The 144,179-nt window shown below is 42.4% G+C and overlaps 3 protein-coding genes and 1 long non-coding RNA gene across 5 annotated transcripts; 2 read left to right on the top strand and 2 right to left on the bottom strand.

Moving 5' to 3' along the window:
- Nucleotides 1–51,719: 51,719 nt before the first annotated feature.
- Nucleotides 51,720–51,899, top strand: CTXND1 (cortexin domain containing 1). The gene has a single exon (XM_075159511.1). It carries the CDS (start codon nucleotides 51,720–51,722, stop codon nucleotides 51,897–51,899), a length of 180 nt encoding a protein of 59 aa, XP_075015612.1.
- A 10,689-nt stretch (nucleotides 51,900–62,588) lies between these two features.
- Nucleotides 62,589–79,806, bottom strand: FAH (fumarylacetoacetate hydrolase). The gene is made up of 14 exons (XM_075159924.1): nucleotides 79,631–79,806; nucleotides 77,034–77,144; nucleotides 76,267–76,388; nucleotides 75,052–75,101; nucleotides 73,454–73,544; nucleotides 72,834–72,931; nucleotides 72,521–72,573; nucleotides 71,029–71,128; nucleotides 70,202–70,332; nucleotides 69,349–69,424; nucleotides 68,707–68,753; nucleotides 67,628–67,729; nucleotides 66,518–66,635; nucleotides 62,589–62,811 (listed from the first exon to the last, which is right to left on the bottom strand). The coding sequence occupies exons 1-14, from the start codon at nucleotides 79,709–79,711 to the stop codon at nucleotides 62,732–62,734; spliced, it is 1,260 nt and encodes a 419-aa protein (XP_075016025.1). The 5' UTR covers nucleotides 79,712–79,806; the 3' UTR covers nucleotides 62,589–62,731.
- Nucleotides 79,807–82,970: 3,164 nt separating this feature from the next.
- Nucleotides 82,971–121,245, bottom strand: ZFAND6 (zinc finger AN1-type containing 6). 2 transcript variants are annotated; one of them, XM_075159925.1, is made up of 7 exons: nucleotides 121,135–121,245; nucleotides 118,127–118,219; nucleotides 95,300–95,469; nucleotides 93,959–94,070; nucleotides 91,669–91,769; nucleotides 84,530–84,643; nucleotides 82,971–83,911 (listed from the first exon to the last, which is right to left on the bottom strand). In XM_075159925.1, exons 3-7 carry the CDS (start codon nucleotides 95,448–95,450, stop codon nucleotides 83,763–83,765), a joined length of 627 nt encoding a protein of 208 aa, XP_075016026.1. In that variant the 5' UTR covers nucleotides 95,451–95,469; nucleotides 118,127–118,219; nucleotides 121,135–121,245; the 3' UTR covers nucleotides 82,971–83,762. The 2 variants fall into 2 exon arrangements, with proteins under 2 accessions (XP_075016026.1, XP_075016027.1); XM_075159926.1 differs by lacking the exons at nucleotides 118,127–118,219; nucleotides 121,135–121,245 and adding an exon at nucleotides 113,889–113,962.
- Nucleotides 121,246–121,809: 564 nt separating this feature from the next.
- On the top strand, nucleotides 121,810–125,217 carry LOC142086445 (uncharacterized). Its single transcript, XR_012675125.1, has 3 exons — nucleotides 121,810–122,072; nucleotides 122,382–122,470; nucleotides 124,788–125,217. It is a non-coding gene; the product is annotated as an uncharacterized LOC142086445 (long non-coding RNA).
- Nucleotides 125,218–144,179: the final 18,962 nt, after the last annotated feature.

Here is a 144,179-nt window from a genome sequence, read left to right as displayed (position 1 = left end):
AGAAGGTCCTTGAGATGCTAGAATTCCCTAAGAAATTGCAGTTTTATTTTATGATCAGTTTTTTTTAAAGAATATTTTGGCTATATTTCCAAATACCTGTGCTTAGCATTGATAACGTTATTGGATTGTTTACAATATTAACATTTTTAATTAGTGCCATTAGGTTTCAGAGTAAACAATTAAATTGCTGTTATTTTCAACAAGTCTACTTGGCTGCTGTGCTTATCCTATGGTCCCAAGTGCCTCCAAACTCTGTCTAGTTGCAAAAAAAACCAGACATACCTAAGACAACAGCCAAATGGTCTGCAGAAATTCTCAATATAAAAACCTGCAAGATAATAAAATACTGAAATTGTGGCTATAGCACTAATAAAAAAAAGTAAAATTAAAGTAAATGCAAGTGCAGTATACATACTACCTCATTCATCTACATTCAGTAAGGGGCTCAGTTTTAAACATATATTAAGCTGCTACACAATTTCCTTTTTCCCAGACCAGATTGCGAAAGAACATCTAAATTCTGCAAAATTTATGTTTCATTCTGCTGCAGAGCACAAAGAGCTTTAATGCACAACACACAAATTGTCATGTTCTTGTCTGGGGAATAGTCTTGAAATCATTAGTCAGTTTGCCAGCATAAGGAACATAACACAGAATCTGTGAGATGCATATGGTAACAACTTTAAGTCTTATGACCAATCTGGTTTTTATAACAGTTTGTGAATACCTTTAAAGTAAATTAGATTTATTAATCTATCTCTGATTTTGGATGGGGTTTTTATCTCATGTCAATTGTTTCTTTGCAGATTTTGATGTTTTCTGTTTTAAATGTATGTGCTGTGATTAGAATACCAGAGTAGATAGGGATCATTAAAATAACATTTATCATCTTAAACTGTTATTGTTGGTTTTGGAACATGTCTGGTCCTTTTAATGTGTTCTCCTTAAAGAGAAATAAATGACTTCATTTTCCTGGGAAAGTCCAATCTGTTCTTGAGAAAGCCTTGCTTTAAAGCTGCCTATACTGTCTACTTGGTTTTCATAACGCTTTTTATTGTTGTATTTTGTTTTGCCAGTGTCCATCTCCAGGAAGCCAATTTTGCCCGTGTAGCAAGACGGACACGTGGCATACTGCAGGGAAATACGCGCCTTGTCAGAAGGGCCGAGTCCCACAAGAAAAATTGTTTGTCTAAAAGTGTGCAGCACAGCTTTCATTTGCTCTAATTAAAGCATAAATGTCATTGTTCTAAGGTTCTTTAAATTAAGTTTATTAAGCTATATGCCACATTTCGGAATGCAATTAATGTGTGGCTAAGCTTTCCATTTCCTTTAATGTCACAGGGGAGGTATTTGATATAATGTTATTTAATATTTTAACAGAAGCTACAGAAACTGAGATTAGGCAAGTTTGTTGTAAATTAAAAACCAAATAGAGCTCAGTGAATCAACTTTTTTTTCTGGCAAGAGTAATTTCTTCTGCATGTTATATTCCTTCTCTATGTAACTTACATTTCAAAATCCTACTCCCTAACGTCAAGGATTTATACACGGTTCACCCGGTTTATGGGCAAGATCATTTTTGTGTGTCTGTAATTACACAAACAATAACATTCACACAAGGGTCATGGGAGGTTATTTAAATTATACAGATGTAAAGGAATGCCCAGATTCTGTTTTCATTGTGCAGGTTGGACTGTGTGTTAATCTCTCAGCTGAGCCACTGGAATCAAGGACATTACTCTGAGCGCAAGGTTTAACTGCGTAAGTAGAATAATCAGGTCCCAGAAAATCTCTTGGGTTTGTCATTTTAAGGGAATAACTGAGAAGACTCATAGACCAGTTTTACAGCAGGTTAATGCAAGTGCTTGCAGGATCACGTGCCATGAAACATTTTCATTAAAAACAAAATGTAAGGACGAAATGCCAAGTGCTGCATTATAGGTTGGGGTATGTCTCTCCCAAAGTTCACACCCACCTACGGACAGCAGCAGGATGGAAACAGAGTTAACAGCCAGAAGTGCTAGGCTCCAAGTCCCTCACTCATAGGAACATGTAGGTCTGCAAGATCCGTTCCTCTGGACCTCCAGGAGTTCTGAGGAAACCAAATTGTCCCACAAATAATATGACATCAATTTCTTTCTGTCAACACAGTGCTCGATTACTTGCAAAGCTTTAAATCAAAAGAGGAAGCGATGAACAGGCAAGGTACGGGACCAATGCACCATGCAAAAAACCCTGCCATCGAAGCTTGCTTTTATTTAAAAAAGATAGGTTTACAATGATGAGAATTTCACATTACATTTCTTAAAGTATCTTCTCTGCTTCTGTTAGTATTAAGTTCTGCAGTTCTTGCCTAATAAGCAAGAGCTCATTAGCGTGAGTGGTTTAAAGAAGTATGCAGATGCAAGACCTTCTCATTCTAAGGAATGAACAGTAAAATGAGACTGAGATACTGAACATAATTTAAATCACCAAGAGAGCAACTCTAGATAGTGTACAAGACTTGTGCTGTATGAGCCACAGAAAAAAGAACCGAAACTGAACAAAACATTTTAAAAAGCATAATGTTACTTAGCTATTAAGATCTCTTGCTTATTTGCTTCGCAACAGAAGCAAATCTGTCTGTTAACATAGACGGTATGTTTGGCTGGTGACTGTACGGCATTGAGGTATTCAAGCTATCAAGACTTACGTCTTGCATTCTTCATTTCCATTACAGACATTGCTTGCAGCTAGGAAGACATTTGGGCTTGAAAGTCTGACTCACACAAGTAACCCTTAGTTTCAGAAGAGTCCAGATCACAGAGGCAGAAGTAGCAGAGAGGGATGGAGTGAGTTGCCCATCTTACCTGTAAGTTAATGAAGGAATAGCATGTCTGTTAATGTAGGTGCAGTGCTTAGGACAATATAATTAATTTTTTTTCTGAGTCTGCTCCACTGATGAGTAAAAGATTGATATAAGGTCAGAAATAAGGCATAGATTAGTTTATTAGCAATAATAATTTTTCAATAGATTCAGTTGATGAATCCAGTTTCCCTGAGGAGAAGGCATTATTTACTACCATCTAGATAAATAAGAAGTTTAACTTTGGCTCTACAGAAGAGCTCAAAAATAATTAATACAAGGAAAACCATCATTTGGGTTATATAATAATATACATAACTATATATATAAATATACATATAATATATATACATAAATAATAGATATAATATAAAAAATAAAAAATCTGAGATGTTGAGGCAAATACACCCCCAGTGCAAAGGATTAATACAAGGTAAATAAAAGATCTAAGATGCAAAGGTAAATACAGTCCCAGTACAAAGATTCCTGACTAATCACTAATTCATATTTGTAATGAAAAAGAGTTTAGGATCCACAAAACTAAATTCCGGCATTGGTTATGTCATCTCTGATATACTTCTGAGAGACAAATAACAGCTTGTTAGTAAGAGCTTGCTAAACCAATGATCCCTAAATATGAGGAATGCAGAGACAGTGGTATTGTTGTATTACTGTCTTATCTGGCAAAAATAAGAAATAATATCTACCCAGACATGAATTTGGCTTTGACACAGAACAGCACAAAGTCAAAAAATATTTCTTTCAGTCCAGTGGAATTACATCTGACCAGCATTTCCAGAAATGCCTTTTAAAATTCCCCTAAGAAACTCAGTGGGTTATGAAGTAATGTTGGATACCAGACACAGAACAGCAAGAGGTAACAATATATGTTGTTGGTTTTATTTACTTCCTTATGACACGAGGTTACTGTTGGAATACACGCTGGAAGAAGAAAATGTATGGACAGATACAGAGACACTGCGTTTCTATCCTATGGATCACATTAGAACAATTCGGGAAAAAAACAGGGAGCGAGATTATCAAAATGGTGTAAGTGGATGAAAGTGATTTCTTTCTGTGCAGTACCTTCACTGAGAATGGGCATCAGAAGACAGAGCAAATACATTTTTACCTTGATATTCAGTGAGTGTTAGTAGTGGTAAATAACTGCGTAAAAAGATATTGCAATTTTATTGGAGGTAGGACAGCCTTCCCTCTATCCAGCAGTAAAAAGTATAGGTTAAAATTAAGATTTTTTTTCATACGTAACAAGATGGTATGTTCAGTGAAAGAAACATAAACACAGACCCTCCTGATCCTACTCACATACTGTCTCCTGGTAATAGACAATATATTGTTCCTGTTGTCAAATAGAAAATGAAATTTATAGTGGATTGAGAGTCTTCAGTACTTCCAGCAAGCTGTTACAAAGTTCTTGATAACCCATCCTACCTATTTAAGCATATCAACATTAATTTATCTATTCAGATACTTATTTAGCCCTTATCTCTGTCTCCCATGTTCTATGTCACTTTTCAACAAGGCACAGATTTTTAAAAAATGTATATTTAACCCCCAGGCATATCCTCCTGTCCTTTATCCAGCTATAAATTACATCAGTGTCAATGGGAAGACTCCAAATAACATCAGAGACGCTGAGTGCTTTTGATCATTAAAAATGTTTCATTATTTATTTGTAATCATTTTTTCCCAAGGAGAAAGGTTTTGTTGATGGTGAGTTCAAACAATTCATTACATTTGAAAACCAAACACAATGCTTGGTCCTGTTATGCTGAATAAGAGTAGGAAAAAAGCAAGAGAATCCATGGGAAAGGGTCAAGAGCTGTAGATGGAGCCAAAGCAAAAATGCATCAGAAATCCTGAAAATCACTATTGATGGAACACAATGAACTTCCCTGAAACCAGACGTGCTGCTCCCAGTTCTCACACCCCTGAACTGACATCCACTGGTGCTGCCGAAGACATTGTTCCCATGTTCGTAGCCCCTACTCAAACATCTCTGAATGCAGCACTTCTTTTTTTTTTTTCTTGTCAGGCCCAGAAGTCTTCATGGGGAAAGGTCAAGGAGGGTTACGGCTGGTTCAGGGCATTTGAGCATTAAAACAAACACAACCGACTCTGCAGTCCTACCTACCCGCTGAACGTACCTGGCAGGGTGTCAGAGTAGGCTCTCTGTGAGTGCTGTGCAGAGCCAGAACCATTAATGTCATCTTTTTTTTCAATCACCCTTCAAGACTCACTTTTTCCAAGTCCACATGTTTCTTCCAGCGAGGATGCTGTTGAGTAACGAATCGGAGCTGTAAATCTGTGACGGTTTAAGACCTGGCCTTCCCACGGGTTTCACGAGGCTGTCAATGCCTCCCTTTGCGGTGGCAGTTTCTTGGGAGTGGTCCTGAGCCTTCCCTTTCCCTGCCTTGGGCTGAGAACATGGGTGGCCCTCAGCCAAGAGGCAGAGAGTTGCTTAGGTGGATGTTAATTTTGAAGAGGCAGATGAACAAGGATAATGCGTCATTCTGAAAACTCCATGGCACAGTATTTCTGATAGACTTTATAATCCTCTGCTGTATGAGCTAGCATAGTTTTATCTTCAATGGAAACATTAAGCCAGTTCTCTACAGAGATGGAAAAAAAAAAGAGCTGTTGCATTGCTCAATACTCTGTGCTAACATTAATGCGTGGGTGGACCTGGACATCTGAGCCCACATTGACACGAACTGGGGCAGATGTGTGCCTACAACACAACTGGCACACGTTCATTTGATCGAGGAGAGAGGGAATGGACTCAGCTACGCCACAAGGGTCTGTTAGCAACTGCTCAGCAAACTGAATTATTGTTAAGGTCCGCTGGGAGGATTTTAAGCACCCATAAAAATGCAATATTTATTCCAATATCCACCAAAGATTCAATCCAAAATGGTGATCATTTGCCACAGCTTAGAAGAATATTTAGGGCTTTGTGTTCCAGCTGCACATACTTCAACATGGAAGTCACTATCGAATGATCTCTGTTCTGCTGTGGGCTATGGCTTTTATACTGCAGAGGGATTTCCTCAGAAAACTTAGTATTTTCCTGAAGATTTGAACAAGAAATTCCAAATCCAAAAGCAATAATTCAATACTTAAGTGAATCCCACTTGGATGAGCTATTGTTATTATTTTGTGGCATGTAGCGGCCAACTCCTTGAGACATGAAGATAATGACAATCCTCGCTCCATGGAGCCTGCAGCTCAACTGACGAGCCATAGCAGATAGACGAGACAAATCTGTGGGATGGGGTGGGAGGCAGGCATGATGGGATTCCAAAAAATCCCAAACAAACCCCGGTCAGGGAATCAGCTTCCAAAATATTTATTAAGGTTTTCAAGGCTTCAAAGATAAAAGAGTCATTCCAAACATAAACTCTCATCCCACACAGACAATGCTTGTACTTACACGCTGTTGTCTCAGCGAGCTTTTGTTTTCAGTAGAAAACCTTATTGCATTTGAATATAGTTGCCGGGAGTTGAGTTAGCAGATGTGATGTTGACTGCAGAGAAGTGCTGCATGTGGAAGATCACAATTAATTTACCAAAGGGCTGACTATGGCTTGTCTTAGCCTGTACGGCGTAGGACCAGTGTTAAAGGAAAGAAAGAAGGAAAAGAGGAAAAAAGGAAGGGAAAAGAGGAAAAAGGGAAGGGAAAAGGAAATATGTCACAATCATATTCAAACACAATGTATTTTCCAAAGGAGTTCAACCTAAAGGGACTTACTTTCCAGAAAATTTCAATGCAATATATTCTTTTACTTAGAATTTAAGCAAACCTTGAAGACTTTTCTTTTTCCACTAGCCAATACTGGACAGAAACACCAGTAATGACTGCAGCTCAGCCAACATACAGTAGCTTGATGAACATTACTTGATGAACAAAGGCACTTTACAGATCCTTATAAATAAAGCTGACAAGAAATTTCTCCACTGCGTCGAAAGAACAGTCTGGCTAATTCAGGGAAATATTAGCACAAAAAAAAAGCTGAATTCCAAACTATGAGGGAATTTCAGCTCCAAAATCCAGTTTTAGAGTTTGCCCTCTTCCTTGAAAATCAAAAGCCTGGTATCCCTGCAAATCCTTATGGTAATCAGACATTCCTAGTCTCCGTATGCCCAGGTGCACTAGGATTTACTTCCACCTGCTGCTGCAATAAGCACTGTGCAGCACTGAGTTTCAGCCCACATTTTCCCAGTCTATTCAGTTATCTCCATCTTTGGGCTCGGCTGCATTCCTTTGCTTTTTCAGACTCTTCCCCTCATCCCCAGGCAACTGCTCACAACCCACTCCTTCCTTTCTTGTTCCAACGAAGCCCTTTTAAGATTCATATTCTTTTTGATCTCTGGGCTCTCAGGCTTGGCAAGCCAGCTGTGTAACTGCCCAGGGCCTGGAAAATAGCATTTTCCCAACTGATTATTGAGTTATTGTTATTTTAACTCCCTTGAAGTTGTTTACCCCAGGTATCATGTCTCGATCGGCTGTTTTGTTGCCCATTGGTTTCCATCTTCTCCCAGACTAAACGGCTTTCTTGGACTTAACTCTATAAATAATCTTCACGTGCACAGACTGAAGCATATAAACTCTTCATGAAAGCAGTACACTTAATTCCCCTGGTTCTCCAAACCACAGTAGTTAAGATCAGCTATCTGGAACGTTATACTAACAATTCCCAGATTTATAGGTTAGATCATTGGTGGAAAAGGCTTCTGTGCTGCAGGGGTCTCTGACTCTCGAATTCGCTTTCCTTTTTAGATGTCCTCAGCTCTCTGCTATTCGCGTGAGTAGAGAGGTGAGGGGGTAGGCAAGTCATCACCTCAGGTATTGTATAAGTAGGTATCTTTTTTCAAAAAAATCCTAGCAACAAGAGCTTTCATGCTTTGTAAATTCACTTGATGAAATCTTCCCTTTGTTTAGCATTTTCTAGTTTTCCAACGCTTCTGTTTCCTTACCTTTCTTCCCCCTCCCCCGCAATCTTAGAATATTTACATACCACTTCTTTTTATAAACCATTTTATATCGAGAATATTTTTCCAATATAGCCTGGGGTTTCTTACTTTTTTGGATTTCTTTTTAAAAGTGGGGAGAAGTGAACACTTCTAGGATAAGATGGAAAATATTTTTCCAGACTTCTTAAAAGACACTATTTGTGAGTAGGGCAATGCACTGAAAACAGTAAACTGCATCCTACTTCTTTGCCTAATTCCCCACTTCTGCTACTTACTATTAAGATGAGATACACTTAAAACCTAAGGAGACAAGCATAAATACCCGGAAGCAGAAAAAGAACTTACAAATCCATTTACAGTTTTCTGGAAAAACATAGCTTAAATCAGCATGTATGTCAGATTTAGCAGCAGTGAGAGAAAACCTTCCTAAAGTAGCCTGGATCCCTCTGGAGTTAACTTCTCTTATCAACACCGAGTGCTTTCTTCACACTTAGTGCAAGTTTTCTCCTAATTCAGCACCAAGGTGGAATTGCAACAGCAGGAGTTTTGTGGTTCTTTGTAAGAAACTGCTGGAGCCACTGCAAAATCCACCCAGACAAAACATCCAATGTTATATAAAATGTAGTATCTCATTGCAGAATTAGGAAATGTTCCTTTGCAATATGCAGGAAAACTATTCAACACGCTGGTATTTATAAGTAGCCACACATCGCAGTCACGAGCTTCTGAAGAACACATTCTTTCCAAGAAGAATGTCGACGTTAATCCACTAAAGAGCGAGTGGGAGAGTGCGAGAGACGGTGCGAAGGCGTGAGCGCAGCGGTGCAGCCTGGCTGGCAGGAGCTGTGGGAGGAGGCGTGCAGCCCGGCTCTCCACCCGGCCAGCTGCCAGGGCTCGCTCACCTCCTGCCCCCGAAGTCCAGCAGCTGCATCCTGCAACCCCTCACACCGGTACAGTTGAAAGCCTTTGATGCACTGCGCATCGAAATGCTTTGGATGAAACACGCTATCTTGATACAAAAGAGATGGATGAGAGCTGTAGCACGTAAGGAACAGCTTCAGGACCATATTTGTGCACTGACGCTATGGCAGGGAAAAGTCCTTTTCCAGCCTTTGAAGGCTTTCTGTTGAGCCACTTTTGGGGGTAGGATGTGGAAGCAGATTTTGGGATGCCCTTGAGGAAAAGTCTGTCCTGTGTCTTCAGATTCTCTTAGACAATGGAACTTATTGAGAGGAATTCATTCTCTTTTCCCTGGCACATGATGAAAAAAATCCATCAATGTGGTCTGAGTAGAGAAAGAAGTAAAAGTTGTTGTTATTGATGTGTAAGGCTTCTCAGAAATGGATAGAACAAGCTCCGATTCCCTTCTTAGCTGAATAGTGAATGAGAAAGTCTGCAAAAGGATTCCCATGAAGGTTTCCATCAGTCAAACTGGGATGGTTTCTCTGGTGCGAACAGGCTCACACTCAACTGAGATAGGATTCAATTTCTACATTTTCATTATACTAAAATATCTAGCTAAAATAAATAGCAAACCTCACTTATTTTTTCAAATGTGAAAAGAAGTTGCAGGTCACAAAAAAAATTAAAAGCTCAAAACCCTAAAAACCTTTCTATTACAATAACAAGGCTGAGGTCTGAAGAGATTTTTTTCTGGTCTTTCAATTTGTGGCAGAGCTTTAAAAACTATTTTAGTAAAGGACAGATAATCCTAATATGAGCAAAAATTGAAAGAAATTAGTTCAGCACTGGACCATTCACAGACACTTGGTCATAAAACAACAAACAACTCGTCATTCTTAATGTTATTCTTCTCTAGGGAACTGAGCTTTTTGTTTGCTGTAATGAAGTGTTATAATTGAGCAGAGTAGAGCTTTTTTTCTCAAACAGCTGAGAAATGGAGATTTATTCTGATTTAAAATTTAAAAATGATGCTTGCAGCAGAATAAATGTGCATGTGATATAACCAGGTTCTTCTATGTGTGTAAAAAATTACATTCTGTTACTTTTATTTTATATTTTCTCTTTCAAGGAAAGGCATTTAATTTTCATTGCTAATATATGCTGGGCATAGAAGATCCGATGGCAGATATTATAATGAAGTGTTCTTTGTTTACAGAAAAAATTGTGTTCATGATTTTTTAATAATGTTTGACAGTTTCATCATAAAGAAATGGAGGTCTCAATTGGAATTGTTGTTCGTCATGCCTGAGGCCTGAGGTTGATTTATTTTGTGACTAAACTGAGCCGATTTTATTGGAACTAGTAACTGAAACTTTTCTTGCATCTTTTGCTATGACAGTGCAATGAATGAAATCCTAATGCACCAGCTGTATCCCTCAGAAAACTCCTCATTATCTGAATGCAGGCTTTCCTTCCCTTGCCTGTTAATTTTTAAGGCCTTAATATTTTATAAGGAGCTATATGTAGTAGGTAAATCAAGATATAGGGGTATCTCTGCTCTTCCCTCTACATCTACAGCTCTGATCAGAGCTGATCACTTGTGCCAAATCAAGCACCGACCGATAGAACAGACTAATACATAATAGGTACAAGAGCAAAATAAAACTCCTATTCATGCAGCTTGATCTCAGGACCCTAGTGAGGTTTGTGGTGTGGCTAGATAATAAGCCCACAGGTGCAATTTAAATACCATCTTACAAAGCGCATCAGCTAGAAAACCTGAGAGATAATAGTTCTTCTCTAAATTGGGCCCGGCATACTGTTTTACAGCACCCCTTGGAAATCACAGAGGATAAGCCTGGAGAATGATTTTGTCTAATGAAAAAAAATTGGGAGCATGTAAGTGCTGCCTTTCATATGGCCAAAAAATGCCCTACAGAAGGAAAAGGACTGTGACAGCAAAACAGAGACATGTCCCACCCAAAGCCCATCACCTGTCGGCTCACTAACTAAAGGCCAGTTCCTAGCTTAATTGCACTTCCAGAGGAGCATCAGCTCCACTGCAGTGGACTGCAAAACAGCCAGTGAGTTCGGGGTTGATGATTTCTCCATTTGGATCCTAGGTATGCTTTTTACATCAGCAAAGGAAATCTAGGGACTTGAGGGCTGGTTATCATTTATGCAGTGGTTTGCTTCTAAGCACAAATCAAAACCTGAGGAGGGAACTGAGTGCAGGTAGGACTTTCTTCCCCCTTGGGCTAAAGACCAGGTGTATAAAAGCCATTTTCCCACTGAACACAATTCTTTTTTGAAGGTAAGTTTGAATGAAGATAGAAGAACATTTTCCAATAGACATACATTTATATGACTAATTTCATATTTTCACCACTGCTTAAGCAATATGAGGTTATCTTTGTTCAAAAGAGAATCATAACTTCTCTCAGACATTTCCAACCTTTTCTTAACCCACATCCTAGCAAATAATTTTTTCTCCCTTGCTTCGTGCTAAGCTAAAGAGAACAACAGTCTGACTTTTAGGGTTTTTTTTTGTAAATGCCTTCAGACCATTTTTCAACCCAACATGCCTATATATATATTCCCTTTGGCAATGGGACATACTGGAAGGTCTGTGTTCTTTTAAGATATTTTTCCTGCAGTCCTGTGAACTACAGCAAGATGCCTGCTTCTTGCACAGAAACCCCAAAGCACCCATGGCAGAAGGCATGATTTGCTCTCTAGAAAAAAAAAAAACACTTCCATTTGGCATGATGAACCATTTTTTGTTCCAAGTCCGTATTTTCATTTTGGTTCTCCCAGTCATAAATGTCTTGTGATACTGAGTAACAACAGCATAATCTGAAAATTATGCACAGATGAATGAGATCGTTCATAGCTGTTACTCCTCATCTATGACTTACACATTCCACATATGATGCATTTTTTACCTGCATACTGTTCCAAGGCATACATGCCATGCACAGTGATAAATATTTGAAGGGACCCTATTACCCACAGGTCTTATGATCCATCCTGTAGCTACATATTTTTGGTTTGAGATTGTTTCCATCTCTTAAGAAGGTCTAACTTACTGTAATTATTTCTTGATTTTGTGTCCTAGACATCTTATTTCACAAGTTTTTAGTTGCTGTTTAATACAAAGCATTAAAAGCAGATTCACACCCAACTATTAACCACTTGATGTATCCAGACATTAGCTAATAAGCTAGAATTCATGTGTTGAAACAAATTCTAATAGTCTGGGTCTGCCCTCAGAGGCCATGTGAAATGAGAAGAAGAGTCTTTTCCATCACGGTTACTTCAAGTAAGTCCCAGGTCACCAACCTCCCAGAGTAGGAACCACAGTCATTTTGACTCGGTTCCACCGAGAGACTGAGCACATCAGTTTCTGCAAAGCAACAAGATCTATCTGCTTTCATGGGGGCTCGTTAGGTCTCTGCTCAGCGCTCTCTGCCCCGTCGTACAACAACTGTAAGGACAGGAAGCAATCCAGTTCTCTCCTGGAGAAACACTGGGCTACTAAGATAACTCACAGTCGTACTTTTTAACATTTGATAGTAGATTCTTTAAAGCATTGCTTGCACAAGACAGCCTCAGAGAGAGTTATGGACTCTCAGACCTGAATTTCTCTCTCATCCCAGCTCCTCTAGATTAAGTCAGAAGAACATTAATGGGACAGCATGGGCAGTGCACTTGCCTTCTCTTTGTAGAAGCTGGCTGCATAAAAGACCCATTTTACTAAATCCTTCATTTGCAGCCAGATTGCTTTCTCTGCTATTGCACTTCTTTTGACCCAGCCTTTTAAGTGTTTGACTTCAGCTCTGAAGAGAATAAGAATAAAGATGCACAGATAAGGAGCTCATCAGATCATACATTTTCCCAAAGACACAGAAGAAAGAGAAGAAAATATTTCTCAGAAAAGCTCATCCAATTTTTATTCTCTGGGAGACTTTTGGGAACTGGCTACATGAAAATAATTTGGTTTATACCTCTGAATTTTCAATACCAAAGGAAGTTTGATAGGTAGAATTAACTCTGTTCAAATGGGAAAAGGACTTCATTATCTCTCAGTGCTGTGCAATAAATAACTGTCACAGATGAGCAGTAAGAGCCTGGTCGCTTGTCCTAGCTTCATCCCATGACCTGTACCAGAGTGGTGGATTTCCAGCCTCTGTCCTGGCACAATACGCGAGAGCTGGGGCTCTGGTTTGTTCACAGCCTCCAGGTCTCGCTTTCCTTTTTTCTTCAGCATATGCAAGAGGCAGCTAAAATGCTCTCTTCTGAAACGGCACGGCACTCCCCGCCGTTGCTCTTCAGGACTCTCAGTAGCGCCTGGCCCTTGCCACAAGCACCTCAAGTTCTCATCCCCACGTTGGCAAAATCAAAACTGCACCACTTAAACTATCCTTCAGCCTATGATTATCTCTGGTCAAGTCAAAACCACCTCCAAAATGCACACATAAGCCTTCAGATTTTAATATCAATCAGTTCCCCAAAAAATCCAGCGGTAAGATCCAAATGCAAAATGTGTTTGGAGAAAAGGCATTCTCTGATCTCATGGACAATCAGGGCTGCCTGCATACCTTTCAGTTCACATCATCTGCTTTCCTCAGTAACACGCTCCTCTCCTTTCCCTCCTGCTGAAATATAAAACCATAGCTTCCCACAGCTCCCCAGTGCATCCTCTCAGAGCAGATGTCTTCGCCAAACTGAAGGATTTTTAGGGCTGGGCCTGCCTTTTCATCACCTGTGAAGGGCCGAATGCATTTTTGGGCACAGGGACTATAATTTTTGTAAAATGATCTTGAATATTCTGTTAGACCAAGTTCAAGTTCCATGATCCCACTTTCAATTTTACTGGGGACATACCTGGATTTTCCCATGTGACAGGAGCATTTCCCCTCATTCTTGACCTGAAAGAGAACAATCATATAGGAAGGGTAAGAAAATTAAAGTTGAACTCATGGCTTTACATGGAAAAGATTATGGATGAAAAGTTGTGGATTAAATAATGCATTTTATTTGTAGCAAGTCAGTAAGAGTAACAGCACTGAGAGTAACAAAAGAAGAAAAGCTGAAAGAGAGTATAGAAGAGTGTGCAATCTGCTAATTTAAGAGAAAAATATAAGCTAATTAAGATATTGATCCCCACAGTTAATTGCCCCATGAGGTTAGAAAAGGTGTCTCTGATTCAAATGAGATGCTTTGCTGACTAAATACTCGGTTCCTTTTGCTCCTCATCTCCACAAGCTGTAATATCTCAAATGGAATAGGATGAAATCAGTTTAAGAAAGATTTGGGAATATCCTCCTAGAGGGGACAAGCATCACTCCTCTGCATTCATTTTCACAGCGTCTGCCTGTGTGGGCATATTCAGGAAAATTCACCTGAAATAAGTAAAGATGTGTATTTAAAGCAGATTCCTGAAAATTGCATTCCTGTTTAGTTTGTAGCTATATGCTTATGTTGAAAATTAAGGTGTTTGTAATTCAACTCAGGTTAAATTATTCTGGAATAACAGCATAGAGATTATCAGCATTATACTTACAAACGGATGCCCGTCCCACACATTAAACACAGTTTAACGTTTCATTCAGTGTGTACGCAAATCTGATCTCACACATCAAACAAAATATTAGTGTCCTAACTCTTAATGTGCAAATATCTTGTTTTTATAATCACTTTTCTTCTAGGACACAATACCAGGCAGATTTTCCACTAATTATTATCATAAGATGATGATTAGGAAGTCCTTTTTCCTGTGCTTTATTTCTATGGGTCGCAGTGAGCAGCTGACCACAAAGCCAGCTGAAAGATGACGAAGCAAGAGAATATTTAAAATTTGAATTACATAATTTGTTCAGATATCTAAGGAAAAACAATGATCGTTTGCCTAACTCTTTGGAAGGAGGCACAGAACTTCCTCATTGGCTTTTCGTCACCTGGAGTTGTGCTTTGCTGTACAAAACCTACCACAAGTTATCCCAGGCTCTTGCTAGGGCTGTTAACGCAGCCACAATAAACCTGTCCTGTATTGTAGCACTGAGTCATTCCATAAAGGTATATCCAGGCTGCTCCCAAATTCTTTTAAGCTTATGGACTCTGTTCTTGACACAACTATAATGCTACTGTATTAATGTTTATATCTTTATGACAAACAAATAAATAAATTTACAATAAACATAAATTTATACGTGAACTAGTTTACTTTTCTCACGGACGAGCACTCGGCACTATATGGCTCTCTTCAATATTACACGTCCAGAGTCAATTACAAGCCCTTTATGTTTCCCTAGCAGGAAGGTTAAAATTCAATTCTCTTTTATTGCAGTTTGCAAATATAATATACTCTCCAGCTGGCTTGGAAAAGCTCTTCAATTAAATCATCTTGGGCAACACTGCTGCTTAGTCGCTGGTACCTCCCTGCTCAACAACAAACTGACAACCCCACACTTCCAGGGTATTTATTGGTCTATTCCTTAAATGTGATAGTTATTTTACAACATATTTATTTTTCATTGAAATGACTGCAGAGACAGCTTTTGGGTTTGGGTTTTTTTTTTTGAGTGGGGGCGCAAGTGTGCTTTTAAATTTAAAATGTCTCCTAGAGGGTTTGAGTCAATGCTGTCGCCCTGTGTGCCTCTCCCCAGTAAATCAGTTGCTTGGTTCTTTTTGTTTTCAGGGTTTAAAATACTGTTACTAGCACAAAGTAAAGTGATGTGTTAGCATAGCAGAGTTTGCTGTCTTACTGAGCTGAGGCAAGGAGCCCAGAAAACTAGAGGAAAATGATCTATTGAAATCTATAATCCTTCCCTCTGCCCTCTCCACAGCTCCAGAACATGAGATTATTATGCTTGTTGGAATAACTACTTATCTACCCATGGCCAGGGCTGGTGTCTACTGGAATGTTAAAAAGGTCCACACCTAATTACCGTGCTGACTCAATTATTTTTGTCCAACTCAAACTTCAAAGAAATCCATTATAGCTTATCTCCCAACCAAGGAAAGTAATGGAGTTATTGGAAGGATCAATATGCTCCAACAGGGTGACAGAGGAATAAAGAGGAGAATTTAAGTGCCTTTCTATAGGGTCCTATAAAAGCTGGGTTCCTTCAGTGTGAGTTAATTGTTTCTGCTACCGACGCTGCAGCTCCCAAATCCAGCCAGGTTTTCCTGCTCTTCTTGCAACAAGGCTATCACCTGGCAATCCTGGTTGTTACAGGGCTGCATCATTTGGTCTGATTTTCACTGGGTACTCCTTGGGACAGGGACTGTGTCTTTTCTGCATTTTAAGAGTTAAGACGCACGCCTGATACGTAATTACTATATACAACAAGCTTAAAATTCAAGGCACCTTTGTTGGTTCTTACTTTCTATGACTCAACAAATTTGTTACCTTGAGGTGCTAAACACAGCTGTGAGAGAGAAAAAAAAGGTCAGTTTTTCTCCTACAGGAGTGTCTTCTCATTTCATAGAAACCCACTGACGCTGACACCGATATATTGTGTGCTTGTTTCCCCTCTCCTCTGAGACGTTATTTTTCTAAAAGTGCAAACCAGCACCTTTCCAGCAACATCTGTCAGCCGGGAAGGCTGAGCATCTTTGGCATTTTCACAGGCAGAAATTACAGCACTGAAAACAATCGGTACAGTCCCAATGATGCTGAGGGGTATTGTAGAAAGCTGCCTCGATACAGAAATTCCAGAAAAAGCTGAAGTCCAGCTAATAAAACACTATCCAAAGGAAAAATGTGACATGCTCTTTCTAGATGCCTGTCCTTGACTGCCCTTTTTCTAAAGGATCCAATTAATATTCCCGCACAATTTATTAGCCACACTGTTTTGGCGGCTGGGCTTTCCCCATGCTATCGGAAGGGATAATCAGCCCCTGGGAACCTCAAAGCCGTGACTGAGGGGGGTAAAGCCTCCTCTCACCAACGCGAAGCTGCTGCTGTTCTCGTGAGGTCTTAATGCTCCTGCCAGTGGCTGAGAAAATCTCCCTGCCCAAGAGACTTAGGGGGATGAGGGATTCCTTACGCACCTTACACAACACCTAGTTTTAAGAAATCTTAATTAACAATTGCTGTGTTATATATTGGGGGCACCTGTGTGGAGAAAGCATCACATTTTTACCTCCAGGACTGCAATGTATTTGTTTTCACAAATTTACCACACATGGTTAGGCACAATGAGCACCAGCAGGTCACCGGAGGCCTGGGTAACGGGCAAGCGCAGCACCAAGATGGACCTTTTCTCCTGAGAGTCCCTTTGAAGGTCAGGGATGGAGTGGGCGGCAGTCCGGCTTCACAAAACTGCGTGCCCGCACACCTCCCTCGAGCTGGTTACAGGGAAAGCGAGGGCAATTCCCCCACGGCTTCCCAAAGGGCCAGAGTCAAACAGTCACCATAGTGAAAATATTAGGATACCTAATGAGAAATTATTTACTGTGGCTCTTGCTCTTTCTGCCTCCTTATTATTACTGCTCGTTATTTCTACCCCGTCAGCACGACCAGTCCCCCCACCATCCAGTGACAGACACTCTACAGACAACGGACAAGGGTGACAGCCCCTCCCTCAAGACTAGAACAGTGCTCGGAGCGTGTTAAATCTGGGATGTTAATCCGTGGAGTTTTAGGCTCCTACTTTTTGACTGTGCCCTTTATGTAAGCGGAGCTGGTCCAGTCTGTTTCAGAGCGAGGAAACCCCTCCCCTCCACTTGTACTTCTGAAAAATAGAAGATTAAGTTCAATTGAAAGAGTTTGTTCCTCAACATTTAAAAATGCATTGGCTTGAATTTGTAATGTAAACTCAAGATCTCTCTGAAACATAAAAAATAGCTGCTAATTTGACTGCAAGTCACAGGACAACAACTTGCACTATGAAGAACTGTAAGGCAGGATGAAGGCATCCCCAGCCCCTTTGCCTTTAAAATGCCATGGAAGCACGGAGGCTTTCGGCAGAACACCTTATCTGCTCTCGAAAGCTGTGACTCTTCAACCTTTCGTTACGAAGACCCAGGGGATTGCTTACTTAGCATCCACCAGAGGCAATGGATAGGGTGAGCAGTCACTGCAGCCAGAAAACCCCAGTACAGAGCAAAGGCAATTACCCTCCACATGCAGAGACTTTGGAGCTGAATTGTGCTGAATAGAGAACCCCTCAGCTGGGAGAGCCATGTGTGCCCGGGAAGAGCAGCCACTTTCGCTCCGCTGAAAAGCAATGCAGTAAGTGACTCGGGTATTGCAGCAGGCACCGGTTCCCCGGGTTAATCAGGAGCTGAAGCCTTGCAGCTTTTGCTGGGAGAGAGACAACCTCCAGTCCGGGAGCAGCGTCAGAGCTGCATGATTTTTTTTTGGTTGTTGTTTCTAAATCCAGTGAAGGAATCGAGCCGATATGCAGTGACACTAACTGAATAATTTTGCATTGTGTGGATGTGTGTGTATTGCAGGGGAGTGCTTGCTGTACGGTCCTGTGCTGAACTAGTACTGTTAGGTTTGTAGCTTTTTTCTGTAGTCATGTTTGACAGTGTTTAAACAGAGATGTTGCTTAATAACTTAATGTCAGCATACATTTGTGTGCTCTTTCTTAATGATACAGCATGCTTCCTATGCTTGGGTGCAAACTATTTTCTGTACTATTACTCTAATGCTGGATTTACAGGGACTGTGCCACGGGATAATGATAAATTGTAGGTTGCAATATGTGAATGAGTGCCTTGGTGATGAAGAATACTTTTACTTGACTTCAGCAGATATGGCCGATTTCTAGTTTGAGGTAAATACTTCAATGTGGTCTGAAATTGCAGATGCTTTTTTGTAGATAAATGTTTATAAGCAGTACTTTATCACAGCATAGCTATGGTTTTCTTCAGATACAAATGTTCTCTTTCTGTACTCTGCAGTAACAGCTTTCTATTTGTACTGGTAGGAGAGGGAAAGCATGATTTAAAGTTTGGTTTAGAAGAAGAGGGATTTTTACACAGTTTGAAAGTATTTGCAAAATTAGAGTTTGGACAATAATTGCAGGCCTTTGGAAGAAACTCTGTGCAGCATTTAAAGCAGATTTGACTATACAGGTTTTGTTCTGTTAATTTAGGGACTAATATTAAGCTGCATTCCTCTGGTTTCTTGATACAGCTTTCTCAGTGACTTATGAGGCTCTGGCTTTAGAATAACTGCCTGCCTTGAGAATAACTGCCATTTTGGGCTTCAGGCATGTTTAACTCTTTAAGGCAACGCCTTTTTAGAGAGCAGTACATGCAAGTGCTAAAAGTTAGGGGTTCTTTTCTTGCTGTTAAGTCAAATGTCAATATTAAATAACCATCGATCTCTTGTAAAGGAGCACTAATGAAAGCCAGTTTTAATTTTCCAACTCAATTTTTGTTTAAAAGTTGGGGTTTATTTAGTTATTGTAAACTGTTGGGAAACATATAGGAAGACTTGACATTATGAAGAAAAAATTTCCCCTTTAATATATCTTTGCCATTTTAGTTTTGGGCAAAATTTGTAGCGTCACTTTATTAGAAGAGATAATTCTCAGAAATTAGACAAATGAAGTTCAGTTTCTGCTGAAAGAGTTTTTACAGGGATGCTGCTAAATATGCCTGTAATCTTTAGTCCCAGGCACAGCTAACGACACTGAGAAATACCCTGGAAGTTATTGCACCTTTCCACTCATATGCAACATGCGTGTCTTAGAGACTTTTCTCCTTGAGATTGATACTCAGAATTTTCTCCTTTTTGCCTAAGAGAACCCTTGTGACATATGGTGCTATTGAGTTGCAATCATTAAGATAATGAGCAATTAATAAGCAATAATTAGTCTTCATTAGCTGTACAACTTTGAAGATGGACAAATCTACGAGGAGGGTGAATCGCATCTGAATCTGATCTGCTCCCCTCTTCCCTTTCTCTCCTATCCCAACTTCCCCCTTTCTGCTTACAAGCCCTTGGTAGGTGTTCCAGTTGCTCTCATTTAAGGACCTGAACCTAAAATCAGTGCAATTTTTGCAGTAACGGGTTCACGACCAGTGTGTATGTCATCTGTCCGATTTTCTTCATCTAGATATCCAGCAAAGCCAATAATGAATTTGGAATATACAAGAATTTATTATAAGGTAGCTCTGAATAAGAGTTATAAACCTAGTATTGATTTATCTATCGTGCGGAAATAGCAGGGATTTCACATGTAACTAGAATGCGCTCAGAACACGCAGTTTTGATAACATTATCATCAGACATTTTCAGGTAAACTAATTCTGGTAATTTAACAAGCTGCTGTTTTCAAATTATTTTCTCTGAGGAACAAAATGGGGGGAGGAAAAGAAAGGCAAATAAGAGTTGATGTTGGGAAGATGCTGGATTCATAATGAGAATCACAAGATGAAAAGAAAGATTATAGCTGGTTTTATGCCTTCATGCAATTCTGAGTCTCTAATCAAAATGTGTTTCCTGAACTGGAACCTTAGAATTACTTGCCAGACATTATTGTTCATGTCAAATTTAAAATGGAGAACATTAGGTATAAAATCTAATTTCTCAACAGTCTAGAATAAGTATATTAATAAAGAAATGTTTTCACTACTTCATCCTGTCTTTTAAGTAATCCTGGCAAGAGTCTTGCCTCATAAGTCAAGTTCACTTTATCCATTGCAATCTCAGAGAGATACACACAAAGGGAAGTTTACTAATTTTAACTTACATTGCAGGTAATGAGTTGCAAGTCAATTTGATTAACAGTAGTTGTTCAACATTTGTAGTCGCTTAAACTACTTTAATTCACGTCACTATATCTCTACCCCTTTTTCACTTGTAGAAGCACCGACAACGTTACCTTACAACCTGAAATGACTGCAGCATCTTGTCATTTAAGTACCAGAGACAGAACTTCCAGTACAAAACCGTATAAAAGAATATACAGTGGGTGGATAAACATGCTCCATAATTTCAAAGCACAGTGAAAAAGCGTGTTATAGTTGCGCCAGGAACCAATGGTGCAGACAATGTTACATTAAAAGATATGACATTCAGCACATTCTCAAAGAGATAAACTTAACTGTATTTGTAGAAGAGTAGAGATTTTTTCCTACCGTGCTCAGTAGAGCTATCATGTTTATAAAGAAAAATATCTTACAGCTAGTGACGTCCAAAATGTGCCACATACATAGTCAATACTTTCTTTGGCTACAAAAGAAAGGACATTTTCTTCCCTTCCTGTTATTCAAGGGTAGACTTTCTGATGGTGTCAACTACTTAGATATGCTGCATAATAATTATTTTATTCATACGTATGAAAGCTGATCTCTTAGAATCTTCATTATACTTATCTGCTGTGAGCATCAAGATTGAATTTAATTGGAGTTTTAAAAAATTTTCAAATATATGCTTAGACAATCCATTTTCAACAACAGAATGAATAAGCTACTATTTGCTACTATCACTTCTTACCAAGGGCAATTGCTTAGTACTCTGTAACAACTACAATTCAGAATACTTTCTTTGCCGCAGTGACTCTCTTCGCTTTCCACACCCACAGAAGCCCCCAGAACCTACTGTGTGTAAGGCAGCAGTGCAGCAGTATTCAAGGAGGATTAAAGGACTAAGATTGAGTACTTCCTAAATACTGCTGCCGGAGCTGTTGTTTTAAACAGGAGCAAAATTAATGTACTTGCCTCTTCCACGTGCTGTTCAAAAGGTATAGATATGCACCCAAAAAACATCCTGAATTAGAAAGATCATGCTCTACATTTTGCAAAGTACCTTCAAAGTGCACCTGTAAGGCAGTTTGACCTTCAGAAGATACAGAACAACTGGTCAACAATTCCTCCACCTTATGTACCTGTTCTCTAAAGCTTTAGGCAAGAATTCTGGCATCTGGCTTTTCGAAAGATAATTCAATACACTGAACTTCAAAATAAGTCTGTGAAAGTATGTGTCCCAATAAACTTGATGATCAGTGGCATACTGCAAATCAGATATCTGATTTTCACTGAAACATCTGGAGGAAAGTCCAAATGCTGTGTGCTCAGTTCTGAATCTTCATGAGTTAGTTCATGGAATCGTTAATGACCTTTTCATCCCTTTTGAACATAAATACAAAGGAAACGGCATGTGAACTGAACAAGAGTTTGCTTGAACAATGGCTGCAGAGACACGTACCTTTTCTCAGCATTATTTTACCATTTAAATTTCAAATCTATTTCATCTAACCCTGGCGAGACTAAGCCTCTGGGGGTCCTATCCAGAGATATTCTGAATTCATAGTAGTCAGGCAGAGAAAGATTCCTAGACAGGAAGAACATCATATCCCCCGTGTCAGTCAGTACTTTGTTCGGAAGGAAGGAGGAGGAGACGAGACAGAAGGTTGCTGAAAACACAGATGCTCACATTTCTTCTGGCAGAAACAGAGAAAGGATTTATTTCTTTTTATCGTAAATCACAGGTTTTCTCTTATTGCTTTGCTTTAGACTTTCAGTCAGTGCTGATGGCTGTAAAGAACTACGTGCTCAAGCAAATCTAAATTATCTGGTGGAAAAGCCTTCTCTTTCTTTCCCTGCCCAGTCTGATTGATTTCATGATTACTGGAGAATTTGCCACATGACATATTTAGTTTGTATTATAAACTGGTCCAAAGTAGCTGATGTCACCCATCCAATTTTTGTTTCCATATTCAAATTCAAGCTCCCACTCCCTCTGTCAGCATCACTAATACATCTATGACTTCTTACCAAATAACCGTATCACACCATATGTTGCAGAATTGTTCTGGACTTTCACCAGCTTAGTTTAAAATTCAGCCCTCAGTCTGAACATAATTCAGCTAGGAGGAGATATAGTAATAGATCATTTTTTCTACCTCACTTGGAGGCATTAACTGTTTGTCACATTGAGTCTTGGCATATTGATTCCTTTACCTCCACTATGAAAATGGAGCATCTGCTCAATGGGGTTACCCAAGTCATTTTGCGATCCTTGTGCTTTCTTTACGGGGGAAATCAGGGAAAAGGAACATGTTCATGTCGATACATCAGAGTGGCTGAGCAGCGCTTGCTCGCTTTCAACAGTGATTTTTAAAAAGCCTGGTGGGAGCCATGAGCCAGAAGCCCCATCAGAGACTATGAAAAACAGCGGGACTGAAGAGAAGAGAAAGCCTTAGCCTTCAACACAGAAGGAGCCAATTTTTGTCAGCAAGATCTTGTCAGGAAAGAGTCTCCCATTATTAGAAGTCCAAATAATGAGAAATCATAACTACTTAAAGTCATGAAACTTGGATAATCCAAAACAAAAAGACTGAGCTCTGAAAAAATAAACACTGCATTCTTTTTGTCTTCCATTTTTGGGGATTCTTTAGGATTCATTCTTCAAAACTTACATTTACAAGCATATGAGAGCATTTTAGAAAAAAGAATTTGAGATCCTTACACAGTAACCTCACCAGAGCTTCAAAAGCATCACTGCATATAAAAATCATACAAGTTTAAAAGTTAGATAACCCCTATATTTAGAAGCACAATTTTACTAAACATTGCTTTCTTTTTTTGTTACAATTTTACATGCCTGTCTTTGTGTCTTACAGCCAGTGGAAATGTTTCCTAGGAAGAGAAACTGAGAGATTTTCTACTGTCTGCATCTGCAAACCACGAGAAAATACTGTTTTCTGGATTGTATTCTGCTACTGAGTTCACTAGATCATCTTTGCAGTTTTGCAAGTTGTAAGCAAAAGGCAGCCAGAAAGGAAATACTCACGTAAAGCTGATCCAATCCTTGTTCATGTGCAAAAGTATTCAAAAAGCTCTCTCCTTTCTCTTTTCCTGTGCTGTATTTGGTCAGCACACTGAAGATGATTAGCATGATTTTCTCTCACCATTCAGACTCTGTCACACTCTTACAGCATTTACAGTTCTCATCTTCATGTTCACCATGGGTATTTTCTGGAAAGAAGCAGATTCTCCTGTTCAGAAAACACCTCCTGTCACTTCGTATCATTTTCCTTCTGCCAGATCTCAGTGATGAGCTCTTTTAAGAGTTGCTTGGAGAATGGGAACAGGTTGGTAATCACATTCTAGCAAGTAAAAAAAAAAAAATCTAACCCATAATGGCACCTCTAAAGGAGTTTTTCCCCAGCCACCTTCTGCTTTGGGTCTTGATCCCAAATCCATGGAAGGCAATGAGGAGACTCCCACTGACTTTGGATCAGAACCTAGAAGACTTCTGTGAAGGTATATTGAGGATATTTTGGTAATCTACAGCTACTTGCATTTGCAAAAGTTACTCTGCTTGTGGCGCAGAAAAAGAAGTGCAAGAGATCCTGACCTTGCAAACACTCGCCTCTGTGAGCAGCCCTCTCCTGTGTACATAGCCAGCCTTGCAGCAGTGCCTTTATTTGCCCAAGTCCTTGCACATACATTAAAGATTTATAACGGGACTGTTATAGACAATGACGTTGTGTTCCATACTGTTGTTTTCTAATAGTGGTTTGATTTAAATTATGTGTGGAACAAAGGAAATAATATTTTAAAAGAGGAATGAAAGCATAATACAAGCACAAATAAAATTTGCTTACAGATAGAATTTAAATAGACAGAATAACTTTTCTTATGAAGAAATACTGTGCCTAGGGAGAATGTTTTGTATAGTACTCCATATCCTGGGATTTGATTTAAGCTGCCCTTTAAACATTCTTAGATCTCAAAATGTAGCCCAGTGGAGCAAACCAGCATAAGGATATGATTTTTTCTCAGCATTTACTTCATATCATCCTCATAAAACTGAGATTTTGGTAAGAAATAATATGTGCATATAAATGAAGCAGTATCTCTGAAAGAAAACAAAACAAAACAAAACAAAAGACCCCAATAAATCAAGATTTGGAAAAGTGAAAGCAGTATATATTCCACAGGAAGGTTTCCTTAAACAGTATTTAGTACTAAAGCATTTATTGTCTTTACTCTAAGAGAAAAAGCAGGGTGCCACCTGAATGGGTCCCAGCTGGGTACCGCTGGCTCTCTCGAGGAAAGCAGCTGGCCGCTTCAGCAAGCAGCTGAGGGAAGGGGTATGTTCATACGCCGCTTCATTTCAAACTTACTGAGCAAGACCTGCACAGCAAGCAGTCACAGGAATGGCTGATATCAGTGTTTGTTTCCAAAACTATCCCGTGACAATGTGACTGAGATAAGAGGATACTGTCTAGCTGTTAGGAAGCACAATCCACGCAGAAACCATCACTGTCCGTAAGAGCAAGTGGTTGAATAACAATGAAATACAGAGAGGGCATTTTCTGTCTAATTGTGTACGTGTACACACACACAAATGCAAACCTTAGGGTTCATCTTTGGGGTTTCCACCAGCTGCCCATTAAAAGGGCTGCTAAGAAGGACTTGAGAGACACTGGAGCCCCCAAACACCACAAAATTTTTGTAGCTTTTATCCACAGTATGAAAGGAATATACTAAGTTTCTTATGAAACAAAGAACACTCAAAGCTTTTCTGTTCCTCTTTTTTGTTGTTGTTGGTTTTTTGTTTTTTTTTTTTAAATACTCATCTACAGAGGTGGCACCTCTGGGCTTCCTTCCCTGAGCTTGTAGAACTGGAGAAATAGCACCTGACGAGCACTGCTGCCTACCCCTGCCCGCAGGTGAGGGAAGCACAGATTAAATACAGCAGAGATTGAGCTAAAATGTGCCATCTGAGTCAACAGAACAGCTTTCTTTTGGTTCCCCTGCAGCTAGGATCTTGCTCTAAAAGTGATGTTATGTTTTCAGGTGGTATTTAATCAAACAGTCACTTGTTCATAAGAAAACACCTGAACTGACTGCTAGGCTTTTTCTTCTTTTGGCTAGTGCTAAAGCATAAATGTACCAAGCATGGAACAAACTCTTCGGTGATAATTCCCTGGGTTCCAAATACCTGGACCTACTATTTGTGTAGTAGCTGAAACCTATCAGCCTATGCATCACTGCCGAATATGAAGGATCAGTCTCGCCGTTTATATACAACAGAGGTACCATTGTTATCATAGCAATCCGGTCCCATAGATTCAAAATTAAAGTGTGTATGTAAACATGCTGCCCTCAAAACCATTTATATATGCTCCAGTGATTTCACTGGGCAGTTTGGTAACAGAAGACCTCATTGAATTCTTCTTAGTTAAAATTCACAGAAGTTACAGTTTAAAACTAAGTTTGAAAGACTGGCTGTATAAGGGAACCACAGGTGCAATCAACCTAGGCTGAGCTTTTTTATGAAGTCTGTGATTTAGTGGTTTAAACTTATTTGGTTTTCTGAGATGCACTAAGAGCTCATAGGCAGTCTATTACTCTCTCTCAGCTGACAAGAGGTAACTTCTAAAGATGCATTATCTCGGTTGCTTGCTGTCTTGAAAACATGACCCTACCATATTGCAGGTAACTCCCTGAAAGCAGGTTGTAGTGAGGTGGGTGTCGGTCTCTTCTGCCAAGTAACAAGTGAGAGGACAAGAGGAAATGGCCTCAAGTTGCTCCAGGGGAGGTTTAGATTGGATATTAGGAAAAATTTCTTCACCGAAAGGATCGTCAAGCATTGGAATGGACTGCCCAGGGAAGTGGTGGAGTCACCACCCCTGGAGGTATTTAAAGACATGTAGATGTGGTGCTTAGGGACATGGTTTACTGGTGGACTTGGCAGTGCTAGGTTAACGGTTGGACTTGATGATCTTAAAGGTCTTTTCCAACCTAAATGATTCTATGATTCTATTATTCTGATAAAAAGTTTGCTACGCTATCTGCAGTTATTGCCATGTTATGTGATAGTAATAACTGAAAGACATCAACATGAACTTTGCTAGAAATAGCTTTAGCACAGCTTTGAAAGCCACTTTTTCAGGTGAATGAAGTGAAAAGAAACTTTACATCTCCAGGAAACATGAGTCTTTCTAGTGCACTTCAAAGCCTTGGCCAGCTGGAAGCAGACTCTCCTGCTGTAGGAAACTGCTGTAGAGTCCATTTGGAAGCTGACTCTAGCACAGGAATTGAAAGAAATGAATTTGGCAACTAAAAGGAGGTTTTGTGGAGTCCACGCTTTCTAAGCAGAGGACAGAGAGAGATTTGGCCAGGTTGGTGCATATATTATTGACATTTTGTGTCACAAAGGGGTAATCCCAGATCTAACTCTGAGCCAGCTGAACTTGCAGTGGTCTTGAAGCCCACCTTTCTCAGGTGTATGACCTAAGCGATGATTGTGGCTTAGACCACAGTCTCTGTGCAGGCAGGTGAGTCTTAGAGACTGTCAGAAAACACACACGTTAAAAAAAAAACCACAAACCATTGTTTTTGCACTAACGTGTGATTTTCTGCATTCCCTACTACCCACCCAGATAAAGATAAAGCTTTTATGTGGACAGTTGTCAGAGAATTAGCATGGGAGTGTTGAGAAAGGGAATAATTATGCCTGCTTTAGGTTGTTCAAACTGAAACACTTTTTTAAAGGAATCATTCAGAAATGGAAATCAACGATGGTTGGCATCCTACTCAGAACACTGCCTTGGGACACCGAAGTGCAGAAACGCTTTGCTGATATTTTGGACACAGTATAGGAGAATTTTCCAAGTGATTTTCCCACAGCAAGAAAAATATTGCATTTTCTTATTTACATGTGGACATCTATTTGTAGCTTAACCAAGCATGTGCAAAACATTAATGCCAACAGCAGTTTTTTAAAATTAATAGCAGAGAAGGAAATAACACTGGCGCTTTTAGCAGAATTTTATCTATTGGATTTGGTAAGAATGGGATACTCTCTATAAACATAGTCTTGTTTCCTTATTTGCGCAGGGATCAGAACGGTTGTCTATAGCTTTCTTTTCTCCTGACAGTTCGTTCCTGTAATCTCCTTATGCTCCTACATTAAAACCTTTGGCTAAATTGAGAGGTCACTCAACTGACAATTTAAGCTAGACATTAGTAAACATAGCAGAAGGCAATGGAGCAAGTCACCCCACAAAGAAAGGAAAAGGAAATCTGTACTACCTCACCTACTAGTTTTTATTCCTTTTTTAAAAAAACCTGTTTCTTGCGATGCCTTCTTTCTTCCTCCACTTGCACGTTACATCTGCTTATACTGAGTTTGTGATATGTAAAATCGTTTACACCACAGTTAGGTCTGTTCTGCGAGATCCTTGATATTTAGCAGTGCTGAGCACGTGAGCTGCCTGCAGAGCTGCACGACTGGAGGGCGTCGGGAGTCTGCGCACACCCAGGGTAGCGAAGTACCAAGGCAGAGGCTTGAGATGGGCCAAGAGACCTTGTTTTGGGGTGCGTAGGATTCCTCAAAATCAGCTGAAAACATCTTTTCCAGTGCAAGGCAGATGACGTTACAAAACCTTAACTGAGCAATCGCACAACAGGTAATTCTAGGTAACTCCTCCTCAGAAATGGGGACCCACAACAGCAGATCGCCCCTTAGGGTCGGACAGAAATAACGGCAGCTGGCAGCGGTGGCTCGTCCGAAGCACTGACCAGATGTCCTGGGCACTCTCGGACGCTCAGGAAGGAGCAGCTCCTGCCACGAGCCCACCTCTGGGCGTGGGCGGCTGGGCAGCTACGAGAGGAAGGCGTAACTGGAGGAAACTGGTTTCAGCTATAGGGAAAACAGGATTTCAAGGAATGATTTTTCACGACAACAGGGGCAATGCAATCCATAGAGTCCAGTGTATTGGACGGGGCATTTTCACTCCAGGAGAGCCAACTATGGAATCAGTTCCCAAAGACTATCAGGCAACACGAGAGCCTGAGCCTTTCAAAGAAGTGTTGCAGAATTGTTTTCTCTTTCCTTACAAGTGATGTTCAGTACAAATCATTCTCCTATTGCATTACCACCACACCAAAATAGAACCCCAGGGAAATAATCACCACCCCAAACTCCTGTCTCAGTCAGGGTTGTGATCCTAGAGGCAGAGAAGCCCTGGGAACCTCTCAAAGGGCTTTGCCATCTCTGTTTCTCTGGGCAAAGATCATGAACAATAACCAATACAATTAGTACGGCATTTCAAATCTGTTTTCTGCAAGAACCTGACTTTGCCTCTAAACAGATAATCTTGGGGGGGGGGGGGGGGAGTCTATGTTTTTCAAAAAAGGTTAAAAACATTTAGTATTTTGCCTTTTTCTGTGAACCAAACAATCTTTTTTTAGTAGATGCCAATCACTAGAGGTTTCTTTGTTTAAGTCTGTCTTTCTGTGTAGGGCTTGTGTAAACTGAAAAATGAGCAATTTAAATTGAAAGTTTCAACACAGTTAAAAAGTTTTTGTTCCATCAATACCGTGAGTCTCATTCTAGCAGAGCAAAACCAGGATTGCCTCACCCTGGAGCTAGAGCAGGACCACGAGGTGCCCTGTTCTTCAGGGAGGAAGGGGCTGTGTTGGACGGAATTCTTCTAAAGCACCAAACTAGAGCTGCAGCTCCTCTGCTATTGCATTTTCCTTGCTATCTTTTTCCCGTCTTGATCATAGGATCTAACAAAGTGTCTCACTCATTGAATGGCTGGAAAATTTAATAAGTTTGATCAGGAAAAGAAAAGTTTCTCCACCAGCTCTATTAAATTCACTGGGTTTCCTGAGAGAAGAGGATCTTTGAACAGCAGACGGGTATACGATTGCAAGCAGACATTAATTTTATTACGCAACTGTCCAATAGCACTTTTCTGAAATATCTGGAAATTCTAGTGCACGGAGAAAGTCAGCATTTTTTTAAACAGTTTAAGCCATAAAACAGAGTAGTAACCATCAGGGGAAAATAAGAAGAGCTGTTTCTTCAAAATTTTTTGAGTGATTAGACTAATTTTCAACCTTTCGTGTACATGATCTATTATTTAATGTCCCACCTCACTTCATATCAGCAAACAACATCTTTCTATTCTAAACTTTTGTTTTTCCTCTGTTATTGATGCATTTCTCTCTAAAATAATGGATTTTTGCAAAATGCTTCTATAAGAGAGATCAGAAAGCAGAAGCAGCTGCAAACAAGGCTTCAGATGGCTATGCCAGTTCTCCCGAGTGCAGTGCCGTGTCACTGCTGCTATTAAGCATATTCCTCACCTTGAAAGCCAAATCAAAGAGAATTTTAAAACAAGGAATAAAATTAGATGACCCAGCATGTAGGGGTGAGGAAAGCCAGATCTGATCCAGTACCTACTAGGATAAGTGAAATCAGAATTAGGCTCTCTTAATCATGATCTCGATGTTCTTTCCCATATTTGTGTTATCATGAAATGAAAATCAGTAAATGCTCTAACTACAACCTTATGTCAGAGGAAAAAGGAGGGGGACAGTCAAGTTTCTACAGTTTTTTGGCTTTTCTCATATGACATATGGGCCAACTATTGCTTCTTTTTTCCACTTGATCTCATTGTAAGATTATCTTAATGAGTTTTCCCACCATGATTTGAAGAACTGAATACAAAGAACAAATTCTATTTCTAAACAGGTTTTCTGGGTAAAATTTTCTGATTTCTATTCTTATAGTTCTTCTGTTTCTTTTTTTCCGCAGAGCTCTGGCTAATATAAACTTGTATTTGATTAACATGTCATTCAATGAGCCCATAAACAAATTGGCATACAGGTTATTAAATAACTAGTAAAGTTCTTGTAAAAACAAATCTAGCAAGTGAGATGTGTTTGAATGAATAATAGCCACGTCTTCAAAATACCAAATATAATTCTACAAATCTTTTTTAGATGTTTAGATCTCAGTAACTTTCCAAGAAGCTACTGTTTAAAAACATGACACTAGCATGAGTGCAGAACATAAAATCTGGGGTCATTTACCTGCAATCCTTCTCAAATATGCGGCATTTCTTGTACAGCAAAACAACTACAGGGACTCTGAAAGGGTACTGGAAAATTACTGCTCCATAAAGTCCTTGCTGGTTGCTGTTTAGAAAAGGAATTTGTGAAGGAATAAAAGCACTTTTTTGCCAGATTACAAAAAAGGAGGTTGAAGAAATAGTTTCCAGTTGCTGGAACTAAAAAGGGCAAGGAAGTGCAAGTGCATGCAGAGGGGAAAAACACAGTTCTCCTTTGCAAAGAGGAAGGAATGATGAGCAGAAGGCGCTCAAGAAAATATTTCTACGTGAGGAGAGATTTGTATATAATCAACTTCTGTTTGCCGAATAGCGGTTGCCGACATAGTTCCATGCAAACCAATGTTGTTTTCCCTGCTTGAGTGGCATAGCAATAATAAATACATTTATTATTCATTAAATGACATCAAAGTACTTTAATATGCTTCAGCATTTCCGAACAGCATTCAAATCGCAGCAATACAACACCCTTCTCACCTGATTTGCCGTATTAACAGCCAAATATTATAGTTTGCAGTTTAAACTTTCTGAGTGCTGGAAGGGGGAGGGTAATTTTCTTCACCGTGTGTTGTAGATAAGGCACGACAGGAGAGCTGGCGTTGGTAGAAGAGCATAGGACCAAACATTTCTATTCCGAATGGAGAATCACTTAGGTACCCGGAGTCAAACCCTTAAAAAGAAGCTTTTCAAAAAAAAAAAAAAAAGAAAGAAAGAAAGAAAGAGGGTGTTTTCTCCCATATTTTAAAATGGGACTAGCAAAATTCACCAAGTTCAGAGGGTGTGAAATGAGGAAAAGGACATTTCTAAAGTAAAGGGAGATCCATAGGTAGATGAGATAGATGCTTTAGTATGTGCGTGCATTGTTTTGTGTGAGGGGTTGTGTGGTGGTTTTCTTTACATACACACAGAAACAATAAGAAAGGAAGGAGGAATCAAGAAGATTTACTCTTGTGGTTTTCTCTGCCTGCTGTTTGGAAGCAAGTCTTCACATTGCTGTCTTGACTGGCCACAGGGTCCCAGCCGACATTTGCATGAAGGAGAGCTCTGCACAGCATTTTCCTGCGTGCCACTGCATGCCAAAGTAGATGGAAGATGATTTATGGCCTTAGTTGTTTATGGGGATAAATGAGGACAGAATTATGCCTGGTTCACCGTGTCCCAAATAATTCCTTGAGGTTATAAAGTTTGCACAGCACTGTCTTACCATAGGTTTATGCCAGCATAAAATCAAAATAACGGGAAGTGAACTACTGCAGTGGAATGCACAGAGAATCTACCAAAGCACATAGTGCTACGGGAGATGAATTTATCTCCAGCTGAACCATATCAGCCATGGAGAAGAACCAAGTTTTATTCCCAGTTAATGCTCAGTGCTTCCAGTTAAACACTCCCAGATTGTATTATTGTCACCAAGTGCAGCTTTTGGCAAACTATGTCCCCAAATAGAGTCCTGCAAAGTTTGGGGCATAAGCAAATGAATCTGAAAGCTAAATAGTTCTTCTTTTTATAAGATTAGCACTTGAAACCTCTAACAGCAGTTACCAATATTGTGTCCTGTTAAATACAAAGAGAGAAATCATTCATTGATCTAAAAGCAGGCTGCAATACAATGAACAGTAGAAGTGGGATACTCTGCTCTTTAAGCAGAGTGGAGATGACCATTCTTGAAAAGAGTTCAGAGGCACTATAGACATGCTCCTACGTGATTGAAGCTGGCAGTAACATCTCACCGAGATGCAAAATAAGTCTGAAAATGAATATGCAAGTCCACTGGAATTGATGTTATTTATTGCATGTCTCCCAAATAAGAATATGGAACTCCATGTTTTTAAAGGATGATTCCCAGCCTGTGCTGTCTTCTGAGTCCTGACAGTGACAGAACCGCCATTCATGAATTTCAGCACATCATAGGAGCTAAGGCTGGTTTTATAATTTATTAACATTACTGCAGTTTGAAACTGAAAAGGGAACACTAATCTACTTGTTTTAACTCTGGCCAAAGGCTTGTTGCAAGGAGTTCTCCTTTTGGTACATTAACTCTTGCTTTCATAGTTGTGTAATAAGATCAGGCATTGAAAAACTAGCTCTTGTTTGGGGCAAATTTTACTGAAGTGGTTATATGAGGCTGTGGTCTCAGTAAGTGTGGGATAAGATTTACTATTCAGTTACAAAATAAAAAAGTCCAACATGTGTAAATAAAATGCTCTGAAAAGGTTCTGTGCTAGGAAGAAAAGCCTTCCAAAATAAATTTCTATCTATTTGGTCCAAGTCCACACTAATGTTTCTGTAAGCAGTAATGTTTTTGTCCTGCAAGACAAATACCCATTGATTTGAGTGTCTAATGACTGCTAGGTCAGGCTTTCTATACATTTGCTTAATTAATTTCTCTGACCTTCCTTCCATTTAATATTCAGGATGACAAACTTCCATTTTACCGGCTGTGTGGATGTTAGCCTGAAGCACTTATGATGTCAAAGGCTTAGTATTAATTTACTAAGCAAGTTATTTCTAGCCTTTTTTTTTTTTTTTGCAAATATGCCTGGTCAGCATAGATTTATGATTTGTTTTTTCAGCTCAATCCGATATCATTTGTTACATGGATTTAAATTATGCATACACATTGACCTATAGGAAGGAGATGGCTACTGTTTCTTGAGATATAAGGAAATAATCTGAATTCCAGGGAGGAATTCAGATAAATACATTAATTTTTAAAGTTGGAAGGTTCCTTCCTACTTATAATTAGCAATGCTTCAGTTTTCTGCCTTAACATTCAGTAGCAGAGACGGAGATTGGAAAGAGAAGTACCACATCCAGTACAAAGACTGCAATGTACAGGGTATTCTAGGTGCCATCCAGCAGAACACGCAAATAGTTAGAGCATGCATTTATGTCTGACAGTATTAGTTGAACTTCGGTTAAAAGTCAAAGACATAGAAATAGATTGGCTCCTAAATCCTGCCTAGGAACGCCAGTTCTCATTAAAGTCTATGAGAATTTAGGAACCTAAATGCAATTAGGTATCTTGGCCTTACTGCTTTACTTCTCAGAGCTGCCCTAAGTACATATTTAAAGTTAGGCACATGCTTAAACCCTTATGTGAAAATTGCATTCAGAGAAGTGACCTAAAATTAATATATCAGCCTGACTCTTGTACACTTGCAAATCAAATTTATTTTGACAACAGGTTAACATAAGGCACGGCTGAGGCAAAGAGCCTAGAGCTAGACAGATCGTATGATTTAAGGCTCTGCAATTAAAAGACAAAGCCCAGAGATGCTGCCTTTCAAATGTGTGTGTTAAAGTTCTGCCAGGATTCTGTTGTCTGCCTGCATGCCAGTAAACTGGAGCAGTTGCCGTGCTACTTCATGGAAAAATATTTATTAAGTCAATGATTTACTTAGTCTGTTTAAAGGAGGTGGGATAAAACACTGGGCTGGTATTGCCATGATAATTATGCTATTATTTTTTTTAATTAATATCGAGAAACCTGTACTGCAGCCAGCTTCAAGACACTTCAGAAGTGCACTTTTCTCCCTGGCTGGAGAATAAAAGCCTTCATTCTAGACAAGGGTAGGATAAATAATAGTTCCATTCTAGGACCCTAGAGAAAACTACTTTTCTAGAATCTTCCAAGCACAGGCAGAGAAAACAGAGTCTTGATTTTACTGTCTCATCTTACAGGGGAGATATTAACTTCTTTATTTTTCCCATCTCTCAGAAATGAAATATAAGCCGACCTTGCATCAGAACAGATGGAGTCCCAGGTCTGAAGATCCCCCAGAGGAGAAACAATTCCTATCTCCATGCATAACTCAATGCACTATTTACTGGGGTAGAGCTGGACATGGCCTCACCCTGCTGACCTGGGATAAACGATTATTTCCACATGTCCATCCAAACCTATCCATCACTCTCCCCTTCCTGCTAGACCCCCGCCGTGTGCCAGCCTGTCTGCCCTTGTGGTCACTCCAGACCTGCTCGGGGTTACTAAGGGGGAAGTTTTTTAACACTTTTGGCAGAGGTGAAACAGCACAGATTTTTATACCACACTATGTTGTGTTAAATCCTTAATAGAAACAGTCTTCAGAAGCTATTTTAATCAATTAAGAACAGTTGGACCCGTTAGCACGTGGTTACCATCATCTACTTATTATGTACTTAAAATGCAATTATGGACAGGAAAAAAATGTTCATTTTCTATTGACCTCTCTTTACTCAAGTGAATTAAGTCTACTTCTCATCTGCATTCAAAGTCCCAGCTGCTTCCTGGCTGAAACAGATTCTGTAGGCTTTTTATATCCAGTAGCAATGCAGCAATGCCATATGTAAGGCCAGGGTGTGTGGGGGAGCTAGGATGTCTCCTGGCTCCCGAATTATCAGCCTGTTCCAAGTTCCAGTGCAGAATCATTCCCAGGATGGTGATTCATGAGGTAGCAAAGAATCTAGATCCAGTTCCCAGGCAAAGTTTTCAGGGTTAGAAAAGGAATCTTGCTTCTCAAGCTTAAAAAAAAAAAAGGGGGGGGGGAAAGGAAGATGGTTTTTAGAGTCACTTTCTATAACAGAGCAGATCTCTGAGACTACTAGTTATCCAACGGACTGGGGGGAGAGTAAAAAGGGTGAATGTATAGTGAAGGAATTTTCCTAAACATATATAAATAGCAAATCATTACACTTTCACTGAAGAAGCAAAATCTGCAGGAGGAACAAGTTACTACACTTTGAAATGCATCTGACTTCAGTGACTGAAATGTCTTATACATAGTTTCAACAACTGACAAACCACATCTGAAATTCAGGGCAATGCACGAGAACTCCTGAAAACACAAATGCTCTATTCCCTAAATGACATTGATGCAAGTTGCTTGCTACCATAATTAGCTTTGTCAGAAGACCTTAAATAAGAAGGAATGGAGGGGAGTCCTTGCCGCATAAACCAGCGGATACATGTACCAGAGTGGTGTGTCGTAAGGATATCCCCAATTTCTTAAAAGTGCATTCGTTCCTATCCACTGCACTTACATTGCCATTTGATGGACATATATGCATAGACTAGCTACATTTCACCGTTAGATTGCTAATACAGTTTCAAGGTTATATTTATAAGAAACCTGGCAAATGCTGTAATTGGTATCCACTGCAGTAGGTCACCAAGAATAAAACCAAACCCCAGTGTAGCATTCAGGAAACTACTTCATAAGCTTAGAGACGTTTTAAGTTGGGACAAACGAGCCTATCAGGACTTAAGACTTCAGTGAAAACTTGTTACTTTGGCATTTACTTCAGTAGATGCCAAAGGAATAATTTGAACACCATTCTTTGTGGTCAGGCTTAGGTTTTTAAGCTGCTACTATAATATGTAAACGCTTCCTACTAAAAATTGCATATCAATAGAACTGGCCATATCGAATATCAGATAATTGTTGGCACTTATTTTTCAGAGTCAAAACTCTGCTTGGACTTCGCTTTGAGAAAATGAGGGGTTTATTAGTTGGCACGGAAGGGGAGGTGATATCAAGGGGAATTTGGCTTGGGAATGTAGTGTTCCAGTTAGAGCATCCCTTCTGGTAGTAAGGCTCTCCTCACGGAGAAAGTTCAACAGGATTTCCTGAGACTGCTTAGCTCTCAGACCTGGCTTTATGGAGGCTTCAGGAGATGTCGAGATGGTGCCTTCAGACATACAGACCCACTCAGCAGTGCACAAAACCCACTACCTTTCCCACTGCATAGTCAGTATGAGTCAGTGGATGGAGCTTGCAAAAAAAAAAGCTGAGGGGGAGAAGGGCTAAAGTTTGTGCTCGTCATATTGCTGCATAATATGGGAAATGCCAAGTGTAGGCTGACAGCCTATATGGCCCACTGATTTCATATAGGTGTCTCAGAAGCACAAACCTTACTCAGTCTGAATATCGCATTGGGTCTTCCTTTCCTCAGACCGGACCAACCAGATGTCCGTGTGAATAATATTGCCCTTTATTTTCCTGCTCATGGGGGACATTTGCCAGAAAGATGACAACATTTATCAGGCGTCTGTATTGTGGTTAGCCCAAAAATACTGGGTTAAAGTGAAGCAGTCAGAAGTTTCTAGCTGCCTGCAGTCTGCCTGGTTGAATTCAATGCAGTTTTTATGAGGCATTTTATTATTAAAAGAATTTCTCTAGAAATCAACCCGCCCACTGCCAGCCCAACATTTACAAAACTAATTTAGTTCCAGAGTGCTTGCAGTCAAGTAAATGCAAGCCAAACATTATTCTCTGTTAGGAAAAAGTCATTCAAAGAAAGGTACCTAAGCAATATGCAGATCATATGTTAACATGCCCATACAGTGCTATTTCCTAGCTTAGCGCTGTATATCTCCCTGCTTTTGAATGGTTTGCAATCGCAATGTTCATTCAACCCGGGAAAGATGCCCTAGGCAGCTCTACCATATGAGCCCCATTATTTACTCAGGATATCACTCCAGGCTTGCTGCCCTTGCTAACATTACATGCATCAGGCTGTTTGTGAGCAGCCTCTCCAACCTCCTTCCCGCACTCTGTCTTCTTTAGCAACCAGCTAATACATGTCTTTCCTACTTTGAGGCTTGGTGTATTATAAGAACTAAATTTTACGGCAGTCTCGGGCTGCTTTCCACTGCTGCCCCCTCAAAGCTGCGGGTGCAGTTTGGTAGTCATGCTGCCCAAAGGTAGAGATGCTTGAGTAAATCTCAATTTGCAAAGTTCGATTTGCAGAGCAGGCTTAAATAGAAAGCCCAGCACTGTCAGGCACTGATCTGACTTACAGACTGTGGGGCAGCATTGGAGGTTGCTGTTATGAGAGGAGCTTCCTTGTATCTTTGCTTAATGTATTACTCAGTTAATAATGACTTGCAACTTATTCAGCAAAATACAAGGGGTCATATGATTTTATTTGCCTTCCTTTAGAAGTGTTAACTCAAACCCTGCTAAAATTGAGACCTCTGCATCCCCGTTCCAGGTGACTCCAACAATCCTGCTCTAAATAGCCAGCTTGAAGCAAAACAAGGCTCCTTGCCTCGTCCTGCCATAGAGAATCCCTGTGGCCTGCGTTAGCTCCCGCTGCACAAAACCTGAGCATCTCACAGACCTTTGCATCCCAGGCTGTACACAGGCAGAGGTCTCATTTTTGTGTCAATATGGAACAAAAAAACCCAAAAGAAAATGTTAGTTTTTAGTAAAGAGGAAACCATTTTCCCTCAGGCACTGCAACCAGATAATTCTTTGTGTTAATCTGCAATGACAGGGGAGAAGATCACAGGCTTTGTTATTTCTGTGAATCAGCTAATGTCAGAAACACCGCAAAACCGATGAAAACCAGTTGCCCTTGTTCACCTCCTAAGAGGAGACCTATGCTGAACCACGATGGAGTTATAAAGGTTCTTTCTGCTGCTTCGCTCTCCCCCTCCTCAATCAAACCCCTGTTTTAAGAAACCTGACTGTTGCTGGCCCAAGGGCAGGAGTAGCTTCTGAACCCAGCTCTGATGGGATAGCAGCAGCAGAACTGCAGCTGAGCAACAGAAAGGCAAGCGCTGTTTCGGAGCTGAATGTCCTGTCCCTCCAGACGCTCCCGGACTCGCCTGTGGCCCATTGAACCTGTGGGAGATCTGGAGTCATTCCTTACCAAAACACGCAGCACTGGGACCGTCTAGAAGAGCTTGCAGGGAAAACAATCCAAGGGGAAGGAAAGAACACTTAGTCGGAAAAAAAACCAGTTTCAGATCTGCATTTGCGCATATATAAAGATTTGCCTTAGAAAAGGCTGGTTCTGTAATGAGGTATGACTGCAGTCCAGTTAGTTCCTATCCTAACATAAATCTTAACAGAATTACACCAAACAAGGCAGGAAAATTTAGTTAATCCTAATGGTATCATCATATCTTACCCCCTACAGAGTTTTAAAGATCATTGGCCGGATGCTCTGTACTGAGTTATGTGTCTGGAGAGACGGCGTTCGAAGGTAATTCCATCTTTTTCAGGACACACGGATTTGGGGATGTGATTTCTGTCTGTTAGATGTGTACTTGTTTCTCATCCAAAGTGTTCTGCAAGACAAGTGGCCTCCATTGCCTGCATTTGCAATTAACTCAACCTCCAAGAGCACAGACGTAAAAATGAGCCTGTGACAATAAATAAACAAATACTGGTCAGAGGGCAGGCAGAGACCCACTGGGACACATCTCACCTCATTATTCATAGGACTGGGCTGTTTGAGCTTAGTTTCCTTTCATGCATGAAAAGCTTTTGAGGAATCTCATTGCTGTACTGAATATGCAAATGTAAAGAGACAGAGTTAAACTAGAAGCAAAGATCAGTGCCTGTTTTAAAAGTATTAGAGCTATATTACTTAAAGATATAAACAGAGATTGAAGCTGAAATTGGATCAGATCTTTCATATTTTCTCTTTTTTAATGGGGAGTTTCCAGGAGTCAGCCTGAAAGCATCAGCAATCAAAGAAATAAGAACAGGAGAAACCTGTTGCTGGGCCAGAGCAGTGGTCCATCCAGCCCAGCTCTCTGTCTCTGGCAGGGTCAAGGGGAGATGCTCGTTAGGGATATCATGCAGGCCTGGCCACATTTGGCATCCATCCTCCAGCATCCACAACTGTTGTGTTAGGGAAGTTATAGGGAAGACCTCTGCTTAGTGCTTTCAGTGTCTATTTATGGACCTGTTGTCCATAACTCATCCCACCCCTTTTGAGCCTGCTGGTACTGTCTCCAGTCTCCTGTGGCAGCCTGCTGAATAAAGAAGTACTTTTTTCTGTTTCAAGCTGATTTCCTACTAGTTCTATTGAATGCCCCCAAGTTTCCCTATTTTGGAAACTGGTGACTTTTTTTTTTAATTAGGAGGAAACCAGTTTCCCACCCACCTGATCTGTGATTTTGTATAGCTCAAATATTTTATTCCTCAGCCACCTTTTTCCCAAACTGAAGAGTCCCATCTTCTTCAGGCACTTGTAAAGCAACTAATCATCCCTTTGACCATTTTAGTTGTTCTAAAGAGAACTCCCTAATAGAAGGTATCTATTCCTCAAGCACGCTGACCTGCTTTCAAATGACAGTGATCCTAGTCCCCCAGAAACCAAAATAAGAAAGGCGGCTAGAAGGGGAAAACCAGCCTTTAGGCTTGGGACATTCGAGCACATTCAGAAGTTAATGTGATCCCTGCAAGGGAGAAAAGACCTTCCAAACTGCTGAGTCAGTTCAGGCAAGCTCCCTGGACATTAGGTTCACTTAAAAGTGTTCCTTGTGGCTAATGGCGCATTAATAAGGATTTGGCTCTATAGGACTGTCAGGTGCTGTGCCAGAAACACAGCCTTTTATAAATTGAACATGTACAAAGGTTCTGGCAGTCTGATTCCCAGTGACCCACTGACAAGCTACTGATCTAGCTGAAGATGTGGAGATGGAAGGTAATTGCACACAGTCTTTTTAATCAAGGACTACACTTCCAATAATCTGCTGCAGCGACAAAGAAAACAACATCAGGCTGTAATACATGGCTGGAATCAAAGCTCCTTTCAGTACAGTCTTAATTAAGAGTGGCTCTGACTACAAGTTTTATAGAATAGTCAATGAGCTTCCAGCTGAGGAAAGGACCTTTCTTGATGTGATGAAATGGCTGCAGTGTACTTAGAGCATGATCGGGGAAAAAAACCCCAAAACCATGTTACCAGAAACACAGGTAAAACTCAGACCATGGGTTGTACTTGGTAATACCATCAATACAGATTGGGATGAGAGGGAAGGAGGGAATGAAAAGGCATTAATCACCCCCAAAACCCCAAGCACAAACAAAGCTATGGCCAAAGCCGTCACTAGCACGGATCAGAGCTGCCTCAGGGATGCTGCATTACAGCCGGGCTTGCAGCACCCCCAGGGCTGGGGTGCCTGAGGACTGCAGACTTGGAGGTGACCCAGGGAGTATGCCCCAGAAATGGGAATGACGACCAGGGTAAGAGCCATTGGGTGGCTTTTCACCACTTGGACAGTCTTCCATGTCAGGCTGTGCTAAATCAGTATTCTGCCCACCCCATGCCACCAAAGCCCATTCAGAAAGTGGCCAATTGCTTTACCATTCTCAGAGATCATTTTTGACTGTTCTCTGTCTTTGATTAAACACAAACTGTATTTTACACCCATCCATCTGGCACTTCTCCTAAATATATTCTGCAAGTAAAAGATACTCGAAGTTTACACGTTTATTTTGTCATCCCACTACATAACCACATTATAGCATAATAACCTGTCACAGAGGTCAAACAAGTTTAACAGTATTTGCACGGGCTGCTCTTTGCCAGCCAGCCTCAATGCCAGAAAATAGTCCTGGACACATTTGATTTACTAGTACAGATATAGCCCGCATGTCCTGTGAAGGACAAGAGACAGAGATCATGAACAGCTGGGACTTAGACTCAGGATCCTGACGGATCCTCGCTCTTCCGAGCAATGGGCCATTTATCCTTTCACCCAGCCTCGCTGGGTGACACGCAGAATTTGGAGGCTGCTATATTTGTTATCTACCTACAGAGCTGGAGACTAGAGTTCAATTATCCTTAAATTCTTATCAGGATCCTTCACTCCTGCCAGTGCTGTCATGGAAATGTAATGCATGTCCTGCCTCAAGGTTTTGGTTCATTTGTAATAAAAATCATCTGGCCTCTCTCTGAAGGAAAATGCAATCCATCCCCACTGGGAGACAGTTGGAAATATAGTTTATCTGGATGCCAACTGGATCCTCATGAGAAAGAAGCCTTTGTGCAGTATTCACGTGCAGAACTGTACCGAAAGGGGGGTGTCTGAAAACGGGAAGATTTTCTGTGATGTTGAACGGTTTGGCTGGTCGCACTCGTTCCAGATGGTGCTCCAGGCACTCAGCGTCTCTGAAAATGGGCCAATTTTCATTCTCCCAGTTCTTATAGTAGTAAGAGAAAAACTGTTCTCTTGAGAAAAGAAAACAGGGGAAAACTAGTAATGATATTTCTACTTCTCCTGTTGGCAAATTACAACCAAAATTAGCTAACGTGCTGCAACAATTCTGGCTTTCCAGCTGGAGAGGGTGAGGAGCAGCGAGCTTCTCTGGGTGTCTCACATAGCACAAAGCACTGCTCCCTGAAACAACCCTAACTCAAACTCCTTTCAGATCACCTGGGGCCCCTAACTTCTCATTTCGGATCTTCAATTATTTATTTCTCCAATTCCTCATACCAGTGAAGAGAGATAAATCTGTTTAAGTAGGGTTGTTTTCGCCAGTGTTTTCTAAGGGTTTTTCACCCTTACCCAACAACGTTTCTGGGCTTTGGGGCTGTTCCTTCTGTAGGTCCATTTTTGCCCAGTGACCTGGCAAGAGATGCTGAGCAGTACATCACGTCACGTCCTGTTTGCAGACAAATCCATATTCCTACACAGGAGCACCTCTACAGCCCATGGCTTATTCATTCCGTCTTTAAGACTCCTTTGCAGAATGTTTTCAGTTTAAGATACGATGTAGTTCAGCTGGCATCCTGCCTCTGATTAGATCACCACAAAGAAACAGAGAAATAGCACAGTAAATTACATGCATGAGCACAAGCTACAAACTTCCATCCTCACTGTCCCCCGCAGACTAAACTGGTTCTGAAAAGGAACAGACACGAGCGGTGCCTTTGATGGGAGCCCAGTGTAAAACTTGCGTCAATTTGTTTTGAACCAAAACACACTCTGGACTTTGAGCTTTATTTTTGCTTACGCTTATTTGATCAAATCCCTCTCCCCACAAGTTTCTGAAGTATCTGAGAAAAATCTGTGTTAAAAAAGCTTATGAATTAGTTATCAATGTGGATTGATGAGCACTTGCATATACAAAACCTACAGCTTTTACTATAGCAAGGCTACCTGTAACTACTTTTTTTTTCTGTTTTGCCTCTGACTTACTAAATTAATACCTTCTTGACTAGGTGTTTCCTTCATTAGTGAGAATTTAACTTTTCATTTTAAATAAACAATTCAGAAATGAAGCAGAGCTACATGGTTTCTTGATGCCAGCATTTGTGGTAGTTCTACAGGTGTAACCCAGCTATTTTGGTAAGCGTTCACCCACAATACTTTTCCTCAAATGTCAAAACGTTGATACAGCCTCGATCTGATCCAGGCATATGTAGCTTTTCAAGATGAAAGGGCAAAAGATGTGTCTCTGAGACATATCCTGCATGTTAGAGAATACTGGCCGTCACCACCACAAGGTAGGTATTCATGTAAAAAGGAGTTGCTGTTCTACCTCGAAGTGCACCTTTTGTTTTTGTAAAAGAAAAAGAAAAAAAAAAAAATCTTCAGAGCAGGAGTGGAAAAAATTATGTTTTTCTTTTCTCCTGCCTGTCAGCTTTGCTGCAGTGAAAAATTTCCACATAGCTTTGCTTATAGTTCTCCTGGCTAACAGCCACAGTTTAATTTATAAAATAACTGACAGGACCAACAGGCATGTTTGTCTCCTTCCATAGGATTTAAACAGCAGTTTAAACAGCAGCTACTGCATTAAAATGAGTTCATATCATATCTATTCAGACCTTACAAGCCTTGGCTTAAAAGCCAAATCCATTTGTTTCCCTACGTCCCCTTTACGTTTGCCACTCACCGTGATGAAAGGGGGTGCGCACGCTGTGCATTATAGCACGGAGCGATAGGAACAGCAGCTTCAGACTCCTTATCCAAACACTTACTGAAGGAAGGATGGTCCTGCTGCAGACAGACATTCCTCTTCAAGCCCATCTAAACTTTGCATATCATAGGCATTGCTTTGCATTTTCCTGGCATCATCTATCAAAGGATTTCAGTACTCCATGAATTAATGTTCCCAACAGCCCCCCGGGTGGAAGCGAGTACCGCATGGAGGACGGGTTGAACCATGTTACAAAGCCACTGCAGCTCTCACATCGACAGCAGAAACGCAAATAGGCAACCAAAGAAACTTCCCCGCAGCACGCACAGGAGACCCGGACCTCCTTTTCCCAGGGCGGAGCTGGGCTATTGGCTCGCACGTGGCTCAGAGCCCGGCCAGCTGGGGACAATACCAGGGAGATGTACAAAACCACCCACCCTGGGGCTGACGGAGCACTGGATGTCCTTTCTTCTCTTGCTCCCCTATGGATTGTAAAGCAGCCGATACAAAGACAACATTACGACCTTAGACCTGGCTTACCTGCCCTTGTTTAGCTAGTATATGTTGCTTAAGTCGTAGCACTTCCCACAGCAAGGTCCATCACTGATTCTACCCCGCTTTCTTACCGCTGAACTACCATTTCCAGTCTCTAAAAAAGGTTCCTAGATGTTCTCAGGCTCTCACTTCAGCAAAGTTTAATCGAGGATTATCCATGCAAGTTGAATGTGGGGAGACTGGAGGCGCTTTTCTCTCCAGAACCCAACTGTCCATCAGTTAGCGCAATAGCTCTAACAGCGACTTGCTCCCAAGCACAACCTCTTTTTTTTTTTTTTTTTCTTTTGTGACAAGTAATACCACATGCTCCTCAAGTGCGTGAGAAATGATTATTTGATTTAGGACATTCTCAAATTGTAAGCAGCCCACAGTTATTTTAAGTGTATGTTGCATCTTTTTCTCAATGAAGATTAATGTTATTCTTGCCGCGGGGTTATGTAAGAAGGAAACATTTGTGCAACAGCAATTTTTAACACTTTCCCCAGATTGATTTATGTGTTTATTTGTTTTCAATTTTTTGGGCACCCATAAATAATGTCTTTAGTCTTCAGAAGGAATATTGCCATCCAGTAATTTATGACTGGCTAAAAGCAAGTGTGTTGAGGGAAGATTATTTGTCTCTTGACCATAACTGAGTGGGCTAGATTGCATAAATGAGTTTGCGTAAACTAAGCTCTGCGTAAAGATCTGAAGGCAATATGTAAAGCAAGCAAAAAAAAACCAAACCAAAAAGCCAAACAGTGGGTAAAAACCAAAGATTAAACCTGCCTGTGTGCTACAGGTACATAGGAGAAATTGTGCTCATAGGAAGTCAGAGTTACTGAAATAAAGTATTGATTTTCTGCTGAAAGAACTGAAAGTATAAAAGGACAATTAATTTTTAAATGAAGGTAGCGGTCATATTATTGCTCTCTGGATATAGAAGGAAGCTCATCTGTCTATATCTATCTACAGCATTTGACTCTGTGCTCAGAGGCAGCGAGGTTTTAATCGAAACTAGATTGTTAAGTACATTACAGTATGATTAAGTGTCCGGACTCCTCTTTTATAGATTTGAACTTCAAATTGAAGGCAAGTTCATCTGACACACACGCAAAATACATTCCTGAAGCAGCACTTCACCTTCCTTCCTGGCCATTCACCTCTACTCCCTCGCCCTGTCCTGCTGAGTCCCCTCACCTGGGATTTGGGGTCATCTTTGGCTTGTTCTTCTCTCCAGCCTTCACATCCTATATCTTAAAACTCCTTTCCATGCCAACATCTCAGAGTAACCATATCTGCAGGCATCCTGAAAGCAATCAGGCAGGCTCTTGCCACCTCACAGCTTTAATTACTACAACCTCCTCTCCTCCTGCTTTGACAAATGTCTCACCCTACCACTGCTCCCATTAGTACTGCAGACATCAGCTCCTGCTTCAGAGCTTCCCCCAGACACACGTGAGCCACCTCCCCTTTCAAGGGCCACAACAGCCTCTCCCCAGCTCTTCCCACCATCTATCTCCATTACCAAAAGGCCAACCCACGCTTCCCTTTGGCCCTTGTTCCAGCATCTGTCACTTGGTCCGCACCCAAATCCCCTTCAAAGATGGGAGAGGGGCCCTGCAGAGGCTGTCTGCAAAGTAAACCTCACTTGTGCTGGTACTGAAAGTGTTGGGTCATCGGCATTGGGTCCTCAGCCATTACCTGTCTCACCATGTGCTCTCCAAGCCAAATACTGTCTTTTCTTCACACTTAGACTGTAAGTTCCCTGGAACAGTTGCTGTCATTTTCATCCATGCTCACAGAGACCGTAGCATGGTCCATGGCAAAGTCCTGATGCCCATATGGCCTCAAGTTGCGCCAAGGGAGGTTTAGATTGGACATCAGGAAAAATTTCTTTACTGAAAGAGTGGTCAGGCCTTGGAACAGGCTGCCCAGGGAAGTGGTTGAGTCACCATCCCTGGAGGTATTTAAAAGACGTGTAGATGAGGCGCTTAGGGACATGGTGTAGTGGGCATGGTGTGTTGGGTTGACGGTTGGACTCGATGATCTTAGAGGTCTTTTCCAACCTTAATGATTCTATGATTCTCTATAGCAATTAATAGAAGTAAGGTTTTAAGCAATCTTGCTATGAGTTGGTGAGTGGTGCTGCTGAGCAGGGGTCAGGGCTGCCCACTATGGTTACCGGTATCACACGTGTTTGAGTGCCAGCTCCAGCCCCTCACTCTCTGGCCTAATTAGGGCTGTAAGCATGAAAGATCATCAGCCACTGAGTTCCCCAAGGAGAGAAACAAGTTTTCTTACCCTTCGGCTGACTGTGGTGGTGGGGCAGGGCTCAAGGGCCTCTGTAGAAATGTGTTCTGGATTCTGCACCATAAGAAACTTCAGAGAGTCAGTAAAATTGAGTGGGGAAGTGGGTTTGTCATCCAGCAAGTTTTAAGGGTTTGTCTGGTTGAAATTATTTTGTGTGCATGTAAAAAAGAATATCATCCCAAATCAGACTGAAAAAAATCCAAATAATTAATAGTTTTTAAGTCCTGGTATATCAGTTCAGATCAACCAAACTGTTTAAGCAACTGAAATGTTTCACTTCAATTCTGGCCATTTTTGTAAAAAAAGATAAAAAATCCAAAAACTAACTGAAGATGCCGACTCCTGAGCAGTATCAATTCAAACCTGGTTGATTTTTCACTATAAATTTAAAATGGTTATTTTGCTTGTTTAAGAAGAAATAAGGATATGACGACTTTGGGCTCAAACGTTGCTCTTTGTATCATAAATGTTCTTCTAGGGAATGTCTGACAAATAAATCCATCTTGCATATGACTGTATCCGATTGCCTCAGGCTGTCACTGGAGTGATTCCCAACCGCTTAACGAATCCGTAACGCCCACATCCTGCGTGATGAGCAATGGTGAATTATTATTTTTTTTTCCAGAACACACCGGTGAGGAGAACTGCTTCCAGGTCTGGGTGGACGTGAACCTGAGTGGAGCTGAACGCCGTTAAAGCCACACCGACTAACAAAACTTCTAAAATATGACTACAGTCAGGATTTTAACTCCACAATGCTGCTATGCCGGGATGTGACAGGCTTCCTACCCAGGTCTGGAAGGTAGGGATCTGCTTGCATACATGAAATCGCATAGTTTCCCATCCCTCCCCCCTCCCTGCACATCTATGGTTTTGGGAAAGAAGCACAAGAGAAAAAGAAATAATGTTTTGAAATATATCCTATGGGTTGACATGACTGGAAACATGATTAACCAGCATAGGAACTGGTATGGTTTATGACCAGCGCTCTGCAATATATGTGATACATTATTGCCTTATATTTAAAGTGACAGTGCCAAGATTGTCAGGTTTGGAAAAAAAAACCACCATGTCTTTTAAAGTATCTTGCATAGGTAAGAATGATTGCAAAATTCAGGCACACCGCTGAGCACAAGCGTTACATAGAGTCTGCAACAGAGCTGGTGCACTGAAGAGGATGCCAACCTATCTCTGTCTGCCTGTGTACATAAGGTCATAAAACATGACCATATCCTCTCTTCTATGGCAATCCCTCATGAAAAGAGCACTGGGAAACACAAAACAAACAGCAGAGCAAAGACCAAATGCTCAGGACGGATTCTTCGTTGAGGTACCCAAGTTCTTTACCCCCAGGCCATGGTCCCTGACCGTTGTTGCACAGGACTGCCAGGCTGCAGGGTCTCCTGACCGCAAGGACGGTCAGACAAAGAACAAGCCGGCAGGATCAGGGCATCAAAACTAGATGATGCCGACCCCTCTGAAGAGATACAGCTGCTGCCTGGTCCTGGCCCTTCGCAATCCTCAAGGAGCCAAGCGCACAGAGTCACTCTTGGTACCGAATTACACCGCCCAGCGCAAGCCAGCACAGCTCCATCCCTGGGATGGTGAGGCTGCTGCGACACCCGTCTGTTCTCAGGGGTTAGGGGGGGGGAGATTGTACTGAAACACCGGGGGATTTACAGAAGAGCATGCACTGCTAAACTGCCTAATAGTTTGAACCAGGGATTGCCCTTCTTCATCTATTGGCTTTGTTTAAACCAAATTATGTGTTCAAAAAAATCTGAAGAAATTAAAAAAATGCAATTCTACAACTCAGTGCTACAAGCTGGGAAAAAAAGTCATTTTCTACAATTCATCTATTCAGAGAAAACTTAATCATTCAAGTAAGAACCTTTATAATTGTTTCTGCTAATATTTCCCCCCACACACACACCCCTATGCTATCACCATTAGCTGTGCTGGTAAATACGAGCAGCCCATCCAGCCAAGCAGTCTGTAGCCGGCGCGAGAGTTCAATAGCACTGATGGATTTCACAAGCCAGACTGGGATCTGCAAAACCATTCTGCAAACGTACACAGCACATCCCCCCGTGGCTGAGACAGATGGTAGGATGTGCAAGCAGGGTCTCCTCCAGCATGGACCCAACTCTGCTTCAAGCTGTAAGACACTTCCATACCTCCTCCAAGCCTGGCTGTTCCGCTGGGCACCAAGGAAATGAAAGGGGAGGTTGAGGCACTGGCCAAGGAATTGGAAAATAATCAGAACAAGTTCTTCAGCTATTACAGAGGTGGAAGACCACCTGGCAGACAGCGGGGAGCAGCATGCAGCTGCTGTACCCTCGCTCATGTCTGTGAGCACACCATTGCCATGCAGCCTCCCCAGCTGTCTGTGCTGGGAGGCACAAGGCCTGTTGGAAATACACGTGGGAACCAGCTTGTTCCCTCCCTGGGCACTGGTGTATCCGCAGGCAGTGTAAAGGGTTTTTAGGAAATAATAATCAAACGGTACGTCCATGGTAAAACCAGGGAGCTGACTTTCTCAGGAGGAACCAGCCCTGGTGAACATGTGCAAATAACTCCTTCCACATCTGGAGACCATCTCTTGCTGGTCCCCAGGTGCCCGATCTAGAACAGTGATATGTTCCAGCAATAACAAATTATTCTGGAGACAACTGCCTCAGACACAACCCCGTTGCAGCACCCAGATCACTAATAACTGTCTCTACCTTGCCAAGCCTGCTGAAATGCGATTGCAATAACTAACAGCGCGGAACATCACCAAATGCCTTCTGACCCCTAATCCACCATGCGACTTGGATGAGCACGAGCATTATGTTGTTGCGGCTCCGACAAGCTGGATCCACAGAGGAGGTTTCCCCCCTCTGACAATGCCGGTGCATGGACAGATTCAGGTGAGCAGTCAAGCTGTGAGCTAGGAGAGCAACTTGGAAAGCCAGGCCCTTCTGGCCAGCCCCAAGAAATACGTTCTCCATCACTCATGACTTAATGCAGAATAGCAGTCACAGCATAGAAACTTTTCAAGTTTACAAGGAGAGCAGAAGGAAGGAAGACATCATTTGTACAACCTCAAGAATAGAGCTTTTTGGAAATAATATTTATATCCCCACTGAAAATGTTGACTTTTTGGCACAACATATCAACTTAAGCTCAAAACCATTCGATTCAAGCTGTCACTAATTTCCTGTGTGAACTACAGCTCATGCCATACGCTTTCACTCTGCTCTCTGGGTAAAGCTTTCTGCCTGCCGTATTCTTTCCATAACGTGCTTTTCCCTTCCAGTAGGAGAGGGGGCTGCATGACAGCTCAGATGTTTCATAGGAAACATCGTCCAGCCGCAGTCCTGCGGGCAGAGGCAAGCAGAAGGATGCGGCACTTGAACCACAACTCCCATGAGATTGTGTGATGCCATTTTGAAGGGAAAAATCTCCAAGGGATGAATCTCTACTTGAAAGCTCAGATCATTTTCTCAGTAAATGATTCATCTTTTAGAAGAAAGTACATTTGATTGAAAATGCAGTTTTTCATCAACGATCAGTACTGATAGAAATTACCACGTAGTTCTGATATTCTGCAGGAGGTAACTTAGTGTGAAATAACACCACACAGTACAATAGCCAGAGTGTCAGGAGGGAAAAATCAAATCCATCCTTGTAGGACCTTCACAAGAGTACTTGAGGAAGGACTGGGCTACATCAGTAGTTTTGATAATTTTTTTTTTTTCTCTTCTGCTCCACAAAAAAAAAAAAGTATCCACACTTAATACTCAGCCTTGCTGACAAAGTCTTGACTCTTTTTCACCAAATGAAGTTATAAACCATAATATAAGATCTCTTGGCTGGTGAAATAGAGCGGTAATAGAGTTTTTTGGGAATAATAGACCTCTGATTAGGCCAGAAGAGCATTACAAGTCTGACCCCACTCCTCAGTGATTTCTTCATGAGCCCAAACCTGCTGGTCCATCCTAAGGATGTGACTGGTAAATACGTGCGATGTCTGCTCAGTTTCATTCACTTTGTGTCATCAGCTTCTCTTTAATCTCCCTGCTTCAGGGCCGGCTGTCACAGTAATTTCTGTGCTTTCAGGAAATTAAAAAAATCTGCCGTCCTTGTCCTTAAAATAGGTAGAGGGCCCAGCTGATTTGTACTTGCCTTGTAGGATCTAGGAAGTGGTGAGATTGGAAAACAACTTGGAAAGGAGTAAATTATGAGTCTGAGAAGGAACTGTGAACTTTTAAAATAAAAGGTCCTTAGTTCACCCTGAGAAAAATTCTCAGGGCACAAGAGTTGCGCAGTCACAGGGACACCCGCTCACAGCTGGCACAGCACGATGCTGCAAGAACACGATGCTCCCGCCAGATGTGAACCGCTACTGAAATAGCCCTGCCAGCAGCATCAGCTCACTGGAAATGTAACCAGGCAAACTTGGCTGCGTAGATAAAACCTCTACCTGGGATTTCCTCACTGTATTAATGTAGTTATGGAGAGCAACTGGACCATTTGCTACCCAGGTGTCACCCAATTCTCCCTATGGTTCAATATCTTCTCTTTCCCATCTCTCTTTTCCAAATGAAGCAGTGATCAGTTCTCAGATTGATTATTGCATTTGATGTGAATGACTTTTTGTTGTTGTTGTTTGTTTTAAAGAGGCATTCCATATTCCTGCTCTTTTACAGCAGCAACCCTCAACACTTCTACCTCTTATCTTGACCAAAGGTGGATGTCAGGAAAAGTTTCCCCCATCAGTGACTCAATTCCATGAGTCAGGTCAGTTCCTCTCCTTCAGCATCATCAGGCAAAGCAATTTTGTGTTAGCGGCTAATGAACTATCCAGAGGCAAACTTGCAGAGGCAGAAGGGAGTCAATCTCTGCTGAAGCCGTTTTGGTTATGGATTCAGATGATGAGGTCAGAAGAAACCTTCAGCTATGCAGACTTCTGTGTCGAATAAGATAATCCTTGTACTAATTACATAATCACCTGTACCTGTCTGGGTGATAAAACATCCACTTAAAGATGATATTGCTCCTAAAAATCTTCTATTGCCTGCAGAATCTATGAGTACCAGAGATTAAACATTATGGAAAATAAGTACGCATAATTTTCACTTTGCTTTGTGCCAGTGAGAGACAGGGAATGTTTGGACAGAGAGGAAAATTGGGATAGAAACAGTCTGCTCTGCCATTTGTCTGCTCTTTCACACTAGCAGAGGAGAGGAAATATTTTTATGATTGGGAAATGCTAAGACAAGAACAGTGTCTGTACCTCTTTTAAGAGATGATATTTCAAATGAATAGTGTTCATTCACCACTGCTTCTCTTTTCTTTGTTAACATCTCTTTTTATTGTCTAATATTTTAGCAAGGAGCATTAATGGGCTAAATTAAAGTGGGGATGAGGTTTCTCCTGTTCACAGCTCTCACAGTTACCCGAGCTGTGACATTTTCAGCAGGTTTATTTCCCTACAAGAATATATCACAGAGATTTTCTGTTTCCAGTTCTACCCCCGAGTTTCCCCATACTCAGGAGCAGCAATCACTTGTGTCTGACACTGTGTTTGTTTTGCAGGGGGTTGATGATGTTAGGAGTAAATATAAACCCAGATGAAGAGCGGCATAAGCAATGGAGGGACCAACCCCAGAGCCTGTGTACGTTGATGTGGACAAGGGACTGACGTTAGCATGCTTCGTCTTCCTCTGCCTCTTCTTGATTGTGATGATTATTCGCTGTGCAAAAGTCATCATGGACCCTTACAGTGCCATCCCTACGTCTACATGGGAGGAGCAGCATCTAGATGACTGAAAGGACTTCACTAGCCAGAGCCATAAAATGCTCTGGAGGCCTTTTCCCACCGGGAAGGCTAACATACAAACAGCCATTTTCAGATATGCAGGGCAACGGTAATATCTCCAAGAGCACATGATGTAAATGATTCTTCCTCAACAGATCAGGATATCAGCAAGCCATTCTGGCAGCACAGTTTAACACTATGCAGCAACCCTTATTTTACTGAAAACAGTTATCATTGTAACTCAAGTAGCACAAGACTCTCCAGACTTTTCCTAATATAACTCTTGGTCTAGCACAGTTTGCCCTCCCCTCAATATCTCCCACAAATCCAGGGTAACCATCAGAATTTGGAAAAACATTTTGTCCTTCCTGGAAATAGATTGCTTCAAATATCTTCCTCAGTCATTATATTTCTGTTTCAAAAAAGGTCCAGATTTTATAATTTTGTATCCCAGAGCATCCCTAAGTAGAAGCGCTAAAGCACTCTGGTTAAGTAGGGTTGTATGAGCAGATTTATTCTTGACTCACTTGGTTCTGCATACACACTCCTACCACACTGCAGTCTTACTTCCAGTAAGGAAGTAAGGATACAGAAGCACTCAGACTATGGTTCCCAAGAGGGTCATGGACTACTGTTGACCCCGTAGCACCACCTCGTTCTATCCTACTCATGCAAACACTAGGCATTGGGTCATCTGCCACGGGTCTGTGGATCAACCAGATGTGTCAGACCACTTACAATGAGCTTGGTAGGCGCCAAGATGTCCATGGAGCAGAGCTTGGACACTGCTGGTTTCAACTACATAGAACTTGCTGTGTTTTTCAAAGAGTCATTCCACATGCAACTTCATCCATCTTTTGTTTCAGGTGCACTTCAGTGGGATGACACACAAATAGAATGACAAAGACAATAAGCAGGGAGACATTGCTCTTAGCTTGGTCACTCCGACAGACTCCTCAGCATAACAGCTACAGTAACATACAATAATATGCATTCTACCTCGGAGAAATTTAGCACCTTTAAAAGAAGAATTTTTCCACAAATTTTTAAGGTGAATAGATGTACATTTCCTTCTCTCAATTCATTAAGACAGTCATTATGCAAGAAGGCATAAGTGAACAGGGAAGCTTTAGAAATTTATTATTTACCATTTGAAGAGTGGAGATTGAGGGATTCTGGTGTCCTCTATCCCCCAAATTCTAAGCTTTGCTCAGAGCTGCCTTTTTTACTCACATGTTTGGCTTAAGGGATTATAAGGAGTTGCTGAAACAGTATGGAGTAGGTACTGGAACCACAACAAGCATCATGAGCAGACAAGACTTGAAAGCACAAATCTGCAAGAAGAGCGTTTCGCTATTTCTCCTCTTCCTTACCATCCTACCTGACCTCTCGGTTCTTGCCATAAGGCGATGCACAGCGGGTGAGAAAGGTGGAGCCAAAGGTTGGGACAAGGAATCAGGATGTGGACTTCGTAGGTTACTATTCTCAGCTCTGACAGATTTGTTTGACGATTACACAAGTCACTTCTTTATGTGCCTCAGTCTACTCCTCGGTGGAATGGGTACAACAATATTAACCTGTCTCACATTGTTTTGTCTGTCTCATAATACCAGAAAGCACTTGGAGAGCCTTAGATAGGGATACAGAAATAAAGTATTGATTTACATTTCTTCCTTGTGAAACTAATGGGGAAGATCTGAATCTCCGTATACAGCGAGGGAGGTCCTCCCCAGGCAGAGGACTTGTCCAGACCTCCATTTACTCTCTCATTAAAATTGTAGTATTTTGAGTCATGCCAAATGGCACCTGCCTTTGTTACATATTCCACTGATTTCTGAGGACAGTCTGGAGGTAAGGTGCTCAGCACTGCGATTACAGAGTTCCCAAAATAGCAGGCTATGAGGCACATGGAGATTTTTGCATGGATCTTTTGCACCGCACAATTTTTGCTAATCTCTGTTGTAGGAGATGCCATTCAGGAGGCAGAAGATTTGAGGATTGGCTTTAATCCTGCTATTCTCTATCAAGAGACCTCCCCTGCTTCAGTTACCCACTGCAGATTGCTCATCAGGCTGTTATTTAGTCTCAGTTTCTGCTGGCCAGTTAACCACCAGTAACAGGACTTTTTCAAGTGTGAATGTTAATGTTCACCATACTTTGAGCAAACGCATTGGTCTCTCTTTCTCATGAGTGTGTCTATCTGTACTTAGGAATGGATGCCCTAGCTTGAAGGAGATTGCTTCTGTTCCCTGGGGTAAAGTTTAGAACCCATTTTTTGTCAGCATATCTCATATCCCACCGTGATACTAGTGGGGCCACTTACACAATAAACCAAAAACCAAAATAAATCTATTTCCAGGCTAGAGACACTTTCCGTTTGCCGGTCACCTGGCTGCATTCACAGAAGATGCAGAGCTTGTCATCACTCCTCCCAATGCCGATACTCCACTCAGTGTTTATCTGCGTGTTTATCTCTGGCTTTGCCATGCGTCACTGATAAGCCCCTGCTCAGCTAAGGACTTACGCACGTGCTTAAGTTTAAGCCTGCGAGCAGGCTGCCCGACTACGCAGAGACCAGGGTCAGTCACGCGCTGTGTCCTTGGCAGGGCAGGGACAGCAACGCACAGCCCGTGCAGGAGCAAAGCCTGTGTGGGAGCAAAGGGTTACGAACGCTGGGGAAGCAAGTTAACAAGTTTGCTTTGCAAGAATGTTTGCCACTTCTTTTTTCTCTGTTTGTCCAGCTGTACAAACCATTTTATGGATTTTCCTGAAGATCCTAAAGGAAAAATCCTTATCAGTAGCTCTATTTTCTAATAAAAAGGTACTTCTTCTTGGCATAGCCTGTCAAGTCCATCCTTCTGTTGACAAAAAAGGTCTCCATAAGCATCTACATATTCATGTCCAACCTTTTCACGTGACTGTGTAAAAGTCAATGCGACTGTTTTTATATAGATAGTGTTATTCATTAGAATGAAGGCGTTCTAATTTCTGCCTTCCCCCGCTGCTTACAAACACACCACCTCACCACTCTGACCAAAAGCAATACTAAACATCATGCCGAAAGCAGAAATTTTATCCTCCTTGCATTCAGAGCTGGGACTCGCCCACCCGAGGCGCGTCATTGCAGCTCCCACCCGACACCGACCCCGCGGGCCCTGTCGGCAAAGCTGCGCTCGCGGCCAGTGGAAGGTCTGTTTTAGCAGGGGCTGCATCGCTGGGCTTGGTAGTAATTTCAGCTGCATGCAACAAGTGCCTCTGCTAGTTTTGGTTCTTTTTTAACCATTATGCCATACTACCAGCAACTGCACTCAGAGGAAATAATTCAAACTTGTTGCAAATGTATTTATCTAACGCAATAAACAGCTTCAACACGGAAAGTCGTCTTCTTGTCTCTGTTGTGGTTCGCTTCTAGTTGCCAGGATCTCTTAAAAAACCACCCACAACACAACAACATGATTTTCAAGAAAGATATACGTTCCTGACAACCCTCCTTGGAGGGTGGGATGAGAGTAGTGCTCCCTGCGTAGCAACACTGCTGCAAACTCTCAGGAGCTCAGGACAGAGCTGATGGAGCTCCAAGTGCTCCTGTGGCTCTCCTGGGATGTCAGCCCCTCCAAAGTGGCTATTTCAGGTTATTCGCCTGGTCGGGAAGAGCCCTGAGCTGAGCAGAGCTTCAGTTCAGTGGGGGACTGCAGCATGCTGTATTTCAGCAATTCGTTACCAGTAACAAATTGCATACTGAAAGAAATAGGGCCGCTGAGACCCGAGTCCCTCTCGCTAGCAACTGAAAATGAAGAGCGTGGAGCATCTGTGGAGTCTCTTTGAAGAAGCCACAGTGTATGGGATACGCTGAGTAAAAAGCACCCAGGGAACTCCTCCTCTTGAAGGAGATGAGGAGACTAATTGCTAATTCTTTCATCTTGTGAGAGGACTCTGGTGCCTGAAAGCTGGGCACTCTATATCTGCTTGTCCCTGCGGTGAGTCCTCTGGCAGAAGGTCTTTGTGCCTGCAAGCCAGTTTGCCACAAAGACAAAACCCCACTGATCGATTGTTAACAATGTCCTAGTCAGAAGCAGAGGCTGGAGTCTTCACGGTTTTTCAGAGCAGCTGCTATGGCTAATACATGAGCAGACCTGAACTGAAGGCAGCAGGGGCTGAATTTGGGCAGACACCCTGGAGAACCGTGAGCATAAAGGTTTTTCTGAAAGAAACAGGGACCGATGCTAGCCAGGGAACCGCACAAGCATTGCTGCTGCAGCCTGTGCCATCCAAAGATGTCCCCAGCTCGCTATGTCATTACAGGTCTCAGTGGGTAACTTCAACCCACGTTACTAGAGCTCAGAAGTCAAGTCAACATAAGACTTAGATGGGGAAAACGCTACGCTCAGACTCCAGCAATCTCCATGGCACACAGGGGGAGGGTGGTGAGGACAGCAGACCTCGGGTGTTTAACTGCTTCACTTTAGAAGCCGGTGCCCATGCTCCAGAAAACAGAGTGAGCATATGAGAGATGAAGGCAGTGACTTTTCAAGACAGCCCCAAATTAGACTTCCATGGAGCCAGACTGATGCTGCGCTCCCTGCAGTTTTGATGCAGTCCCCCATTAGTGCTTAGTGATAACTGAGCCTACAAAGCCTCAAGCTTTCCCACCCGGAGAGACCCAAGGACAGCAGTGACACCATGACCTGCACATGGACTGGGCATTACTGCTGGGCAAGGAGCCAGCCAAAGGAGCAGCCACCCCTGCAGTTTTGCATCTTTGAGTCAACATGGCAATGCATGCAGTGACACCCATGCACCAGCTCCCCTGCTTTGTGGCCAGCTCAGTCCTGGCCCATGGTGGTGCTGGATCTGCAAGGCTTTGGCTGAGCTGCCCATGGTGTGAAAATCCTGCTAAACGCAGGCTGGAGAATTTAAATTCATCTCCTCCCCTTCCTTACCCTCTCTGTCTCTGGCCTTGTCAACCCAGATTTGCCAGGCTTCAAACCACTTGTCTTAGCTGTCTCGTGATTTTACATAAATCCCCCATTTTAACCATGTCTTAATGCTGCAATGGGAATTCTTGATTTCAGTCAACATTCTTTTGCATTTGCACTTTTTTTTTTTTTTTTAAAACTGTTTTCATTAAAAATGGTTGATACCCTTTGACCACTACTGCTTCTTGCTAACCAGGAGGAAAACACTAGAATTGCTTTGGAAACATGTACATTTCTAAAGCAATACACAGTTTAAGATTCCTGGTTGCATTTATTCTCAGGGTTCAATTCAATCCACAATGGCGTTAGGAAATGTTGAATGATACACTTCTTGGTTACAAAGCTCCATGTTTTGTACCGGGACTTGGCCAGGCAGCTTCTGAAGGGAAATCGGAAATCAATCAAAAATGTATTAAAATTGCATTAAGTGTGCTGAAGCCATAAGGAAAGCGAAGTTTTTCGAAGCGTATTTTATATTTAAGACTAATTGGATGTCTCAAGCAGCAGCCGTATTGCCTCTGCAGAACAAACGAAGTGCCTGAGGGGCAAGCGGGCAGCAGAGCTGGGCACCCCACCAGCCCCCGAGGCAAACCCCAGAGCCACCCCGGGAGCAGGTCCTGGGACACGGCAGCTCCAGGGCATCCATCGCTCTGCAGGGCGGCGGAGCTGCCGGCTGCAGGTCCTGAGCCCTGAAGCACATCTGCCCTGGATCCAGCACACAGCGAGGAGGGGGACAAGAAACCCTCCCTGTGCTTGCAGCTCCCAACCAAGTCCCTTAATATCCATTGACAAAGGCGTCGATCCTACAAGCTGACCCAACGGGTGCTCAGCTGCCGCCAGGAACTTCTGCTCCTGCACCATTTCCCTGATACATTAACTGTGTCTACCCCAGCTCTGTTACAGCTGCCCGTTGGACAGTATGGAGCAAACGGAGTAAAAATTAAAACGCACGGGTCTGTAATTAAAACTTCATGGAAAACCAAACACACGTGCAACAGAGAAAGTGTTGAGGTGAAGATGTTCTTGGGAATGAGGGGACACGAGGAGGAACAGCTCACAGCAGATTTGTATGGGGCACCGTGATGCCAGTACTTCAGCATGTCCCTCACGTACTTCCAAAGCCTTCAATCAATTTTAAAATTCCAGAAATGATCTCTTTCTTTCTCACTAAGCAGCAACTGTGTGGGCATCCTGATCAGAAGCAGGATGAGCCTGAGAAATGGCCTCCTGCCTTACTGCTTAAAGCCAAAGCCAACGTGAATATCACCTACCAGCTCTGTCCCGCTTAAGAAAGTCACTACCTTGACCCCGAATAGCTACTGAAAGAGCGTTTTACTTTGAGTTATTACTGCCTGGTTAATGGAGGAATCATGAATATTGCTGACCTGAACATTTTCATCAAAACTGATTTTTTTTCCATGATATCGCATCCATTTCTAATTAGAATCTCTGCAGAAAACTATTTTTGGTAAAGAATGCCAGCATTTCACACAGAAAATCCATTGTTTCCTTTAAATTCTGAAATATGCTTTAGGGTTTTATTCCGTGCTTTTCTTTTGACACTTAATTATACCAACAGTGCTATTATAAATTAAAGCCAGCTTTTTCATTACACACCAACCAGACGATGCTTTGATCTATAAGAAAATGCATCTCAAACAGTATCAAACAGAGGCTGCCCTTAGTTTTCTTACCAGCAAAATAACAAAACCGGATGACATATTATCAGGCAGTATGATTCATTGCATCTACGACCACCCCGTGATAAGGCAGTACAACACAGAAGCACCTCCTGCATCCCTCCAAGACCTTTCATCCAACATCTCAGCGCTACTCACACCCAGGATCGCTGCGCTCCAGCACGGGTTGCTCTGGGAACTGCTGACCTCCGCTGAGCGTGAAACACCCGGCCAGCAAGAAGGATGCTCCGGGCAAGCATAAAAGCCATGGTTTCCATTTAGATGCACATTTCCCTTTCCTCTGGTCAGGAAAGCAGGATCTCTCTTCACACATGATGTTGTATGACTGAGCGAGGCCTCCGGGCTGGCTGGCAGAAAGGTTTTATTTTTCCTCCGGGCTTCTGAAGATCCAAGGAGAAATTTCTTCTCCTACACCCAGGTCACAAACCTGCTGCTATGACAAGGCAGAGGAAAAGGAGCTCTGGGTTTGATACTTTTTTCCCCTTTCATTTTTGCTGGAAGCCAGGATGTAAGCAAACTAAGGAAAACAGATTTAAATCACATTAGAATTAACGACCTCTAGAAGCAGAGCACACCATGCTCAAGCTTAATTGCAGCAAAAGCTTCCAGAAGTGGAGGGGAAGGTCTATGTAGAGAGGGCCAAAACAATTGAAATGGTACTTCAAAAATAAACTTTTCTAAGCACCAGGTCTGCATGCTGAACCGAGAGCACCCAAGCTGAAGCACCCTCCTGCTCCAAGAGCCTCATCTTTTCACCCCTGTTCAGCTTCACCCCTACCCTATAGACACCTTCCTCCAAAACCAAGAGCGAGCTCCATGACCTTCAATTTAAAGGCCAGGCAAAGTGGTCACAGCTGCCCCAGTGGAGGTGGAGCGAGTGGGAGGTGCCCAGAGCACCTGGGTGTTTCCCAAAACTTGCATTGGAGGCTGCTGCCTCCCCCATTGCAAAAGCAATGCTATTTTAGGACAGCACTGCACATTGCAGTACAGATAGACCCTTCATTTGCCCCTCGACGCAGGGTACCCTGGCAGGGTGAGGATCACGAGTGCTGGTGGCTCTGGGCTCGTTGTGCTGGGCAAAGGCAGCCTGGCTAAGGGCCCTCCTTCTCCCCAGCACCTACCTGAACAAAGCCCACTACCTTCTCCTGGAGGTGAAAAGAAGGTGGCCTTGGGCATAAAAAAAAGTTTCTCTCCTTTTTTAGCATCTCCTGGCTTTTTGGCCCCCATCCATGCAGCAGGCGACAGATGTCCCTGAGCTCTGTCCCGAGCGAGGCTTTGGACTTTCTCCAGCTCACCTCCGAAACCTGCTCTCAGAGCTGTATCTGAGCTCCTTTCCAGAAAACCTCCACCTTCTGGGAACCTGGGACTTCTCCAGATGTCCCCAGGCTAAAGAAGCTCGGCTCTGTCTCCTGGACGGTCACAGGGGAGACCTTACCACCTCCCACCCACCGCCACCATGGTGCAGAGCTGCTTGGCCAGACACTGGGGGTTGTGGCCCCGGGATGGAAAGCGTGGCCACAGCAGATGCAAAGCTGCTCTCCTCCCTCGGGGCTGGGCTGTGGGTGACAGTCTGGCTCTGCGTCGGGAGCCAGCGTGGGGACATTCACATCTGGGTGCCTCTGTCCTGCCAGGGTTTGGTTTGCAGCAGGGCTGTCAGCACCACTGACCTTCCTGCCTGTCCAAGCAAGGAGCCCAATTTCCGCTTGTCGGCAGCAATTGCAGAGTCAGGTTGGCTCTTTGGGAGAGAAACTCGTTGCCCGTGTACAGGACTCGCCTTTGCCCCGCACAAAGGTAGCAAAGAGCACTATGGATTTAACGGTTTCCAATAAGTATTCCTGCACCCAGAAAGCCTTGATGCTGTGCTCCTTCCTGGCTGCAAAACGTCTCGCATCAAGGTCAAAACCCATGACTAACAACATACTGCCCCGACACCTCCACCAGCTCTTGTCAATAGAGATTTTCTCCAGGCTTTTCAGCAGAGCGTCCTTCCTTTCAGCACACCAAAACCCTTCCGCGGGGCTGTGGCACCGTGGGAAAGCCGCAGTGTGCTGCTACCACAGCTTTAGCATCAAGAAGGCCTGTGCAGGAGGCAGGGAAAGGAGAATGGGATTGCTCATGGCCAGCACGGGGGTGGATGTCCCCTCTGTGAGTGCACCCCTCTCCTCAGATGTTTCCAACACATCAGATACGGCAAGGTGGGACGTGGATGTTGTTTCTGCGGAGAAATTCCTCCACTGGATAAATGCTTTCTGCGTCCTCCTGCTGCTGCCAGGAGTAAAGCCAGGCTGTGCTCAGAGGAACCGCACGCGTTATTTCTAAATCCAAGAGGGAAGGTGTCAACTTGTGGTTGTCCTTTGAGGTCCTTTGAGGTCAAAAGAGAAGCATCCTATAAATTGACAACCAAGTCAGAGTACATTAAATAAATATCTGCCTATTAGTTCAGCTCCGATTTTCCGCAAGAGCCTGAAGGGGAAATAGCTTTTCCTTGATAAACAATGAGCCACTGTTTTCCTGGCCAGGTCATTGCTCCTGGTGATAGTGGAATGTCTTAGGCTAAAAATTTAAATTGATTTGGGGATGATCCTCCAAGTATCATTTTTTAAAGGGACTGTTACTATTGCACGCTGGAAGACAGCCCGTTTCAGTGAACATGCCCCATTAGCAGTGATTTATCTGCACTGCCACATTTTTTCATTAATCTTCATTTTAAATTCATTTTTCTTTCCTGCGTGGCCGAGAGTTTCACATTCCCAATCAGCACCGGGTGCTCCGCAGGATGACACCAAATACCCACATGGCCCACACCAGCAAAACTACCCGGCAGACCTCGGGAGGAGCAACGGGGCAGCCACGGGACAGCAGCAGCCTTCGCTCATCCTGCTGTCGCTGCACGAAGCCGGCAGCCTCTTCACTTTGAGGACCAAGCAAATATTTAACAAGTTCCCCTTGCACTATACCAGAGTTCATTATCCGGTCTCCTGAGCTCCTTCAGTCAGTAATATCCTCTAATTGATGTGATTTGGCACTTGGCCATAGAGTTAAATTGATTTGTAGACCAGCGGGAGACAGCAGATGCCCTTTACACTTGAGAAAAGTGGCATGTGGCTTTGTTTACTGCCTGCTGCACGGGGATGCCACGGCAAGAGATGCCTTTTGGGAGTGCAGGAAGGGGATCTGCCTCCTCGGCGTCCTCTTACCGCAGCCCCTGTTAGGTGACAAGCTGTGACGGCCACCGGTGAGCTCCTGGGGATCACTCGTATCTCCGTGCTCTCCTTTGAGGGATGCCCCAGCACAGACTCTCAGCTCAGGGCTGGCATCAAGCTTCGTTCTGGGACATGGAGAGTTGCCTCTGCTTGTGCAAGGGCAGCAGGAGCAGGGACCACCCGCCCGCTCCCGGGGCCAGGGGAGGGCGGCAGCTGTAGGTTGCAGTCTGCTGGGGTTCATTTCCAGTACTCATCAGTGCTGCCAAGTAAGGGTTGAACCCCAAGCCTGCACAGATTTTCTTTCTAAGATGCAGGAGTTTAGTGCTGAGCCTTGTTCATCGTTGTTAGTTGTTTGTTGGGATTTTTCTTGTACAGTACAATTTCTGTTTTCACTATTTTAAAAGGTTGTTAGTTTGTTTAGTACTTTTTTAGTTTGCTTTCCTGCTGCTTTCAGTTGTATTGATTATCACATTTGCGAATTGCTTCGTTACAAATTAGTTTAGGGCATAGCCATGTAACTCTCTTTTACTCAGGATGGTCTACGAGCTTTTAGCATTTATATGTGAGTTGCCTTCAGGATTTTACCTCCAGCATATGAACACTGTGAAAAAAAGAAGTTAGCATTCAATCTCTGCTGTTACCATCAACCTAGTACTCAGAATATTTACGTTTCCTTGAAAGCCTCTTTTTATAATTATGAAGAAAGTATTAATACAGTAGAAGAGTTAAGAATCTCATTTTCCATTTCAATCATCTTATTCTTATTCCGAGAATTTTAAGCTAGCAATGAAATCTTTTTCTTATCGCACCAGAGAGCCACATTCATCTTTAAGATATTTATTGATAATTAAAAATAGTAAGATTCCAATCACTCATATAAAAATAATAAATCTGAATAAAGCAGCATGACTGTTAGAGGCAGGGCGAGAGATCCTCCTCCTGGGATGTCCCCTTACTCCAGTCATCACGGATCCGACAGGGCTGGAAGGATTTTTCCCGAGCACTGGCCAAATCCCACGCGGAAGCCATTGCCCTGGCAGTAACCTAGGGCCAGAAAACAACAGACAGCTTGTTCTGTAAGGACAGCAGGATTTTACCAGGAATAAAATTGAATAAAGGCATAAAGAGACCAAAAACAAGTCGAAACGTTTCAGAAATGCAATGAGGGGTTAAAAAAAGAACACCTGGAGGAGTTCAAGTAGCCCAGGAATATTAAAAAAGAAAAAAGAAGCACAAATTCTTAAATGCAGCAATATGCAAGTTCAGTGAATATGATCAAAGAGCAAACACGATGTGAAATATTTCTGTTTTCAAACCTAACCTGCAGCATCATCAATCTAACTGGCAAGCTGATTTGCTGCCTGGCCCAGGCTTGCAATTAATAAAGTAAATCTGGATTCTCTTTCTGCAGCATTAGGACTGCTCTTGGGACATGGGGATGCTTATAGCCAGAAAGATGATCATTAACCCCCTCAAACAGCAGGACCTACCCTCGCAGAAACTGTTTCGCTTGCTAAAATCAAGTAGTTTGGTTCCGTGAGGAACTCAGCATCTGACTCAAAATACTCATTTATCCTCTATTATATAAACAGACATAGAAGGTCTGCTGACTGTTGCTGAAGTTACCAGGCTGTGACAACATCTCTAGCTACAGGACAATTCAATCTCTCCCTACTCCTGCATGATGGGAGAGATGACATTAGGACGGAGATGCCGCAGTGCCTCTTGCTGCCACAGGCCAGCCGAGCTGCTCCAGAAACAGCATCCCTTAGCAAAGCTGCAGATGAAGGAGGGGAGGGGACACAGCCAGGGGCTTCTGGCCCATCTGGGAAGACTATTCTGGGAAGAAACAGCTGAGGAGACCTACTGTAGCTCTCCGCTACAACAGCTGATCAAAGGAAGGACACAAGTGGCATATGCTGTATTTTAAGGACTGATTTCATAGTTAGAGATGGATTGTCCTAAAATAATGGAACACATCATCTTCCCTGCATGTAATAAAAACCAGCTGCCTTCGAGAAGCCAAGAGGGAGCTGAACAGAACAGACCTTAACCCTAATTCCCACCCTTAGCACAGATCAGTGGAAACCTCCTCTGAGGAAGAGGAGGATGGGTAGGCTCAGGCTGCAGGGCAGCCAAAGTTATTGCAGCATGAGGACAGACCCTGCTAGCTCTAACCCACAGCGCAGCTCTCGCAGCCAGACCAAAATGAAGTTTTTCCAAGGACAGCAGTGTCTATAGCTGCTTGCTCAACAGCCTGCCCACAGACACCGTCCCAGTATCTGCCAGGTAATCCTCATTCGTAAGCAATACTTGAGTAAGACACTTGCTTTAAGGCTCAGCTCAGTTTCCATTTGTCTCATTAGGCTTCATTGCCAGCTTTCCTTTGAGCGCTGGCTTATTATTTCAGTCCAGTTTAGTTATCCCCGTTGTCAACTACGATTTAGAGCAGTACCAAGGAGCAGCACATTTAACAAAGCAAGCTCTGTGCTGCCAGCAGCATCGGCCTGAGCAGAGTGCCAAGGAGCTACAGAGAGATTTCTGCAGCCGGCTGCAGCACACCATCAGCAAACCTTCCCTTGCAATGCTCCCTCCCCGAGACGCACTTCTTGGGAAAATATATTTCTCTTATTTTATGTGTTAGGGCTCTGAAATAGCTCCCACAAGGGGAGCGAGAACACAAAGTTGAAATAGGAGACTAGAAATTATGGGTTGGGCACTTGGCAAGAGCTAATGGCACAGCCCCGGGAGAGGGTGCAATAGCACTAGCCCTGCCTCAAGGGTCCCTTCAGGCACTGGACCTGCCATACATCACTAAATAGGAGCGGATCCCAAACTGTCCCAGCAGACAGCCCCAGCAGCACCTGGCTCACGAATGGCACCGATGCCCTGATCACTACAATCACAAACTGCTGCTAGTGTAAAATAGCACAGCAGACCGATAAACATGAGACTGTCCCACTGGGGCAACGGTGCCTTCATCCAGCTTAACAACAATGCCATCTTTAAAGATTAAAGACATTCAGGATTTAAAGTATTTATTTGAGTAACACAGCTTGTTCTGGCATGAAGAACAAGATGGGTCACGGTCTAGTCCCATTTGTCCCTCAGCTGGCCACCTTGTGCCAGCAGCTCCCAAACTGCAAGGTGCTCATTGCCAATAAGGATGTCAGCAGGTAACTCCAAAGGGACGTTCGTAATACCCAACTGGCGTAGTTACTGGAGGGAGATCTGCAAGTCTGGAGGGCAATGCGGTACTCTGAATTGCTGGAGGAGTGTCTCTCTGCGCTGAATGCATAGGGAGCCTATGGAGAGCAGCGTCAGATGCCTACACGTTGCAGCATGAGTAGTCGCTGGGTTGTTGGGAGGCTGAAGGATGTCAGAGGTATTGGGGACTCCTCGCTTTCATCATCTACAGCTCTCTCCAGCACATCTCAACCTCCAGTTGTCTCAGCATCTTCCTCTGCAAAATTGGCAGCACCTCACAGAAATCACATTATTTTCAAAGCTATTGCGTAGGCTGCCAGACAGGAGGCACTGGGGCTCTGGCTGCAGCACTACCAAAACCACTTATAGAGCCATCACTGGGAGACTGGAATACATCCATTTTTTTTTTTTAATCACAGAAAAGTTCTTGGTTTTTGTTAAAATGGTTTCTGAAAAAATGACAAATTTTAGACTATTTTGGCAAAAATCCTAAAAGTCCTGGTTGGATTAAGCAGGCACAGGTATGTGAAGACATACTAACATCACACCGTCACATCCTTCAGGTTGCTGCATAGGCATTAGTCAGTCGCATTTTCTCTGCCCTAAGTCACATTTGTGTTTTCTCATGGCTTGAGCCATTTTGTTCCCTGTGCAGACTATCTCTGATCACATCAGCATGATGGAGCTGCGCAGAGCCAGGTGTGGCACTGGCTGGGTCTCATCTGATAATGCACAACATCCCACAAGATATTCTCTAAAAATTCAGTAGGCGATGTAGCAAAGACATACGCAAGCTTGAATCAAAAGTTTCTCACGGCTGTTCTTGCCAAATATTTGCCACCTCAAAGCCATAAAAGGGTTGTCAAGATGAGAGGAAAGGAAAAAATAGATTTGTTCGGCACTAGTTTTCAGATTAAAAAGAAGTAGGAGTGGGATTTAGATCACAAAACACCATCGTAGATTTTAATTCATAAAATCCTTAGTTTATCAAGATGAAAATTAAAACCATGGCCCAGCATGAAACAGCTCTCAAGCACAGCCCTTTTCAGAGGGGAGCCGGTCAGCTGTTCTAGCAGGCTTCATGCTGTTTCCCACATATTTGATTTGCAATGCACTTCATTGAATACGCCTATGTTACAAATGAAATATTATTTGAAAAATAACTTTTTTCAGCATTTGCCAAGCTCTGCTCCACATGCAAACTTGGACTGCAGTGGCAAGAATACGTCAGCTGCTTCTAGTCCCAGAATATTTTCGCTCATTAAGGCAAACCTACCTCCATCGTCCCCTCAGCACTCGCGCACAGGCGTAGCAAGATCATTAAATACTTAGCAAAGCAAATAATCTAATCCAGAAAGCATTTATTGCAGGGAAATTTCTATCCACCTGCTTTTGCCTCCTGACAGGTAGGATGGAAACAACCGTGCTTGCGTGGCAGGTATGTACAGAATAGCCCATCCCCCTGCCAGGCGCTTACACTGCTGGGATCAATCTAGGGAAACGTGTCCTTGGTGCAGCATGAGAGCAGTTGTTCGGCCATTACCTGTCAAAATGATTTCATCTCCATCCTGCAGGAATTTACGAGACTGTCCACTGCCAAGAGGGATTTCTTTTGTTCCGTTCCAGGACAGCTCCAGCATGGAGCCGAAGCTCTCCGGCTCCTGCAGCAGGAGTGCGTAAACAAATAAACAACTTTTTAGTATCCATCCTGCTGTTAAGCTACTTGCTGCTGAAGTAGACACACAAGTACGTTAGCTCTATAGAACAGAGTTTTGCTGTGGATTTAATGCATTGATATATTGGCTTGTTTTCCTGCCTTTGTATTTTAATTGCTTGCTCACTATAAGCAGTCACGCTTACAGCCTTTATCTGGTGTGTTTAGCATAGTGCTAAACCCTGTAAAAGTAGTTTGGGGCTGCTACAGCGAGAATGGAAACAAATCGAGGGCAATTCTACAAATCCAGTGCTTTTATGTAGTCACATTTCAGATTTTTATTTACGTTTTGTTCCTCAGAAGAGCAAAGCTGGCGAATGTTTGTAAGTCTTTAATGTCAATCTGCAGTACGGTAGTTTGAAGGAAGCAAAAAGCACTTCAGAAACGCTCAAAATGGAAGTATAGGTATCCCAACTTGGAAACAACTTACCTGAGGCTGTCCTTCAGACAGCATGAACAGGATTTATATTTGATGTCTCAGAAAGTGCAAGTTACCCATATATTGCAACTGTCCATATAGCAGTTCAAGGACAATAATAGCTTGTGACGTTAGTTCCAAATATGTAGTATTAGAGAAACTAAAAGTTATACCCATGCACCTTTTACATTCTTCTCAGAAAGAAAAAAGCTGCATTTCACAGAGCGTAAATGGGCCATGTGGATGCTTGTGCACAGAAATTAATTTGTATCTGTAGTAAAATAGTTCTTCGGGAAAGGAATACAGGAGAGATTAAAAACCAAAAACCAATAACAACAAAAAACCCACCACTTCTCAGTGCAATTTTGGGGCTACCAAAGCATCAGCCCAACGTGCCTAGAAAAGAACTGCAGACATTTTCATGGCTGCTCAAATCAAAGAGGGCTTAGACCCAAAGCCCTGCTCAGTCAGTTTTGGATTGCTGACCAGTTCTCAGTGACTGTTGTTATTTAAACACTTACAGGTCCACTGATTGTGCCGGAGGCCAGGAGATCTCCAGGTCTGAGGTTGCACCCGTTGATTGAATGATGAGCCAGCTGCTGTTTCATGGTCCAGTACATGTGCTGGAGGAAGGAGGAAGAGGAGGCTAAAGCAATGAAGGACAAACCTCCTGGCATGCCATTAGGCTATGCAGAACGTATTGCATTCTCAGGGTGATGCTGGTAAGATTGTCCCTAAAGAAAAGTTTCCTTATTTAATCAGGAACCTTCAGCAGCCCAAGAGCAACCTCCACGGTTACTTAGTGCTGCATTCTCAGTAGTTACTGTGGCCTGGCTGATTGCTTTCTAAATGATGACCAGGAGCTGCTATGTGCATATAAAACACATACTTTAACATGCAATTTAGTCCCTTAAATTTCTCTTCTTTCAGCTGGATGTCATTTCTCCTCTTCTTCTTCCTCTTTAAGGCCAGCCCTGCTGACCCAGAATCCATGATTAAGTCCAGCATTTTAGTGGCTTTATAGAAAGATTTCCTTATTACTGATTTGCTGACTACTGATTTACTGCTTAAGGTAATTACTATGCATGAACCAAATGTGAATATAAAATCGATTGAGAACTCCTGCAGCTGGTACATATACCTCCTGGCTTCAATCAGCCTGGAGAGGCAGAGCCACCACGTTGCCTGCAGTGGGGCCAGGGCAGACCCGGGCTTGGAGCGGTGTTGCAGCAGCAAGTCTGCATCTAAATTACCAGCTGGGACTGCAAAGCTCTATTGCACCTCGACACAGCAAGAGGCAATTCCCTTTGCCGGCGAGTCCTCCGCTCTCACCGCTCCCTGCCAAATGAGCACACAACTTACGATGTTCTGAGCACCCTAAACTGAGCTGCCCCCTTCTTCAGTGCCCAAGCATTCAGGTGTTTCCATCTCAGTAGGGGTGGACTATCACCACTCTCCACTTTTTTCCCTCTGTCCCCTCCGCACACACGCACCAGGTCTGATCTTCAGCTAATGCAAAAATCAGTGTTTGAAATTGCCTAAGGCTGGAGCTGATGGCATCAGCAAGATTTCAAACAAATAAAAGATACTGGAGTCTTACCTTGAAATTGGATCTGCATATAGTAGTTGGCTTGCTCATTCCTTCTCCTGCAGAAAATAAAAAATAAGAAACAGGGAAGCAATTTGTGTTGGATGAATGATGTTGGAGTCTTTTTATTTTACAGATGGATGGAGGCTTCTTTTATCATTGTAAGCCCTAGCAAGAAACAAGTAGTAACATTTTCTATTGATATGAAGGCCAGCATTTCATAGAAAACAAGCGTGCGGATGGCACCAGGGTAGCATCAAGCTGCCCATTTCCTACTCTCTGCTCTACTACAGGAGGAACACCTGGACCTACCGGTCAGCAGCGCCATGGGCTGGGGGTCTGAGCTGGGTTAACATCTGAATCCCACATACATCTGCTCTTTCCGTGCCCTGCTTACCCCTGCCCACGCAGGCAGACCCCACAGGGACCCTCCTCATCGTAAGCTGATTACCTGGGAGGTATTGCCTCCTTGACACATTGCTGCACGGCCAACAGGGAGCATGAAGAGCTTTGCCTCTTTCTCTGACAGAGGCAATCTGGGCAAAGATGGAAAAGGAGGACCGCAGAGCCAAGAGCAAATTGTCTGGATACGTGGTGGTTCTGCATTCCTTAATTGGCAATTTCAGCTTTATAACCCACTCAGCATTGCCGTACCTTTAATAGCAACAAAGAGCTTGATGTCGAAAGTGTAGGGTTCTTTATCCTGAAGGTAGGGCAGCGGCTTGGGATCCTAAAAGCATATAAAAAGTATCACAGTCTAAACAAACAGAAAGGAAAAATTCCACAAGCCATCCCGGTGACTTTTTGTTTAACCAGCCTGTGCTGCACACCCCATTTTCTTCACTGCTGTTACTGCTCAGGTTATTGCTTTGCTTGCTCTCATGCACACACTCTTAAAGATCTTTCTGAACAGATGCGATATCCATATAACCCAATTCCTTTTTCTGCACGTGGGCTCCAAAAGCCCTCTCCATCATTATGGCGTGGATGTTAATCCACAACAAATACAGTGCTAGCACACCTTTGCTTTCTGTCTGCACAGAGAAGATGGTGAGTTCTCTGCAAGACTCTTTATTATCTTTTTCAATTTTAACTAAACGTCTACATAATGCAGACAACTGGAAATGCTTGACCAAAGTGTTTTGGCTTGAGTCCACTCTCTCGCCACTGCTTGCTGGATGCTAAGTGCTACCAAACGCTAACAAGATGCTCTCTGATCAGTTTATTTTCCAGGTGTTTTAAAGGAGATGATTTTTCTGCCCTGCTCAGGCAGGCAGGATGACAGCTCAGGGCACCGTGTGCCAGCGCCAGTGACACCAATGAGCGTCTGAACTCAGAGGGCCTGGGTGCCTTCATATGTTTGGAAGCAGGATCACACTTGTAAACTCTATGAAGAAAGTGCTTGGCACTGATACAGCTCAGTGATTTCTACTGATGGGACCTACCAGTTCTGCTGAGATTTTTCTAGCACTGCTTTTCCTTTGTTTCAACCCTTTCTCTTGCTAACCTGGACAGGGTTTGGCAACACGAAGGGCATGAGAGCTTCCATGGTAACAACCCAAGGAGAGATGGTTGTGCCAAAGCTCTTGCTCAGGAACGGACCCAGAGGAACGTATTCCCATTTCTGGATGTCACGGGCTAAGAAGAGAAAATTCAAAGCCATGCTGTTAAACATATCCTAGGAGTTGGGCAGCCGTCACACCTTTGAAAGAGTAACACGGATTGGAAATGTTACCACCAACTTTTTCTAGCCATTGTGCCCAAATCCTGATTTAAATCCATCCCTTCCAGACCCTCAACCCAATTTTCTTAGACCAGCTAGATTAGGAAGAAAAGTCAGCAAGAATTAAAACAAGTCAGGCCATCCCCATATAACCAGTGTTTTTATCCCCAGTTTGGTGAATGCTTTTACACCCAGCTAATAGTCTGTGCCAGTCATAGGGCCGATTTCAACTAGTTAAATCTATGCAGAGACTGAGGGATTTGTGATTGCCAAATCCTTTTCCTACTCCTGACACTGAAATCAATCCTCTGTTGGCATCACCATTCTTACGGCTGCTCCATCCCTGCCCAGAAGAAACTAGACTGATATTAGCTCTTTCATAAGTAAATAAATCTTCATCAGGCAGCAATTTCTGGTTCTACTGATTGATTGAAGATGGATTGAGATAGAGCCTGAGAAATGCAGACAGCATTTCATTTTCATCCCTTTCAACTGTACCCAGTGGTTTCAATGATCTCTATTCTACTATTAAGAGATATAATTTATCTCTATCTAAGGTTTCTCATGACGCTGTAACCCCCTCTCCAGACACACCCCCGCAGCATCATTACCACTCCAGTCATTCATAAGGACCATCCCAAAGATGTGCTCCTGGGCTCTGCTGATAGGAATTGGCTCCCCATACTTGTTTCCAGGACCTACAAAGAATGCCTGAAATTGAAAAGCAAAATGTTGATTATGGAAGTTTTTGAAGCTAAAAATCTTTACTGCACAGAGGGTTACACGCACAAGCAACAGAGTCTGGACAGGATGGGATTTTGCATCATTTCCCGTACACAATTAGACAAAAACCATGGCCTACACCCTCTTTCTTCCCCTCCATGAAGCTGGCAGGCTTGAAATACTTCAAAGCACTGTGTTGCTAAGAGACAGACATTAAACAAGGGCAAGACGTTGTCAAAACGCAGGAGCAAAAATGGTTCCTCCTAATTATAATCTGGATGCAGAACAGGTTTTCCCACTGAAGTGACTCTGTTTGCTGCAGACAGTGAACAGGAAAGAGTTTAAAGTCATCCGAGGGGATGCTGAATGCGGCTGGAGCCTGTCATGACAGTGAGGAAGAAGAGGCAGGTGGCGAAATGCACCCCCTAAATAAAACAGGTCATGAATGGGGTGCCTGCACTTGCTCCCTTAGCAAATGTACAGCCTGAGCATGTGGCAGAGAATTCTACAGGGAATCTCAGTTGTCTCTTTCTGCCAACAATATGCAAGTTTTTTCTTCCAAAGACTTCATCAGTCTAAATCCGCTCTCACAGCAGCCAGTGGTAAAACTCAGGCTGCAAAGCAGAGGCAGCACTTCGTGTACCCCACTTTATGGGACTGCCTCCCACTTCATAGCATTGATCTGCAAAGCATTAAAGGCTTTCAGTGCATTTTTACTACCATTTCCCTTAATATTAGACTTTTTTTTTAAAGGGGAGAGGTGGGGTATAAAGCATATAAAAATGATATAAATCATAATGAACAATCCTATAAAACTCTCCTTTCTGGACAACACTAAGCCACAAGAAGATGCACCTTCCAAGGATGTTTTGTTACAACACCCACAGCACAGGTTTCATCTTTCCAGCCATAAAGATGAGGAGTTTGAATTGCACTCCCAAGAACTCACGGCTTCCTCCGCTCTAGACTCAAGGCGCAGACAGCCTGCACTTCCAAAATCCCCAGCGTCCGTTAAAAGATCCTGGCTGCAGTGCAGAGGTAACTGCTACCCAGATAACAGGCTGTGGTGTCCGATAAAAAGAATTATGCCTGCCTGCTTCCAGACTGCTGCACTAGTGCTCAGATTTGGCCAGACGAGCTGTTTCCAGCCTGAAAGCTGTGTTAGCAAACCACTCAATGAGCTAATGCACCCCGCAAGTCATCAGGAGGAAGGTTTCCTCCATAGAAATCTTTATTGCCTGCTGCACGGACTGCTCAGAGGGAAACACAGGAATGGACCTTACGAGACATTCATTTTAGAAGAGGCTAAACCTACCTTTTCTTCCCCTTTCTTCTATTTTAATGTTTTTCAAGTGGTAGGGAAAAAAAGCCCCATCTTACCATTTCTAACTCGATATCCAGACGCTTACAAGCACCAAACACTGGAGGTTTATCTGTGGGTAGAAGAAAGAGTATTTTAGGACAGGGAGGCAGGTAGGGAAATAAAAGTAACAGCCAGAAGAAACAGAGCAGCTGATCTGCCTGGCATGCAAACACAAGATGGACTTCACTCAGGGCTTTCTCTTGCCCTGACCCCAGGCTGGGCTTTAGACAAGGCATCCCAGACCCTACCTTTCCACTAGTCTGTGATGTGCAGGAAAAATAAAAAATAAAAAAAATAAGAAGCCACATTAAAAGCCTACCATGGACTCACCATTGTCAGGTCTCATTTGCCCCACAGGTCTCCGGATGGGCGTCCCAGACACCACAACGGATGACGCCCGGCCATGATAACCGACAGGTAAGTTCAGCCTTGTGAAAGAGCATCACAGAGCGCAGGTTAGCTGTGTAACCATCGCCACCCAGGGCAGCTTTCTGGGGTGGAACCACCATGGGGGTGCGAGGTACCAGGACAGAGCTCTGTATAGATGGGCATGGACATTTGCACCTTACTTGCTCTGATATAAAGACGTGAGCCATGTAGCAGTCTTAATGCACTTCTGTGCCACTGCTCCACTTAATTCCTTGGAGCTTAAACCCTGCTTTCTTGTCACTCAGCAAAAAACAATTTCTTAGATAAATCTGTCTTTGAACCAAAGGGCTGCGTCGTAATTGGTGCGGCTGATGCAATGAAATGCAGTGCAGACTCGACTAAGGCTGGGGGAATGTGGTTTTCAGCTCTGGTATCGAACTCTTGACAGTACAGATTCTCATCCGCTATGAACTGAAATCAGTATTTTCCTGACAGACTACTCAGATCTTTAAAAAATTATATGTATGTACAGATAAGCACGCAAAATAATGCTGTACCAGAGAAAAATCTGAACTACCCACCAGTTAGGCATCAAAGCATTCTCCTTCCCCCTGAACATGATCCCAACATTTGTGGCATGTTGGCGTGAAGAATAGAAGTCAGTGTAATCTCCTGCATGAAAAGAAACCCATAAAATGGGGATCAATGGTAGGAAATTCCCTCATCTACTGGGGCTAAAGCACATCGTACGCTGCTGGTAATGAAAAGAGCAGAAAAGGAGACGGCGAGAGCACTACAGAGGCATGTAGCCACATTTAATATTATTAGCACAGGGATGTAATTAATAGCATAAAGGTGGTGATTAACAGTTCACCTATAAATTATGCATACAAAACTGGCTTTTTTTTTTGAAGCCTCCCGTAGAGAAGAGGGGGAAAAAGCACATGGACATAAAGCAGCAGCCAGCTTTCCAGAGGCAAGCCGAGTCCCACTGCTGGTTTTGCCTTGCCGGTGGTACCCAGGCGGAGGGAATCGGCTCGTAGTCAGGACATCTGCTGCCCTCTGCTGCCATCCCTGGCAAACAGCTCCCCCCCTTTCAGATTACTGGGAATTCAGAGGGTTTGGGGGGAAAAAACTCAACTAGGGAGGGAGCATTTACATCACGTTAAGTTGTTTTGCAAGCTCAGTAAGTGATCTCGCAGCCCCAGCAGAGGATACAGCCAGTGCTTGCTCTCAGAACAAGCATGAATCACGCACAGGACAGAGCTGAACCTAAGTGTGGTGGAAACCTAAATAAAACCTTGTAGCTGCCTGGTACAGCCCGGGTCACGCTGCCAGGGCAGCGCTCTCACTCACAGCACTCACGAGTACTAGGAGCCAGCAAATTTTTGACAAGACATATTCAACCTGAAATTATTTGCAGGAAGGTGTCACATCTATGGAAACTCATCACAGTTCCTTTGGGCCAGGCTAAACTTTGTCCCAGACCAGGGCTGTGCCCCACAGGAGCAGAAAGCCCAGCGGGAACAGGGCTTGGCTGGGAGATGGGCGAGTTCACATCTCTGCTCTTGTGAAGGTCACATCCCTCGAGTGATTTTGATCAAGTTGGTTTGGGTCCAAATATAAATTTCTGTTAAAAACAGGAAAACGTTTCTATATCTATGTGGATACACTAACTCCAAAGCAGTCCATGGCCTCACAGGAGTGGAGGTAAGATTTGGGATGCAGAGTAATTGTCTGGGAGTGGAGACTCATGCTTGTTTATGAGACTATGCTGGAGTATCGCCCTTGCAAAACTTTGGAAGGTCTGAATTATTTTCTGATGGCAAATGGGGAAAATGTTGGAAACGGAACAAGTGTTTCTTCCCTGGCTCTACTCACAAAGGCCTTTAGCGGTGCCAATCTGATGACAAGAGTTATGTGGCACCAGACAACCCCGATTTAGTGAAAATTGCATCCAGGAATTTTCTGGCTGCTATTGAGCTTCCCCAGGCTTTTATTCTTGTGCCACAGACAGCACCTACCTTTCATTACGTTCAATAATCTACTTCTGGCTCTTGCAAAACCCATTCCCTGTCAGAGCTATGATGTGTCTGTCTGAGCAAGCTGGAAATAAAGCAGCTTCTCCGGGCGGGAGCGAAGGGCAGCGCCGAGCAGCCCTCAGCTGCGGGAGACTCACCGATGTGGGCTGGCAGGTGCATCGTCGCAGAAGCTTGAGGTACAAACGCTCTGAAATGAAAAACGACGACTTCAGCCCTCAGCAAACTTGCAGCTCTCGCCCATAAGTGGTTTATATGCATGTAAGAGGCTGACTCGCTCTCCTAGCTCCTTCTTTAATTTATTTTGCAAAGCCTTGCAGCAAAAAAAACCTTGCAGAAAAACGAAGACGACTGCAGAAGCTGCTGTGACGGGGACGGTTATGACTGAATTCGGAGCATCCGTCAGGGCGCGAGCGGGAAGGGAGGCACGCGTGAGGTGAGCCGGCTGGTCTCCCAAGGGGCAGAGAGAAACACCCCCTGCCCATGCATGAGCTGAGCAGGTCACTGCTGCCTCTGCTGCGTGGAAAGGATCATTTTATGGGACGTGGCTCTCGGGGTGCCCGATTCGAACTGCTGGGCCCGCTCAGGGAAGGTCCCTGTGTCAAGCAGCGGTTCAACCCCTCTCCTGCACGTGTGTGCCTAAACCACCCCGGCAGGACGGGGAGGAACGGCTCCTGCTTGCTGCTGGGACAGGCGCTTGCAGCGTTTCAAGCATGACTCTGGACAAACAAGAAGGTGTCTGATCAATGGACACACGCGTTTTCCGTCAGCGCAGCACAGAGCAGAGCACAGTCCTCCCCTCCCGCTCCTACACCCATGAGCTGTCCCGTATCTGAAGCCAATTTGCGACAACAGGGTCAGTTTTAGCAAAGTCAGGCGGTTTCTGGGGAGGAATGGGAGGGGTCTCCCCACGCCAGAGGATGCTCCAGGCGGGACAGGCAGGGCGGTGCTGGGGGAGGTGGGAGAGGTGGAGTGGAGACCCTTGCAGCCACGTCTTCGTGGAAGGCCGTGGTGGAGGGACGTGGCCGGCGGGCCAGGCTGGCCCCACGCCTGCCCGGGCAGCCCAGCTCGGCCTCCGCAGAGAGGCAGCAGGTCTGGGCACACCCCAGGGCAGAGCTCGGTGTTCCCAGGTGGAGGGTGACACCCCGGATCTGTGGGCAGTTAAAGGATTAATCAGAGACATAATTAAGAGAAGGAAGCTCTCAATATGCTCAAACCCCAGTTAATTCCCATGTAGGCGGCAGGTGGCCACGTGCAGACCTTTGATTTTGGTGCCCTGGGTCACCGAGTGATGCGGGTGACACAGGCAAAGCTGGAAGGGCCCCGCGCCCCGCAGCCGCCCTCCGCTCCCTCACCTTCTCCGCAGCTCCGCGTTGTCCCTCAGGGCCGGCTCGCCGGCTGACAGCAGCTTCTGGAGAAAAGCCCTGGCCTCCGTCCACGCCGCCCGGCCCAGCCCCATGAAGGCGTTCAGGGCAGGCTGACAGGCGACACGGAGAGGTGGGGTGGCAGATAAAAGACCACTTTTGCTTCATTTTCGCATGCATGGAAGACGTCCTCAACTTTCATCCCAGGGCTCAATGCCTGCGGGCCGGGGTTACGCAGCGGTGGCTGCCCAGATCGCCCGTCCTCCCTGTTCCTAACTGCCTGCACTCCCGTCCTCCCGCCACAAGCCCTCTGAAGCAGGACCTGCTGCCTGTTTGCATCATGCCCGTCCTAACACCCTACTTCAGACCTTAGCGGCTTTGACATCTCAACTAGCTGTAACCAGAGGCCATCTGCATTTACCTTTACCCTTAACACAACCTCCCTGTCATTAAAATCCCATCTGATTCCTTGCCATGAAGAGTTGAAGGCACAAGCGGGATTGAAGTAATGTTTAGGCTTTGTGTCAGACCCCTGCATCACCAAAGCCTGATGAAACTTTCAGCGAAAAAGTCCTTTGGACCCCCGATGCCTCTGCTCTCCTTGCTATCGCAGTGTGATGAGTTTTCCCCATAAGCAGAGCCCGCCTGACAACACATTTCCAGTTCATGTTCATTATCTCACCACAAGTTGCTAAAATCCCTTATGGAATAGTTCTAAAATGTGCGTGGAAATTAGAACAACAGACTCTGATAAATACCTGGTCAAAGACATGCTGATGTTTGGCAAGAGCTGGTCCATTGAACAGATGTTTAATGACGCTGAGATCCAAAATCTGGTCTCCAATCGCTACCCCGAGCCTGTGCCTAGGCTGCAAAGCGGGGGGGGGGGGGGGGGGGGGGGAGAGAAGAATAATTTATGCTTGTACCCACAAATCCTCCAAAGAGGGCATGGGGGAAGAGAGTGACCACAGAGAGTTTAATCCATCAGGGACAAGGATCTGATACCACAGCAGCTGACCATTAAAAGCTAGTTGATGAGACCAGCTGATGAAAAATGTTAAGACCTAGAGGCAGAGCATCATTGCAGACTCCCTTGAGGGGTGGGAGAGAGCCTTCTCCTCATCCCCATCTTTTGGGGGAAGGGTAGGCCAACAAGCAGAGGTTTCTTTCTCTGCTCCCTTTCCCCCTGAAGTCTTTGCCCACCCCTCATTAATGACAAGCATTGCAGAATAAGCCCATACGTCTGAAATACGCTGTGAAGTAGGAAAATGCTATTCCTCCTTCTACAGGCGGGGAACTAAGGCATAGACACACTATGGGCAGGATTGATCTCATCCCTACAACCACGTAACTGGAGAGAGAAACGGGCATTTCTGCACCACCGTTCCTCCCCAGAAGACAGAGTGCTCTGGACTCCGCTGACGATACCGGGAACGCAGCGCATCTTGCTCAGCCACATTATTTCTGCACCACGTCGAATGAGGCTGCCCTACATAACCCATCCTCGTGCCATGCGAGGAGCCCACGACCTGCATGCAAACCCTCCTCTAGATCCTCGCTACAGGAACAGCTTCCCGCATGTACGGTAGGTTGGGGCTGCATTCGCCGGACAGATGCAACCTACGACACAAAGACCCTGTTCATCCACCGCAGCTCTCGCAGCGCCGGCGCCAAGCGCGTGCGGAGCCGGCGGCGACGGCGGGGGAGCAGCACGGACGATCCCACTGCAGCTCTGCCACAGCTGTACGGGGGGTTATAAAAATGCTGCAGCGTTCAAAGACAAATTTCAATTATTCGTTGTCTTTAGGCAAATAAAGACAAACTAGTTACAGTCATTACGAAAACTAGCTTATCAAAAGGCAATAACCATCTATGAAAATCTATGCTATTAAACCTATTTTTTAACCTTTAATTTCTAAACGAGATTCCAGATGTGATAATAAATATTTATTCAGCAAACATGCCTGCAGAAAAAACTAAAGGTCATGTCAGGTTAATTTGTAACTGGGGTAGTCAGGAATGACATCAACTGCTTTAGCTTGAAATCATTAAAACATTGGGCTACTTTTAGAACGTTATTTTCCTAAATAATTTCCCTAAGTCCTTGCCTGTCTTTTCATAGGGTTTGAGTGAAGATGTTTTCTTCAGAGAACAGTTACTGGAGAAGGCAGAGAAATAATCGCAACTTGCTAGAGAACAACAGACACATCTAGGAAGAGATTAAATGAACCATCTCACTTTTCTCTTTGGAAAATACCACATCAGAAAACACAATCTTCTGGTTTAAATTCTTTTTTTTTTTAAACCTGCATGGATAAGCCGAGACAGCAGAAACCAGGAGATAATCATGAAGCTTCCGTGAGCAATGATAAATAAATCCTCCGCTTTTTCCTTCCGAGATGTGGCTCTTGTCTCGTTTCCCTTTCTCCAGGAGGATACATCTCCAGGGCTCCATCCCATCGGGCACTCGGAGGTGTGAGGTTCAGCCTAGCTGGGCTCAGTTTTCATGAAAATGGGAATTGGGAGCTACCTCCTTGGAAGAAAGGTTGAACCATGTTTTCTTATGTGATTGTAAAATATAAGGCCTGAAGCTGGCTCAATCTGCAGCCTTTGGGCACAGCTTTAAACATAACACACTTTTACACGTTTAATGCATCGTTGCACAAATGCATGCCTAATAAAACCCAACGGGTCAGCTGCAAAGACAGAAATGAAACACATGTTTTGTGCCCTGGTTTAATGCTTTTGCAGCCACCAAACAAACTCACCAAGAGCAGGCTCTTAACAGACCAGAAGACAACACTCGCTTGCAAATACGGTGTTCTCAATTCAGACTTCACTTTTCTCTTATGTCAGTTCATGTTGTGCAAGAGGGACTGGGCGCTACAGAATTAACAGTAGATTAAAATAAATATTTAATGTGGCTTCTTAAGGGTGACGGTGCAATTACGCTCAGTCACAAAGAAAATGAGGGATCGAGTTAAAAAAAAAAAAGTCAGTGCAAACTGTGCCGTGCCTCTACTGAGAGAGTGAAAGGATCAAACACAGATTTAATGATTTCACAAAACCAGTAAAAACGACACAAAAACCACTGCATGTATTAGCCAAAGTACTTCTTATAAGTATTAACACTTTTCATTTCTTTTGTGCAATTTGAAAGCAGCTGTCATCAAAATAACCACATTAAGAAAAAAGACAATGTGGCAGCTACAGTTTTGTTGTCAAGTCAGGAAGCCCGTGCAAGTGTCTCAGGCTGGGAAGTTTTCCTCTATCCCAGATTGCCGGGAATTTCTGCTCTTATTCATAGCCTCGGAACAATTACAACACCCCAAGGACAAAGTTTGCTGTTACTCACCTCCTCCTTAGTGGAGAAAACCCCATAGGGGAGATTTTGGAGAGGAAAATCTGAGTCCTTGTCTACCTGGATGAAAGACATGCTAAACCCCGAGCAGTCCCTGCTTACGGACGAGAGCCCCCACCTCCCGGGCTGCTACGCGCCTTCCTAGGAGGAAGATCCTCTCCAGATGTTGTAACCCAAAGCACAGAAGCACCAAATCCCACCCTCCATCCTCAGCCCCAAACCAATCGCTGATCCGCCTCCATCCCACCCCTCTGCCTGCTCCCTCTGGCCGTGGTTAATTAGTGCCAGAGGTTTGCATGAGTCAGCAGCTGTTAACTGTTCCTGACGAGGTAGGGACCGCTGGAGAAACAGGCTCTTCCCGCTTGATAAACCCTCACGTTAACAGGTACATCGCTGCGGGTGGGGGATCGAGCAGACAGCTCTAAGACCAGAGGTAACTCCGCTCATTTACCCTCCGAGGGGTCGCTTACGTGCCAGAGTGATGGTGAAATGATGATGCCCGCACTGAGCAGTTCTTCCACCAGGAGCTCAGCAACCCTTGGGAAGTTGCACAACTCACCTGAAACTGCACTTTGTGTCCTTTTTGGTTTTGTAACGCTGCCCCTGAGTGGGTCCTTCCATTTTCTCCAGAGAGTTCCAGCAGCTTAAAAACAGAGATATGCGTGCAACCAACCATAAAGAGCAGGGAGGCTGGTCTTTCTGCTCCCAGCCCCAGCTTTCTCCCTCCTGCAGGAGAAAATTCACCCATATTCAGGAAAAGTAGAAACCAATGAAGGAATATCCTTGAAATTTGAACTAAATAGCAAAGACCACCCCTTTTCAATAAAAATGGTTAGATGCCAAGCCAAAGAACTGGTTTCCTGCTCAACTTTTTTTTTTGGCAGAGAAGACTCATTAGAAGAAATGCAGCAAGCTGTAGAGGCAGATACTCAGTGTAAGATGACACAACACCATTGACGACAGCCCATCTGTGACAGCTCTTCACTAGTGGAGACGCCAGCTCACATGGTGCTGTTTGAAAGGGGTTCTTACTTAAATAATACAATGCCTAGCACAAACTTCTGTACCTAAGGTACAACTCCATGCCACTGATTGTTGGAAATGTTTTTAACACAGTGAAGAGGTTTTATGCCAAGGTTACAGGACTTGGGTGTATAACCTGCTTATTCTAAAAGCGAAACAAAAACATCTTAAAAGCATGTTTCAAATACACACTGTGCATCTTGAGAAGACAGATTTACTCAAGCGTTGTGTAGTCCTGCGAATGTGCTGGTATTAATTAAAATGTTCATCTGCTAATCTCAAACTCATTTTGTGATGACACAAAATATAAAGCTTCATCCAGATTGAGAAGCAGATCAACCACCATGATAACGCAGAGCCAATGCCAAGGCAAACAAAGATGACACGCAATTCTTAAGTGTCAGGGAAAGGTAGATTTCGAGTCTAAATGCAAGTTTATATATCAGGACCGTATACTCTTTCAATATTCTTAACTCTGAGAAATCTGCACAAGCCAGGCCAAAGGTTTATTAGATTGCTTTGAGAACGATACGTGTGGAAGCAGAATTGCCCGATGCTGATCTGCCTCACTGCCGGTACTGCCACAGCACTGCAAAGCAGGTTTCCTCTTGGTGCAGTCACGCTTCCTAGCATATAATCGAGGGCCAGAAGAGTTGTTGCTTCAGAACGGGCGGTGGTAAAGGGAGTAGGTGAATTCCAAAGGCAGTCGCTTTTCTTGACCCTTTTCTTCTTTCAGTCTCTCAGATACCAGAAAATACAAACAGGACTGGTTTCCCCCCATTGTGAAATCTACAGTGTCTCCTCTCAGCTGGGCCCAGCAGTATCACTGTAAGGCAGACGGCAGACAGGAGGGGAGGGTATGTAGGGGAGAGAAAAAGAAACGTTTAGGAAAAGGAGGAGAGACACCAGAAATAGGGAAGAGGGAGGAGTCAAACTGAGAAGAGAAGGATTAGAGAATAGGGAAGTAGCAGCAAAGAGGAAAGCAAACTAAGGAACACCCACAAAACAGAAGACGCTGCTGCTCTTCCATGCTCTGTGCTGTGTAAGAGGAAGTTTAGCAAATGCTCAGAGGAAATACAGGATCTTTGACCCATAAAAAGGAACACCATTACCGAAACTTGCCAGAAAGAGTTATTTATTCCCTCTTTTACTATAAAAGCCATGTGCTTCATAGATAGTGGTTAAGCCATTTTTGCAAGCACAAGATACTTCATTTATTATTGGGTCTTGCAGATTACTTTCCACAGCTATCTGATAGAGAAAGCTCCTTCTGCTGCGTAGTGTTTATATGCTAAATGTGGTGCTTTATCTACTAATTGCCAGCCATAGCTTTTAAAGAGCATTCAGAATTTTAAAGGATGTAGCGTAGCCAGCTTTGCTTAAAAATTTAATGTTTTAAATAAAGCCATGCAATCTCAGTTATTTCACAAATGCTCGAAAGCAGCAGCAAGTCACCAAGTGAAATTTCAACTGCAGGGCAGTACCATCTGGAGAGGAATTAGTTCTACTTCAGTGTACTGTTAAGTTTGGTGATAAGCAGCACTGGCTGAAGTTACCATGGTTCTACATAAACCACTCAACCTTTAAGTTATATGGATGACCAGGGTGGTTGAATGGTTGAGGCACAGGCTCTGATCTGACAAGACAGGCAGTCTTAATTAAAAGAAGTTACTGAGCACCCTCACAAGACAATAAAAGAACCATTCCTCCTACCCCCAAATGGGGATCACTTACAAGCCTGTAGATCCGCTAAGAAGCATGTGGAGGGTGGCTGTGGCAGTGTTCAACGTTGAAGTCTATGGGTTTCAAGCCTCGGAAGTAAAGACATCTCACTGGAGAAACTGTCTCAAGAACCATTCTCCCACCTAACTTCAAGGAAGTCTGTGCAGTGCTGTCTGTCAGACGCTGGATCACAAACCCCACAGCTGTATTTCCTAGAACCAGAATCACACGCATGGATCCACAGCCCAGTCACTGGCCACATCTGTTTTACCTGGAGGTCTGCCCCCAACTGAAGCACGTTGTCACAAGTGACCCCAACTCCTGCACGAGTGACACGCTGCACAGGAAGCATGGAGGACTCCCCATGCAGAATGTACCAACGCACAAGGTAGAAAGTTTCTGGAAATTGTAGTCTCTGATAGTTATAGGTGAAAAGGTAAAAAAAAAAAACAGAAGTTAGCTAGCATTGGGATATGGACAGTCTCTGTGGATAAATACACTGTAAGTAAAAGAACCACCAATAGAAGATCCCCATGAAAATAAAGCAAGAGAAATCCAAGTTACAGATGCCAGTGACAGCCACAGGGGCTCTGATTTTTTTAAATTTTATTTAATCAAAGTTAAGACGTGGATAAACATAAATACAGCACAGATACTTCAGATCATTCTTCATATTTGTGTACAGACAGACTGATGGATGTAATCCCAATGAAACCTGCAGTCAGTGAAGTGCATACAGCCTTCCCCCCACACACACAAAAACAAAAACCAATTTAAAAAAAAAAACCACGCAGACAATCTCAGCACACACTCTCATTACAAATGATTCATACATAAATAGGTAGAGGGTGCAAACAAGCTAATATGCGAACATGTATAACCTCTCGTTAATGGGAAAAAAAACCAGAAGCAGCCATAATGATTAAAATACATTCAGTTACTGATAACTAGTTGTGCCATACAAGGCATTATCAAAAAAAGGAAATTGTGCTGCAGAGAAAAGCTATATACAACAAGAAAATAAACTGCAAAGTTAACGCATGCATGTTTTATCCTGGAAAAGCACAGCCCTCCAATATTTTCTCCACGTTTGTTATAAAAGCCCTCTGCACTCAACTAAAATTAAAATTATCTTAAAGGATAATACTTGTAAAGTTTACTTAAGTCTTCAGCCACAGAAAACTGCAATGAAAATAAATGTTCAGAGTCATTTTCAAAACAAAAAACAAAACCAAAAAAATCTATTCATCTGATGACATGCATGATTAAAAGGTCTAGGCAAGATACACTGCTCTACATTCCTGATGACTAAGGAAAAAAGCTCAAGTCAATTTAATCTGCAGATGGTCAGAGGATTTTGTATTCCAGCAGAAGCAGCAATTCAGATCTTCTGGATCTTTTCCCCGACAACTACAGGATTCTCTTTTCTGATTTTCTCAGCAGCATCAGCTTTGTAATTGTAAGAGCAACTGTGTACATCTGAATAACGGTGCATACCACAGTAAACGTTTCCACACCGACACTCAAACCCTGTGGACAGAAATATTAGCTTAGACATTTCAACATTCTTAATTATACTGGTTTGTTTTAAATCCTGAATGTGTTCACTCACTAGCAATAAATCTCAGTCACCAGTGTCAATCAGCCAAAGAGCCTCTGCTGCAGAAAGCATAAGAATCACAAATAATACATTTTTAAGCGATTACAGTAAGTTTTGACTTGACCATTCCTTCCTACCACATGATACACTAGCACAAAACACATTTCTAGAGACCTCCTGCTCTTTTTCTTTGTTTATGAATCTTCACCCCACAGAACTCAAGTTTTCTGAGGCCCTTTCACAGAACCACTGCAAAGCTGGTTAGTGAACGGCAGCAAACTATCATCCAATTCCTCAGCTAAGCAGACCTCCAAAGGGAAGTATTTGAAATTATGAATTTCACTTAACGACAAGAAGCTGAAAAACAAAATAATACACGAATGACTAAATCTAGTAAGAGCCAAGCTGAAAGCACCTTTGGCCAAGTTTTATTTCAAATCAGCAACATGGAGATGACCATGACCCACCTTCCCCTTAAGAGAAGAACCTTTCAACGGTCCAAAGCCTAAACAAGTCTGTCTAAGAAAAGTGAGATCAGAATTTCTTACCAGTAAGTCCAACCTTCTTCCTGCACATGAAACAACGATTCTTTTTCTGTTTAGGTTTGTCAAGCGACTTGTCTTGTTCTTCAGGTGTAGGCTCTGCGTTCTCTGACACTGAAGCTAACATTAAAAAAGTTAATAAGAACAATGGGGAAAAAAAACCATCTGTGTCTCTCCCTTTCCTCTGTTTAAGTCATACAATAATCTAAAGCCCGTGTTGTAACTTTAGGTTCTGGGGTTAGCCATTTTGCCGCAGCTACCATGTCTGAAGTGTAATGGACTCTCAGTAGCGGTACTGGAACTCCCTGCTTCTAGACCTTCAATCTAATTTAATTAGAGAATTCACCAAATGCTCATACAAAGTTCACAGTACAAAAACACCGTAAAGAAACAGAATAATTAGAAATTAGATTTAAGAGTAAGAGTCAGTGCTGTCAGATTTGGGAAAAGAACCCAACACCAAGTGTTTCCTCACCACTGTTACTAGTCCGGTTCCTAAAAATCTGCTTGTAAGAAGCACTGTATTTATTAGGATCAGTTGAGTAAAACACTCCCTTTCAAATACTGAATCAACATTATTTTTGCTGAAGGCTGCAGTACTGAGGCCACACAAAATGCAGTGTTTCAGAACAAATCTCTACCACTGTGACACTGCTGCTCTTGCACATCTGGAAAAAGCCTACACAGGGGCTAGTCGCTACCTGGGGTGGGACATCATTAGCTCAAGATAGACGGACTTACAGGGAGGAAATACACTATCCTGAAACCAGAAGGAAGCAGGTAAACACCTCATTTTAAAGACACTTTCGCTAAGACAACTTTCAACCTACTTTAATATTCTCTTACATCTGAAAGAGACAGGTTACAGGTTGTGTGGGAGAATATAAACAAGTAATGGTAGTATTTGCCTGACCCAGGTAAAAATAGAAATTGGCTCGTTTTCCTCAAGTATTTGCACATTCCTCACATTACAAAACAGAAATAGAAACCAAAAAACTCAACTTAATCTCAAGAAGGGCTAAGAGCCAATCTCTGCCTACCAGCCATTTCTAGATCACAGCAGGACAAGTCTCCAGTGAGTAAGGTACACGGAAGCTAGGAGTATCTGCGGCAAAGAGGCAAAGAACGAAAGCAAGCTCCAGCTGGGAGGAGTGTCAATGGAAGCAGAGCTAGAACCAATGCTGTAAAGAAGGGAACACAACAGCAAGCCCAGACATTTGTCAGGGAAAAAGCTGCAGGCATCTCTGTGCAGCTGGACTTTTGTCAGGCGGAGGCTGTCAGAGGCAGTTCTATGCTAGTTCTATGCCAGCCGACTGCTGTTCTGCATGACAATTCTGATGGGGTTTTTTCTTGTGCTGCTACTCTGGTGATTTTTTTTTATTTTGAAAGGAAAGGGCACTTTCCACTTTTGCAATGTTTGCAATGTATCAAAACATTATAGTCTGTACCAAGCAACATCAATGGGTAGCAAAACACCTGACCACCAGCAAAGACTTTGCCGAGTGGACAGTATATTCCAAAGGTTAATCTAGCAAAGATAAACTCTCATACATGGTTTTTTAAATCCTTTAAAAAAATCACCATCTATGTTACAAGCAGAGCTTTTCTTTGTCCTGAAATTTATAAGAATTGATAGTTTCCAAAAAAAGGTTCAATGGCTTTAAATGGCTGTTGAAGGGCACATTTCTGAGTGGACAGATAATATCCAAAGGTTTGCAAGGTAAGAGTCAAAAGCAATAAGGATTAAAAGATGCAAGATAAGTATCAGAAGCAGTAAGACTTACTCAAATGAACTCTTGTAATACAGAACACACATTGCAGTGTTTATTAATTCATTAAGAAAGCTTCATGCCATGAATTAGTGTTTAGCAGCTAACAGTCTCAAGTTTGCATTTCCTGTTGTAGCAAAATCCAGTTACCTCAATATAAGTTTTACTAAAAGCCTCTGTAACTATTAGCCAAATTTAGGAAAAACTGGCACTGTTCCCTGCATAACAAGGCTCTCAAATACATACATACTTACATTTTCTTTGTGCGTATGGCTCTCACATTAAAAAGGTTTAAAAATATTTAAGGGCTGCTGCTCACTGTAGAACTGAGTGGGAAGATTCTTCTACTGCTGCCACGAGTCACTTTGTATCTACTGTAGTAACCATAAATTTTAGATCTCAATTTGCTTTTGCATAGAAGCCAGAGATTTAACTCAAAATCCTCTTTTTGACTCAAAAACCTCAACCACTAAGCCACCTTTAGATGACAAAGTGCCAGTCTTATAAAGCTCCGCCTATAAGCTAGCTGCGATGAAGGCAATAGAAAAAAGCCAGGTAAAATGCAATACCACCCAGCTTGGAGCTCACAGGAAACATATTGCAGCCACTCCCAGCTTCTGTACTTTGTCTGGATTCCAGGATGCTGCTGCCTGCTTTGCTTGAACCGATTCCCTCCCTTCCCCCAGTCCCAGCTCTGCCTTTAGCTGGAGAACAGAAGCACTGGCAGCACCAGTACAAGCTGCCAACTAACCAAAAAGGAATAAAGCATGAACACACACTCATTTTTCTGGAGCTGACAAGTTGGGCTGGCCACTGAAGTTCCCTGTTGTACAGAGCATGTTCTTCGCTGATCAAAACAAGCAGAGTCTGGATTTCCTCCTGAAGGCAGAAGCTTTTGCTACTGCTTTGCTTGTGCCAACCCTGCTTGAACTTCAGTGTACTCCGACTGACCATGAAAACAGCACCCACAAGATAAAGCACACTCCAGTCCTTGCATCCCTGCAGGCACAACACAGAATTCTGTGCGTTTGCTGCAAGACTCCTGACACCTCCTCTGTTCTCTCCTCTCTCCCTACTCTGGATGTTTTACATTTATCGCCCCTGTATTACCAGGCAGAGCTTCTCAAAGAAAAAGCTTCCTCATTCCCACAGGAAGAGTATTAACAGCTACCTTTACCTCTTAAGTGCATCTGACCAGACCTAGGAAGAAGAACACCTACTCCTCCAGAGGAATGAAATGTGACGCTAAATTTAAGCAGAAGATCCCTACTTCTTAACATTTTAACACCAAGCTGAAGTAATCAGCCTAAAATACACTGTTTCAGTGTTAGGAAGAGGCAAATTAAATAAATTAAATAAAAGCATGCTTATCTACAGAACTTAGTTTTAAATCTTTCTTGGGAATGTTTCTTCTCTCCCTGGAACATTCATCCAGTAAATCAGGATATCCTATATTATTTTCTATTCTTGTGTCATAATCATACTGTACCTCCAAGCCCCTGGTACTGTCACAAAAATCTGAAGTATCCATCAATTCCTTTCCAGTTCTGTCTACTAGCCCTGATAAGGTCCACTGAAGTTGATGCCATTAGTTCAACAGCATTCACCTTAGGTGCAGGTTATCTCCATGTAAAATTCTGTAGCAACTTAATTGTTTTAATATCTTTTTCTTTAACTTAGTCAGCAATGACTGAATTTTTAAACTGTTTTACCTCACAAAAATCCTAGATGACTGCAAAACCAGACGACTTCATTGAAAAGAACAGCCATGCACCTTTTAAGTAGTTAGCTAAATCTTAGTTAGTATTTTGATTTTTCAAAATGCTAACCACACCATGTTACACAACGGATTGCATTTTGCAATGCTAATACGTGGACCTCTCCAATACCCGTTAATACGATTTATACTTTTAGCCCTATGTTCTTGAGTTGTAAGAGCTCCATAACGTCTGTGGTGGAGTGCTCCTGCCTTCCATGACAAGTTTCATTTACCTTTAAAAACCTCCCTGAAATATAAAGCATGAATCCTAACCTGGATGGCTTTAAACTCATTAATCCTAGAGAAGTGAAGCACCTCTTTACCTGCTTGCAGGCTTGCCAGGAGGCAGCCTCATTAATGCCCTGGCTAACAAATAAGGAATCCTGACTGACTAATCCTAACAGGGCCATAATGTTGACCAAAAGGTACAACAGTCCACGAGGCAATCTAAAATGAGTTGCAGAGATACTCAGAAGAAAGCTGCCACAAAAGCTGGATTGTACCTTAAGGCATTTCATTTAAGGTCATCGTTAATGATATGTTAATGATATTTAAGAACATTAAACTTAAAAAAGTATATATTAGCTACTACCTAGTGTCTGGGCTTTTTGCAGTGTTCAGTACCTACAAGCATTATGACACAGTCACTACATGTCAAATCTAGATTTATTAACATATTCTACAGTTTTCCTCTATTTCTTTTGCAATGCATAAAATCAATGAAGACAAACAAATCTGAATTGCTCTTTGGGATTTTTATCCCTTTGTAGTTTTAGCTTGTCTGCAAACAGCAAGGACTGTGTGCACACAGCTCAAGTCCCATTTATCTGTCTGCTTTAAAAAATAATAATAGTAATCTAAGAAAGCCTAACTATTCATCCAATCTTTCATTCATTGTTATTGTAGCCTAGTAAATTTTGTTAAACAGCAAGTTAAGGGGACCTCAACTACATATAACTACAATAGACTAACTTACAAGTAGCATAAAACAATTTGCCCCAGAACAGACATTCCAACAAAGCAAGATTTTTATCAGAATAAATATGGAATGATCAAAGCAGACAATTTCTTTTTTTCCTCCCCTACATTAACAGAAGTAGCATTATAAGCTCTTCAGTCTGGGACCAACTCCCACAGTTCTGTGACTTTTTTCTTTTTTTAAATGCTACAAAGCCAGACAATACTAAATAACTTTGATTCACACATTTCTATTACATTCTTGTCAGCAGCCTAAAATTCAAATTCTGAATGATGTGTGGGAAAAAAATCAAAACAAAAAAACTTCAGGATGCACAATTGTGACAACAATTCTATGAAATCCACTTAGCATCCATTACAAGCTGCTTTCTTTACAAACTTACATTTTGAAAGCAAATCTAAAAGTGGAAACACTACATTTCCTATGATTTTCAGTTAAGGGATAGCACAGAAGCAACTCTTTGGAAAATGAGGCTGACCCTGCCACAGTAAGTTATAAATAGGGATTGTAATTTAGAACTGCAATTACATGGTGGTGGTGTTCTTAGTTTAGAAATCACTATGGTACAAAGAAAAGGACAGAGGACACAGCTGAGTACTCTAAACACCTGATATAGGTTGATCCTTGAAATACATATTGTAAAATGTGAATACACTCCTGAAATCAAAGCTTCTAGTTTGAGAAACCTACCTTATCTTCTCATAGGGAGGTGGAGAATTAGAGGGAGCATGAATTTATCCAAATGGGTAAAAGAAACATTCCTCTGAAAACTTGCTGGGAAAAGTCTTTTCACAGGACCAAGTCATCTCACAGTACAAGCATCAAAGATTATTTTAAAATAAAGCACTCCCCCCGCCTCCCAGTGAAAAGACAGCAGATGCTGCAAACCTAGAGTTTCAACTTACAGCTAAGCCAAGCAAGTAAGATACATATGTAAACAGAGAGACTAATTCAGGCACTGGATGGAAGACAAAGAATCATGAGACTAACAGGAAGGAGAAAAAAAAAAAAAAGACAGGGTACTAGGAAGATCAGCTTACAGAAGTTGCCTTTATATTCTCTGATATATGCCACATCCATATCAGCATAAACCTGCAGTGCAATATTCATGTGCCTGACTGAGGCATTCTGAGGTTCCCAGAAAGAGATGGGAGCTGGGTTACAGCTGGCAGGCAGCACATCCCAGGTTCCCCATACTACAGAACAGGGATGAAAGTAGAGCCATACTCAGAGGTATATCAACTAAAAATCTAGCTTGCAAACCTACCTCTGCTGTGCAAATATATAGAACTTAAGAAGCATACGCCTTTTCAGCACTTGCTCTTCTCCCAAGCTGGGTAAGGCCAGACATCATTGATTGGTATTAAGAGCAAGCCTTATGTGCATTGTCAAAACTGAAGCAACAAGAGCTCTCAGCTCCAGAAAACAAACTAAATAGCAGGTATTAGAACATGTGTAGAATATAGCTTTAAGAGTAAACATGTTTCTAATAATTGACATCTCAAAGGCTAGTACAAAATGGCATTAGCATTAAAACCTTTTCTCCAAGTTTTACAGCTCCTGTTTGTGTGACTGAGGAGGTGGCCTTACTCAGCACAGTAGCTGAATAATGACTCTTCTATTCCACCCTACAAAAAGGGAGAGCTCGGGTTTAGAAAAGTATCTGAAAAGCAGAACTTTGATACCAGAGGTACAATGAAAAAACTTCTATTTAGCATCTTTAAGTGGAATTACATGTTGTATGTGTGGAAAACTGAAACTCCTATGTTTAGACTAGTCTACAGAAACGTAACTCTACCCACTAAAGCCTTAGCTGTGTCAGCAGAAGTAAAGGCAGAATACTCACTGACTTACCTTTAAATATCTTTTATAATGTCTATGGATTACAAGTCTGAGCAAATTTTGTACACTATCTGGCATTTTTGCATTTTCCTAAGAAATACTATTAAAAAGTCTTTAGTTTTAAGCTCTGCAAGCCTGCACATAAAAAGGAAGAAAAAAAAAATCAAAGAAAAAAAAACTTTACATTGTACCAGCAATAAGGATTTCAGGCCAATATAATTAAAGTCACCCACTCACTCAGCCATTTTCCTTCAAACCACCAGAGTGTGTGGTTTGGTAATTTTATATTTGATAAAGTGAATTTCAGCGGGTCAAAATATTGCACCACTACAGTTCATAGGTGAAAGGTTTTTTTACAGGTGTTTCATGTTTATACAAGATACTAACACTGTTCTTATAATAGCTATGTCATAACACCCTCCATCACAAATATACTCATAAACTTCTGTGATACTTGCTGCAAATTACTACTCTGAGAAATAACAGATACTCAAAACTCTACTTACATGTCATAGCTGTGCATAAAAACAGAACAGTAGATTGATTTACGATGTGCCTTTCCAACCCCAATTAACACACTTGTTACAGCAGATACTGAAATCCCCAGTTAAACATAGAAGTTTTCAGTTCAAGACTTGCCTTTTGAGAAAAGAAAGTTTATCCTTACTTAGCCTTCCAATTTCACAGAATACTTAGGTTTGAGAATATGCCATCCCTTGAACAGGAGTATATTAAGAACAGTCAACATTTTTAAAACATTATTCATAAGTTCTGTCTCCGAAAATCAGGCACCAACCTTGCAAATCTTCTCTCTCAGGTACTGTTTTGTCCACAGCCGTACTATCCGGTTGGGATGATGCTACAGATTCTGTTAAAAGTGACTGACTTGACACAGGGCTGGAGGGGGCAAAAAAAAAGTTATGTTTTTATGAGGCATGTCCATGTTCTATAGAGCATTCCTGAAAGAAATACATTAGAGTACGTCTTGATGAACGAGCATGCAAAAACTTTTCACTCTGAAGTTGTTTCTGTAATCATTTAAAAACGCCACAGTGTCTAAGAATACTGGACAATCTAAACTGATGAAAAAGTTAACCATTTTTGCATTCATATTGAATGCAATAAAGCAGTTCAACTATAAAAAGGGAAAAAAAAAATTTTGGGTAGTTTGGCATACCATCCTTCCACACAGAAGCAACAATGCAACATCCAATATGCAAGGATTTTTATAACATAAGTCAGCAAGATAATTGTAGAGGAGCTACTTTTGGTGTTCTAGTGATACGAACAAGAAAATTGCAGCATGTCAATGTTTCCAGTAATAAAGCATCTGCAGCTGTACACAGAACCCCTTAGATTTTCGCAGTGTAAAGTGGTGCTGGCCAAACTTCCCAACCCTGTCAGCCATACTGCTAAAACCACATAGTGGCTGAGAACTCACAGATGAATACCCTGGACAGTTATGGGGGAGAGATTGATACCAGCAGTTCACTTGCAGTCAAACTGCTCATCCAGCAGCTCTACTATGGAACAAGACAGAGCTTGTCTGTGCCAAGCGAGAGGTAGCACTGCCCCATTTGTGCCCAGTTTGTTTCTCCCTTTCCACTTAGGGATTTACTTTGAATCCAACAAATTGGATTATCCAGCAGCCCATGAATAAGCAAAGTCCTACCAGTAGTCCATGACACAACCAGGGCATTGGAGTCGCAATTTTAATTGCCAAGAATTGCATGTAGGTCTTGAACTGCAAATTTGGTCACCTACAAAAGGGCACTGTCAATTTAGTAGACTTTTCCTCAGACTATCATAACTCTGAGGTATTACCAGAGACTGAAGTTGAATCCCTGCTTTTATTTTGGAAAAAAGAACAAGTGACACTGATTTTTTGATGTGCAAGCCTAAAAACAACCATCCACTCATTTCTCCTGTAACCAGTAATCAAGCTAGTGATCAAAGAGATTTTTTTTTCCCCTCATAGTATTATAAAGGTTGTGTGAGAAAACAAACAAAAGGCACTGTAATTAGTTCACCTCTGCGCATTGACCTGGATGAAGTTTTTATTTTGTTTTCTTTTTTTTTTTCCCTTTTACGCATACCAGAAGAGTTGTATCAGGGCAAGATATCTATTTTCCACCCCAATTAGAAATCCCAGAATGGAAAGATCAAATATAGCATCAAGCATGGCACCTAGCACTCAGTTCATATGCAGGATCCAAGCATGAGATAACACCTCCTATAAAAAGCTAAGGAGCAGAAAACAGTTTGAACAGAATCAGCCAACAATAACTGATAAAATCACCCTCGGCCTGTGTTTTACTACATTCTGATTTTTAAAGCAAAGTTGGAATGAATATTACTGCAAGTTAGCTTACATAGTATAACACACTTACATTTTTCACTCAAAAAATTTCCAAAGCACTTAAGTCACTATTGGTTGTGTCATTCTAAACTGAAATGCAGCCACTAAATATAAACAAATATTTAGCTTTTACAAACGGAGAGCACTTAGTAAGTCTGAGCGATTTACAAGAGGACATTATGTCTCCTTGAATAATCCAGTTGGAAATTATTTGTTTAATAAATCAGTTCAGTAGCACAACTTGTACTAAGATTCAGATATCTTTAACCTGTTCTAATATGCTCCACTTTTTGTGAAGCAACTAGTTTGTTAACACATTATCATACATTTATTTATGATAGCTCTAGTAAACAGCGTTCTGCCATTTTACAAAATCTTCAAATTTCTAAGATGGAAAGAGCGCTCCTTTGGTAAATGTACAGCCAACTGCACGTTGTAGAGTCAGAAGACTAGCCAGACAAACCTCTGTAGAGCAGCATGAAGCTGGCAATGCTCCTATTTGAGGCTAAATTCTAAAGAGGAATTTGCATTTGAATGCAAAATGTAGCTAACAGATCAGCTACTATTTACTGTGAAATCCCATGCTTTACAGTTAGCAGTTAAATCTTGCACGTTTTCCTAATCCAGGTCCTAGCATTTAATTATACAGTATCAGTACACTTCATTTAATCATTTTGATAGAGATTTTTTACGTAAAAACACAGAATAACAGAGAGAAACAGCTTACCTTGGCTGCATAGATGGAGTCGATGTAGAATCTAAAGTTGACTGAGTTTCCTGGGCGCTGCCTTCTGTGCACTGAACCGGTAAGGACTCAGTTATACTACTGACAGAAGTTGCTGGAAGGAAGACACTAATGTAAAATGTGTTACGCTTCCTGGGATTACAAAAGTTATACAATGCAATTATTCTTCGACCCCCATGACACCAGCCAGGAAAGTCATTGAATCTCAGCCTATATCATAATGAAACATAATTTTACAAAAAGTAATTATGTTTGGCCATATTTTGATCATGTTCCAGTCCCAGGCCCCCAGAAGTTACACAGCACAAAGTTTTGAAGCTGGAGCTTTAAAATAGTTACTATTTTCTGCTAATTAAAGAATCTACAAACAGCTTTCTCAGCACAAACTGCAGTATTCTGACATAAGCTTGGTTTTTGTTTAAAAAACTAAGATGGATCTGTGAGAAACAGTAGTGTAGCATCCTAATGCCAACTTAGGATTCATTTTGATGTTGCAGAACCTAGATCCCCAGACTTCAATGGAAGCTATTGCTTCAATTTTAAAAGTCAAGTTAATATTAAAGTCAAGGAGGGAAGTCTTCAAGAGTGCGCCATGAGATTTCTTGCTGTCAGTATTCAGCCAAGCCAGAAGAGACACTTTAGAAGCTTCAGGGAAGCACTCCCTAACCCTCCTTCCCCCTGCAGAACATGCTGAAGTTGAAAACACCGGGGTGAACAGAGCAGAGAAAGGGTTCCTCTTTCTGAGGGCACCATTAATTTAAAGGGGGGAGAGCCCTCTAGTTTTTTATAGAGAGTGAATGTAGGAAGACAGCACTTATTCCAGTGGGAAATCTGCTTTGTAGGAAAGATCATAGCACGTGGGGCACTGGGCCAAAAAGGACAAAAAGTATCTCTGAAGTTAGGACAAACTATTCTTAAAAAGTGTCTACAGGTTAATCCTTCAGCATCAGGCTGCAGAAATTAACTATCTGTATTTTAAATGCTTTTCACAAACATTCCCCAAGCTAAATGTTATATCTACTGTCAGTAATTTCAGGAAAAATATGTTGTTATAGCATTCTTCTGCATTTTTATATCTTCAAATTGGAAACACTCAGATTAATACAAAAGGTATTAGCAAGAGTCTATTTCCGAGCAGATTAATCACAGCACGACTATATTTGAGCACTTCATCCAAGCTCATTCCATAAGGTAAGATACTTGAATAAAATGGTTTGCACCTATGCTCCTATACTTTTAGTATTTGGACATGATCAGCAAGCAAGTTGCTGCCTACTGTGTCATTTTGAGTTGTTCAAACAGATGTACGTTAGCGTTACTTACCAGGAGGGCTAATTCTACCATTACTGTTCTGCCTTTGAAGATGTTCTTTGTAGCACACTGAACACATGCCATTTGTACGAGGATTCCCATAAAATCCGCAACCAGTGGAACAAAGCATAGGCACTTGGCTACGGTTAGTTTCTTGAGCCATTTTCCCTTCTTCTATAAACCTGAAATTGATACATACAGCCCATTATTTAGAGGCCCGAGAAAACCCTTCTTTTACAGTTGACTGTAAACTCCAGAAAATCTGGAGTTTCCTATAGCTCAGCAAAAAGATCTTCTAGAAAAGACACCTTGCGGGTAACTCAATGCCCTTTCCTAAAAAGTCTACGAAGTCTGCCCAATAATACAGATACAGTCATATGTATGCTTTGCATGAGCCATACATACAGACCCTCCCAGCCCCACCACTTTATGGTCAATATATAGCCCACAAAGAAAAGTCATTTTAGAAAATATTGGAAGAATGACTGCTTCTAGCAGGAAGTTAAGGGGAGGTAGGGGAGGGGGACACCTATGCTGACCTCTTCGTGAAACCTGAACACCTGATACTGTGAATGAGAATTATAAAATGAAAGACAAGCATAGTAACACATGCTTGATGCATAATAATTATAATTAACAATAGTCACATGAATTCACAAGTTACTGTTTAGTCACTGCGTCATTAGTGAAGGACAACACAACTACTTACCAGAAAACCTGTATTACAATTTTTCACATGCAAAAAGAAAATCACCTTCTCAGTCAAAAATATTAAGACTAGGTACACATACCTCCTATATATCAATTTAGTGTGAAAATATACTAAAAATGAGAAATAAGAGATAAATATCAAGGCAACTCATAATATCCTTAGATTTGGTTTTCATAAACACTGTACAATTTGTATTTTTTGTCCCTGGCCTGTAAAGATCTGTAAACCTTCTTAATACAAGAAAATTACAACAAATGACCATTTTCAACAGCGTACTGAGCCTCCTAACTGTTCTCAAATGGTCTATCTTGTAAATCAGTTCTTGACATCTGTCACTTAGCGAGATAAAATTTTTTTTTTTGCCCCCGTCCATAAATATATTCTTGCCCTTTTTTGTATCAGTTTTTAAAGAAAAAAAAACCCTTCTCATTAAGAAATTAAGTATCTCAAGGTATCAATTATGTCATTCAAGATCGACTTAGGTCTACCATTTTATACTTCCTGATTAAAAATTAGGCTGAAGCATGGATAATTTTAAATTCTTGCAAGTCAAAACAAAGATAAGCAATATTACTGGGGGGAGGGCGGAATCAATCTTTCAGGTAACATCAGTATATATTTCAAAAGCAATGAAAAGAAAATCCAGAGGGGAAGGGGTTTCAAGATATTTGAATAATTCACCAACTGCCAAGTTATAAAACTATACTAAACCACAGTAGGAAGTACACCAGGGTAAAAAGATTTCCTTTTACATAAGATGTATTTGAAGCCAAATACAAACAAGTTTCTCATTTTGTTTTTAGACAGATATCCTCATCTCCTCTCACACCCACATCCATTGCATCTTGTTTTTATTTCCCCAAAGCATATGAAATTGATACCTCAAAAGCAAACCTCTGGGTTGCAAAGCTAACAGCAACACAGAAACAACAGTCAAGTCTTCTGTTCACAGCAATAAGACACTCAAAGGATGAGAAAGTATTCAAGATATAAGACAAGGAAGATGTACAGGCAGGAAGACAAAAAAAATCTCTGATAGTATCTTATTCAGCTTCAACCTGCAATTAAGCTTATTTCAACTGTTTGACTCCACCCCCCACCCTAATATAGAAGCATTTGCTTTCAACATAAAGCCCCCATTGACCTCAAACGACAGCCAAATTTGATTTTGCTGAAGTACTGTACTTGTAGCTGAAAGAGCACTTTCATTCCTGCCTTCCTTCAGACAGCCCTTTAGAATGAAACTGCAAGTAGCACATGTGGGAATTCAATTCTTATGCTGGGCCCAAGATTCAGCGAAGCCATTTCAAGAGACCATAAATGAACACGAGTTTTCTGTGCTTTGGTAACTCAAACCAATTTAAAGATGAAACCTTGCACAAGTTACTCTTGGCATAGAATGTTTAAGATTGAAAGACTAATTAAAAAAACACTTCGGACAAAATATTTCAAGGGCTAATAGAGATTCAATGTCACAATACAAGTATTAATCCTTTTAATTTTAGACAGCAGCGCATTAAAAGAACCCTACCACACTAACTTTCAAAATTTACCATGATTGCCTTTCTATTCAATAGTTAGCTTCAAGCAGCGCACAGGAACTCAATAACAGCACCAGTTACTGCTAATTTTCCTATTCTCCAACACAACCGCTGCTGAAGGGACCAGGTGCTAATGCAATCACAGCATAACAATTTTTAACATGGACGTAAAAAAAAGTCTGCTCCAATTCAATAAACAAATTGTGAAAGGTGCACAAAGATGCCCAGAAGAAAAACAAGAAAAGCTGGACTAAGTTCCAGCTAAGCCAGTTCCCAAGTTCATTAACCAGTGGATCCCGCCACCAGCCACAAGCCACTGGCATGAGGCTCCAGAACACTTAAACCTCCAAGGGGAAGTGCCAGGGATTCTTCTGAAGAGTTTTAATAAAAGCCACAGGAAGCGGAAGATCCTTCATCGGTTGCTAATATTTGGGAATAAAATGGAGAGGAGATAGGATCAAACTGATGCAATGTTGTGAAGTCAAATGAGAAAGAAGTTGAACCAATATAATAGCCTGTTGCATTCAGAAGGGGGCAAGCGCATACAATCCCCCACACCAGCTCCAGTGCTCAGCTGGACACTCACCAACCCAATTAGTTCCCTGAGCCACCTAAAAAACCCACCACGGGGGGGAAAAAAAAAAAAAAAAAGGGCCATCACCACCATAGAACGTTTTCTGACAGTTCAGTGAGCTCAATCAGTTCACACAGGAAAAAAAAAAAAAGAGAGAACACCACCCAGGGGAAAAACTCTGGAACTGATGCAAGGGATGACATGTGACCAGGAAGGACAACACATTTTAACAGCCTGTAAGCTGCTGAGATGGTTGAACTGATCTAGCTGAACCCTAAAGCCACAGAATGCCAAACCAGTACAATAAGCTCTTGCTCCCCAGCTTCTCACTCCCTCTCCCATGCTGTTCCCTCCCTCTCAGTGCTCACATGCACCGAAATGAATCAAGGAAGTGATCAAACTTAGAAAATCAACCACTCCATCTTTGCCAATTAGTTTTAACGTAGACTGGTTTCTGAGCTTGTGTTTGTCACATGTGCTGTTTGGGCATGAGACAGGGTCTAGCGGAAGACACGTGTGGAACCACTTGTTTCAGCAGCAGAGCAGGCTTAAAGCATTAGGAGAACCACTAGCCAAAAACAGGCATTGAAAATATAAGGGAATAGAGATCCAAGTGCTGGCAGTTCCTACCACTTGCACTTCAGACATGCCTCTCCTGTACACATCCACTACTGCATGAGGGCAAAGGCCAAGATGACACAGCACTGTGCCTCAAGGACTTTTCTTCCTCGCTGCTCAGACAGGAGTCAAACAGCCACAAGCAGAGCAGCCGGACTCTGTCCCCATCTCAGCAAACACAAACAGCAAGAGATCATTGAACAGATGTTTTGCGGGGCGGGAAGACCTCCCCTCACCCCAGTTCTTGGCTCAGCTTCAGATGATTTTTGTTTCAAAACTGTCCATAATTCCTCATGCAGGAAGATCCATAATATTGCTGAGGCCAACCATCACATAAGCCAGCAATGGTGGGCTGTCACTGAAATTGCAGCCTTGGAAGCCCTGTGAAAGGGGTGAGCCTGCTCCCGCAGCCGCGGCCCCTGCTGCGCACCCACACCCCTTCCTTGAGTCAGATCAGTTCATCCATCTGATCGAAAAAAACAGGAATATTTATTCTGGTGGACTGGAGAGCTTGCTGATCTGACAGAAGATCAACTCTAGAGAACTGACATACAGTGCAAAGGGAGTGACAAGGCTAAAAATAGGACGACCCTTTTGAGGGGCAGCTAGCCCTTGCTGAGCATCAAGTCTACTATAAAATATATCCCAAGTGCATACCCTATCTGTAGTTTCAAAACTGGTCTCCTAGCATGGCTTCAGTACAAAACTTGAAGCAACTTCATAGCTGAAGTGACAGCAAGGTTTTGGGATCAACATGGCTACATGTATCTCCCACTCGGTTTGAGGTGTCACAAAACAAATGTGGAGCTTGTAAAGCTGCTAGAAATACCCCTGGGCTCTGCCTCTTCCCCCTGAGCTGTGCTTGCACAACGTTCATAAGGTCATCCTGTTACTCTGCATGCAGAATTGATTCACCTTAAAGAAAAAAACCAATCAAACTCTTTACAGTATTTTAAGCATGGTCCCAGCTTTGCTTTACAGTATAGTTGTATAACCAGTTGTACAAGCACTAATGAGAAGGAAGCATACTAGAGGGAAGGGCAAGAGCCTTAAACAACCCCCCTCAACCCAACCCCAGAACACCCACTTCATTGAAGATTGTGGAATAAATGGCCTCTTTTTGTATCAGCTAAAAATTGCTAAGCTTAAGCCAAAATTACCGCTGATAATTTTCTTCTCAAAAATATTTATTCCCACTAGAAGCATGATAGCACACAGCTCTGCAGGCTAAGTCCTTCTTTTCCTACAAATTTGGTGCTTAAAGTCTACCCATTCCTGTTACTCCTGTCACACACAGACAACTCCATGCATCTGTAAGGACTGCTGAATGCTGCTGCTACAGGTCCTATCATTCCCCCCCTCACCAGTGCACATCCTCAGAAAGTAAATTATTCTCTGTACAAGCAAAAACCACAATAAATCATATAAAGGACATTCCCGATTATAAAACATATAGCGCTGAAGAAACACTAAAGCAAGATAAATCTTTTGGGCATCAGGTTCTCTGGGAAAAGAGCCGCCTCTTCCAATACCCTGCAAAGCAAGTAACAAAGTACTTGTGTATATCCCTTCCTCACAGAGCAGGCACCATGATACTGGTCTTTCCCCCCCCCTTTCTTCTTTTCCTTTTAATTAAAATGTTTGTATGCTACTAGTTTCAAATAACTGATACCCTAGCTTTATAGGCTTCAAATGTTAATCAGCAACATCAGAGAGAGCAGCATTTAGCAGGATTAAACACACAAGGTTTAGTAATAATCTCTTCCCCCCCCCCCCAACAAGAAAGAAAAATCCTACACAGAAGCCAGCCTTCTCTTCATCTGTCTTCTCCAAAGAAAAAGGTCTCTCGAATGCTAGTTGTCCTCATACTTCAAGTTGTGAGGAAAGCAAGCAGACCCTCACATCCGCTACCCCAGCCGAAGCACAGTCTTGTGTTCTGCAAACACTCCTAAAATTCATGACTGGTATGGGAAGGATCCCTCCCAAACGCTAAATGCTGAAGCAGAAGAGACCACACAAACAGCATTCTGCTTCAGCTGCAGCACCAAACCAGATGCAGTTTGAACCATACTGATGCCAGCTTTGAAAACGCTTCTCAAAGAAAAAGCAGAGCATTTAGTGTAAGCTAGTCTCTTCACTGTCAAAGATCAACGCACTGACAGATTTCAGCTGACACTCACCTCAAAGGATGAATCCAATTTTTAACAAGTGATTAAAATATTCCCTCCTCTATCATAATCACCTTTATAATGAAGCACTAATTTAAGTGGCACCAATGCTAATGGTCATTTTCCCTTTGTGCTAATAAAGCAAGGAAGAAACTGCAAAAAATGGTAATTTGTGCTGCTTAAACATGTAAAGCTTCATCCCAGGCACAAATAAAAGCAAGATATGAAGTTGTGTAGACAAAAATACATTTCATTTTAGAGCATGTACTGGTATGGATATCCGATACCACCTGTAACATGGTATGAAAAGGCATGTTGGTACAAAAAACAATAAATAGGAAATGCATTCCTTTGCAGGCTTATCAAAACAAATGGCAAATAAAGGCCTAAGAGCAGAGCTCTGTTGAATCTTGCTGCAGAAGTTACCAAAGCACTGGCTGTGTCGAGGATACCGCTTCATAGCGGAATTTGCAGAGACACAGCTGCTCAGGTGTCCTGCTGGAAGCAGGACACTACTCAGAGTATAAAGCACTAGACTCACAAATTAATAGCAAGTTACAGAACGGTCCTGTTCTCTTTTTACTCCGTTGCTCTCTCCCAAAAGGCCCCAATTTACATTCATTGAGCAGTCATTTGTAGCTGCTTTAAGGCATTACCATGTCCCAGCGACTTGCTATGGAGCCAAGAAGAACTGGCAGATTTGAATAGGGGCCTCAGTCATTACAGTTCAGCCCAGCTTGCTGGTTGCAGTCAGACATGTCATTTCATCCACAGCTCACCCTGGCTAAAACATTACAGCTGGTTCAGATTTGCCAGCATAGCTACATGTGTAGTTACACTCTGACCCAGTTTCATCAGAATGCTTTGAGTTAAAAAAAGTGAATATGGTTAAGGACCAACTATGCAAGCAGATCTGTAAGGGCAGTGACCTCTTTGTTCCTGTAGCAGCAGAACACACAGCTGTTGCATTTTTCACAACACGGGAGTTATCCAACTTCCTCAGCACCAAGAGAATCCATGCATTTTAAAGCTTTCAATTCATTCCAGTATGCCTCCAGTTTTCCTCCTGCTCACAACTAAACACAGTTTTAAGTTGCAATTTGAACTACTGAAGTAGAATTTATATAGTGACAATATCGAAAACAAAATATTCAAACTAGTGACCAAAGACTTACATAAGATGTTCTCTCAACTCACTTGACAAGTCACTCAATATTTACTTATGTTCCAGTCTATTCCTGTTGAACAGCTTTTTATTTTTGTTTCATGCATACACTTATTTTAGGCTAAAATCAAGCACTTATATTAGACACTCCTAGCACAAACTTTACAAAAAGATGGAAAGAGTTACAGAAGTCTTTTCTTGACTTCTAATTCTAAGTAGTCAGCAAGTTTACATCCTTCAGTACAAGAATTAAAATATAAATAGAATTTGGACCCTCAAGAAAGCTACATTCCCCATACAGTGTAAATCCCAGATTTAAGATGGCAGAAAGACTGTGAAAGAATCACACTGGTGGAAAAAAGAGACACACGTATGAGAGAAAGTGCAGCAGATGGACAGAAATGAGAGAGTTCAGGTCTTAGGAAGGGAAGGAACATTAGCAACTTTCATAACTAATCGGAGCCAGAGTATCATGCTACCAATGTTACATCATTATACAACCCAGGAACACTTGGTATAGACAAAGCCTCTAGTGTTAAAGCGTGTATACTGCTAACTACAGCTGTCTGCTCTTGTACTCAAGGTTACATGAGGAACAAGAGAACATTTCACTACGACCTCTTCACTCTTACTAGGCAAGAACAAAGACGCACAGATTCTATAGTGGTATCAACAAGATCACTGATAACAAGGATTCAGCTTTCTATGCTTGTCTGCATACACTATTAATAGATGTTACTTTGAAACTGTAATTACTACTTGTGGCCACGCTCAACCTTTTTAAAGTACGGATTCCTAGAACCAAAGATTAACTGCTGTAAAACAGGGTACCTCAAACTCTCACTCACCTCATGCAAATGCACCAAACTACTTGCAGTGACCACTTAAAAGTCTACAAACAAAAACCAGAAGTATAAGAAAGTTTTTCTTATTTAATTTCCAAACTTTTTAGTATAGTCACCATAAGAAATAAAGGGGCAATTCCATGAAGTTCACTACTCTACCGAAGAATAATAATAAAAAAAAACGAGATGTAACAGGTATATTTTATTAACTAGTAGGAGGAATCACATTTTGTTTATGTGGGATTTCAAAGAGGCAGAGTACAGACAAAAGGAGTTTCATGAAAGTGTTGGAATTCCAGAAAGCTGCCACACAGTGCTACCAGCTTTCACTACATGATGGTGGGTTTTTTTTGTGGGAATGACCACTACTTTATGCTGGAGCATCTCGTAACCACTGCGGCACCTAAAAGACTAAATGCAGCACTCTGTATAAAGACTTGTGTATTTCAATTTGAGCCTAAAGCAGCAAAATACAACTCAGGATGCCAAGGATTATCGTTGTTACTACATTTGAGCATGTACATTTGGACTACTTAGTTGTTCAAGACTAACACTGCAGCACCACTAGAATTAGGCCCTTGCATATGACAGTACCCAAACTTTGTGAAATTCAAAGAAACACCATTTTTTCTCTTAGAAAACTTAATAGCCTCTTATTTACTTTTTATTCTCCAGCAATACACTTCAGGCAACCCCAGTTAATCCAGGAAACTCCAGCACAGTGAAGTACAGAGATGCTTTCAGAAAGAGCACCACTAGCATGTTCTAAGTTTGTGTCTCTTCAGTGATGACTATCAGAAAATCTAAGCTGACAAAGCTGCCTTTTTGGAGAGGTCAACCTGAATGCAAGTGAAAAAACCAAAACAAAACCCACACACAGCACAAAAGTCACTTCTTGGGTTCAAGAGAAAAAGCAGCAAATAACCCTTGGAGCTGGACACATTTGTTTACAGCAAGACACAACAGGGACCCTCAATACAGATAACTAGTTAAACATTAAAAGCACTGAAAGCAACACAGTAACTATAGTTGTTCTGTACAAAGTAAAGACAATTTCCGAGTGAATTACAGACCAAGGAAAGTGAACATGAGAAAAGAGCATGTCATGTGTTTTGGGAAGCTGTTTTCGTACTGGTATTTCTGGGAGAGTCATGGTGAGAAGTCCAAGAGGTATATCTGAGGAATGCAGAGAGGACACTGGCCAGCTGCCCCGCTGGTCATGCTGTCCTACCCAAAGCTCTGTACGTCCATACACAAGCCAGAGGAGAGACCAAAGTATTTTTCTCCCAAAATCTGAGGTTGTACTTACTCAGTTTAGCCTTAAATCTTGGGTGATCTGTGTAGGTTAGAGGCAGACAGGCTCAGCAGATCCATTTTTGGAAGATGGCTGTCTCTATGGCAAGCTTGCCACAGAAACCTTACATGAAGTTACACTTGTGATAGAACATACAACTACTAATAAAAGAGCCTACTTTTAGGTAGTGCTTGCTCTGGCATCTCTGCTCAAGAGGAATAAAAATTCCGGAGTTACACCCATTAGAAAAATCAAACTATCTCAGTAATTGCTTGTCAGCAGTCTGCTACGTCAACTCGCACAAACCACAGCTTCCATCATGTGTGGCTGAACCGGTATCGAGCTGCACTAGCTGCAGATACTGCTTGAGGAGCCCTTTTCTTTCCTCTAGAATTTGTGCTATCTCATAGCTGTACTTTGGCATTAAGGTGCCTAAGCCAAAGACTGCAGGAATCCTCAAGTTGCTTTCCATATTTCTACACAGCCCTATAAATTTAGAGTTCACTTGAAACCTGTCAGATTACAGAAATGCCTCCTTTTAAAATGCTCTATAAAAGATAAGGAACCTACTCTGAAACAGACAAGACAAGACTACATTCTGCCTTCTTCGGCACCATATATTGAAGTCGGCCATTTCAGAAATCAGAGATTGTGTAAAATTAGAATCAGGAGATTCTAAAATTCTCTACATTCCCTTAAGATACCTGACCAAAGTTTAAGGGATGCAGAAGGAGGGCAACTCCATAAACTACCTTTGATTTTAAAACAGGTTTGGCTTTACAAACTGGTGAAAAATAATCTGTAAGAAGGATTCAAACACTTAAAAGATTACCCATATAATTACTGAAAGAATAGATATAGATTCAGTAATCGCTTCTTTTGAGCTTCAGTGAATAAGTAATCTTCTCTCAATACAGCATGTTTCACTTATTTTAAGGATATCAAACCCAGAAGAGATAAAAGCCGCTTTAACACGAGTTCCCAAAATAGACAGCTTCTTGTTAACAAAACACCTGTTGCTGAGAACTGACAGTAAGCACAAAACACATTATAATTTGTTTTTGTAAACAGCACTATGTAGAATTTTAATTAGCTTATAATGCTACAGTTCTGTGTGGGTCTAATGCTAAGGGAGGTCCTGCTCTAATATCAGGGTTCCTAGCTGTTAATAAAAAAAAAGATCATCATCATCATTTCTGGCTAGGGCATCTTGAATTCAACTTAACTTCCAAGAACATTGTGATTATCATGCATGATGTGTTGCTCTATTTAGAATTATGCACTATGTCTAATTTAAGTGTTCAAAATTATACAATACCCTTACTGTGGTTTGATGGGGAACTCAACCTAAAGCTACAGCCTGACCAAACAAAGAGGGTATTTAAGGACAAGTTTTCGGCAGAAGAGGTGTAAGTATGATGTTCCCTGTGGCAAAGCTGCATTCCTCATCTTTTGCAATGCACTTAAATTTATCCAAGGGACTCAAAGGTGCTACTTTGTTTTAACCCTAATGCTATTGTAGGGGTTTTTGTTGTTGTGGTTTTTTTTTTCCCTTAATTATTATTTCAATCACTGGGGAAGCCAAGTTACATGATCCCAAACAAGTTACTGGATGTCTAAATACTAAAACCTATCACCCTGCACAAAGCATAGGAAAATATTACACAGCTCATCAGCAGCCACCATGCTGGGCAACTGATATTTAGCCATCACTTTAATAAACTGTCAAGTTTCACTGAAGATATGAATATACCAAGTAGTCACACTATGAAGTTTTGCATCTTTCCTTAAGTTTCCTCTCAATTGTCACCTTACTCTGCCTAAAATACTGCAATGTGTAAATGTCCAAGTGCAACCAATATACATGCATCCAATACATATTTATATGCAACCAAGGCAATGGTTTCATGATACAAGTAATTTGGGGCTTTAGATACTTCTGCCACAGTGTTGCTGGGCCAGGAACTGATCTACCTTGAACACTTCATTATTCAAAAGCTTGGATTGGTTCTTGTATCTGGTTTATGGTGCAGCTCTACAGCTCTGTGCCAGAAGAGTCAAGGTTAATAGTGCTCTGCAGGAGGAAGGTGACACTACCTAGTTAGTATCAGAACTGAACTCTAAGGCATAGCCTCACTCACAGTGAGCCCAGGAAAAATGCACACATCACCAGGAGGTCAGAGCGAAAATTAAGTAAGAGTTGTCTTGTGTCAGCCTTATCTATTAATCTGACACCATCTTGGATAGTTAAGGGATAAGGAATGATGAGAAATTTGCAGTGTGAGACACTGTCCTTTCTGAAGGTTTCCAATACTACACCATTTGTTCAGATGCAGAGGTCATTACACTGCTTAGGAAAAGCTTAAAAACTATTGGAAGAAACTTGTTTGAGGACAACTGGCATTTTTCCCACTGCCATCATGGAACAGAAAATAGGGTTTTTTATACTTCTTTCCTAAGCCCGTACAGAACAGACTGCACATATTTCAGTTTCTCAACTGACAAGAAAGCCAGAGCTGACAGCTTTTGAGTAAAAGCCTGCACTGCAAACATTGTGCTTTGATCACCAGGGAATCCTTTTTACCTACTAATACTCCAGGTACAACTCTGTAAACTGCCTTTCAACCAAGTTTGCTATTCATTCTGTTTTCAGACAAGATTCAGCTATGTGAGCACGCATTTCCAGTACTACGTCTCCCCCACTTACTGCCCAGAACACTTAGATCAGCAAGTTAAGAGCACAATAGTCTAAAAATAGCATGGCTGGATGCCACTGTCTCCCCGTTTATTGCGATGGTACCTTTGTACAGAGTTCTTTCTACAATTCTACATAGAAAAATACAGCCATAAATGGCTTTAAGGGAGGGACTTGTATCCAGAAGGGCCAAGCTGTTAAGTAGTGCCATGGGATTCCCCCTTTTTCCTCAAGCCACATAAACAGAAATTTGCATTTTTAGAAGCATTTGGAACAATAACTCTTTAAGTACATCTGACTTCTCTTTTTATCCTCTTGCCATAGTGATTGTATTCTGACAGAGAACAGATCGACACATTACAGAGTAACAGCACTTTCTAGAGAAAAGAAAATTCATGATATAAAGGTGCAGTAGAGAAACATAGAAAATGCAAGCCAGATCTCTTTTCAGTTATTTTGCTTGGCATATTAAAGCCTGTAACACACTTCAGAATGGATGAAGAGGGAACAAAATCTTCTCACAAGATATTGAACCTCAACTGTCAGCAAGGTGTGGCTTTCTATCACAATGCTCGTTCCCTTCCATTCACAAACACTGGTCAACAGGGCTTCGATCAGGAAACAATGGGAAAAGAGCACAATATATTCCCTTTTATTATGGCATAAGCTCAGAAACAGGAGGGAGATCAGCAAGACCAATGCCCTTTCAGCTTGGCCTGAAGATGCGTTCACAGGCACTGCAGCTTCAGCTGCTGTATTACGCTAGGCTAATTCCACAAGTACTATGTCCTTGCTATGGCTTGAAGAACAAAAGCCCAATGCCCTAACACTGTCTCCCAGAAATCTCTTCTGTCTCACACTCCTTTTGTGAAGACAAAAAAACCCACACTACTGTTGAAGAATATTTGTATCCCTTACAATAAAAATCACTAATTTTAACCCATAACCCTGGGTTTCAAGAAAAGACCTTCCCATTTTAACAACTAACTTGATGCTGCTTAAGTCAACCCAGCGACACTGCAACATGCATTCTACACTCTATATGCCACTCCGTGTAAGTTCACCAGATAGAGCTATCAGGCCGTAAGTTTCAATAAATTCTTCACCTCGGGCCTTGACAGTCTGAGAAATTAAGGTGTCAGAGCTGCGGCAAGGACAGAGGTATTCCTCAACAAAGCAGACTGATATTTCAAGCATTCTGATTGTGCAGTGGGGGATTTGAGGTAGAAGATAGAAGGATAAGTAGGTAGCAACTAATCAGGGCTTTATTTATATACAGAATGACTAGGTATAAACTTAAGACCATGGGTCACAGCCACATTATGACTTTGCAGAATAACAAGCCAATTCTTGCAGTAAAAGAGACCATAGGTAACAGTCAAAAGTTTCACAGACGCCAAGCTAGAGAAAAGCAAATGCAGGAAGGCAACACAATCAACTAAGTGACCAGAGTGTGAAATTAGATTTTTTGTTGTTGTTTTCCAAAAAATTTTTTAAAGCCAGTCAATTACTCCACCGCTATGCATAGGAGTTTTAAATCGCAATCAAAGCACCAAGTCAAGTTTGACTAGACTTACTAGGAAGGCAAAAAATTCATGCATGGCTGCCAGGCCAGTCCACAACAAATCAAATGCTCCTTGATCTTAACACTAGTCTCAGCCCCTGCATGGTTTGTCACACTCAGCTGACAATTTGTTTGTTATGTAACTAATAATACACTTACCTTGCCCTATTGTTACTAATGCTGCCTTCTTCCTCTCCCAGGATACTTTTAACAAACCCCATGAAAATACACTTATATTCAAAACAATCCTATTGAGCAATTCTAAAGTCTCTTCCCTAAAAAATGTTCCAGGTAAGTCCTTCCATATTGCCACAATTTTTTTTCTTTTTTTTTTTTTGCAAGTTAGTAATCAAATGTTTTTTATATCCTAAAACACTAAAATAATTACTTTTCTAGTTACTTTTCACCAGGACAATAACATTTGTTTGATAATTAATCCTAATTAATACCTATAAAATGACTTTATTCAAGGCCTTAACACCAATATCCAACAGTACGTCATACTGGCATGATATTCGGATAGCATAATCCCAACATAAGAAGTCTGGTGAAGTTCACTTGGAAAACTCTCCTGCATCAGCAATAAAAGCTACCTTGTAAGCTTCTTACCTGATTCTGAAGGAGATAGGCAGGAAGAACAATCTCCAAACACTCAAAATACAGCCACTTCTTTTGCCCCTACCTTGATAACGGTGCAGACTCCAATGGAAGGTCATTCTGTTGCACAGAGAACATTCTGCTACATGGTAACATTACATTGCACTAAGGCCTTGATTCTATATAGGATTTTATAAAAACATCTTCAATTCATACAGGGGGTAGCAAAGGAACAATTTTATGCTGCTTTGCAGTCTCATATCTCCCCTACCACCCCATCCTCAAAAACAGCATGATCACCAACTTGTTAAGTGTTTTCTTCTGACAATCTAACTCAAAGATAGCCTTTTGTATAAAAAGGCATGAATATGTCCAGTTTAGGTACAGAAATTCTACATTTTTGCCTGCAGAATTGGTGCTTCTCTCTTGCCTCTTACCTCCAAATATAATTTAAAACCTTAAGTGAAAAATATCTGCCTTCCCCATGCAATATTCTGCTTTCATCAGCCCAATTATATTCAATGGCACACACATGAAAACTGTCTAGCCTCCTGCCTTGTTCAAGCTACTGGTGAAAACTTCAGCCCTTGTTTAAAAAAAAAAAACACATCCAATGCAAAACATTTAAACAAGCTGAAAGCACCTCACTTCTGTCCTCAAAAATACTGCTATTAAGCTCCCACTGCTATTTGATTATTAAGTTTGTATTTGTTTCCCTAATCCTTCACATAGATAAAAATGCATTAACATCATGAATCACAGGACACACCAGTGCAGTGTTGTCTTAAACCCTGGGCTAGTTAAACTGTTCAGGGGGTTGCCGGGGCCTGCCAATTCAACCACACTGTTTACAGTTTAGTTCTCCAGATACTGGATTATTACATTTCAGACTGACAGATACCTTATTCTGAAGGTTAGAGTCCTGTGACACAAATACCTCCTGACAGGGCAGAATGGCTAAACAGGGGCGGTCTTCAGCATGGAGACAGTTTCAGCTTCTGCAAGATTGCTGAACCATTAAGTTAAAGGAAGCTGTGTGTTTAATAAAACTGCTGCTTAAAAAGGAGCTATTTTTAGGAAATACTCAAACACGAGTGTTCATTTGTCTAAGTAATACTCAAAAGATTGTCTTAAGTTGATCTAAATGGAGCAGAAGATGGATCAAGTTAGGATTTAACTCAGTTTATCTCTTAATGCATAATTTAATAGGCAAAAAAGTTTCTTTTCAAATGAAAAAAAACTCAGTTTCTGTCAACAACTGGAGAACAAGCAAGAAAACACAACTTGATCGAGGAGAAACAATTTTTGCACTGTCAAAGCTTTGTTTTTGCTAATCTCTATTTAGCTCAAAAGCCCTATAAACACAGTTGGAAGAAGGGATCTGTTAAAAATATATCACCCCACCCCTTCAATTAAGGGCTGAGAAGCTTATGACACATCTGAGACATCCAACAAGAACAGGGAAGAAGGACTTAATGTTCCTGATATTTCTAAAGGTAAAAAAAAATAAGCAGGTTTAAAAATCCCAAACGTTTCATGCCTCTGTTAAATGGATTTTAAAGCAAGAACAGATCCAAGCTATTTTTATTCCTTTGTAGGTCATGTGTAATTAACTGCTTATTTTCACAAAACCTTATTACAGTGTAAACATCACCGGCCAGATCATCTGCCCCACCCAGACTGAGCTCCACACCACAGGAGGCCAACTATCTCTGTGAGGAGTCCTTGTATCTGCATGAGAGGGCTGTCCCTCCAGTACCAATCTTCCCTGCAACAGCACGGCTGTAACGATCGACAGCTCCTGAGCTCACCCCTTCACCGCGTCCTTCCTAGAAGCTGCAAGCGAACTAGTTAACAGGCCAAACCCCACTTCTAAAACTATGGGCAGATGTCCCTTTTTGGATAGCTGAAACTCTCTAAGATGACATTATTCCTCTCCCCAACTCCCTTCTGCCTTGGGCACGCAGCAATTAGCAGAAATGATCACTAAACCACTTGGGAAATAGGGGGAGGAAGAGGAGGGGAAAAGATCCAGTTGGGTTGGCTCGAGCCACTAATTTAAAACAATTTAAGCTAGCCTAGTTGACTTTGCCTCCAGTGCTCACACGACCCACTCTGCTGGCAGAGCGGCAGGAGGCCCCTGCACGTCGCAGAGGGCACTCAACAAGCAGGGATCCGAAGCCCATGTCGGACGTCTGCCCTCGCTAAGGCTCTGGGCACGTTTTACAGAGATCACCCCAAGAGAGGCGTGCAGCCTTCTCTAAGTACTGTTGAACGGAACCAGAGTGCAGGGTTACCATCCAGCACGTGGTGGGCCACCCACTTCATGACACTGGGAAGTGCCACCAGCAGTCGATGGACTGTAGAGCACAGATCCCCTCTGCCTCATAAACAGGGGAGATAAAGTTTGGTCCTGCATTTCGTACACAGGTTTACAATCACTTTTAAGAATCTCTTATTCACATCAGAGATGTATATTCCATCCTGGCACAAGAAGCAGACACATAAATCCCACAGCACACAACACATTCACAGTGTTTAAGATCTGCAGATGGAGCATGTGCAGGAGAAGGTTTTATGAACAAGAAGTGCTGGAACAACCAATCCTCGTGCGGGGACAACACGGGTCCTGCCAGCAACGGCTTTGAATGCAAGCAAGAAACATTTGCTGTAGCCTGAATACAGAAGTTGTACAGCTGTGCCAGCAAAGTGGTATGTTTATCCTTTAGGGCAGATTTGCTTTCTACAAACAGCCTGCATTAGAATTGTATACATGTGGTGCAAGAGTTGAGCATTTCACTTCTGTGTTGAATAAGTCAGGAAAATTGGTCCCAGATAATACATCTTTCCTAACTAAGTTGGGGGGCAGAGAGGACCCGAGAAGAATGGCTACTCAGTCATCAAACAATATGAACCAAGTTGCCTCATGCATACAGCCTTTTTCCTGTTCTAAGCAAAACCAGCTTTTGGTTAAACATAGTATTTAATAGCACATAAATACTTAAGTTTGCTTCCTTTTGTTTAAGCAGGTCTAATATACATACTCATAAGTTTATAGAAATTACAGCAAACTATACTATTCTCCTTGCCCTCACCTCGGACATCTAGTCTAGCCACGCAGTCTAGGCCTAGCGTCACTTTTAAGTTAAGAAACGAATCAAAATCCAGGTATTTAAACACTTAAATATCCTGGTCTTAAATATCTCCCCTGATACATGAGATTTGGCCCACCTCTCAGCTAAAAGACCATATATAGTCACTGCTCATTCTAAAGTAGTATTTCCAGGGTTAAAATACAATCTAGAACATTAAAAAACGCTAGAAACAGACAAAAACAGATAGCAAGAGTAAATTAGTAATTCAGACCTGTAAGCCACTGGAGCATGGCAAGATGCCAGCATGTCAAGACACTGACTTATATAAAAGTAATCCATTCCCAGCATTTTGGGAGAAAACAAAATGGCTCAATGTAAAACTGAAAGAATGAGGTATACTTTAATAATCACACTTGTTTACATTCAGTAAAGGTCTAAGCAATTGCTTTCCACTGTCATTTGGAAGATTGTTGCTCAATTTTCACATCCATTCTTCTGTCATCCTGACTGATCATAGAAAACCCACCCATCAAACTCCTTAGACTCAACAAGTATTAGGGCCATGAGTATTTCTTTCCAATTCCCGGGAGCAGCTGTACGTAGACACAAGTGTTTTTATAAAAAACAGGAAATATTTAGGGAAGTAAAAAAATATATTCACCATTCTGAAAGCATTGTTCTGTACATAGCCTCATCTAATATACTTGCCAAAGATACAGAAAGAATGACAATTAAAAGAAAGTCTTCATTCGCATTAGAAACTCCCTGCTTCCTGACTCTCCACTTCCTGCTCTCCTCCCTCTCACCCTATCCCATGCCACCCATGGCAAATCGTACTTTTCCTGTTCCTGAGGACCTTTCCGATGCAGAAAGTGTCACTAAAAATACCATATATGATAAACCTGGTGCAGAAACTGAAAATAATCTTCCCTCAAAGAAAACACCTGCTATCATCAGGCAATACAGGATTCAAAAGATATTCTAACCAATTCCAAAGAAAAAAAATCTCCCCCCCCCCCCTTTATTTTTTTGCTGGAAGGGTAGAAGCTGCAACACAGGGCAGCAACACTTAATCTTCCTGCCTGTGCTTGTAATCAGAGCTCTGACAGACCCAGATACTCTGCAAAACTGATTAAAAAAGAAGAGAAAAATTGCAATGTTTTACATAATCTTTACATATCTTTGTTCTAAATGCTAAAGACCTGCGAGACACTCATCTCATCAAGAACAAATATACAGACAACAGCACAGCAGTCTTCAGTCATACAACAAAAGACAATTTAAGACAAATGACTTGGAGCAAATGCTATCACTGAATAATCCCACAGCAGCTGTCATAATTAGTTAGCTCAAATCTCACCAGAATCAGAGAAGTTAGAGTTAAAATCGAGCTCTCTTCCTGTAACATTGTGTAACTCCAAAACAGCAGCATTATCCTCGCTATTTTAGAATTAACATTTCTCCATAAGATAAGGTGGAACGACTCGATCCTTCCACGCAAAAAAACCCGGTGCAAGCCAACAGATGACAAAAGAAACTCGGTCAAGTTTGAGCCTCTCAACACCTTATTTCCTGTCTAAAGAGCCCTTTTGTTCTGCTTCCCTGCATAAATGTTAATATTCTGCCATCATTAGAAAACGAAACAATGAAAAAAAGCCCCACGCACATGAACTTCACTGCCCCAGAGGGCGAAATAACGCCACACGACGCGATTAGAACCGGAAAATTCCTACCAACAAAATCTCCACAATTTTCTGTTTGCTTCACCCCAGATTAACTTCACTTGAAGCTGTACTTCGGCGCAACCTAGCCTGGACGCGGAGCCCCGCCTCGCCCGCCCCTATTGGTCGAGGCGAGGGAGCCCCGCCCTGCCAGCCAGGCTCCGCTCCCCCATTGGCGGAGCGGCGTATCCATTATTTAAAGAACTTTTCCTTGCTAGCAGGTTAGGCTGGGCAGGTTAGAACACCCTGGGCGAGCTGGTTCTTAAAGGGACAGGACCCCGCTCCCGGCTGTGACAAACTACAACCCCTGGCGACGCGTCGCCCCGAGCGAGCTCCAGCGAGTGCCCCTGCGAGCGGCAGCGGGCGGCCAGCCCCCCGGCGCCTCCCGCCGGGCCTCCAGGCAGCACCGGTCCCCCTGGGGCACCCACCCCTCCCCAGCACACCATGCTCAAGGCGGAGGGGCTGGGGGTGGAGAAGGGGAGAGCATCCGAGCGGGCTGGAAACCCTTCTGCCGCTGCAGGTACACACCTGCCGCTCGCCCCGCTCCGAGGGTAAAACTGGATGTGGGGTTCGAGCCCATCCCCTCTTGGAGAGGGACTGGAGTTACCCTGGGAAGCCGGGCACGCTGTGCAAAGTAGTAGCCCCGGCTGGAAATAGGTTGGGTTGCCCGTTCCAGAGACTCTTCTACCAATTTAAAGCGTGAGTCAGCAGAAGAGGAGCTCCGCAGGAAGTGACTGTCTCCATCTCGCAAGGTACCATGGCTTCTGCCAGAAACTTTTCGTGCTTATTCAGGCTTCACTTGACTGAACAAATTTGCAAGATACTGCTCACGTTCTGACAGTCAGCAGCGTTTCTCACAGCACAGCCTCCTCTTAACACTAGGCAAAAACCTATCATTTAGATTAAAAGTGTTTCTTTTTCCTCAGTGTAAACACTGATGCAGTTCCCTACCCATCTATCAAGTGGAAAGCCTGGAACATGCAAGAAGAGTAAAAACAGAACAAGGCTTAATAAATATTTCACAACTGCAGATATGACACCTTGTTTGAGAAAAACCTTGCCCCATTCCGAACAAGCAAGACTGGGAAGAGCCAGAACGCAGTCAGTGTTCCCTCCTGCACCCACAAAGTATCATCGTAGTTACACAAGACTTACCTGGTCAGCAAGACTGCCTTACGTAAAACACTTTCGTGTGCTTAGTGTAAAATAACTAAAAATATTAAGCCAGAGGAAGATACAGCACTTGTCAGCGTAAGCACATTTGGGTTGTTTTCGTACTGTGCAGAGGAAAAAAAAAAAAGAGGAAAAACTCCTCGTTTCTGATTCTTACCACCTTTCCTCTAGCCAGTGCTGGAGCAGCCTGCCTTCCTCTACTTCACCTACACCATGAAATAGGTATCCGTTTTAATTTTCCTAATGCAGATTAATCGAGTCCAAGACAGCTTAGCATACTGCTTTACTGCAAATACCACCCAACGGCAGGAAAATATTTACAGCTAAGTACTTCCTCAAGCTGTGATACATACACCAAAAAGAGCATAAAAAACACCTTCAGGAAGGACATTTAATTCCTCTAAAACAGTCAAATAACATTTTGTGTTACCTTTTATTGTAGAGCAATCTATCACACCACAAATCCAAATAGGACTGAAAAGCAGCAATTTGTACAATTGTAAGTTAATAAGTATGAAACACTACAAGAACAGAATTAACAGAATTTACATAACTTCCCCTACAGAACCAAAAATATAAGCTGAAAGAACCAGACCTTTATCCTTGCACCTGAATTCAGTGCCCTGCAAGAGTCAGTACTGCTAGAAGTTAATCAGGTCCCCTGAGGATAACTGCAAGGCCATACTTACGCGACACTTTTTTGACCAAACGTTATCTAAGCAATCAAAACCAAGAACATAGTTCATGCAAATAAAACATACCAGTAAAGCGTCCTCTAAGTATCTCAGTAACCAATCTTGGAAAGCTTCAATTTAAAGCACATTAACTTTAGGCCCATAAAAACAACAGCAGACGTCACAAATCTTACCAACCAAACTGCCTAGTGCTAGAAGAGGACATGACAACCCCAAAGTCACTGTTATTGTTTGGGTACTTTCAAAAGGGGAAGGGAAAAACAAACCCACCCACATTATCCCAAAACTCTCCAGCTCTATATGCTACCACCAAAGTCTAGCCACCTCACAATTGCAACAGTGACAAAAAATAATTTTTATCATCAAACATCCCACACTTCAGCTTATGCTCCAGGCAACTAGCAGCTCCTTATCACTACAAGGGCGAAGTTTCATCCCTTTTTCTCCCCACCTTTCCCCTCCCAGTCATGCAGTCTGGCCCACCCCCTCAGCCCAGCTCTGGTGCTTATCAGACCCTTCCATCTGCCTCCAAGTCACTGATCTGGCAGAAGTTTGGCCAGCTTCTGATAAGCCAGAGCATGGCTTAGCCACAGCATACGGGGAATGGCAAAGCAGATTCTCCTCCATTCAGCACTGTGACCTCCTAGATTTGCTTACCTTACCTCATTCAAAAACCAAAAAAACCCCACACAACACGAAACTATCATACTAAGAATGCCCCAAGAGTAATTTGCTATCCCCACAGAAGTAAAAGATTCCCAAAAAGTCTGTGAAGTGGGGTATCAAAACTGGGTTCACAGCTGACCCTACCTCACTGGACGAGAAAACATGAGTAAACACATCTGTACCTAGATGTTGGGAATCCAGACATAAAAAAATTGATATTCAAGTTATTATCCCATGCTGAAGGAGACCTAAGGAAACTAGACATTAAAAAGCCTAACTTACAAGCTTGGTTTCTGCACCTATTTTCCCTCTAAACACATACACATTTTAAAGAAAATGCAGAGGCACCATTTTAAGGTCCAGGCTCAAGTTATGCCTTTGGTACTCTTACAATATCTGCAGCAATGCAGAAAAAAACAAAATAGCAGATTGCAGCTGCAAATACATTAAACAGGGAAGCTTTGACAGCAGTGTAAAAAAGATTCAGTTTGCTGCCCCTGAACTTTGCACGGAGGACAGTAACAAGAGAAAGCACCTGACTCTCATTTGACTATTGTAATAATGGAAGAGCTAAAAGGCCATTTGTTCTGTAATCTTACACATACAGAAGACAGCAAGTTTGGAGGACTTGACAGCTCAAGAGATCAAGAACAGAGCCTTTCATCTTTAAGTCACCAGTTCAAACAGAGACCAGAATAGTAGCGATCAAAAGCTACATGTGATGGCTGTTCAGAGATTAGATGAAGACGACGGTTACTCGCTGACCAGTTCCCAACAGATCAGTGTGAATCACAAGAGCTTTCTTCAGAATTTTGCACCTGTTTGTCCACAGTTTTGAATACATTATACCTCCTGGATTCTGTACACGTTAATAAGTAGCAAAGCAACTGAACTGCTGCGTACACATACTGAACTTGCATTGTAGAAAAGGACTTTACCCTTTGGATGTCAATCGTGTCAGCACTACAGCATGTGCTGAATTTTTTATTTTTTTTTTTAAACAATTATAGCTCTAACTTTTAGATTATTAGAGACAGCTTTAAAAGTAATATTTAGCTTCCCACTCCTTTCTCACCCTCAGATGCTGCAATCCTGTTTATAAACAACAGTTCTCATAACCTTGCTGTATAAGATATTTTTGCAAATATATCAATTTTAAAAGTACATTACTATAGAGATTTCAGAACTTTGGCATTTGAGAAATGATTTTGAGACATCAGTAATCATTTTTTAATCAAACCTAAACAACAAACTTCTTAAGGGCCATGTCTACATAAGGATAGGGAGGGAAAAAATTCCCTGTGTGATGAAAGAAACATTCCTTTTCATATTTTTATACATTCTTCAATACATCCATGTACAGTCTCATGAAAGTCAATTAGCAATAGCTCCTTTCCAACCTGACTTTAGTTTTAAAAGTCTGCAAAAGTACCTGGAATTTCCAGGCAGGTTAGGAAAGATGAAAACAAGTTCAGAGTGTATGTTGACTGAAGGTTCATTGTCCTGCTACGAACACCACTACCAAAAACAATCTTCTACACAACCCCAGCAACACATAGTTGCACAGTTCTTAGTAGCATATTACTTCCTGAGAATGAAGTTGCTGATGAAAAGCCAAGGTCCTAGAAACTTCAATATCTTTAGGAGTAACTAAGGAGGCCCTCGCATACAAAGAATTCAGCTTGCTATTCCAGGAGTCTAGAGAGTGCAACATACCAGACTGATGAGATTTCAGTAATCTTGAAGAACTTTGAGATTTCTCTTGCTGCTTTCAATCCAAGATGTACTGCTGCACTGCAATAATCAAATCTGGAAACAACAAAAAGGTGCATGTGGTAAATACTGGGTCTTCACCAGAGAGGACTGGTTAGTTGTCTGGACAGCAGTACAGATGCACCAGACAGAAACACCTTCCCCTGGAAGTTTTAGCAGCTATCTCAAACCACTCAAAGCTTATCTGTCCTGAGAACTTATTAAAGTTCATCCACATGTTAAATTCCAACTGCTTCCTTCTATGTAGGGACTAAGCCATTAAGAATAGCTTCCCCCCTCCTCCCCCCCCGGCCCTGTTATCTCCTGGCCTAAAAAGCTGCACATCCGTAACAGGTCTCGCTCACTCTTTTTGGGATTTCTGTTTTGTTTGGGTTTTTTTCTGTTTTTTTTTGTTTGGTTTGTTTGCTTTTGGGGGAGTTGTTTGTTTGTTTTTAAATCAGGACATAGAATTATATCTTGTACAGCTGTACCATCGAGGCCTCCAGTGATAGATGGCCACATCACTCGCTCCAGTCCTTGAGAAAGGATCTAGACATTTTAAAAGACTTTTCCTTCACATCAGATATCTCTTGGGTGAAAAAAAATAAGTGTACTACAGCCTCCATTGAATTCAGCATGCTCCAAGTACATTTATATGTAATCCATAATACTCTTTGTAGGTTAAATCAAGTATCTTGAATGCAAGTCATAGCCCATTCAGTATTTAAAAATAAAAAAAAATAGCTGCACAGCTATTAGCTGCCAAGAAAATGGAGCCAGAAGTTTGTATACTTATAATTCTCTCAGAAATCAGACTGATTAATATAGCTGTTACAAAAGGACACACTTTCACAGAAACAGGGATTACCTTTATCTGTAACCATGGCAACTTTTCAGTAGTTTGTGTTAATGCTACTCTCCTTCCAACAACTTGCCACTATCTCTTTCAACCTATTTGTATAAGGTTTTGAGTGTGCCATCTGAGACCATAAAGTAACAAGACATTGAAATGTAAACTTATGTTCTGAGATCACACTCTTAAAAGTATATTATGTAACACAGTGTTGTTCATTTTTGCCATAAATTCATGATTAGTCGAGAAGTAAATTTATTTTAATCCATTATTATTTTAACATGATTCATAGTTTTGTAAGACAAAAAATATTTTAAGAGGTATCCCATGAAATACACACGGGAGATAGAAAAAATTCTTCACTACTGAAGAAACTATCTGGAAAGCGGTAAACCCAAGGAATTATGCCACTGATATGTCATAGACTTTGATATTCAGTATCATAAGGAACAAAAATTCTCCCAAAACACACTGTTATTTTGGCCTGAACAAATATATGACAGATCAGAAGAGAGCCAGTCCCCTTGCTCTAGATTAGAGGATAATTAATATAAAGAACAGGTGTAGGTACCTCAGCACTAGATAAACAAATCAGGCAGAATTCAAAGAGCAAAGCTATAAAAGTTAGAGGAGAGATAGGAGACTAAGGAAGGAAATGACATATTTGTTTCCTCAATTGTTGAGTTATCATCATCCACAGTTGAGAAGAGGATTAGCACTCTGTGAAAGAAATTATTTAAGATGACATCAGACAAACAAAGTCATTTGCTTGGAAGCAGGAGGAGGAAGAGAATAGCTGCTTCTTTTCCCCCCCCCCCGAAGTTCATAGGGCAGCTTACCAAGCTGCACCCTTTTCTCTTCAGCGTACACAGACAGTTTGGCACAGTTGAGATGCGAGCATAGATCCTTAGAAGAATGAAAGAAACTCAGTACACTCTTTACTCCCCGTAACTCTTATGCAATGACATCTATTATAGGACAAGCCTGGACAAACATCCAGGGAATGGACTTCAGAACACAACGGTGCACTTTAAGTCAGTTCATGCAGGGGGAGAAGTAACTACCGTCGGTTTTGCCGAATGCCTCCACATTACATCAGCAGATTTGGTGGAAGCTTCTGTATTTTGTCGTTGTTGCCGTTTTTATTGGCAGTAAGACAATTAGTGCTTTTTATTTTTTAAGATTCCCCCATCCTAACATCCTGTGGAAACAAGAGTGGATGTTCACACCCCTTATCTATCACTCCAGGCTTTTTGCAGAGCCTAGGAGGTAAGTTTGGTTAAATTCCGCAGGGTTCCTCGGTGAACACAGAAACAACAACAAAAAGAACTTTTCCTACAATAAAACGCAAAAGGATGACAGACTGTGTAGGCTTAAACCCTTGGTTTAACTGGAAGGGTGCCACAACACAAACTGCATGTTGCTTCCTGAACACTCCTGTCCCCACACCAGCCAAAACCGCTGCACTGAACTCAGCCGAGGAGCTGATCCGCACGCTGCAGCCGCCAACAGCCCCGGCCCGGGGAAAGGCCCCGACACAGAGGCGACGGGGAAGCCCTCCCCCTTACCGGGCACCGCCGCTGGTTCAAGTCCAATCCCCCACAGCAGCTGGGAGACCCGCCGGCCGGGGAGGCCGACCCCGCCGCACCGCCCAGCTCTGCCCCCAGCCTCTCCCAGCCAAACTAAAATAACTCCGGGGCCGGGGAAGGAGGGGAGCGACGGCGGGGGCCGGGCGCCCGCCCGGCGCAGGGCTGGCGGCGCGCCGCGGGCCGGCAGGCTGCCTCTCCCCTTCCACCCAAGGACACGAGTACAAACACCTCTGCCCCGGGATGGCTCCTGCGCACGCAGCGAGGAGCTGCCCGGCAGGGGGGTGGGGGGAAGGAGGAAGGAACGACCAAAAAAGGCAGAAAAAGAGCCCCGGGGCCCTGGGCCCGGCCCCGCCGCCGCCCCGGGCCCGCCGGGTGCGGGGTCTGGAGGGGGGGGAACCGTCCCCTCAGCGCCCCCGCCGCTCCCCAGGGGCGAGCGGGCGGCCGCCGCCCCACCTGCCCCGCCGCGGAGAGGGGCCGCCGGCCCCCAGCCCGCCCTCCGCCGGTCCCCGGCCCAGCCGCGCTCCCCTTACCTGCCTCCGGGCCCGCCGCGTCCCGCCGCCGCCCGCCCGGCCCCGCCTGGCCCCGCTCGCTCCTCACCAAACTTTTTTTTCCCTTTCTCCGTGTTTCGTTGCCCTCAGAGTGACGCGGGCGGGCGCTGATTGGCGGAGCCGAGGAAGGGAGGCCGCGAGGAGGAGGAGGCGGTGCTCCGGCCCGCGACTAATTATTACAAGGAGACGGCGGCGACGTGAACCGCAGAATGCTATTTAAAGAGGCAGCGGCCCGGCCCGTGTTTCCCTCCCTCGCGAGTGACCTGAGGCGAACGTAGGGGTGGGAGTGGGGCAGCGGCGGGGGGGGGGCGAGCGTGCAGCTGCCGCCGACACCGGGCAGGTTGAGCGGGCGAGCCCTGAGGCGGGCGGGGGGCCCGGCCGGCGCTGCGGGCTGTTCCCCTCAGGTGGGGGGACGGGGCCTGCGGCGGCCGTTGGGGGGCAGCCCGTGAGGAGATCGCCCCCTCACACCTGCGCGGTCGCTCGGCACGTCGTCGTCCACCCTCCTCCCCCCTCCAAATAAACTAATTTTGCTGTAAAAATCCTGTGTAGCTGCCTACTGCCACCCCCTCTGCCCAGGGGGTGTCTTAAATCCGTGACGGAAAAGGTTTGCTGTCAGAGCGGGTTTCGCTTGGCCGCGCGCAGGGCGGCTCTGTGGAGGTCTGGTCATCACCCGCGGCCCCTTGCCGGTCACCTGCTTCACATCCCCCGTAAAAAGCCAGCCGCGGATCTCGAATCTCTTGTTATCTACAATACGTCACATGACTGGCTTCTGTTTTCTTTTCTTTCTTCATTGTGGGGCTCTGAGGCCATACACCACAGCTCGTTTTTATACAGAACGTTTTCACGTCGCACCCGCTATACACAGGCTCGCCTAACGTCACAGCCAGCTGTAAACTATACCACGAAGGAAGGTTTTAAAGGTGAGATTTAAGGACGATGAGTGACAAGCGGCTCAAAGCAGATAGGAAGGGGGGGGACAGGATTCCAGGGAGATGAAACAAGCCAAATAAAAGAGGAATTTTATCTGTGGATAGCAGAGAGGAGCAGGCCAAGGCTGGGGGAGCTGCCAGGAGGTGAGCTGAGTTTGTAGAGAGTTTTGGAGGAGGGAAAAAAAGTGAGCAGTTGGGAAGCTCAAGGGAAGCCAGAGAAGCTGAGGATAGGTAAAACATGTTTCCATTTCCTAGGGGAACAGTGAACAGATTTTAAAATTTTTGGTCTTTTTTGAGCAGAGGAACTCAAGACTGTCCTAAGGAAGGCATTGCAAGAGGACACGTAAAGATTTCAGCAATGATAAAGTCCAAGCAGAGATCTTCCATTGGTAAGACCTCACTATCACCAACGTTGTGAGCCAAGCAGGTAGATCCATAAACCTGGCAAAAGCACTTAATGGGAAGAACACCCCTAATTTTTTTTTGTTTTGAATATCTGAGCTTGGATCAACACCAGAAAATGCTGGTGCAACCAGCATGGAAGGGCTAACATAGCTTTACAGCTATTTTGGTAGAGATTATTCACTCTTCGCTGTCTTCACTGATGCAATAAGTCTTCCAAATGCCAGGTTGCATGAACAGAAGATGACCTGCATTGCATGTGGGTATCACAGCATTCCCCACATTATTTGGAGCGCTTTCATGGTCTTGGCAGTAATCATAAGGAGCTGTGGGGAGTGATGATCACATTCCTCCAAGCCTCTCCACAATCATCTTTTTTAATATGATTTTTTTTAAACCTTGAATTCCCTTTGGTGCATCTTGGACTGCTTTCTTTGTGCCACATTTCATCTTATCATTAGAAATATAGTTGCAGAATAGTAGGGTGGAACATTCACGCTGTCTGTTTAGAAAAAGGCCGACTGATTGTTTTGCAGTTGTGAGCAACCAGCACAACAGCTGGCAGTACAGCAGCGGGAATAAAAAGGGAAATGCAAACAGTGAACAAGACAGACACCTCCTGCCAGGAGTTATTGACCAGCAACACATGGTGGAACAAATGTTAAGTTATGGCATCAAATGTCAAGGGAGTGCAGCACAATGTTCAGATGTGATCTTGCTCAAGTTGCATATGAAGCTTGTCAGTTTTCTGATGTGCCAAAATGGGAAAACTCAGTTACAACAATGCTGGAGTAAGTAGATTTCTTGAAGCATTCAGAAGCAGTATGTTTGGTACGGTCAGAAACTGCCACAATTCAAAAGAGGCAAACAACTGGGAAATGGGGAACACAAAGTTCTATGTCATCTGCAGAAAAAGAGCCAGTAGTCAAACTGTCTCTGAGGGAGAAAATTCATAAACAAGATGGCCAGGCTTATTCTTGGGGTAGAATAAAGGATGCAGTTAAAAATTAAATGTACATCTTGATCCACTGTGAATGGAAGACATAATATTGAAGAAGTAGCATTCAATTTTCCTGTTTGAGTACCTCAAGACTGATAAGCTAAAAAACCTTGCTGAACTCAAGTAGGATAAAGAAAGAGGAAAGTGTATAATCAGAGAAATGGCTAAGCTGTTAACCACCCAGAGAAGGGCATCCTTGACTCTGAGAAAGGGTCAGAAATCAGCTAAAGAAGATGGGAAGTCAAAAGTGACCCTGAGCCAGCAGATGAAAACAGAAGCCTGTTGTCTGTAGACCACTGCAGAGAAGGAATTAGAAGCTATTCGTCCACCTTAAGTTGATAGGAATAGTTTTGATTTTTATGAGTACACAAATGTTCAGCAGGACATAGGACCACCAGAAGCATGTGGAGCCTGATATGCAATGGGATGTTCATCTTCATGGAACAACTTCATTCTACCAGGCATGATTTTGCTGTGACAAAGCAGTCCAAAGAAGCTCCAGATCATTAAGTAGGGGATCCCAGTACAAGCTGAAACACCCAGGAGGGAGGTGAAAGGTTTCCCAGCTATGCCAGTGATTTGATGATATATGGCAAAATCGAACAACCGGTGAACATTACTTCCTCATTTATAACGTCTCAACTGAAACAGTGTTTATTCTCCTTGACCTGCATTATTTAGATCTGCCTGTCATATTTTAAAGCTCCCATCACCTCAGCACAACTTATTTTCATGTTTTTAAGGGCCATCTATTCATATACCTCTTTAGAAAATGTTGGCACAAATTTTCTGAAAGTAGTTTCTTCTAATTTTTACTCCCTTCTCCTAAATCCATTTAATCTATCTGCTAACACAGAGGACCTTTTTCTTTGGTTTCTCTTATGTTTGCTTCTGCTATAGTAGCTTGTTATTTCTTTTGCTAAAGCTTTAGAAATCACTTGAGGAATCTTAGTAATGTATTCATTTTGAGGTAGATTTATCTTCAGAGCTGGTAAATAGAAAGTCTTTTCACTTCAGTGGGCTTTGGATCAGGTGTTTAGTGCTAACATCATTTCAGTTCTTCTAATCTAGTTGTTTGGGGCCCAGCATGCAGCCCCTGAGACTGCTGAGATTTTCACCATAGGCTTTAATGAGAGCAGAATCAGCCCCTACTTCCTGAGAGACAGCCTATAAAAATCCAAAGGAAATAAGCACAAGTCTTTCTTGAACAACTGAGTCTTAAATTTGATTTGATTTGATTCAGAATCTCACCGGATTTTTTTCCACAGCCACTTTGACCTCTGTTGTACGCCTTATCCCAACAGGATGAGCTGGAGTTTCAGTTACCCAGGCCTACTGGAAATTGTGCCCAGCAGTCATTTGGCAGTAGCCTTTCAAGAGCAGCAATGCCAGCTCTCTATCGCAATGCCCACGTTCAGAGATCTGTAGAATTAGAGTCCATTCTGCTTGTATTTGCAAGCCCAGAACGCCACTGACTTCAAGGGGGTTGTAGGATTTTAGCCAAGAGCAGAAATTGGCCCAGGATCTTTTCAGATTCCCTCATGCTTCTGTTTATATGATGTTATCATCAAGAACTAACAGCATGCTTCATGATGCATTTTACTTTTAAATTACATAAAGGATATTTACTGTGCTGATGCTACATAGTTTGCAAGAAAGATGCACATATGGAAATTAAAAAACACTGATTACCATTAGGATTTCCAGCTTTCAGCATTCATTTTCCAAAAAAACCCAGGGACTATTTCTCATCAAAAAATGCAGAAATGAAAATCCCATTTCTTGGCATTTATGTATGGCATTCTGGAGTCTTACTCATCAAGTCTGTTGTGAAAATGGTCAGAATAAAAAAGCCTCGTAATGTACAAAAAGTTCAACACTCTGCTTGTATTTTCTGTATACTGGTTTCCCTGTCAGAGACATGAGTCCATCCTTAAAAAATAATTAACGTCTTTCTGCCTCTCAAGGGGTGGGAGAAGAGAAGATGTGGGGAAAGTTGAGTGATCACCAAGGACAACAGGTAAAAACACAGATAAAGATTGAGAATGAATGGATCAAAACTGTAAAAACAGGTAAGCGGGATGCCAGGCAGAGCATGTCGGACAATGCCCACTGCTCCCTGAAAGCATCCCAGTGGCCACTGGAGCCAGATCAGTGCTGCCCTACCCAGAGTGATGGCACCCGCTTCAGAGTCAGCAGCTCAGTGATACTCTTGGAGCTGCAGAAGGGACCTGAGAGCAAATTAGCTGCTCAGTGTCTTTCTTGAGCAGGGAGCAGCGTAGGATGGAGGTCCTCCACAGAGCAGAGCTCCAGTCTGGTTCTAGTCGGAGCTACTGGGCTGCTCAGCATCTTTCAAAATGAGGCAGATTGTTTTGCCACACGGTCACAAATGTGGGAGCTTCCTTCTAGATAGCCTTGTTTAGAAATCTGGGCTGGGGCCTGTTAAAGCCTTAACGACTCCCTACTTAAGCTTTTAATATCTATGTTAAATAGTTCATTGAGCATGGCCTGGTATTCAGGAGAACAGTGTGCCATTGTCGGCCGATGAGTAACTTTAGGCAAAGAAATTATTTTGTACCTCTCTGCTTTTCCTTCTCCTGCATCTGCTTTGTCTATGTAGATAGTAAAGTCTTTCAGGGAAGGAGTGGCTCACGCTAGGCATGTCTAGTCATCAACACAACTCCAGTCTCACCGAGAGCCTCTCTGTGCTCCTCAATCCTACCCATAACAGTAGCATCTTAACACGTCGGCCTCCGTATATGCTTGCCTTTCACCCTATTGTAGAAACAGGGTTTTAGTATTAATTACTACTTAAAACTGAAATCTGGAGTCCTAAATTCTGTAACATTGAAGTATCCCTATACTATGCTTGCATAAACCCTTGCACAAATAGGTCACTGTACAGAAAGCCCAGAGGCTACCAACTGCTCTGGCGACCAAGTGCTAAATTGTGAGTATAAAGGGACCAGAGATGCTCCACCAGGACAGCAGCATTCCTTCGGCCACTGAAAAGTCCCCATGCGCACAAAAAAGCTGGCCCTGTCTGATTCTGCTCTAGTCCTTGCAGTTTAACGGAAACAAAGATCCTGTCGTCAGGGCAGCACTGCTGGGTGATCCCTTAATAGCAGCACTCCTTCCGAGGCCTTTAAAAGCCAGCAGAATTTAGTGCATCCCTGAGGGTGCTCTGGGCCAATTTTTGCTTTTGCAACTTTCTCCATGCCTCCACTGCATGTAGCAGGGCCCTTAGCTCATACTGTGTCGCTGGATTCTTGGATTTAGAGGGCTGCCCTGTGTAAATAATCTTGGTGCCTGGGCACATCCTGGTGTCTAGAAAGCAAACGGTATGCTCGAAGCGTCTGTCAAGGATCTAGATACAAATGTTCCAAATGACAAAAATGTCTGTTCATCCATCTACCTGCCTGCTTAGGAATGCCGAGAGCACCGGACTACTACGGGTTTGACGCTCTTGTTTGTTCTGTTACTGTCCATCTGACCTTGCTATTTCAGACAGGCTATTTGTCAATGCCAGAGAAATCTGCTGCAACAACAGAGGGAATATCTGGTGTCAGTATTCTCCAGCTCCTTGAGGGAACTACCTCATTAGAGAAGCTAAAACGTCGCTTTGATTGCTTAGAAGCAAGCCATTTGTTTTGCAAAAATCTCCAAGCAGTTATTCACTTCTTGTAAAATTATAATGCCTGAAGTCTTTTTCTAAAGCAGTCTTGGATACTGGAATGACTTGAAATTTGCAGCCAATAAAAAGTTTTACAGCAAAGCAGATCTGATCAGTGTTTCCTTAAGTGAGACAATTAATCTTCTCTGTCAAAGTGTCATCAGATTTTGGTGGATTTAAAAACAATAAAATGTTTTACTGGAGAAAGTAATAAAACAGGACATTTCTATAGCTTCACAGATGTTCATAATGCATTTGAGATTTTCTATGCTTTCTTTAGGAAATTTGGAGCTGAGACTTTTAATATACCTAAAGCCACATATTTTTGTCCCATAATATCCCAGGCTTTTTTTCACGATCAGCTTTGAGCTCACTCATAAACTTTGGCAGGGGACATCAAGCTGAAATGGGATGACTGCTGTCCTGGTATTCTACCTTAGGAAAGAAGCCTATTGGAAGATTGATAGCTGTGTCTGCTTTTGGGTAGTACCTTTCATTCCAGGATCCTAAAGTAATCACAGAAATCCCTAAGTCTTCCTAGCCAGAAATATGACACAGCCTTACTGCTTTTCTGAAGTGTACTTATTGTTGTATCGCGTCGGGGGGGGACAGATATCCACCTCTCACCTCCGTGCTGGCAGTTTCCCAGGGGCTCGCTAGTGAGCATAGGTTACAGTCCACGCTCCCTGCACCCTCTACATAGGGCGAAGGAAGGGCCAGAGAAAGAGAGGTATCGTGTTCCTGTCCTCCTGTAACAGACGGAAATCCCTTGGGTACCATCACATGTGAGCAGCTCCTACGCAGCTGTAGCCTATGTGAGGACCACAATGACATAGAGAATCAGGGAATAGCAGAGGCCTGTCCATCCTCATTCCCACCCTATCCCTGCTACATTTTCTAAAACCAGATCTGGTCCAGCTCACACACTGTTTCATTTAATCTGATCTGAAGAAAGTCTGGTGCCTGATTCCCTACACTATCTTTTAAGGTCTTGTGCATACAGGACATATTAAAAACACATACTAGCAACTTACCTGAGTTACACACAATAAATGCCCGGTGGACTTCCTGAGCAAAAGTACACGCAGAAGAAGGTTGAGGATCTGGATCATCGACAGATCTATGGTTGAAGAGAGGTTTTGTCTTAACATCACACTCACAGGCACATTTGTGATCCTGTAAATGGCTTAGCTAATGTTTCTTAATGCACATCAGTTGACATGGAACTTCAGAGGTCTCTGATTTCTCCTTTCTTCCCCATGATCCTTTCCCCTCTTCATCTTTCTCCCTCTCTGCTCTTCCTCTCTGCTCACATTCCTCTCTTCTGCTGCCCTACGAAGTACTTACTACTGAGTAGTGGGATTATGACATAGTTGATAAACTGGGAGATTATGACATCAGAACAATAAATCACACCTCCCTCCCGGCTTTCTTCTCTCTGCTTCTTTCTTCCTTTTCTACTTCTCTCCTAAAAGAAAGAGGAACATCGTGACATTAGAAAGAAGCATCTTCTCCCAATCTCTCTGCTCCCAGTCAGCACTCTTGGAGAGGGCGATTTTATCCTTTTGTTTAAACATCTCTAGAATTTGTGATAATAAATTTATGCCCCCTCAGTCTTCAAGCTTCAAAATGAATGCATGATACAGTCTTTTATTTTCACAGTAATGGCCATTTGACAATATTCTGGCATCTTAAAGGCTTGCAAAATTTTCCCTCCTTTGGGAAATTGCTAATTATCAGAGTTGCCACAATAAACAACAAGTTCTTCAGAAAGAGCAACACACCACAGTACAGAGCTCCAGACTGCAGTTGATTTTTTTTTTTTTTGCTTATGAAAACCCTGGTATTTCTGAAAGTCACACCTCCTAGAATATAGTGTCCCACGTGTAAAGATATGATGGGTTCCTGTGCACTTCAGCCATGAAAAAGTTGTGGTGTGTAAGTAATTTAAGTTCTTCATAAATACTGCCGTATAAAATCTACTTTACACTGCACTTTGCTCTTTTGTGTAGCATTCTCTAGAATCTGCTTGGGAATATTCATTTTACTTCATTTCTTGGCCTTACTGGTACAAAATAATATCTACGCACCCCACACCAAGCTCACTAGCTCTCGCAAAGAATAGTGCTTAATATACTGCTGTTAATTTGCTGACATACCTAATTATATAGTTGAATATGTCAACATTAAGTTATGGCTACACGACAGGCATTGATGTGGCTGTTCTGTAATATGGATGTACTCAAACCACCTTAAAACGAAGCTCAGGCACTGCTACCGGTGCAGCCATGGCTGAGCCACGTGGACTGCAATCCAATCAGAATAACTCAGTAAATATTAGAGTCACTAGCCTGTGCCAAACTCTGGTTTTAACAACTAGGATGCTACTGGTAATCAAGCCAGCTGAAGAAGACCTTGCCCAGTGTGTCTACCTACACAGTGATCACAGCCTTGAGTCACGGCGCTGGCAGAGGAGCACTGGTGGGTTTAGCCACAGGAGGATAAGGTTTCATCATCCCCCTCTGCTTGCGTCTCTTCTCCGTGAGAAGTTTCCACCGTCGTGGTGGGGATGGGAGAAAGGGATAGTAACCTAGTTTATCGTTCAGCTGGCCCAGCTCACAGCTTAAAGCAGTGGTGGAGACGTGTTGGTGCTAAAATGCTGGATTATGAACTGTGGTATAGACACACAACCTTTTGTGCTACTTTTATGCTAGTGTCAATAACGTCCAGCAGAAAATACTGGGAGAAGCACTGATCATTTACAACACTACTGCTAAATGTGCTGGAGTGGTCTGCCAGAGCCCTTGCTCTTGAAAGAGAGGAATTGGGGAAATGCAAACCATAAACCAGAAGGTTATCTACTAACAAAACATCCCAGTGTAGTTTCAAAATCAATATTAAGTCTTGAGTAAATCAGAGAAAGTAAAGCAATAAGTGAAACAGGGAAAATCATAAACATTAAAGACCTATGTATTAGTCCATATCTAACACAAAAAAGTTACTTCTCCAGGATTTTTTCCTCCAGTGCTACAAGAGGTTTTCTGCATGATCTTGGGCAAGATGCATAACTTCTCTCTGCCGTGGTGTTAGATAATACTTCCCTACCTTATAATAGCTCATGTTGTGAGTTGCTGAGTGTCAAAGAGTACTCATATCAGGTCCTGAAGAAGGGAGAGGACCTGCAAAAGTGAGATAAAAATGGGATGAGTTCAGTTGTCCTTGGAGTCGGTGGGAGCTGAGGACATGGCAGATGCTCAGGCGTTCTCAGGCTCAGTCTCTTGATGAGGAAGCGTTTCCCTAACCAGCATACAGGGAGCAGGTTTAGCATAGGGGCAAGTATTTACACTCTTAATACTCAGTGGACAAATTGATTAATTGCAAAAAAATGTTGTTTGATTTCTCATTGGCACCCCTCGTAGAAAATATTTCAGTGGAGTCAGGACTGATTCTTCTCCTGAGGAATGAGTTCCTGGTAAGGTCTTGGGAAATGTTTGAGTAAAATTTCTAATGGGTCAGGTCCTGTGAACGATGGGCTGACAAAGAATAACCCTGCATAAGCTTCGCTTGTTCAGCAAAGCAGAGGAGTTATCAGATTTGCAGGGGTTGCACCAGCATAGGGGTCCTTGGTGGTGAATAGTCTAAGTACAGTGACAAAGATGGAAGACAACAGGGGTGAGCATTAACAGATGGCTGGGTACGTTACTCTTTATTTAATGTATATTAAATTGAGTAAGACACAATGGGAAACACTGGAGAGTTCCAGCATTTGGGAAAACACCAGTAATTTAAATTCATCTGATGGCTAAATCAAGTGACTTTTTTATGAGTGGGTTTTATACCCTTTACAATTATTTCCACCTGTTAGCAGTGTAATAACTATGGACAGATCAGAACAAACAACACTGACCATTTCTGTGCACAGACAAGAATCCTCCACCTGCAGTTGAGTTCCCTTCCCTGGCTGTTACCTTTATTGCCTTATGTATACCAGAGAATCAACGCTTCAGCTTTGCAGCACTCTCATGTCCAGGTAATTAAAAGAATGCCACTGCACCTGGTAGAATTATAAAAATGTCCTTATGAAAGCCTCAGCAGCATTGATATTTTATTCATTGCTATGTTGCTATGTGTTGCCTGCAGTAAAACAGCCTCATGGAAGAGACACTACCACTGAGGGCTAACAAACATTCTCCCTTCAACATGTTACGTTAGCTCCGAGCCTTTTTTGTCCTTCCAGTTTTGGATCCTTGTTTTTGACAATCTTTCTGCTTTCAAGAAAGAAAAAAAACCCTTTTTTTTTTTTTTGCTACAAGCAGGGAACCAGAACAGGCGGCATTTAAGCTTTCATCCCTTTTCCATACGCGGAAAAGACTGTCTGAAAACTTTACTTCCCAGGGAAATATATTCCATGTTTTAATCTTGTAATGCTTGAATAATTGCCTTGCATATAACATTATCTCTCCTGTTAGTGACTCAGGAACTAGAAGGAAAAATAAAACAAAGTTTAATATATAAAAAATAACATTGATAGTTTTATTACAGAAGGTGTAGGAAGCCAAACTGCACAAGCACAGACATAGCTATTAAAGGAAAATTAGAAAGCTGCCGACACAAGATGTTCAGAAATAAATTTTCAGGTCAATGCCACATGATTGGCTTACAGACTTTTGGTTTTCAAAATACAGGTTCAGTGTGTTCTCATGTGTCTTCACTTTTTGATATGGTGGGGAATCACATGAAACCAGCTTTATTTTACAAATATGGAGGCTGAAAGCTTAATAGATGTTCTTGAGCAATAACATGACTCCAGAATTGAGAGATTTCAGGAAATCACCACCAAGGCCACATGGCCAGCAGTAACATTGTAAGATTTAGCATCATTAGTCTATTCAATTCTAGCAAACTAACTGATGTTCCCACACATGCAGTTCCCTGTAGGCATGCTATGTTTTTCCATCCAGCAACCTTTTTCTCAGAGAAAAAGGACTCTGTCGAGGATTTACAGACATCTTGTTGCACAAAGGGAAGCAAAAGCAAGTTGGGACATCATGAAATTCCCATTATGTTCTGTGTATGCTCAGATCATCCGTAAGTACATACGCAGTATGTCTGACTCATCCCCAAATCCTGGATGTGAGTATAGGAGCCCCAGGTGGGCTATTGCCAACAGTGCAATAAGCAACGTGACTAACATCTATCATATGTAGTTTGTTTTCTCGTCCCTTTTTTTCAAGGGAAGGACCGCATGTCTTGGCAGGTACTATTAGTGCTCTCTTTGTATCCAAGAATGCAAGCTCTAGGAATTGCATCTAGCACAGGAAGCAGAAGGTGGTGATGTTTGTGACTGCCATAAGCCCCGAGGGAATTCATTACCTACTCTGGGATGGGGCCTGTCCCCTACCCAGACAAGCTGCACTGTCATTTTGCAGAATCCCATTTATCCGAGGGACGCAGCTGCCAGCTAGGTATTTAGTCTGCAGGTCTGGGTGATGGGGTGTGCCAAGTCCAGCCGTTTGAGCATCTTTCTGTAACGCTGAAAATTTACGTCAAGGAAAGAAAAGAGGAGAGAAGGCTTGGAAGAAGAAAATTCAGAATGATATTCAGACTAACTGCACCGAGCTGTGTGAAGGTGAAGAGATGAAATGAATATGCCAAGCCCAAGCCAAATCAGTGGCACAGTCAGCCATAGGCTGAAAGTGCAGTCTCAGGGGACAGTCCATCCTACTGTGACTTTCATCCAACATCAACCCATTGATACAATTTTTTAAAAGTCTCAGCAAAAGCAATCTATACTTTCTCAAGTAGTTTGACATATCCAAACACTACGTCATTGTGCTGATGTGAAAAGCAAAACCCTCATTCTAGATGGAAAAGCAAAAATCACTCATTTAGTTTCCCTAAGCAGAGCCAGTGAGAGCACCAGTGTTGCCAATTCTGGCCATTAGGTCTTACAATATTCCCTGTTTTTCTGAAAACAAGAAATTATGTGTGGCTCATGAAAAATGAATGCCTTGAATTTCTAGCCTTAATGGTTGCAAAGAAGAGCTTGAAGACCTAAAATGGGTGTGCCTCACAACCTTAGAAAACCCAAAGGCAAATTGAAAACATGCATTTTATTGTTTTTGATCATCCTTGTGATTTTAAGTCATGCATGACTTTTCTTGGAGGCCTGACTCACAGCTTTTAAATGTTCGTGTGGGGCTGCAGTGTCCCACAAAGAATGAAATGCCACTCTAAGAGCTGTGCCCAGGTGACAGGTATGGGGCAACCAAGCAAACACGAAGCATTTTGTATTTGCCAGCAATTTTTGTTTCATGTGGGCAAACACGAGGAGTCTGACACTCCTGGTGTTTATGGGAGCAGAGAAAGCTGATGAAGAGCAAGGCGAGGGGAGGAAGGATTCCTGCCTAACTCGAAAATAGGTGAAAGTTGATCCTGAGGAAAAAAAAATACACTGAGTCTAACTGCTACCGCTGTGTTAATGAACAGTTGGGAAGGCAGCGAGGGAAGATGTGTGTTTATATCGCAGAGCTGGTAGCAAGGGATTCTTGTTCTAAACCTGATTCTGCCACTGACTCATTCAGCAGGGTTAGGCCTGCCCCAGTTCTCACTGCAGAGCAGATTAGACTTAACTATAGACCCAGCTGCTGTCACATTTACTCCTGTTGAGTAACACTTTCTTCCCTGGTGACACTATTTGTGAAGGAAGAAACTCCATAGTTCACAGAAGGTGAATGACTGAGCCCCACCATAGAAACAGAAAAGATAAGAAGCATCCACAGCACAGAGGTGCTCTAAGGCTTAGCTAATTAGGTCTATGCCTAATGCATCTCTTAATTAGTTGAGCCGTACGTAGATATTGGGATCAGTTACTAATCTGCTTCTCTCCAGGCTTTCCTTTGGGAACAAATGATCAGGAACTGAGGAGGGTTTGGGAGTTGAGATTTGCTCGGTTGGCAAGCCCACGGACTCATCCCACGTAGCTGGCAAGGTAACGGAGGACCACCTAGCCCCTCTCCCACGCTTAACTCTGAACCAACAACAGAGAGGGTGAAGGATTCACAATATCTTTATGGAGATGCTTCTGAAAATCCTTTTACTTAAGCCTAAGCTGCTCTGCTCCAGAGCTGAGCTGAGTTTGGAGCCCGGTATAAACCCCCCAGTAGAAGTTCTGCCAGCCTTGAGCGCACACAGCGTACCCACACCCAAACTCGTTAGCAATCACTGACAGCACCAGAGTGCTGTTCAGTAAACCCTTCCAGGGAGTTTTTTCATCTTCACCAAATGTTTGATTGAAAAATAAAGTTTTAAAATTCAATCAGTTGCATAGATCCCTGGACATCATTTGTTCAGGAAATTATTTGGTTAATACCGACGAGTATTATCAACATTAATATAGATATTATTCAGAGGTGCCAATTAATGTGATATATCTGCTTTCGTCAAGGCCTGCACTGTGCCATGCCTCCATTCTCCCTTGGAGGCATCTCTTGTAGAATGGCTACAGATCTGTTAATAAGCACTAGATTAGAAACTAATCTCACAGAAACTACATCTGTTATAATTGTATTGTTGTGGCTATGTTGTTTAAATATAAGAAGTGACCTTTTCTCTTGATAACCCCTCAGATTTCAAATAAACTACATGTGGAGTGAATCAGGCCAATGCCTCACTTGTGCTCTTAGGGAGGCCCTCACATTTTTACTTCTGATTGGAAACGTTTTGCATCGTCTTCCTTTGCTCTGTGATCTCAAAGAAAACATTGCCTTGCTACACTTCCCAATTCCTAAGTTATCTGGTTCACATTTATTGTCATTATTCCAGTACACAAAAATCAGGCTGGGCAGCTAAAGATCACCCGGTATTAAACGCACACTTCAGAACTTATAGCGGCCGTAAAACCCTCACCTTTGTGCTTACTGGCTCAAGAACTTCACGTCCCCTTTTTATTACACATCCATAACTTACAGCAACATAAAAACACATAATTGTTTTTCCTGATAATTTTGCCATCCTGCTATTTTATGAGCCAATCGGTTGGTCTGGGAGTACATGCGCCAGGTACTGTATCTTGACAAAGGAACTGGATTATTGCCAAATAAAACAGTCAGACTATTATTATGGCTAATATGCTAGAAGTGTTTGGAATGGGTTTTTAAATAATCCTCTACATTTATATTGCACCATTCATCCTGAAGAGAACCAAGGTGCTGTGGAGGCTGATAATGGGTCTTTTTGCTCATCGCTAAAACGTAACCGCTACTAAGCTGGAGAAATAGCGACCATCCTGCACAAACAGCGTTATGCGAGTGCAATAGGTAATGAAGCAAACAATAATATTGCCATTTGAAATTGCAAGCTAATTACTTGATTTGGAATTTGATGAGGACATAAGAGCTGATATGCTGCTGCTTGCAAAAATATGCCCCGAAGTATTTTTGGGTTGTTTCATCACTTGTGAGTGATGGCATTTCCACCAGCATTAGGTTCCCTGTCATCACACAGTATTTCCAGCTGAGCTCAGGGACAAGACTGTGACTTGGGCAGTGAAGGCTTCATTTCTAGGAGCGCACAGGTTTCTCTAAAATATTTCCTAAGCAGTCCAGCGACTTGTGAAGCCCAGCTCCCTTTGGCTTAGGACTTGAGCATACACAGCTTTACTCACTACAGCCCAAACACGATACGCGTGGGAAGGTGCATGACAGGCAGCCTTCAGCCAGGGATGCGTAGGCGCCTTGCTGATGTCTGAGTTGTAATGCGGATAATACCACACTATTTAACAGACTGTGAATTTTTCCTACATGTGGTAGGAGGATATGTTGCATTCTGCTGGACTTGAGATGCATCATTAGTGCATTCCCACAGTCTGCTCTAACTTCACCTTTGGGGCTGGCTCTGCCACGTATAGTTGAAGGATAGGAAGATCAGAGTTGAATACGGGGAAGGTGAGAAATTCTTCTATTATGCCATTTTTTCATTCACTGTGTTGCTATATGGAGTTATGAAAGGACTTACTTATTATCTGAAATAGCAAATAGTTCCTGACAGACTGTCCATATCATGTTGCCTATATAACCTATCATTATATGAATGGAACTGTACTGCAAGGGAAGACAACTGAACAGACCTTCCCTTTAGAAATTATTGCCAAAGGCAGATGGGAAGTACCAAAACAGCATACACCAAAGCTGAAATCTCGCTTACAGGGAAAACATGGGGAAAAATCACTATAGAAGTAGTGGTTTGTGTCCAAATTGGATCCAACACCAAATTCTTTGCAAATTAAAGATTACCTAGACCCTACAGTGGAGTGTCATTTTTGAAGCCAGGAGCCCAACTCAGTCAAGAGTTGCCCAATTGGACTCTTGAGACTTAGGGTAAGAAAGCTGCATTCCTAGCAGCAGGGTAAGAGCTGGATTCATTGTACAGGCTTTGGATCCATTACAGCGAGCACTGATGTCCAGGACATCTTTATCTTAACACAGGTCTCCTCGCCTCACTTACAGTACTGGGAACTGAGGTATTCGCACTGCAGTGCTGTGTTCTCCCTCTGGCTCCCATCCATCAAGCATAGTATGTCAAACAGTTTCAGATGGTGCTTGTTTTCTGTGCTTAACTGAAATCATTAGGCAAATTATTTAGCAGGGTGCACAGGGATTTAGCAGTAGGATTCCCATTAATATGACCAGACGTACATGGCTAAATCTCTGCACTAAAGTTTCCCTGCACAGTATTGTTTTAATAATCTTTTTAACTTCAATAGTTTGTTCTGTCTATACAGAAATGCTATAGACAAACTGAAGGTAAAGCTTCCCAGATTTTAATCACTCAAATGTCAATATTCCCTTTCTTCACGTTCCTCAAGCCAGAAGAAACCCTGTGGTGTTGCATGACAAAAGGACAATGTGCCAAATTAAAAGCACTGTAATAGCTGAAACCAATTGCTATCGATCAGTCCTTTGTAGGCTGATAACTCAACTGCTCTCTGGAAATAAATTTCTACAAATTCCGTAGGAGTCACCACTGACTGATGCAGTCATTTACCCACAATAACAAGGGATAGCCTTGCTGACTCAGCATTCTTCCTAATTTAAATATGTCAGAAGGCACCAAAATGCCAAACTTTAATAAAGGGGGAATGGGGACTAGAAACATCAGCATTAGCTGGGGTAGCATTAAACATGACAGAATACCATGTCACCATATCCTAAGTCAAATAAGTAAGGGACATATAGGAACATGGTCAGAAAGACACCACCAGTGAAGGTATTCAGCTTTAACGGTGAACTTCTTATCCATCGTTTTGGTTGTTTAACCACTGAACCTGCTGCAAAACATACCCGTGGTACAGAACAAACTGTCACTGAATATCAAACAGGTACCTCAGGGTAGAAAGATGGTTTACAACATTACTGCACCACCATTCAGACAACTCCAGAGTCACAGGCAAGAATCATCTACTGAAGGCTGTGATGGATGAGTGGGACTGATTTACAGTAAGGTGGCAAAAGGATTTGCCTCTGCCGTAAGGATGGCTCAGCTCTCGCATCACACCTACTGCACTGCGCCAATCTGAGAGCCTGGGTATTAAGGACCATTGAAATTGGTGTTTGTCCACCTTGATCTGCTGAGCTCCAGCTTGCCGCTCAGATTCTGCCTGATGAGTAGTCGAGCTGCCTTTGCAGGAGGGCCAGGGCAGCAGGAGGGAGGGGTGGGAGGGAATGACTTCTGGGAGAAGGAACCACAACGGTTGTTGCAAGGCAAGTCATCAGCATGTGTGAATCAGAGCACTCGTTCTGGATTTTAGATCTCTGCAAAACCATTAAAAGGGATGAAAGGATAAAGCTGTGGGGGATTCGTCTAGCGAGCACAGCCTGTCGTAGCTCGGAGTTATGAGCTACACACAAGAAGGTACTAATGGAAATTCTATGGTTTGTGTTGTCAAAGAGGGCAGACTAGATGATCCGATTCAAATAGCCATACATTTATCAGAAGGAAGGGACCTGTTTTGACCTTATTCGCATCCAGTTGCAACCTGGCTAGTGTAAATATAAAGCAGAGTCATGACCGCAACACCTACCTGGAGAAATGACTACATGGGCTATAGGGGAACCGACCGAGAGCATAACCCCTTTTTATGCTGGCGGCTAAGAAATAAATATTGTATTTTTGCTTGTAAACTGAGCACATTTGGTCTGGACTCAGTGAGAGCCAATAATCCTGCAGCTTGGAAGTGACATTTTTACTGAGTCACTTTTCACAGCAGAACACCACTTTCAGTGTATTATTGGGGTTGTAAATGTTTGTCTCGGCACTCTTATCTTGTTAATATCGCCAGGAATCAGGAAATACATTTGCTAAAACCGAACCCTCTTCCAGAGTGTGAGCTTGTGGGCCACACTTTGTCATCCAGCCCTGCTTCCTCAGAAGATGACAGAGGTGTTCATAACTCTTTAGAGCTGAGATGGTAGCTTTGCAGGTTGGGTCCTGCAGCTGCATACTACCTCCCTCCACGCAGGAGGATGCACCATCAGCAAAACTTATACATGTGCAGGACAGGCCTTTGAACCTGCAGAAAGGAAGAAAGAGGATTGGAGTGCATGGATGTTTTAGGATGAAAACAATGTCGCAAAGAGACACAATAGCTGGAGATCCCCAATGCACCTAAAACGCCTCCTGATTTCACAAGAGGCCACGGTTAATGTAGAGATCGTTGTTTGGCAAGGAATCACCACAATAAAATCCCAGTTATTTTCTTTGTTGGGTATCCAGCTGGACACCATGAACAGAAAACCTGACTACATCACGCAAGTGTGTTGTGCCTTTACCTTCTAAGGGAGATTAGTTTCCATCAGATTACAAGTTAATTAACTATAAGTGTAGCTTACTATTATTACAATTATTTCCAATTTGCAAAACATTACATACTGACAAAACTATTTCTTTATTTTAAAATAAGATTTTTACCCTTTTATGAAATCTATCATTTTAACTATTTTGGAGAGCTACACAACAAATTAATTTAGTACACTAAACACTAAAGGATCTGACCATGACTGAATAGGAATCCACTCACAAACAGACTATTCAGAAAAAGTGATTAGCAAACAACAAAGGACAGACTACAAAAGAAATGTTGTTCTACACCAATTTCCAGATTATACAAAATTAGCTTCTATGTAAGCAGTTAAAAAGGAAAAATGTTTTCAGGACCAAGTACCTTGGATCAAAGATCAACGCACAAGAGAACAAATTGCCTCAGAGTGTGGCAACACAGTTTAATAGAATAATTTTACAACTAGCAAGCTTTACTGTGAAAGAAAAGTGATTTGAAAAGATGAACTTGATAAAACTGTCTTTCAGATTGCCTCACAAGCACTCAATCTTTGGTGACTTAACCAAAACATATGTCTAAAGAATTATGAGTTCTGCATCTTTGGCATCTCTAAGGCAGATCTAGCTGCTAGCTACAGCGCCATGTGGGAGAAAAATGGGATCCAAGAGGTGTACACACACACATATAAATGCCAAACTCAGCATCTCACTCCGTAACATGCTACATTAGACGATGTATTAAAACTAGCACCTAGGCCTGGCTGAGATCAAGGTCCCAGCATGCTAGATGCTGTACAAATAAACAGCTCCACTGACCTCCAGCAAAGGATAGAAGAAAACAAATATTAGGGCTCTGACTCACACACAGATGGCAAATGACTGGAGTGATGCACCTTTGAGTCAGCTCTTACCTGCTTCAGCTCCGTTTGGCTTGTGGCCACAAACTTCTTGTCATCAATAGCCTGGGCTAAGCCATCCCAGCATGACCCAGACCAGCTGAGGCACACACATCAACTCCCCTTAACGTGCCTCCTTGGGAAGGCTGCTAAATATAGGCAAAAGACACACACCTGAATGTAATTCTCTAATTTCCTCTATTTCAGAAGTGGGGAACTGAGATGCAAAGAGACCAGTAGTTTTCTCAAAGTCATGTAGGAAAGCTGTGGTCTAAGTAGAAAATTAAGTCGTATTTGCAAATCTTTTGGAGAAGCCCTTCCAAGAGATGGGGAAACCAAAACTCGGAGTTGAAGGCATCTGCTAGGCCATAGGAACACCAAGTTTTATACCAAATATAATGATTCTAGATTGTGTGGCTTGCCACCTTCTGTAGAGAGAACTGGTCCCTGCCAATACATCCAGCTAAGGATTGAGTTGCACTGAGAGAACAACTCAGTCCCCTGTAGGCAGCCAGAAAAATGAACTCCCTCTGGAACTGCAGTGGCCATTTATTAGCTCAGGAATATAAAGGAGGGATGTAAAGCAAACTAATTACGTTTGATGGGGGCTTTTTGGATCTGGGTTCTGAGTTGCAAAATAGATTGGGACTGGCTGTTTATTGTCAAGCCTCCAAAAGGAGATTAAGGGCAAAGGAGAAACAAGGATGTTGCTATTATTTACGTTGCTTGAGCACTGGCCATTGGAAATGCATTTCTTATTGAGTGATTAACAGTTATCCAGCACAAAGAGCAAATAAAAACCTTGTCTAACTCAGTCAATCCCATTCTCTCTGGTCTTGCTGCATTAAAACATGTGAACCTGGCTATTTTGTTTACTGTCACTCCTTAATATCATTAGTCTGCTGTGATGTCATGTTTCAAAATCAGGAATAATTAAGAAAACATAAGAGATCTTTAACTAAAGTTCTTTTCTCTTGAAAATCGATAACTTTAGGCTTCATTTAGCTCCCTGTAGATAGATTCACATCCCTGCACAGATGAAGTTACCAAAATCAATAGAGCTTTGCTGAGGCACAGGGGGTCAGTCTGTGCAGAGCTCCTCTGACTTCATGAGCAAAGCACTCGCTGCTGGGTCCAAGCTTCCATCTGCATTTGGGTTTAAAAAGGTTTCTCGGCTCTAGAATACACTATGAAAGCCCTTGATTAAGTCATTATGATGCATAATTCCCTGGCATGCCAAGAATCTAGTCCCAAATTGATACAAAGGCAAGTCTGCTGAGGACGAATGGGTATTCCGGGATTTTATTGTGAAAACTCAGAATTACATAAACCGAACTGCTGGTGTGGAGTTTGCTTGCTGTCGCTACCGATAGCCATTAAAATGCCTCACAGATTAAATGCAATCATCCTCACTGTTGCCTAACGAAAGACTATCACGGTCCCACCCCTGCTGTTTTGTGAAGCCGGTGGGCTTCGTGTGGGCTCGGCGCTTCTCCCCACGCTCAGTGCGCCGGGGCAGGAGCCTCCTCCTGGCTTGAAGCACCCAGCACGAGGCAACCCCTGCTCCTGACTGGGGCATTTAGGCGTTGCGCTATTGCCTATAACAGTCAGCACAAATAAGTAAACGCTTTGCATTTAGATTATTTGAAAGGGTCTAAAAGAACTCGGCTTTCTGAAAGACAGAGCGTTTTAGGGCTGGAGCAGGCACCAGTATTAGCATCATTACTAACATGTTTACAATGTCCCTGCAGGCTTAATTCCCTAGATGAACCAGGGGCTCTATACACAGCCATGGGCAAATGTAATTCAAAGCACAGAGCACTGTAAAGTTATATGATTAAAAAATGAGCTCAAAAGCAAATTTCTTTCTGCTTTCGTTAAAGAATGGCAGCAGGTTTGGATAACTAGTCATGGTAGCATCAGCTTCCTCCACACTTATTTAATGGGACGTCATTTCACTTAAAAAGATTGAGGGGATAGTATTACACGCTCAGACAGCACAGCAATGAATGTGGTATAAATACCTGGGGAGACAGATTAGTTAGCTATTTCTGCTCACAGCCTTCTCCTAGGAGCACAGAAATGCCATCTCAGCATGCTTTTTTGGAGGATCAGAAAATCATAATATACACAAGGATAAAAATATACCATGGGAGTTACAGCTAATTTCTTGCTATAATTCGCAGCAATTTACACATAATCATTGTGGGTTTGAAAATACTGCACAGTGCCAACAGCAGAGTGTCTGCTGAAATGGTGCAAATCAGAAGAATGAGAAATGCAGTTTGGGTTAAAAAATCCTCCAGAAGGGTTGTTTGGGATATTAGGTTCACAAGTTCTTCCTCGCAGTTGACTTACGCAGATTTTGTTCTACCATATGCAGTCCAGTTTCTTAGGCTATAGGTGGATGGAACGAGTTTCATACCAACCGCTTTTAGACTTCAGAAAAGTCCTACCAAATGGCAACGTAGTCTGTGTCTTCCTAGTATGTTAGATGAAGGGCTTTTTTTTTTTAAAAAAAAAAAGGCTGTAAACAGTAGGTACTAGCACTACAACATTTTCATGGAAATACACATTTGAGAAGATAATAAAATTGTAGCAAAATTACTGAATTAGGGTTCAGAAATGTGTTTTAATATAACTATTTTTTTCCAGCGTATGAAAATTACTGAAATCACATTACACATTAATTTCCTTAAACGTCATTTCTATTTAAAGATCAGGATTGATTATAAAAGAGGAAAATATCTGTACACTGTACATTTGTATTCTTGTCCATTTTTATAACTTAAAATAATTCAAAACAAATTGAAAGGGGAATAAAAACAAATGTGCCCCCGGACTGGAACCCTGCATATAAACCAAACTAAAGATGAGTTATGAACCTCCATGAAGAGTGATTTATAGTAGAAATATTAGTGTTGCTACAACCCTCTTTTATAGGGTCATCAACAGAGGGGATATCATAAACGGAGGGTAAAATGATTTATTAAAAGCATACATTATCTTCTAAAGGAAAGATATTTAATCTGTGAATCACTAACACTTGACCCAGTGCAAAGGTTTCTAGCAGTAACAGGAGCAGATGCAGGCCTGATTTAAATGAGGGAGAAGCACAGAAGCAAGCACGCTCCTGGGAGGGCTGATGTAGAGGACTGCAAACCGCCGAGCATCCAAGTAAATCGTACCTGGCGAAGTGGGCTCGAATTTAAAAGCAATTTATTTTAAAAACATGAGATACATAAGCTTCCCTTGGAAAATCAAATAGCAAAGAATTTAAAAGCATGGCTAACTTTAAACTGTTACTAGCCTTATTGAATAGCTGCAGTTTTTTTCGAAGGCACCTAAAGGAACTGGGCACCTATATCCTATTCACGCTTAGTGGAAACTCTTTACCTGAATCTTGTTCGTATTTTAAAAATCTCATCCAGTGGGACTCCCTGTATGCTAAGCAAGGCTCAGATGTGTTACGGAAATGCTGTCTCACCATATTTTGAATGTCACCACCATTTAAAGTAGCTTTAAAGCATTGGTGCAGCTGATGTTGAATGCCTGTCTCTCCTGATGGCATTATGTCTTCAGAAGACACAGATCTGAACCAAAGCTGCAGATCAATATACAAATGGACTTTGCACGTGTTCACGTTACGCCTGCCACAGCAGAATGAACCAAAAGTCAAGATCACCCTTGACTTGTGGGTGCGAGGGACACACAGAATTTTGGTTATCATATTGAGGCATGAGCTCTTGACTTCTTATTTCATGAATACTCACAAGCTGACCTATTTTTTTTCCTTCTGGGAGCAAGGATTTTCAGCAATGAAGCTGGCTGCAGCAGACAGTGTTTCTGCTGGCATCTGCGAGATCTTGCTAAGCTTCTACCAAGACTTTACTTGTTCATGCTCCATTGTCTTAGGAAGCTTAGGGAGCCTTATGTTTCCGTGGCTCATTGCTGATAACTATGACTATTTGTTCAAGTTCTCCTAATCCTAGATAAACAGTTGGAAAGACTTATGAGAATGTAGAACATGTGTCTACACACATGCATATGATGACACATGGCACATGCATAGTGGAGCAGTGTGTTTGGCTGCCCCCTTGACTCATGATGATGAGGGAAGCTGGGATCCAGAAGAAGCCAAGTTCTGAGTTGAGATGAGTTACCAGAGGAAGTGACGAGGCAGCAGCTGAACCCTGAGTAACACAGCCAAACCCAGCCCTTCCTATAGTTCCCTTATGTCGCTGGAGTGCTATGGAGGAGTCATAAGGGGAACGGAATGGCCTCTCAGAGAA

This window comes from Calonectris borealis, chromosome 11, assembly GCF_964195595.1.
Source record: "Calonectris borealis chromosome 11, bCalBor7.hap1.2, whole genome shotgun sequence".
In the NCBI taxonomy this organism is placed as follows: Eukaryota; Metazoa; Chordata; class Aves; order Procellariiformes; family Procellariidae; genus Calonectris; species Calonectris borealis.
The sequence above is the reverse complement of the archived record's forward strand: the minus strand, read 5'-3'. Positions and strand labels throughout refer to the sequence as shown.

Coding starts and splice junctions, on each gene's coding strand:
- FAH (XM_075159924.1), bottom strand. CDS start 79,711: ATGTCTTTCATCCAGGTAGACAAGGACTCAGATTTTCCTCTCCAAAAT. Junction 71,129..72,520: donor TGGATATCGAGTTAGAAATG/GTAAGATGGGGC, acceptor TTTCAATTTCAG/GCATTCTTTGTAGGTCCTGG. Junction 62,812..66,517: donor AGATGAAATCATTTTGACAG/GTAATGGCCGAA, acceptor TTCTGGCCCTAG/GTTACTGCCAGGGCAATGGC.
- CTXND1 (XM_075159511.1), top strand. CDS start 51,720: ATGGAGGGACCAACCCCAGAGCCTGTGTACGTTGATGTGGACAAGGGA.
- ZFAND6 (XM_075159925.1), bottom strand. CDS start 95,450: ATGGCTCAAGAAACTAACCGTAGCCAAGTGCCTATGCTTTGTTCCACT. Junction 91,770..93,958: donor ACTCCATCTATGCAGCCAAG/GTAAGCTGTTTC, acceptor TGCCCCCTCCAG/CCCTGTGTCAAGTCAGTCAC. Junction 83,912..84,529: donor GAAGAAGGTTGGACTTACTG/GTAAGAAATTCT, acceptor TTCTGTCCACAG/GGTTTGAGTGTCGGTGTGGA.